This window comes from Schistocerca nitens, chromosome 4 (genome assembly GCF_023898315.1).
Source record: "Schistocerca nitens isolate TAMUIC-IGC-003100 chromosome 4, iqSchNite1.1, whole genome shotgun sequence".
NCBI lineage: Eukaryota > Metazoa > Arthropoda > Insecta > Orthoptera > Acrididae > Schistocerca > Schistocerca nitens.
In genome coordinates, this window is record NC_064617.1 from 141,412,045 (window position 1) to 141,556,223 (window position 144,179).

Here is a 144,179-nt window from a genome sequence, read left to right on the forward strand (position 1 = left end):
TTACTTTAAAAAAAGCACTAACGTCATCAGTTATACCCATCAAGTTTCTCATAGGATCTGCTGGAATTTTTACAATGATTTTCCTGTTGGTTTTGATGTTTTAACACACTCGCTTTTACACCATCGTGAAACCTTGTCTTTTCAATAAGGAACCCTCATACATCTGTTGTCACTTCGGGATCATCGCCTTTCTCATCTAAGTTCAGATTCACTGGCATGGTGTTATTCAGTGTTTTCATCTCCAAAATCTACTTTGCTTTTCTCCCATTCTGGAAGGTCTGGATAGATTTTATCATCACTTTCTTCGAGCAGTTTGCGAATTTCTTTGTATGATACACACTTTGAACTAGAACAAAACATAAAAGAAATGGAATGAATAAATACATTCAGATGTCTGTGTAACCAAAGTAACGTTTAATTTTCATCTATAAAAACTAAAACAAAAACGAACTAGTATATTTCAGTTTTTGGTACACTTTCCTGTGGAGAGTGACTCCTGAAATAAAGCTTGCAACTGTCACACCAGTGGGCGCGCCTTGTACTTTTTACAACACTCGACACGTCGTTGCTTACAGTTCAGGAGACAAACTGAGAAAGCTAACCAAATGAACTGAGGCCACTTTAACATTGTCGAGAAAACATCAACAATGGAATACATGGCAGTAATGGTGCAACAGCTTAAGGTTAACGCATTGATTAGGCATAAAAACTGCTGATGATGTACTTTTTACAGTGGCGCGCCCCCTCGAGGGTTAATGTATTTAAAATTCGGTTGAGTTGAATTGCTACAGCTACGTCTGCATATGAAACTGTATTGCTTCGAAGTCAATCGTGTGAATTAAATATCACAAAAACAGATCAATGATTTATCCAGTAACGCCATTTATACGCACAGCCTATTTTGCACCTTATAAGGAAGTGCGCAACAAAGCTTTGACTTCACAGGAACCTTTGTTGAAACAAGTAGCACAAACCGCCGAACACCACTTGCAGAAGCCCGAGTGTTGTAATCAGACAGAGCAAATGTTACTACTCTCCACATTGTAGTAAGTGATATAGCGTCTTTTCTTCATTACTTTGTGAACGAGAAGAAATTTCGAAAGCATTTGAAATTGTGCGTAAAGTTTTTTGAAAATGACTAAATGCTCTCATTCTCAGTTACTGGATGAATGTAGTGTGGGTAGTTCGCGCACCGTGAGAGACCCTCACTCAAAACATATACATATATTAGATATTTAATATTTTTCTTATTGTGCTAATCTTTAACGTAAGCAAACTTCTTACTGAGAGTGTTATAACAGCATTTTAAATGTTTAAGTTCATTCAATAATTACGTTTGATACTGAAAATCAGGGACAAAACGAATCGATTACCGTTTTAGTCCTCTGGTAACTTAGATGCCAGCAGTCTTCTTGCGTTGCTTGCACGTTATGGCGGCGTTTACTGTCTATTAAACTTATCAGAAAATCAAAACTAACTGTAAAATGATTTAGACAGTTTGCATGGTAAGCAGAGAGGCAGTAAACCCTAAACAACAAAAAGCGTTAGTTCTTAGAGATTTAGGCAATCATTCTTCCCTCGCTCCATGCATAAATGAAATGGGAAGTAGCTCCAGTAAGTGGTACAATGGGAAGCACCCCCCTCCATGCATTTCACAGTGGTTTTCTGAGTCTGGATGCAGAAGCAGACGTACACTGATCAGGCACAACATCACGACCACTTACCTAATAGCCGGTATGTCCACCTTTGGCACAGATAAAACCAGCGAAGCGTCTTGACATGGCAGCAATGAGGCCTTAGTAGGTCGCTGGAGGTAGTTGGCACCACATCTACAAACACAGGTCACCTAATTCCCTCTAAAACCCGGGGAAGGGGGGGGGGGCGGTGAGTTCTGACGCCAATTTCAACATCCCAGCCGTGATTGATCGGGCTCAGATCTGGCGAGTTTGGCAGCCAATACATCAACTGGAATTTTCCACCGTGTTCCTCGAACCACTCCATTACCCTCCGGGCCTCGTGACATGGCGCATTATCTTGTGGAAAAACGCCACTGCCGTCGCTAAACATGATCGCCATGAAGAGGTGTACATGGTCAGCAACCAAGACGCGTAGGGCAGCCGCGCGGTCTCAGGCGCCTTGCGACGGTTCGTGCGGCTTTCCCCAGTCTGAGTTTCGAGTCCTCTCTTGAGAATGGGTGTGTGTTGTCCTTAGTGTAAGTTAGTTGGATTAAGTAGTGTGCAAGCCTAGGGACCGATGACCTCAGCAGTTTGGTCACACTGGCAATTACTACAAATTTCCATCCGCGCCCGTTAGCTGAGTGGTCAGCGCGGCGGAATGCCACTCCAAGGGGCCCGGGTTCGATTCCCGGCTGGGGCAGGAGATTTCCTCCGCTCAGAGACTGGGTGTTGCGTTGTCCTCATCATCATTTCATCCCCATCTCAGACGCGCAAGTAGCCCAATGTGGCGTCGAATGCAATAAGTACTTGCCCTCGGTGACCGAACTTCTCAGAATGGGGAACTCCCGGCCCACAATGCCGTACGCTCATTTCCATTTACCACAAGTTTCCAAATTTTTCTGGAGCCAGTGTACAATATTCCTTGGCCGTCGTGGTGTCTTCCACGAGCTCCACTGTGAGGTGTTTCTCTTGTTGTGAGTTGCCGTTCAGTAGTCGATATATTGCGAGATGCCAAGTCTTTACTTGTTACCATGTAACAACACTTACCTTCCTTTTCTCCAGTTTCCCAGTCGCCATCTTGATTTCTCTTGGTGTTGCGCTCTTGCTATGCAGTGGAACGTATTTAACTGCTGACTTCGTTTCCGACTGCAGAGGGGCGAGGGCTATAAGAGGGCTTCTACATTTAAATTACTCACAGTGAAACCACAAAACATTGTTTCCATAATTCTTCTATATTCAAATTAGTTTTCAACTCACAACTGTTGATATTTAACGAAGCTTTTCACATAACACGTTCATACATGATGCTTCAGTTCTTCACCAAGGCCACAACATCGTACTTAAATCGAGATACTATGGCATAGACTCTACATAACGACATTCGTTTTTCTTTAGTGTTTATCCATTGTCGTTAGACCCCTTTCTTGTCCACAGCACCTCCAAACCACGACTGCAAAGTGCAGGCAACCCCTCACTGGCCAGTCCAAATGATACATTCGACTTCGCTTTGTGCGCTGTGCCCGCATTTTTCTTTCTCGTTTCTGCACATAAATTCCAACAAACCCGGGAGCAGTAGATGCTCTTTACGCTACTATTAATTAAATTCACGTTTTTCGCACACGCTGTTTCATCGGTCTTCTTAAAGGAAAGTAAGATGTGTTGCTATGTACCACTACAACTGTACCCATGGATGCCCACGTGTATGTCCCCCAAAGCATAATGGAGCCGCCGCCAGCTCGTCTCGTCCAGCAGTAGACGAGTCAAGGGGATGTTTCCCTGGAAGACGACGAATTCGCTGTATCACATTGGCATGATGAAGAAGGTATCGGGATTCATCAGTAATACAGCCACAATTCGCTGCCTGTCCTGTTTTACCAGTCTGCCCAGCCTACGACGTCCGACATCTACACTCCTGGAAATGGAAAAAAGAACACATTGACACCGGTGTGTCAGACCCACCATACTTGCTCCGGACACTGCGAGAGGGCTGTACAAGCAATGATCACACGCACGGCACAGCGGACACACCAGGAACCGCGGTGTTGGCCGTCGAATGGCGCTAGCTGCGCAGCATTTGTGTACCGCCGCCGTCAGTGTCAGCCAGTTTGCCGTGGCATACGGAGCTCCATCGCAGTCTTTAACACTGGTAGCATGCCGCGACAGCGTGGACGTGAACCGTATGTGCAGTTGACGGACTTTGAGCGAGGGCGTATAGTGGGCATGCGGGAGGCCGGGTGGACGTACCGCCGAATTGCTCAACACGTGGGGCGTGAGGTCTCCACAGTACATCGATGTTGTCGCCAGTGGTCGGCGGAAGGTGCACGTGCCCGTCGACCTGGGACCGGACCGCAGCGACGCACGGATGCACGCCAAGACCGTAGGATCCTACGCAGTGCCGTAGGGGACCGCACCGCCACTTCCCAGCAAATTAGGGACACTGTTGCTCCTGAGGTATCGGCGAGGACCATTCGCAACCGTCTCCATGAAGCTGGGCTACGGTCCCGCACACCGTTAGGCCGTCTTCCGCTCACGCCCCAACATCGTGCAGCCCGCCTCCAGTGGTGTCGCGACAGGCGTGAATGGAGGGACGAATGGAGACGTGTCGTCTTCAGCGATGAGAGTCGCTTCTGCCTTGGTGCCAATGATGGTCGTATGCGTGTTTGGCGCCGTGCAGGTGAGCGCCACAATCAGGACTGCATACGACCGAGGCACACAGGGCCAACACCCGGCATCATGGTGTGGGGAGCGATCTCCTACACTGGCCGTACACCACTGGTGATCGTCGAGGGGACACTGAATAGTGCACGGTACATCCAAACCGTCATCGAACCCATCGTTCTACCATTCCTAGACCGGCAAGGGAACTTGCTGTTCCAACAGGACAATGCACGTCCGCATGTATCCCGTGCGACCCAACGTGCTCTAGAAGGTGTAAGTCAACTACCCTGGCCAGCAAGATCTCCGGATCTGTCCCCCATTGAGCATGTTTGGGACTGGATGAAGCGTCGTCTCACGCGGTCTGCACGTCCAGCACGAACGCTGGTCCAACTGAGGCGCCAGGTGGAAATGGCATGGCAAGCCGTTCCACAGGACTACATCCAGCATCTCTACGATCGTCTCCATGGGAGAATAGCAGCCTGTATTGCTGCGAAAGGTGGATATACACTGTACTAGTGCCGACATTGTGCATGCTCTGTTGCCTGTGTCTATGTGCCTGTGGTTCTGTCAGTGTGATCATGTGATGTATCTGACCCCAGGAATGTGTCAATAAAGTTTCCCCTTCCTGGGACAATGAATTCACGGTGTTATTATTTCAATTTCCAGGAGTGTGTAATGAGCGGTGGCCACCCAACTCCACGACGACACTCACCACAGCACTCCCCGAACACACGGTAAGTTGCGCAGTTTCCGAAATGCTCGTGCCGAGCCTCCTGGCGTTTACAATCTGCCCTCGGTGAGACTCAGGTAGACCACGAGTCTTGCCCATTCTACACACGGACAGCACGTTCATGTACCGTGCGTGTGTCTGACTAGCAACCGTTCCTCGCCAGGTGACGCTGCTGTCGCCTGGGTGGGCTTATATCGATAGTAGTTCGGTGGTCACAATGTTCTGACTGATCAGTGATTAAAGGGATATTTGTGTTTCTTCTTATTTAAGGTCGATACTTTACTATTCTAACACTACCACCGACAGTCTTAAACGACAAAGCGATGCTAACGTTATACCTCTGCTAACAAGGGAACCTCCCCATCGCACCTCCCTCAGATTTAGCTATAAGCTGGAACAGTGGATAGGCCTTGAAAAACTGAACACAGATCCATCGAGAAAACATGAAGAAGTTGTGTGGAACTATGAAAAAAATTAGCAAAATATACGAACTGAGTAGTCCACGTGCAACATATGCAACTTCAACGATGACATGCAGCCACGAGTGCCATGGTCTTGTGGTTAGAGTGACTAGCTGCGGAATAAGAGGTCCACGGTTCAAGTCCTCCCCCGAGTGAAAAATTTACTTTCTTCATTTTCGCAAAGTTATGATCTGTCCGTTCGTTCATTGACGTCTCTGTTCACTGTAATAAGTTTAGTTTCTGTGTTTTGCGACCGCACCGCAAAACCGTGCGATTAGTAGACGAAAGGACGTGCCTCTCCAATGGGAACTGAAAACATTTCATCGCAAGGTCATAGATCAACCGATTCCTCCACAGGAAAACACGTCTGATATATTCTATACCATACTGTTGACGGCATGTGCGTCACATGACAGTAATATGTTGTCGACCCACCTAACTTGCACACTTGGCGAATGGGTAAAAAGATTCTTCTACCTTGCCCGATTTAGGTTTTCTTGTGGATGTGATTATCACTCCCAAAAAAGTGATCGCATCGGACGGACAGATAATAATTGTCTGAAAACAAAAAATTAAAATTTTCAGCCGCGGGAAGACTTGAACCGTGGACATCTTACTTCGCAGGTAGTCACGCTAACCACAAGACCACGGCGCTCCTGGCTGCATGTCACCCTTGAAGTTGCATATGTTGCACGTGGACTACTCAGTTCGTATATTTTGCTAATTTTTTTCATAGTTCCACACAACTTCTTCATGTTTTCTCGATTGATCTGTGTTCAGTGTTTCAAGGCCTATCCACTGTGCCAACTTATAACTAAATCTGAGGGGGGTGCGATGGGGAGGTTCCCTTGTAAGAACTCTTAAGTAGTTGTGACCGTGAGATAACCTAATTGAAATAGAACATTCAAATTGGCATTCGTTTCCGAAACACTCCAGCATAGTATAAACAGTAGTAAACGGTGGGTCTGGAACAGACATTCTCCCAGCACTAAAACCAGTTGTAACATTACATATTAAAACAAGTCGCCAGCCTAGTTAGGCAGTCTTGTGTCAAACGAAATGATAAAGCAGAAGGCGGTGCTAAGGCTAACGTAACCTTCCTTGGCAGACACACTAAACTCTTTCCTTATATCTGTTGATACCACAACACAGTAAACTGACCTTGCAGATGAATGTGCTACTAACCAGTAAGTCTGATAAGAAAATGGTCAATGATACAGTAAACAGCAACATATGCCTCTCAACAACACGTACCTTCAATGAAGTAGGTGCAAGAATTTATAAAACCAAATACCGACACCCATGCAACTAGTAGCAACACTGAATAGGGAAAAGCTTGAAATAATTCTGAGTTTAAATCAGGGGGGTCTGCTAATGATCATAATATATATTTCGTTTCCCAATACAGGGTCTCTACGTCGGTGAATTAACCATCTTGCATTGAACTCGATTTGAAGCAACTAAACATAACCCAAATCTAATTACACTGGCGCTGAAGGACCCTTTGCATTGCTTCATCAAATAACTAGACTTTTACATGAGGACACTTAAACTTTCATGGTTTTAAGAACCGCGCTCATTAAATAAACTACACCAGTATGTATGAGAAAAGGTAAGTATTCTTATAATTAATTATTAGTTAAGTAAAGTAAAACGAACTATAACTCTTTAAATAACAAATGTGCCTTCATAAGCAGTCTTTTGACCCATTCCAAATTATAATTGGCTGTGCAAATGACAACATAACGTTAAATTCAAGTTCAGCCACTGTCTCGCAATAAATGAGGACACTCGGAATTAAATTCACTAGAATAGGAATCTTGGCCAGGTTTGTGATCTGGGATAATCACGGGTGTAAGATAGAGGTTTTAGTAACACCACGATTATTATTAAAATCAAGCAGTTTGCACAAATACCTGGTCCATTTACAGAGTGCCAAATACAAAACAATTTAGTGGAAGGCTGGTGGCACTGGTGGCGCAATTTTCAGTGGCTATTGACCTGGCGGCGATGCAATAATGGTAGTATTGTTGGACACACTGCTTTGCACACACATACAAAAACTCAAAAAGTTTTTTTAGGCATTCACAAATGTTCGATATGTGCCCCTTTACTGATTCGGCAGACATCAAGCCAATAATCAAGATCCTCCCACACTCGGCGCAGCATGTCCCCATCAATGAGTTCGAAAGCATTGTTGATGCGAGCTCGCAGTTCTGGCACGTTTCTTGGTAGAGGAGGTTTAAACACTGAATCTTTCACATAACCCCACAGAATGAAATCGCATGGGGTTAAGTCGGGAGAGTGTGGAGGCCATGACATGAATTGCTGACCATGATCTCCACCACGACCGATCCATCGGTTTTCCAACCTCCTGTTTAAGAAATGCCGAACATCATGATGGAAGTGCGGTGGAGCACCATCCTGTTGAAAGATGAAGTCGGCGCTGTCGGTCTCCAGTTGTGGCATGAGCCAATTTTCTAGCATGTCCAGATACACGTGTCCTGTAACGTTTTTTTCGCAGAAGAAAAAGGGGCCGTAAACTTTAAACCGTGAGATTGCACAAAACACGTTAACTTTTGGTGAATTGCGAATTTGCTGCACGAATGCGTGAGCATTCTCTACCGCCCACATTCGCACATTGTGTCTGTTCACTTCACCATTAAGAAAAAATGTTGCTTCATCACTGAAAACAAGTTTCGCACTGAACGCATCCTCTTCCATGAGCTGTTGCAACCGCGCCGAAAATTCAAAGCGTTTGACTTTGTCATCGGGTGTCAGGGCTTGTAGCAATTGTAAACGGTAAGGCTTTTGCTTTAGCCTTTTCCGTAAGATTTACGTTTAGCTCCCTGCTTGCTTTATTCGTCGACTTCCGCGGGCTACGCGTGAAACTTGCCCGCACGCGTTCAACCGTTTCTTCGCTCACTGCAGGCCGACCCGTTGATTTCCCCTTACAGAGGCATCCAGAAGCTTTGAACTGCGCATACCATCGCCGAATGGAGTTAGCAGTTGGTGGATCTTTGTTGAACTTTGTTCTGAAGTGTCGTTGCACTGTTATGACTGACTGATGTGAGTGCATTTCAAGCATGACATACGCTTTCCCGGCTCCTGTCGCCATTTTGTCTCACTGCGCTCTCGAGCGCTCTGGCGGCTGAAACCTGAAGTGCGGCTTCAGCCGAACAAAACTTTGTGAGTTTTTCTACGTATCTGTAGTGTGTCGTGACCATATGTCAATGAATGGAGCTACAGTGAATTTATGAAATCGCTTCAACCATTTGTAATAGCCCTGTATAAGGCCAAAAGCCATACAATGATAATCGTATCACCAAATTCAGGATCCGAGGCCCATAAATACTGCCTTTAAGCTCTTCTGGCCTCAAAACGTCAGGAATATGAGCCACTATGATCCGCTGGTGCTAGCGAGGTGTTAACCACAGCACTGCTCAGCCCACACTCCTAACCCGTCACCGTGGATGAGTTGCCACTTGCGCGCCAGCCACACCTCTGCCAGGCTACTTCCGTAGCAGCGGAGCTTCCCTACATCTTTTACATTCAACCCCACGTTCCATTATTATGAACCAAGTCATTTATGGTACATTACTTAACTATGATTTCAGTAGTTATTTAAATTCACAAGAATAATAAAAACAATATCGTTCAAAAATTCACATAACTGAAACATGTATACACAGTCAAAGAATTTCCATTACAGATACAACGTTATACATAAGCAATATTACAAAATTACATAGAAATATCGATACAGATCGAAAATAAGTAAAAAATGGGTGTTACAAAACTACCGCGCTCAGCATTGTGTCCGTCCTGGCTCTGCTGGCGAGCCGCAACTGCAGTAACAAGCGTGTTCCATTTGCTGGTTTTGTCTAACCAGAGGACGCTTCGAACTGTAAATCACGGATTTTGATGATCTTCAAATATGTTGTAGAGGTACTTACCTGCGGTACCTGGCTATCCGGTTTTTTAGCGACGGGCCTTGGTTTCTGAGAAAATCGATTTTGAATTCCATTGCGGGCGTTGTATACCCTTAACATTACATATATTTCGAGCAAGTCAGCCTAGCGCAGCAGTAAAGGTTAAGGGCTACCACTCTGAAGATACCGTGTTCGAATCTTCCTCGTGTAAATTTCTTTTTTTTTTTCACAATCGACCGAATATTTCAATTTTATTTCAAAGTATGTCGACAAACAGTGTAAGGTGTGCGAAATTATAAAGATATATTCGGTTATTAACTTTTTCTGTCATAAAATATTAAAATCTTATTTTTTATCGGCCACATTGCTTGATGTGCCAGAACAATATTGTGGGAGATACTCACCATTGAAACAACCGAAGCACAAATTTTCAGCACCATGCGCATTTTGTGAAAGCAACCGTATTGCAGGCGCACGGTTTCTTCATGAGCGATACCGGGAAACACAGTTCTTTTGCATTCAAAAAGACTTCTCTTTCATCGGCTAATTTATGTGCGAACCTTGCGTACCTAATCATGCTTTCAGAATTAGGGGCGCTGAGTTGATGTAGTATTAGCGAATGCAATTTTATTGAATCTTCCCTAGAAGCGATCTCTGTATTGTCTTTCATCAAGTGGGGAGCATTCTGAATAATTTTCGTGAATATTTTCACCTGTCGGTAAAAATAAGCGTCGCAGGGTTGGCAATAAGGAGTGCACTTGCTGGGACCACTTTTAGGCTGCAGGTGCTCGCTTTCCGTACATCGGCGAACAGATGATCGTATATAATTGAATCGGTTTGCCCTCCTCATCAATGGATAATGTACAAACAATTTTTCTGTCCCACGTACGGAAGAATTTCAGCACGCAAAAATTATTCGTACACCAGTTTCGTGAACTTCCCGGATTTCGTACAGGACACGACTACGTTTCTGTATTTCCCAGTCAGTTCGTCTACTCGTTTTTGAACGTTAGGACCAAATTTTCCGGATGGTTCTTGCATACATAAAAGAAAAAAAATATGGGAGCAGAATTCGAACACGCTACCTCCAGCGCGATAGGTGTGATCCTTTACCGCTGCGCTTCGCTGACTTGCTCGGAATGTATCTAATGTCACGGGTATACAAAGCACGCAAAGAACTACGAAATCGATTTTCCCCAAAAAGTAAGACCCGCCCCTAAAAAACAGGATAGCCAGGTACTAGGGGTAAGTGCCCCTACAACATACTTGAAGCGCATCAAAATCCGTGATTTACGGTATGTAAGTATGTTTCCACAACCCTGACGCTATTAATCAGAGCTCAGCAATTGTTGGGATCACACGGTCTGTAACACTATGTACGGATTTATATTTCTATTTTATCAGAAATAATGGGAGCACTTTTGCCGGAGATTCGCGTTGGCTAACAGCTAGCGTTAGCCCAAGCAATATCTCCGCGAAGGGAGGATAATGTGGAGGCGTTTTCGCAGAAGCGGCGCGCGTCTGTCTTATCCGAGCCGTCCACTCACCGGCACGCCCGTGCTAATTACATAAGGGCTGGAGAGGCGGCAGTCCGCTATCTCGTAGCCTCCCACTGCTCTCGCAAACACTGCGGTAGGCCGGCAGCTAAACCTTATTACTCCACCTCCGCAGTGTGCACTCGTCACGTGAACTAGCTGAGTCCGTCCACTGTTTATACGGAACAGTTAACATTTTACAAGGGCGAGTCAATGGAAAACAGTAAATCTACGTATGTACCCACATTCGGTTTGGGTTACACGATAAATCAGTCTAATCTAAAAGCCGTAAATTCAACTAAATACCTAGGTATTACAATTACGAACAACTTAAATTTGAAGGAACACATAGAAAATGTTGTGGGGAAGGCTAACCAAAGACTGCGTTTTATTGGCAGGACACTTAGAAAATGTAACAGACCTACTAAGGAGACTGCCTACACGACACTTGTCTGTCCTCTTTTAGAATACTGCTGCGCGGTGTGGGGTCCTTGCCATACAGCACAAACGGAGTACGTCGAGAAAGTTCAAAGAAAGGCAGCATGTTTTGTATTATCGAGATATATGGGAGAGTGTGTCACAGAAATGATACAGTATTTGGGCTGGAAATCATTAAAAGTAAAAGAAAGGCGTTATTCGTTGCGACGGAATCTTATGAAATTCCAATTATCAACTCCTCCGAATGCGAAAATAGTTTTTTGACACCGACGTACATAGGGAGGAATGATCACCACGATAAAATAAGGGAAATCAGAGCTCGTACAGAAAGATATAGGTGTTCATTCTTTCCGGGCACTATACGAGATTGGAATAATAGAGAATTGTGAAGGTGGTTCGATGAACCCTCTGCCAGGCACTAGAATGTGATTTTCAGAGTATCCAAGTAGATGTACATGTGGAAATGAAATGAAATGATCGTATCTGTCCTCAACGGCAGCATGTTGCGTTTACTGACGGAATGTGACGACGATCCTGAAAAGCATTTCAGTCGTGGATTTTGCGTAGGTGACCTGAAGCCTCTATGCCCAGTGTGTGGAAACGGAACGCTTTTATGTTGAAGAATTATTCAAACGGCTTCCACGCACTCAGAATAATTTACGTGAAAGGAGTGGACCGGATTTTGTGTAAATACCATTTACCGCCGGTCGGGGTGGCCGAGCGGTTCTAGGCACTTCATTCTGGAATCGGTCGCAGGTTTGAATCCTGCCTCGGGCATGTATGTGTGTGATGTCCTTAGGTTAGTTAGGTTTAAGTAGTTCTAAGTTCTAGGGGACTGATGCCATCAGACGTTAAGTCCCACAGTGCTCAGAACCATTTGAGCCATTTGAACCACTTACCATTTGTTCAAATGGCTCTAAGCACTATGGGACTTAGAACTACATAAACCTAATTAACCTAAGGAGATCACATACATCCATGCCCAAGACAGGATTCGAACCTGCGACCGTAGCAGCAGCGTGGTTCCGGACTGAAGCGCCTAGAACCGTTAGGCCACAGCGGCCGGCTACCATTTGTAAAACATTTATTACATAAGATTATGGAGTGCAAAGATTAAGAAAACTGATAATGTGCAAATTTCTAGCATCATAAACTGCCTGAATGTATCCGACGGCTATTGCCGCTTGATAAATTTAAAATACACTAAATTGAATAGAATTCTTTGACTACATACTACGGGCTCGCAGGTTCCTTAAATAAAACTTGGACAAGAAATAACAGAGTTTAGTCTCATTTTGTAATTTACACATTTCGGAAAACGAAAAAAAACTATTAATGCCAACATGCAGAGTAGTTGTTCTGATAAAGACGACCAGCTGGCGTTCTAGAATCTTATACCTAAATTAACATCTACAAACGGGAACCCGACTAATCCGAAAACAGGAACATGATGGATAACAAAGTCAGTAACTTACAAATGCATCCCCGTTAACATATTGCCTCTGCATCTAAACACCGCTTTAATTAAAAACTTGGCCTGTACCAGATAACAAAACTTTAAGGAAAAAATTTAACAAATTAAAACATGGCTAACCTCAGCTCTTCAAAAATTTAAAGCTGACCAGCACCAGATGATAAAATTTAATAAAAGTTAATGACATGGTCAAAGGTCGTTTATTAACCTACAAAACGTTATCCCAACGAAGTAAAACTCTTAAACTCATATTAATTAAAACAAGAGACAGGATGTCTGTTTTGAAATAAAGAGAATAAAATAAAATATTACAATTATAGTGGCACAAGCCCGTAGCAAAGTTACATAATGTAACTCCTTGCAGGCCGAAGTGATGCAGGAGGCGGCAGACTCGGCGAAGGTGGTGTCGGCAGCCATTGCACGCAGGCAGCAGGTCATGAGGCGGCAGACTCAGCGAAGGTGGTGTCGGCAGCCGATGCACGCAGGCAGCAGGCCAGGAGGGGGCAGACTCGACGAAGGTGGTGTCGGCAGCCGATGTACGCAGGCAGTAGGTCAGGAGGCAGCAGACTGGGTGAAGGTGGTGTCGGCAGCCGACGCACCCAGGCAGCAGGTCAGGAGGCGGCAGACTCGGCGAAGGTGGTGTCGGCAGCCGATGCACGCAGGCAGCAGGTCATGAGGTGACAGACTCGGCGAAGGTGGTGTCGGCAGCCGATGCATGCAGGCAGTAGGTCAGCAAGCTGCAGACTCGGCGAAGGTGGTGTCGGCAGCCGATGCACGCAAGCAGCAGGTTAGGAGGCGGCAGACTCGGCGAAGGTGGTGTCGGCAGCCGATGCATGCAGGCAGTAGGTCAGCAAGCGGCAGACTCGGCGAAGGTGGTGTCGGCAGCCGATGCATGCAGGCAGCAGGTCATGAGGTGACAGACTCGGCGAAGGTGGTATCGGCAGCCGACGCATGCAGGCAGCAGGTCAGGAGGCGGCAGACTCGGCGAAGGTGGTGTCGGCAGCCGATGCACGCAGGCAGCAGGTCAGGAAGCGGCAGACTCGGCGAAGGTGGTATCGGCAGCCGATGCACGCAGGCAGCAGGTCAGGAGGCGGCAGACTCGGCGAAGGTGGTGTCGGCAGCCGATGCACGCAGGCAGTAGGTCAGCAGGCGGCAGACTCGGCAAAGGTGGTGTCGGCAGCTGATGCACGCAGGCAGCAGGTCAGGAGGCGGCAGACTCGGCGAAGGTGGTGTCGGCAGCCGATGCACACAGGCAGTAGGTCAGGAGGCGGCAGACTCGCCGAAGGTGGTGTCGGCAGCCGATGCACGCAGGCAGCAGGTCAGGAGGCGGCAGACTCGGCGAAGGTGGTGTCGGCAGCCGATGCACACGGGCAGTAGGTCAGGAGGCGGCAGACTCGGCGAAGGTGGTGTCGGCAGCCGATGCACGCAGGCAGTAGGTCAGCAGGCGGCAGACTCGGCGAAGGTGGTGTCGGCAGCTGATGCACGCAGGCAGCAGCTCAGGAGGCGGCAGACTGGGCGAAGGTGTTGTCGGCAGCCGATGCACGCAGGCAGCAGGTCAAGAGGCGGCAGACTTGGCGAAGGTGGTGTCGTCAGCTGATGCACGCAGGCAACAGGTCAGGAGGCGGCAGCCTCGGCGAAGGTGGTGTCGGCAGCCGATGCACGCGGGCAGTTGGTCAGGAGGCGGCAGATTCGGCGAAGGTGGTGTCGGCAGCCGATGCACGCAGGCAGCAGGTCAGGAGGCGGCAGACTCGGCGAAGGTGGTGTCGGCAGAAGATGCACGCAGGCCGTAGGTCAGGAGGCGGCAGACTCGGCGAAGGTGGTGTCGGCAGCCGATGCACGCAGGCAGTAGGTCAGCAGGCGGCAGACTCGGCGAAGGTGGTGTCGGCAGCTGATGCACGCAGGCAGCAGGTCAGGAGGCGGCAGACTCAGCGAAGGTGGTGTCGGCAGCCGATGCACGCAGGCAGTAGGTCAGCAGGCGGCAGACTCGGCGAAGGTGGTGTCGGCAGCTGATGCACGCAGGCAGCAGCTCAGGAGGCGGCAGACTGGGCGAAGGTGTTGTCGGCAGCCGATGCACGCAGGCAGCAGGTCATGAGGCGGCAGACTCGGCGAAGGTGGTGTCGTCAGCCGATGCACGCAGGCAACAGGTCAGGCGGTGGCAGCATCGGCGAAGGTGGTGTCGGCAGCCGATGCACGCGGGCAGTTGGTCAGGAGGCGGCAGATTCGGCGAAGGTGTTGTCGGCAGCCGATGCACGCAGGCAGCAGGTCAGGAGACGGCAGACTCGGCGAAGGTGGTATCAGCAGCCGATGCACGCAGGCAGCAGGTCAAGAGGCGGCAGACTGGGCGAAGGTGGTGTCGGCAGCCGATGCACGCAGGCATTAGGTCAGGAGGCGGCAGACTCGGCGAAGGTGGTGTCGGCAGCCGATGCACGCTGGCAGTAGGTAAGCAGGCGGCAGACTCGGCAAAGGTGGTATCGGCAGCCGATGCACGCAGGCAGCAGGTCAGGAGGCGGTAGACTCGGCGAAGGTGGTGTCGGCAGCCGATGCACGCAGGCAGCAGGTCAGGAGGCGGCAGACTCGGCGAAGGTGGTGTCGACAGCCGATGCACACGGGCAGTAGGTCAGCAGGCGGCAGACTCGGCGAAGGTGGTGTCGGCAGCTGATGCACGCAGGCAGCAGGTCAGGAGGCAGCAGACTCGGCGAAGGTGGTGTCGGCAGCCGATGCACGCAGGCAGCAGGTCCACAAGAGAACTATGGGGCCAACAGGATCGATGTCCTCTGGTTTGAGTCACAACAGCCTGAAAACTGGAAAAACCTGAGCGACCTTCTGAGTTGCGGCACCATCGCCCACAGTCTGGAGTTCAGTCAGGAAATCGTTCCCTTAGCAGGCGCGGCCTTCACCTAAGTCTACGGTTCTCCGCACACAGAATCACCGATCATTTACACAATTTTAAAACACTTTTACCCTGCCAAATTTACTGCTGAGCATACGCTTACTTGAACCACACCGCATGTATTGCAGCCTCTTGATTCTGATCAGCACCGGCGGCAAGATACAAGTACAGGAAGCAAACCGAGTCACCACTAATATCTTCCTCTCCTGCATTGTGCCGTCTAACGTGCTTTACCAACACCGACTCAAAGGAAGGCCTCGGCGCTTGTTGGTGACGTCACGTCAGCTAGGCACGGCGAATGCCAGGTCTGTTGCATGCAGAAACGCCTGGGCGTGGTTATCACTATAAATCTCTTACTTTTGGACAAACTGTTGTGTTGGATTCTGCACTTTAGATGAAAGATTTTCTTACTATCGTAAAGCTACAAACGAAGATCATAGTTCTGTATTACTGAATCCTGTCGAAACAAACGTAGATCTATATAAGATGCTTTGCCCCATTGCAAGCTTCGGAAATTTTACATTCAAGTAACTATATTTACTTGATCCATTTTGCTATCGAAATTTTCCCCAACCCCTTACAATGAACTCATTTTTTCTATTTATTTATTTATTTTCGTTTGACATCGTCACTGGAAATATGAACTAATTTACATGTGTAAATGTCCAGCTGTTGCCAGTCATTAGATTACAGTCGTTTTCAACGAAAGGAATTCTAAAGGGGAAACAAAACAGCTTCATACATCGAAAATACTGCTGAGCTTAAACTTTTTTAAACATGCACATTAGAAAAGATAAATATTCCCCTCCTGCAACTGAAAGGAGAAACTTTATAAGTTAAAAAAATTTTATTTGATAAAACATGTATCTCTCTTTTGCCTCTTCTTCTGTCCCCCACCACCTCCACCAACGTGTACAATTGCAAGATATTTCATTAACATTCAGTGCTCCTCACCCCATAGTCAACCAAGATACCTAAAGAAGAGCACCAATATGTTCACAGTTTCTTGTAAAAGCAACCCAGTACAAATGTAACTTCCTCAGATTTACAAATAAGGTAAAGAAGCGCGAATTCTGTTGCTGCTGGACCATGAAGTTGTTTTTGTATGTCAGTCCTTAAAACAGGTGGAGATTTAAATTCAGGAGTACACTATTTGTTAAGAAGTGTAATGAATTGCACAATTAAATGATTGTAGAAATCTCTCAGAACAATATGTGTTTGTCAACTACCGCCAATAGTTTCATATTTTCCAGTGTCAGAGAAGGAGAGACCACCATTATGAGTATGCCTGCAACAGACCTGGCGTTCGCTGTGCCTAGCTGACGTGACGTCACGAACAAGCGCCGAGGCCTTCATTTGAGTCGGTGTTGGCTTTACGAACTCAAAGCTCACTGGGCCGACGGACAGTGTAGCACCGAAAATGTAGATAAAATATCTTCTGCACCTTCAAAAAATTTTCGCCGTTTAATATCTGGTGATAAATTGTAAAATACTGCTATTTATTACAGAAACAGCTATCATGTGTTACGTAAGTAAATACCAATGCACTCTTACAATGTTTAAGTTGCAGGTCTGTGCATGCATGTGAATATGGACAGTGTTGAGTTATCCACTGTGACAGAAATATAAGGACTCCTTGAGATTATTCAGGATTGGGTTTTCACACAATGTGAAGCAGGTGGACGTTTTGGAATACCGCAGCACAAACAAACAGAGACATCAAGCGTCTTGGTAAGGCATATGCAACAAACAGTGCCCCGTCTGGACTGAGCCGCTGCAGACTCAGAACGCAGCGCCGTCCTTTGAAAATACGCCTGTGGGATGCGACGTTATTCTTTTCAGCGCAACCAGTGTAAAGCTTCGATGTATTTTTTTATATTCCTCCTTACCCTTTTACTTATTGTGTTGTGTACCTTTAATTACGTTACTTACGTTTCCCTGTACAGTAGTGACATGTACTTTTCGTAACATTTCAAACATAATGGTTTTTTGGAAGAAGTAAATTTGTTGTTTACAAAAAGGTTATGATACACTATAATGTTTTGAGTTGCGATGATACAGTGTTGTCATGCTAATTATATATCCACTCACACACGATCTTGATAGTAAATGAGAAGCTTAATAAGTGGTTAACAAAATTTATGAAGACAAAACAGAATGAATTAACACATCTGCATTTCCGTTTATAATTGTTCGGACATTCCCTGACTCTGTTTACCGCCAGGAAAAACCTCATGGAATTTGGGGCTCATGTAACACCGAAAATGCAGATAAAATATCTTCCGCATTGTCCAAAATTTTCCACCGTTTAATATGTGGTGATAAATTGTAATATATTGCTAATTCTGAATCTGTAACCTTTATTACAGAAACTGTATTCAATTCGTAATGGATGTAATAGTGTATTTATTTGTGAATGTATATAATAGATTATAATTATAAAGTAAATGTTTTTAATTACTGACTAATAGCCAAGGCAAATTTATTTCAATGTATCGGTAGCAACGACGAAACGGTAGTAACTGTGCCGTTGTTTGTCTTTGCATATGGAGAGTCTCTGTCGCTCTGCGAGAAGCAGCGTTGCCAACTTGACGGATTCCCCGTCAAATTTGACGGGCTTTCATGTAGTGTAACGGGTAAAATTTAGTTTTGACGGTTGACGGATTTTTGACGGATCTTATTAAAACTGGGACTCTTTTTGATGGACTTTTTTGGTTTCATTTAATTTCGAAAAAAAAAAAATTTCTTTGATAAAACTATAAGGAATGCAAATCTTTGTCCACCTGCAACACAGTGCCATGGATGTATTGCATTAAAACAAAGTTTCACTAAGGATGTTGCAAAAAACGGGCTGTATTTTTGATTTCTTCATTCAGATTAAATACATGTAGGATGTAGCTCAACTGAAACTAACTACTTAGATTTTCTTCCTATTGAGCAATGTACATGGCTATTTTGTAGCTAACATTATCAAAAATGCTCAAATGTGTGTGAAACCTTATGGGACTGCTAAGGTCATCAGGTCATCAGTCCCTAAGCTTACACACTACTTAACCTAAATTATCCTGAGGACAAACACACACACCCATGCCCGAGGGAGGACTCGAACCTCCGCCAGAACCAGCCACACAGTCCATGACTGCAGCGCCTTAGACCGCACGGCTAATCCCACGCGGCGCTAATACTATCAAACATCTCTGATGTGTGGAAAACTCGGCGAAATTCGACGGCAAATAGCTCTAATTTCTGTTGTAAGCAAACATACAAGAGTAAGTAAGAGTCCCATACTCACGAAATGAGCGTAGGGAGCTGAAGCAGGAACCCTGGAACGCCATCCTGGGAAGGGTCCGAGTGGAGATGGTTCCCATCGCCCTCCTCCGACCTATTACGATGTGTCGGGCGTGCTTTTGGTACATGGGGAATGACGGTCACTTAACATCTCCATCCGACGGATGAATCACTGTCAACAGTGTCGCATGTCCTTCATCATGAGAGATTGTGGAGAGGTTTGGAATTTACTCCAGGACATTGGGGAAGAAACTGACGATCAGGAAGTTTAAAGTACAATCTTTCCTCCCCTGGCCGACCAAATATGGCAGCGAAAGTACCATCCACCACCTGGATTCGAATTGGCTTTAAGCATACTATACGCGTCTCTAGCACCAGCAGCACACTAACAAAAATATGCTTTGCCCTATTATTTAATGCCGCGAATTTTGGATAGTGAGCGCAACACATTAGTGTACGGCACTTATCGCGAATTGTAATTTGGAGTGATCTGTTGCGAGGGGACAAGGAGGGGGCGAGAAGAAACTTTATATTGTAAGCACCCATTGCAGGCAACAGGAACCTGTATCTTGAGCTCCCATGAGATCCTGCGGCTTTCTTTTCCGAAATAAAGTAGAAGATATCCCCCGCGATGGGCCAGCAAGAGCGTCGTGACTCACTTTCTTAAAAATCACGGTGAATATAGCGGAACAAACGACAGACAGCGACAGACAGCTCAGCTCGGTAACAAAGAAGACGACAGTACAGTCAACACTGGCTAATGCTACGCTGCGCTGTTGACAACGAACATCTGCAAATCACTGGGGCACGAATTCTGCCGGCTGCTGCCGACTGCTGCCGATCATAACTGGAGACCTGCGTGCCAGGCTACGGACTACAGTGCTGTAGTGATATACTACGTGTTTAACAACTTGTGTCTAGTGGTCTTTATGTTTGTTTTTACGACCAACTGAACATATCTGAAAAGAATCTCAAGTGGTTCAAATGGTTCAAATGGTTCTGAGCACTATGGGACTCAACTGCTGAGGTCATTAGTCCCCTAGAACTTAGAACTAGTTAAACCTAACTAACCTAAGGACATCACAAACATCCATGCCCGAGGCAGGATTCGAACCTGCGACCGTAGCGGTCTTGCGGTTCCAGACTGCAGCGCCTTTAACCACACGGCCACTTCGGCCGGCCAATCTCAAGTGGTATGTACGACATTTTAGAAAAGAGTGATTTAGTGACAAACAATTAAAGGATTCGTTGTTAGAGGTCGCCGGGGAAATATTGACAATGCAACCTGAATGTGCGTTTCTCAGATGGAAAAAGTACGAAATATTTATAAGCAGCTGAACCTTTTTCATCTTGACGACTGTCATCATTGCCATTTCAGTCTATCAAACATACGTACGAAGGTGCAACTGCAGAAGCCACTCTTACATTGTTTGAAGCCGGCCAGTGTGGCCGAGTGGTTCTAGGCGCTTCAATTAGGAACCCTGCGACCGCTACGGTCGCAGGTTCGAATCCCGCATCGAACATGGATGTGTGTGATGTCCTTAGGTTAGTTAGGTTTAAGTAGTTCTGGAGGACTGATGACCTCAGATGTTTAGTCCCATAGTGCTCAGAGCCATATGAACCATTTGAACCATTGTTTGAAGAAATTTTTTCAGAGTGCTGACCGAGCACCTCTTTTATGGCTACACCGTACATATAAGTGGTTTGATCAGCAACATTCTCTTCCAGCACTTTGAATCAGAACTACAGGACGATGTTGGTAATGACATTTCTGTCTTCTTGTAGATGAATCTACAGACATATCTGTCACCAAATTGTTGGGTGTGTGCATTGTATATTTTTCGAAACAACAGAGCAGAGATATTTCCAACTGTTCAGGAATTGTTGAAGAAGAACAGGGGAATGATGATTGTATTGTTACTGCAGTAAAGCCATTACTTTCAGGTTATGGTTCAGACATTAAACAAATGAGAGGAATTGGTGCAGATAATGCCTCAGTGATGGTGGGTATCAACAACGGGCTTTACCAGAAACTGAAATGTGATGTCCCTAATCTTGTATTGATCCCCTGTGTTTGCCATTCAGTTCAGTTAGCAGTGTCCCCTGCTGCCTAAATGCTACCAGCGAATCTTGAGTTCTTAAGTTGTGAAACTTACTCTTGGTTTTCTAAATCTACTTCTCGACAAGCCACGTGTAGGGAGTTGTTCAAAGCAATAAATGATGGAGAAGAACCCCTTAAAATTATATAGCATTCAGATACAAGGTGGCTATCGATCGAAGTTGCTGTTAATCGCATTACGTCAGTGGTTGTAACTACAGAAACATTTTGAAATATCCAGACATCAGACTAAATGCTACACAGCTGAACTATTATATAACATGTACTCTGATGCCATCAACAAGCTTTATGTTCTGTTTCTTACACCAAGTCTCGGAGAATGTCAAAAGGTCAATACATTATTCCAATCAAGTACAGCAGACCGTTCAAACCTCATGTAAGAATTAGTTGTTCTTATTGTAGGTCTTACGAGGCGATTTTTTGTCCCCAGTTATAAGGGGGAGACGTTAGAAAATACAAATCGCCTAACATTTATCTTAGCCACGAAGAAGAGGTTTCGTTGGTAAGTATAATGAAAGAACATAAAAAAGTTTTTCGCAGCAGATGCGAAAATTTTCTGCTTGGCTTAGCAGAGGATCCTCAGAGGCGACTGCCGAATGAAGTTAAGGTTTTGCAAAAAGTGTGGCTAATTGCTCCGGAAGTGGTTGACGGTGGTGAAAGAAAGTTTAATCCCGCTAGCTCAGGAATTTCAATTACGTTTATAGAAATAACGAAAATTGACAGTCAATGATGAAACTTAATTACTGTTCAGTGGAAAAATGTCAATAACACAGTACGACTTTGGCAAGAGACTGCGTCATATAAATACGCTAGTTCCCAAAATCCATTTCAGGAGATTTCAGATTCTGCAATAATGCTTTTGGTGATACCTTGGTCAAATACTGAGGTCGAAAGAGCATTTAGTATGCTCAACAATGTGAAAACCTCCCTCAGGAATAGACCTAAAACCAATATGGAAAACGCAGTTCTCACTGTGCAGGTCGGACTTAGGCATGTGAATACGTGCTTTCATAATTTCATTTTACCAGAACATGCTTTGAAGCAAACTTGGACAATGGCTGCGTGCCGAGGAGACCAATAACCAGCACGTCAACTGAAGAAGAGACAGAGGATGATGTGAACGAACTTTTATTATTTTAATCAACATAGGTGAGTAAACATCATCAAATTTGTACATATTCACGTTTTCGTGGCGCAATGATTGCTCGATTAAATTATGGGCGTGCTGCGTATAATTTCGGCTTCTTATTCTAGTATTTCGGCTTTTTACTGTCCAGACCTGTCTGTCGGCTCATTTAAATTTGCTTGTTAATATTACATTAAAAAGTGATGTAGTTACACAATAATGTATATTTTATATTTTGACCGAGATCAGCGGATTTTTAACTGTTTGTCTGTTTCGTAAACTTGATATGAATATAATGTTTAAAATAAATTTTAATTTCGTCTTTTTACTTGCAAGGAAATATGGAGATATCTGATTTTGACGGTTTCTGGCGGATTTTTAAATCTTAGCTCGATGCGTAAACAAAGCAATGAATGTAATGTTTTAAAATAAGTTTTACTTTTTCTTTATTTTTGCAAGAAAATATGGAGATATTTGATTTTGACGAATTTTGATGGATTTTTGGGTGTTGGTTTGACGGAAAAAATAATCAAATCTTTGCAACACTGGCGAGAAGAGAGAACAGAGCAGTTTGAGTCTTGGAAGAGTGTGATAGTGTTTGCTGGGCGCTACCGCAAACGCGGTGGGCAGCTACAATTGCGACAATGTAGGCAAACCTACTTTGTTAGCCTACGAGTACTGAGAGGACGGTCGGAGTTGACTGGCGGAGGAAGCTCAGATCTAACCATTTCTGCTCTGTAATTATCCGTGCCTTTGGAAGCAACTCGTGGTTTGCAACCAGCAGCAACAGCAGTAATTCAGTATTCTCGACGGCTACATTCTTCGTCGTCCACTCAGCTACAACATCGCAAGACTGTTAACTGGCAAAGTATAAGTAATATCGTACTGGTATTACTCAGTGGCATTCTTTTCATAAACTTTAATAACTAACTTACTTGAACAATAACCCGCAACAGTTAAGACTTGTAATGCACCTATGTTGTCATTGTCCTCAGACATTATTACCAAGTAGAGCCCCTTTTCCTTTCCATGCAATCACCCAGTGTAGTAGAAATATGACGATTGATTAACTATTGACTGCCATTTTTGTTTGTTAACTAATGACCGGTTTCAGTCTAAGTTTTGCTGCCTCAGTAACTGTTCATTCTTATACTGAATAACAGAGGCTTAACTAATTTTCAATTTTGAGTATTAATTTCTCTCACTTAAAGTAACGTAAAATCTCACTGCCGACACTAATAACCAATGATGCAGCACAAATTAACGGTGCGCAAATTCACTTATTCTGTATTTAGCTTATCGAGTGACTTCTGCTGCTTTGGTACATACACTCCTGGAAATGGAAAAAAGAACACATTGACACCGGTGTGTCAGACCCACCATACTTGCTCCGGACACTGCGAGAGGGCTGTACAAGCAATGATCACACGCACGGCACAGCGGACACACCAGGAACCGCGGTGTTGGCCGTCGAATGGCGCTAGCTGCTCAGCATTTGTGCACCGCCGCCGTCAGTGTCAGCCAGTTTGCCGTGGCATACGGAGCTCCATCGCAGTCTTTAACACTGGTAGCATGCCGCGACAGTGTGGACGTGAACCGTATGTGCAGTTGACGGACTTTGAGCGAGGGCGTATAGTGGGCATGCGGGAGGCCGGGTGGACGTACCGCCGAATTGCTCAACACGTGGGGCGTGAGGTCTCCACAGTACATCGATGTTGTCGCCAGTGGTCGGCGGAAGGTGCACGTGCCCGTCCACCTGGGACCGGACCGCAGCGACGCACGGATGCACACCAAGACCGTAGGATCCTACGCAGTGCCGTAGGGGACCGCACCGCCACTTCCCAGCAAATTAGGGACACTGTTGCTCCTGGGGTATCGGCGAGGACCATTCGCAACCGTCTCCATGAAGCTGGGCTACGGTCCCGCACACCGTTAGGCCGTCTTCCGCTCACGCCCCAACATCGTGCAGCCCGCCTCCAGTGGTGTCGCGACAGGCGTGAATGGAGGGACGAATGGAGACGTGTCGTCTTCAGCGATGAGAGTCGCTTCTGCCTTGGTGCCAATGATGGTCGTGTGCGTGTTTGGCGCCGTGCACGTGAGCGCCACAATCAGGACTGCATACGACCGAGGCACACAGGGCCAACACCCGGCATCATGGTGTGGGGAGCGATCTCCTACACTGGCCGTACACCACTGGTGATCGTCGAGGGGACACTGAATAGTGCACGGTACATCCAAACCGTCATCGAACCCGTCGTTCTACCATTCCTAGACCGGCAAGGGAACTTGCTGTTCCAACAGGACAATGCACGTCCGCATGTATCCCGTGCGACCCAACGTGCTCTAGAAGGTGTAAGTCAACTACCCTGGCCAGCAAGATCTCCGGATCTGTCCCCCATTGAGCATGTTTGGGACTGGATGAAGCGTCGTCTCACGCGGTCTGCACGTCCAGCACGAACGCTGGTCCAACTGAGGCGCCAGGTGGAAATGGCATGGCAAGCCGTTCCACAGGACTACATCCAGCATCTCTACGATCGTCTCCATGGGAGAACAGCAGCCTGCATTGCTGCGAAAGGTGGATATACACTGTACTAGTGCCGACATTGTGCATGCTCTGTTGCCTGTGTCTATGTGCCTGTGGTTCTGTCAGTGTGATCATGTGATGTATCTGACCCCAGGAATGTGTCAATAAAGTTTCCCCTTCCTGGGACAATGATTTCACGGTGTTCTTATTTCAATTTCCAGGAGTGTATCTCATTGTTCTTACGTAACAAGTACATGAGTTGCTCATTCGCTTAACGTAAATTCAGTTCAATCTTACAATAATTAAAAGTAAGTTGCTCGCTTTTTTCCACATTTTGCATTATGTTACGATGAGGTTACTGAACTTCATTTTTTTTACGTAACAAACTTTCAGTTACAGTCATTTATTTAACCAGCAACTTCATTTAACTTTGCTTTCAAAATCTACTATTTCAGAATAAGTCATTGCAAACTCAGTGCATTCTGTCTCATGTATTTTGTCATGAACTGTTGTTTTGAGGAAAAGCGTGACAACCTTGTGTTGCCAACCCAGTGGTTATTTGCTTAATTTTCTTTGCCATTACCTTTCTTAAGATTTTGGATATTCATTGCTCTCGTGGGCTGGCGACAGTTTAATTATCCTTTTTTCGCTAGTCAATATTTTTTGTATGATGAGTATTTTTGGCGTTAAAAGTACTACGTTTTACCCTTTCCCCTCCTGTGTGGCTTGTGAGCACTATATTCCGCCCTTTTCAAAATTATTATCATTGTTTGGATTAGGTTTCCTTCAGAAGAGTCTGTTGTACACTTTTCTCCTACTGTATTATTTTCCTTCGGTAACAATGGGCATACTCAATGTGAAACTTCATGAGGCATACGCGAGCACAGTGATTTATATCATAATCCACTAGGTGTTACAAAGGGGGATGTTAGAACAGCACAGTAATCTCACAGTCGTAAGGCCAAAGCACCTAACAATCAGACTCTCCAAAACACCACACTCTTCGTACCTTAGTTCATATAAACTGAATCCCGAAAAGAGAGGAAATGACTTAAACTTACCAAGATCGCTGTAATATCGCGCATTCGGAAATAACGTCGGAGAGCGCCAGTGTCAACAGTCCTCCTACCAAATCCTAATGGCCAGCGTGACCAAACCCGGGACCTGCACACCGCATCATTCCGAGTGCAAGTCAGAGTTGATGCTGCAAACCACTCTGGCGCTGACAGCAACCGCTGGGCATCTTGCGGCGGTACAGCCAGGCTCTTTAGTTGGTATGCGCTCTCCGTGGTGAGTAATCGCTAGTTCTCTAGTGTACACGGCAGGAGTTTTGAAAGAAGGAAGCCACCACGGCTCAGTAAGTAACAGTATAATAATACACTCCTGGAAATTGAAATAAGAACACCGTGAATTCATTGTCCCAGGAAGGGGAAACTTTATTGACACATTCCTGGCGTCAGGTACATCACATGATCACGCTGACAGAACCACAGGCACATAGACACAGGCAACAGAGCATGCACAATGTCGGCACTAGTACAGTGTATATCCACCTTTCGCAGCAATGCAGGCTGCTATTCTCCCATGGAGACGATCGTAGAGATGCTGGATGTAGTCCTGTGGAACGGCTTGCCATGCCATTTCCACCTGGCGCCTCAGTTGGACCAGCGTTCGTGCTGGACGTGCAGACCGCGTGAGACGACGCTTCATCCAGTCCCAAACATGCTCAATGGGGGACAGATCCGGAGATCTTGCTGGCCAGGGTAGTTGACTTACACCTTCTAGAGCACGTTGGGTCGCACGGGATACATGCGGACGTGCATTGTCCTGTTGGAACAGCAAGTTCCCTTGCCGGTCTAGGAATGGTAGAACGATGGGTTCGATGACGGTTTGGATGTACCGTGCACTATTCAGTGTCCCCTCGACGATCACCAGTGGTGTACGGCCAGTGTAGGAGATCGCTCCCCACACCATGATGCCGGGTGTTGGCCCTGTGTGCCTCGGTCGTATGCAGTCCTGATTGTGGCGCTCACCTGCACGGCGCCAAACACGCATACGACCATCATTGGCACCAAGGCAGAAGCGACTCTCATCGCTGAAGACGACACGTCTCCATTCGTCCCTCCATTCACGCCTGTCGCGACACCACTGGAGGCGGGCTGCACGATGTTGGGGCGTGAGCGGAAGACGGCCTAACGGTGTGCGGGACCGTAGCCCAGCTTCATGGAGACGGTTGCGAATGGTCCTCGCCGATACCCCAGGAGCAACAGTGTCCCTAATTTGCTGGGAAGTGGCGGTGCGGTCCCCTACGGCACTGCGTAGGATCCTACGGTCTTGGCGTGCATCCGTGCGTCGCTGCGGTCCGGTCCCAGGTCGACGGGCACGTGCACCTTCCGCCGACCACTGGCGACAACATCGATGTACTGTGGAGACCTCACGCCCCATGTGTTGAGCAATTCGGCGGTACGTCCACCCGGCCTCCCGCATGCCCACTATACGCCCTCGCTCAAAGTCCGTCAACTGCACATACGGTTCACGTCCACGCTGTCGCGGCATGCTACCAGTGTTAAAGACTGCGATGGAGCTCCGTATGCCACGGCAAACTGGCTGACACTGACGGCGGCGGTGCACAAATGCTGCGCAGCTAGCGCCATTCGACGGCCAACACCGCGGTTCCTGGTGTGTCCGCTGTGCCGTGCGTGTGATCATTGCTTGTACAGCCCTCTCGCAGTGTCCGGAGCAAGTATGGTGGGTCTGACACACCGGTGTCAATGTCTTCTTTTTTCCATTTCCAGGAGTGTAGTATAACACCATTTTTATTTTGTTTCGGGGTAATAGGTGTGTGTGTGTGTGTGTGTGTGTGTGTGTGTGTGTGTGTGTGTCTGTACGTGCGCCTGTGGTTATGTGCGTATGTACTCTCTGGCACAGCTCTATAACGTGTGGAGCAAATTAAACCTAAATCTGAGTATATATATGACAAAATAATGCGAGACAGTTACGGTGTGTGTGTGTGTGTGTGTGTGTGTGTGTGTGTGTGTGTGTGTGCGTTTATGTTGGGGCTTACGGGTGCTCAACGTCGAGGTGATCAGCGCCCTGACACACATTAAAAGAAACGAATGTGGACAAACGTAGTAAAATGGAAGCATACACGCAAAGAAAGCGGGAAAAGATGAAAAATGCTGTGTAGGAGAATAAAACGTAAGGAAAAAGAGAAAAGGAGCTTTAAGGATGCCACGGGAAATTGCCACTAGCTGGCCACTTACGTAAAATATGGGTGACCCAGTCACCCTGTGAACAAATGAAGACCCTCACCCTAAAATCTCGGTAAAAGCATTGGACAAGTCACCGAACTTCACAACTTTAGCCACATTCGTTTGAGTATTTCCTGAAAGAGATGACACATCCGCAGGCAAGTCAGCCACGGCCCGCTGGTTAGAAAATGAAATGCAATCCAATAAAATGTGGCGCACAGTGGCCTGGACACCACAAGATCCTCTCTCCGAAGCAGGAGACCATGCGTCATTGCGCTGTGGCCTATCCGAAGCCGAGTGAGGAGAACCTCGTCCCGTCTACGGGACGGAGCTTATTGTCAGTCATTTCCAGCCATTCATCCTCCCACCGACGCATGGCTTGTCAACTCAACAGCGATGTGAGTTCGTGCAGAGGGATGGCACACTGAAATACTTGCGGATCGAGACACGCCTCCTTGGCTCCGAGATCTGTCCTTTCGTTCCCAGCAAGGCCGACGTGCCCTGGAACCCAGCACAAAGCCACCTCCTTCCCCAGTCGTCTGGACTACTTTATCTTCTGGATACAAACGTTGCAATGAGTGAAGGGCACTCCGTGAATCGGAACAGACAAGATATTTAGGACGGGAAGAGCGTCTCATCTGTTCCATTGCCCGCGAGATAGCTGACAATTCTCCATCAAAGACAATAAACGCTGGGGGGAGTCGGACTATGAATGAAATATAGCGTTGGTATCCTTATTTCAAGCAGCAAGGTTGGGGAGACAGGAAATGTGTGAGAATGACTGTGGAATGCCTGAAGTAATTAAAACCAAACTTGATAAATATTTAACTTACCGCATGTAAAAATACGTAGTTGGGTGCAGACATCCCTCAAATCCATAGAGGTTTAGTGAGTATAGGAAGTGTGTGATGTGTGAAAATAAACGAAAACAACCAATCCTGCTATCGAATCTGTAGTCTGATTAGCTGGTTGGCGTTACTCTCGATGACATTTCATCTTTGGGAAGGCGAACAGAGACACAGTGGAAGAACATAGAATAGTTTGAAAGAATTGCATACATCAACATCTACATACATACTCCACAAGCCACTGCACAGCGCACGAGGAAGGATCGCAGCAGTATTATAGCGTGTGGACAAAAAGGTATGGCCAAACTTCCAAGAAACATTCCCCAGACAAGAATAAAAAGCGTTCCATGGACATGGGTTTGGAAGCGTTTTATTTAATTGTTGGAGATCATTTTATGCTTTTTCCTTCGTGATCACTTTTATCGTGGGAAATGTACGAAAATAGACCGTACGAACACAACATGAAAAGCTTTCTTGAGTTGTATGTACAGATTACTCTCTTGTTTACGTTCGGTTGGAATGTACAGTAAGCTATTTTTCTTTGCTTCATCGCCGGTGTCTTTTGTTCTAGTTGAACGAAGATAATGACGACATGTGACTTACTTCATGGCTTGTGTTAACATACGACTAACTTCATTGCTCTACTAGCATCAAGCACTTGGCATAAACTGTTCACCATTCCTAATGGACTGCTCAGGCGTGTAGCATCAGATGTAATGTGTTCCTCATGGCTTGTGGAAGCACGTAACATTGGCTGTTTCGTGTTCTTCACAGACTGTGCAAGCCCGTAGTATGAAAGGTTTAGCGTTCAACGTGGACTTGATTTCCAGCGCAGTGTAATGGAAGTGTACTCAAGTGTGGAGTTGGCATATGCCCACTTGCCGCACAGATTAGCGAATCGTGTTGGCTGTGGATCTCCACGTTTGTATCGAATGAAATTTCTGGAACGATGGTACTCCTACAGGAGAACGTTAAAGCAACTGACTATCGCCGTAAGGCGACTACACAAGTGACTGCATGCACAGCCTCAAGCATGCTTCAAGAGGGGCGTTCAATAAGTAATGCAACACATTTTCTTTCTCGGCCAGTTTCTGTTAAAAATTGCGAAATTTGTTGTGGGACATCGTGGAATATTCCCAATTCTGCTCCTATAGAATGCTGGGGAGGACCACGGACCACTATTTTGAATTTCCCAGTTCATAGGCTAAATATAGAGCTGAAAATAGTTCCCGAGAAATCACCTCCTAATGCGTATCTCACGTCACTAGGTACTTGTTTATAGACGGCACTGAACCACGTAGTGCTGCCAACATGTCTTAACAATATGACTCTGCAGGCAGTAAAGGAATGCTGATGTTGTTGGTGTTGTAGTCTTCCGACTGAATACTGGTTTCACGCAGGTCTCCATACTACTGCAGGAGACCCGGATTTAATTCATAATAACAAGAATAGCTTTTCTGAGGAAAAGAAATTTGTTAGCATCGAATATAGGGTTAAGCGTTGGGAAGTCTTTTCTGAAAGTATTAGTGTGTAGTGTAACACTGAAGTTAAATATCGGCCATAAACAGTTTACACAAGGAAAGAACAGAAACTTTTCAAATGTGGTGCTACAGAAGACTGCTGAAGATTAGATGGGTAGATCACATAACGGATGAGGCAGTAATGACTAGAACTGGGGTGAAAAGAAATTTGTGGCACAACTAGACTAAAAGAAGGGGTCGGTTGATAGGACACATTCTGGTAGCCAAACAGCAAAACTCATCTACTGCTTTCGTTTTCTAATAGAATTACCTCAGCATCACCGTATTTAATTCGACTACATTCCTTTATCCTTGTTTGCATTCCATTATCTTTGTTTTGCTTTTGTTGATGTTATATCTTCTATTCAAGACCTAGTCCATTCTGTTCAAATGATATTCAAACTCCTTTGCTGTCTCTGCCAGAATAACAACGTCATTGAACTTTAATTCATACTCCAAATTTTCCTTTTATTTCCTTCACTACTTGTTCAGTGTACAGATTTAATAACGTCGTCGATAAGCTACAAAGCTCTCTGAATTCTTTCTCGATCACTGATTCCCTATCATGCGTTTCTACTCTTACAACTGCCGTATGGTGTCTGTACAAGTTGTACGAGTAACTTGCCTTTCGCTCCCTTCTGCCTTCAGAATTTTAGTGATAGTATTCCAGTCAACACTATCAAGAACTTTCTGTAAGTGCATAAATGCTATAAATGCAGATATGATTTTCTTTAATCTACCTTCTAAGATAAGTCGTAGGGAAAGTACAGCCTCTCGTGTTTCTACATTTCTCCAGAATTCAAACTGAATTTCCCCGAACTTGGCTCCTATAAGTTTTTCATTCTTTTACGATGTGTTAGTATTTTGGAACCATGACTTATTCAGCTGATAGATACTTTTCACTGCTGTCAGCAACTAAGTTCTTTGGTATTAGAATTACTACATCCTTTTTTTGAAGTCTGGGGGTTTTTCGCCTGTCCAGACTGTGTGTGAATTCCTAAGGGACCAAACTGCTTAGCTCATCGGTCCCTAGACTTACGCACTAATTAAACTACCTTATGTTAAGAACAACACACACACACCCATGCCCGAGGGAGGACTCGAACCTCCGGCGGGACGGGCCGCACAGCCCGTGGCATAACGCCTCAAACCGCACGGCCACTCCGTGCGGCATTTTTCACCTGTCTCTCACAATTTGCACACCAGATGGAGGAGTTCTGTCATGGCTGACTCTCCCAAGGCTGTCAGTAGTTATGACGTCATGTTATCTACACCCGCGGTCTTGTTTCGAATAAGATCTTTCGAGGCTCCGTCAGATTCTTCTCGCCAAATGATATCTCCCATCTCATCTTCATCTACGTCATCTTCCATTTCTATGCTGTTGCTTCATGTGTCTTATGTACAGCCGCTGTATACCAAATTCGTGCACAGAGGCCTGGCCCGCAGGCTGCGGCCCCACGTGGCGTCAACCCACCGGCTAGCCACTCCAGTACGAAAAGCAGTGGAGTGGTGGTGCCTACTGACCGCTGTTCCGAGCTACGGTCTGCGAAAGGCGAGTTTATCAGTGCCTGGAGTGGTGGGACTGCTCATTTTTTTTTTTTAACACCGAAAATGAGCGCGGAAACTAAACATGGTTTGGAGAGGAGGGAGAGCAGGTCAAGAAAAATAAGTAAAAGAAAAATTAATTGGTGGCGTTTACAGAACCACACAGTCTGAAACGGATCTTAAAAGTTCAGTTTGGACGGTATTTAATCCTGTAGTGGATGGCGATGGGAAAAACATTAATTTTGTTTGCTGTTCGGTGAACAGTGAAATTTACGCACATGTTAAAGGGTCAAGCGACACTTCGCTCATTTCTCGCTGTCCAAGCATGTGGTTCTTCTGTGGACGAGATTGAAAAGTAGGTTTTGTGCATTATTTGAAAAAACCAGAGCAGAGCAGCAGCGCGTGATGCGTTTCAGTTGCAAGCTTGCGGAAGTAGCAATTGATTTGTATGATTACGAGAAGCAAAGCTCGTGTTTGTAGTGAGAGAGGCTGCTCACCATTGTACGAGGGCAGTTCAATAAGTAATGCAACACATTTTTTTTCTCGGCCAATTTTGGTTGAAAAAACCGGAAATTTCTTGTGGAATATTTTCAAACATTCCCGCTTCGTCTCGTATAGTTTCATTGACTTCCGACAGGTGGCAGCGCTGTACGGAGCTATTAAAATGGCGTCTGTAACGGATGTGCGTTGCAAACAACGGGCAGTGATCGAGTTTCTTTTGGCGGAAAACCAGGGCAACTCAGATATTCATAGGCGCTTGCAGAATGTCTACGGTGATCTGGCAGTGGACAAAAGCACGGTGAGTCGTTGGGCAAAGCGTGTGTCATCATCGCCGCAAGGTCAAGCAAGACTGTCTGATCTCCCGTGTGCGGGCCGGCCGTGCACAGCTGTGACTCCTGCAATGGCGGAGCGTGCGAATACACTCGTTCGAGATGATCGACGGATCACCATCAAACAACTCAATGCTCAACTTGACATCTCTGTTGGTAGTGCTGTCACAATTGTTCACCAGTTGGGATATTCAAAGGTTTGTTCCCGCTGGGTCCCTCGTTGTCTAACCGAACACTATAAAGAGCAAAGGAGAACCATCTGTGCGGAATTGCTTGCTCGTCATGTGGCTGAGGGTGACATTTTCTTGTCAAAGATTGTTACAGGCGATGAAACATGGGTTCATCACTTCGAACCTGAAACAGAACGACAATCAATGGAGTGGCGCCACACCCACTCCCCTACCAAGAAAAAGTTTAAAGCCATACCCTCAGCCGGTAAAGTCATGGTTACAGTCTTCTGGGACGCTGAAGGGGTTATTCTGTTCGATGTCCTTCCCCATGGTCAAACGATCAACTCTGAAGTGTATTGTGCTACTCTTCAGAAATTGAAGAAACGAGTTCAGCGTGTTCGTAGGCACAAAAATCAGGACGAACTTCTCCTTCTTCATGACAACGCAAGCCCTCACACAAGTCTTCACACCCGAGAGGAGCTCACAAAACTTCAGTGGACTGTTCTTCCTCATGCACCCTACAGCCCCGATCTCGCACCGTCGGATTTCCATATGTTTGGCCCAATGAAGGACGCAATCCGTGGGACGCACTACGCGGATGATGAAGAAGTTACTGATGCAGTACGACGTTGGCTCCGACATCGACCAGTGGAATGGTACCGTGCAGGCATACAGGCCCTCATTTCAAGGTGGCGTAAGGCCGTAGCATTGAATGGAGATTACGTTGAAAAATAGTGTTGTGTAGCTAAAAGATTGGGGAATAACCTGGTGTATTTCAATGCTGAATAAAACAACCCCTGTTTCAGAAAAAAAATGTGTTGCAGTACTTATTGAACTGCCCTCGTAGTCCAAAATGGAGCAAGAGCCACTCATTGATGCAGAACAAGATAGGACGGGTTTTGCTACATGGGGCCGATCACTGACCTGCTGTAAAATTACCTTTACGTGTCTATCACTGTATTGCACCCTTTTGGGTTTCAATGCTGGGATCGAACGCATCAATTGGTTTCGATACCGATGTCCTATGACTGTCTTCGTCTGTTTCACTAGCTACCGAAACGCTCTGTCTGCCACCGCCATGCCGGTCTTTGACATCAAAATCACCGTTCTTATGTTATTGAAAACATTCTCTGGACGTGCTTCCACTAATAGTTCGCTCACCATTGGTCTTACCCAGCATTCTAAGAGCCAGAGCCGCAGATTTCTTCATGTTAAAGCAGAAAATTAAAACTTCCCACAAATGGCGAGAAATTGGTGCGTAAGTTGGCGTACTTAATCGAGAATAACCTTATGATGCAATCACAAATCGACTAGTATTTTTATGGCATTATATATGCAGATGGCTAAGCTTATTGCATTACACCTATGACCAACCACATGAACCCCATTTGCCGCTACTGCCGTTTATTGCAAAACGGCGGAAGCAAAGTTGTAGACCTAATAGTAGAATGCCGAGCAGGAGAGGAGCTCCTGGTGTACTCAACCGCCCCACAACTGACAGCATAAAGTCCTTTTCCTATGAATCCTTGAGCCAATGCATTGTTCCATAATCTTGATCCAAAAACTTTTCTACGTAATTGCAGTGCTTGTGTTATTCAGAAATACGACGCAATGTTCCATCATACTTATGAATAACACTGGCGCTGCAGTATCGTATATATCCGCCGATACTGCAAAAGCTATGTTCAATCAAAATGTCTCCCCTGTACGGGAATATATATGAATGTACGAATGCAGGTTGTAGACAAATGGCTGACAAGATATGGAAGTTTGGATCTTGCTGTGTTTCGTGCTCGGATACCCTAATGGCAAGGCAGCCGCTCGGGATAAGCCGGGGAGGCAGGTTCGATTCCCGATCCGGCATAGATTTTCAGTATCATCTTTCCACTGTACAGCTGATGGTTGTCCATATTCACAACTGCGACTGAATTTTATGTAAAAATTTATCTAGCTCTCTGTAGGCTATCCTTTTCTTATGTGTGGTCCTATATCCAATAATATGGCCATTAACTTAAGAGAAATTACGACTCTTAAAAGACATTTAGAATAATCTGTAACTCAATGGGACATCCAGTGACTTCCATCTTAGGGAGAGACGTATCTTTGGTGGAACAGACTAACGCTAAAAATTGATGCATAATGTTGAAGTGCTAGGGTGCTGAGAGAAAGTGGTATGCATCAACACAGCAGGGCGACCCTTAACAGGAAGACCCAATGTACAGTTCGGATTTATGGCCTCTACTTTCTGAGACTTACGAGGGAATCGTCCAAGCGAACATGTCGAAACATACTCATTGTTTTATACATATACGTTACATATGTAGCATTTGAACTCTCCTTAGAGACGGTGCCGAGTGTCCGTCACTTCCGACAGATAGCGTAGCTGGAGGACAGTTTGAAAGTGGCGTCTGTAGGTGACGTACGTTACAAGCAGTGTGCCGACATTGAACTTCTCAGTGCAGAGAAAGAAACTGTGGGTAATATTCAAAGCCGGTGGAAAGTCAGTGGGGCATCTGCTATCGACAGAGGTATAGTTAGTCGCTGGGCACGGAGAAGTCACCAGAAGGCGGTTCGGCGGAGGTGCACAATTTGCAGCGGTAGGGGGAGACCATCCACAGCTGTCACGTCTGAAATGTTGCAGCGAGCTGATGATGTCATTTGTGAGGGCAAACGCACTACTACTCGGCAGTTGGCGCTGCATATGTCAGTCAGCAAAGGAAGTGTGGATGCAACTATCCACACTCTTGGATATTCAAAAGTGTGTGCAAGGTGGGTCCCGTAGTCTCTAACGGTGGATAACAAATCGACAGAAAAAAACACGAGACTTGATTTGTTGCAACGTTTTGAAGCTGAGGTGGAGCCCTTCTTGTCCCGGATAGTGACAGGTGATGAAACCTGGGTTCACCATTTTGGGCCAGAAACAAAACGACCATCGATGGAATGGCGCCATTCTGCTCCCCACAGAAGGTAAAATTTAAAGCAACTGTTTCCGCCGGTAAGGTCATGATCACCGTGTTCTGCGAATGTGGGGATGTGATTCTCATTGATCTGATCCCAAGAGGCGGAACCATTAATGCAGAAGCATATGTCAACACATTAAAAAGACTGAAGACGCGCTTCCGGCGATTTCGGTGCCACGGCAACCCAAGAGTTCTTTTGTGACAACACGATACCGCTCAGCACCACAAATGTCTGACTGCCGACTGCCGAACACAAAGCAGAACGGGGTTGGACAGTATTACCCCATGCACCCTACAGCCCTGATCTGGCCCCCGCTGAGTTCTACTTGTTTGGATTATTAAGTAATTCGTGGAAGACATTTTGAGAACGATGAGGAGGTGATTCACACAGGAAAGCACTGGGTTCGCCACCAGGTAAAGTTTGGTACCGGCAGGGTATACACGCCCTTGTTCCGCGCTGGAGGTGGGCCATAGAATGGGATGGAGATTACGTGTAAAAATAGGGTGTGTAGATAAAACACCATTCTCTTGTGTGTGTATTTCTCATTATGTTCAATAAAGAATTGTTGAAGAAAAAAATGCGGTGCAGTTCTTTCTGGGCAACCATCGTACACAGGAAGAAAACATCGAATGAAAGACCCTGTAAAACTCTAGGATACCATAGGCGGGATTGTAAGCTGGCATTCTGTTCCATCGAGGCATCTCTCTGACTCTCCGTTCTGTTATCAGAGCCAATAGAGCTTCAGCGAAGACTCTAACTCCTAATGCATGAGTGGCCTGCAGGGGAAGCAATGGATCAGTAGAATCCAAGAAGACATCCTCAGGTCCTAGTATTGTTAATTTTGACCTTCGCAAAACCAAGGAAAATGGAGTGTGGGTACATCGTGTCTACTTTCTGAAAATATTGTAATGCAGTCACTTACTTTACATTTTAAAATTTTGAAAAAAAATATTTTTTGGTTTCTTCCATCAGATACCATGAATGAGGTACATTTTTCAGTTAAATTTATCCATAAACGTAAGTCTCAGTAGTAGATGTCACTTCCTCCAATGGCTGTCGTATTCCATATTTCCAGGTTCAAGGCCTTACTTACACGTCACTAACTTCTTAAAAATTATGTTGCGAGTAAAAGTCAACAACACTGAACAAAATCGGCGTTTTAAAATATTTATTGGAATATTTCGTCGTTTCTTGGAGGAACATAGACATATTAAAAACTTGAATACACAGTATTAATGTTCACAATAATATTTATTTAATAGTTCGTGGTCTTAGCTTCTTTGTTACAGTTTTAATATTTGAATATACATAATATACGATTATTTGTTCAGTGTCTCTTTGGACATTGCATTGGGCTTTGTTTCGTGTCGATACAGCTATAAAGTCACATATCCTTTTACAACGATATTTGAACAGCTATGAAATTTCGCTAAAGCTGTATGGACTATCTGTCTAGTATCAAGTAATCTGACGTGGCGTAAGAAGCTGCAATCCAGTTCGTAACTATTAAATGAACATTATTGTGGAACATTAATACCATTTATTCAAGTTTTTAATGATAAACAGCAATTTAATTTTCTTTCGGTTGACCATAAAGTCGGAAGTACACGTTACTGGAAGTGCTTTGATATAGTAAGAGCGTGCTGAAAGGTATTTCCAGGTTCTGGGCCCTACTTTCACGTTATTCAACAACAATTAACCAATTTCTGCACTTTTTCAAATTTTTGGAGTGGGCTTAAAGCACTCCCACCCCATTGGTAACGCCAGTCATGGAAAATGCCTTGGAATTGCTAGAGTTAATGCTAAACCGTTTCGCCACTCTGAAGCTAACATCTTCGGGCCCTATGTTGTAGGAGCTGGTAACGCGCCGCAATAAAAGAAAACTTACATTCTTTCTCACCGACGTCAACTTACAAACTATTATGTCCACCTGTAGCATAGATGCCCAACAGAAAGGTAGCTCCAAGCGAATTCCGTGGCTATATGAAAGTGGTCTACTACACGCTAATCACAGTTAGTGTCACATGCTGAAACAGCACAGCTGTGGCAACTTGTGAACACCTATACACAGAAATATAGTCAGGTTTTGCTTACGGAGAAAGGGTGACATTAATGTAAAGTTCTGAACTTAATCGAACCTAACAGAATTCTGATTACTAACTAATATTTTTGAAGTTCATTATGGACTACAGTTTGAGATTTTAAAAATTCAATATGTCAGTAGATAAACACTTTGACTAGCATGTTGACAAATTTCAACATTCAGTGTGATCTGTCCGACACCGTAGATAACTTGAAGGCAGCTGTAAAACTGGAACAGGTGGTCCGGAACGGCAGGAATCTGTGTCGGCGTGCGTCCGTTTAAATACACCTCCCGGCGTTTGAATTTGCAACTCCGAACTAACTAGCGCACCAGAAATGTAGTTCAGGGTTTCAGCCCTCTCTGAGGTGACACACGTAATGATTGGCGGATGAATGGCCTATGTGTATGCCATCATCCGCACAAGGACGGTACTAACCGTACAACTTGTGAGGCGTTACGCTTTTAATGCCTGGTGTGAGGTGCCCTATGGAGTTAAAACTTCTGCACCACGTCTGGCGGTGACACAGCATCTATTGCGTGTGGAGCAGGTGGGGCAGGGGATGGAAGCCGATGGAGCTCACTATTAACTTCTTGGTTCCATGCTTGCCGGCGAGCGAATATGACGGGATCATACACGTTCCCTCTGGCATTTGTCTGCGACACATAGGAAACTGCACCCTAAACCACGTTCAAAACCATCCTGAGAGGTTGGCCGGCTGAGGCCTAATGTCCTCCGGGTGCGTAAACTTGTGACAGAGCGTCGTACGACTCTGCTCGACCATGCTAAGATGAAATAAATACGCGCAGCGTACTGTAGGCTCTACTATTGCGAGCGAACCGGTCGTGGGTTCTCGTGCATAGCCACGCGACCAGCTTCAGATCAGTTTCAATTTTCTAAGCTAGTCGTGCGACAAAGTGATCGATATCGACAACCTGATCAGCGTTGCGCAAGTACGAAGTTGCTTGTGGGACGAAAAGACGCCTCAGTATCACATGAAGAATGTTTCTTCCAAGTTTCGTGAGGAGGTTCGAATGGAATTAAAAGGGAGATACAATTTTCTTTGCTCTTTGGTGTTGGTGGCTAATGAAGGCGATATTAGAAAAGTAATTTCCCCTCTAGCTCTTAAGAGCATTTCATATAATATTTTTAAGAATCATTACGACAACAACTCTCGCTGATGTTAAGGGGCAGTGTAGATTGACGAGTTCTCTTCTCCTTCCCTGTTAACCATACTTAAGCCAAAATTAACTAAGGCATTAGATGAGGAGCTATAGTGTCACAAGCCAAACCAGAAGACGAATATACAGTATGAGTGGAGCTTCATTGCCATGTAGTTTCTTTAACTACTTCTGAAGCAATTTGACAAGTTTATGTTAAATGCCATTGGTTTCTAGAACCTAAAATGTCAGAGTATTCTTGTAATGACAGAAATAAAGATAAGTTTTGATTTTCAATTTAGTTAGAAGATATGTTTACATAATCCGTCCAGTTATATAGTTCTAGCTAATCCGAGAATTAACAGTCTTTTCAAACCATTTAAACCATTTATTTACCTTTGCTCCGATACCACTTTAGATCACTTGTATTGCGTGCGAAAATCGTATATAGAAAAAAATTGTGATGGGATGTGATCGCATGAGATTCTTCCTCAAGGAGAAATATCCGTCATCTAGCAAGAAATTTGGTAATCTTTATTCACTCCCAAGAAGCCGCTTCTCACAGCTACATTGCGGAGAAACACGCTTGAACAGTTTCCGTAACTTTGAGTTCCCGGACACTCCATTGTCACTCTATTTCCGGTAGGCCTCAGCATTGACGCAGATGAACCTGTAGTTAGGGTCACACGACTGCTTCTAATGCAACTGTGATAAATTTCTTGTAATGCCCTCAATGCAACCGACACAATTAGGAATATTCCCTTTGCCCCAAAACTGTGTCGCGACGCATTCCACTTCTTATGCTGATGATGGAAACGGAATGTGCTCATTCTCTAAAACTTTACGTACCACACACCACAGTATTCCCAACTGTAACACTGGACAGCTGAAACCCAAAGTTTTGAATGATGAACCGCTAGCGAAGTATCTGTAAGAAGACCATAAGCCGTATCAGTAACGTAAGTAAATACATAACAGAGGTACTACCATTTTGTTATTGTTGCTGAAGTGAAGGAAGTATAGCGAATTGTGAAGAATTGTTTTGGGGAAAAAAGAAACATATAATGATAACGCATACGGCTGAGGTGCGAATAAATCTTAACAGTGGCCTTTCTTCAATTGGATAATCTTTCTGAAACGCACCGTCAACCCAAACCAGACTCAAAACAGAATAATGGCGAAACGCAAAGCATTGCTGCTGATGACGGAGTTATAAGGAATGAGGTTGACTAGAATGAACTTGTCGCACGTAAGAGCAGTTTACCACTAATGGAGATAATGTTCGTGGATGATATTCAGAGACAAGGACCACAATCTGAAATGCGGGCAACGCCTACAATTGGAGGCAAAAGTTTCAAGAGCGAGTGCAGAATGAAATTCAGAATAAAATTTGTGATAAAATACTTGAAACTGAAAATAGGAAGCATTCTTTTTTCTTAAAAAATGCCGCAGAGAGGGAAGAAAGGGATTATTAATTTTTGCTGAGTATGTAGCCACTTCTTCATGAGGTTCCTCCAGGTAAAGGGTGAGTATGCAAGCAGAAGTACTGAACGTCCGCATAAGGGAACAAGAGATGCTTATCTTCTCTCAACAATATTCAAGTTGTTTACCTGAAACTTTAGTGCCTTCTAGATAAATCACTACAAACTACAACGATAATACTGGTTTATGTTACACGGAATTTAATTGTCAGTATAAGTATCGTTTTTACAAATTCGATTTTATTTTACTCTTAAACATAATCTTTTGTAAACATTTTGTTTGGTATTTTGTATATGTAACGGCAATGAATAAATCACTTTCCTTAAAGTATAAGGTAAGAAACGAGTTCCACTACTGCACATCTGCGCCATTGATACAAACTGCTGGAAACGGTCTCCAGAGTGAAATATCTAGGAGTAACTATCCGGAGCTAATTACGCGCAATGACCACATCAAACAAATAGTAGGAAAAGCATATGCCAGACTCAGATTCATGGGAAGAATCGTAAGGAAATGTAACTCGTCCACGAAGGACGTGTTAATAAGGATTTTAAAGGATTATAATTAATGTTAGTCTGGTTGGGAATTTGGTAAGCTAGACTGGATACCTGGTGAAACAGTTGCTCAGTAATGCAAGGTTAACTTCCCCAGATAGCTCATAGCTTTTAACCCGCTTTTATTGTCTTGGATATCAGCACCGCTTTCAGAACAACTTAATGCTTGAACATTACAGTATAACGGGGATCTGTCAGTTACAGCTCCGAGGTATGTCGGCTGACCCATGTGCTTTAGGTTAGACCCATTGCAGATGACGTGCTGCTTCCTATCTTCTAGCTATGTGTGCAGGTGAAAGGGCAAACTTTCGTTTTAATGCGACTTGGTTTGAAAGAGTTGTCATCGTAATACGTTGACATTGTTTTTACGGTATTCCCCAACTTTACCTCCACCCCACAAAAATCCTTCCTTGATCCGCAGATCGTTAGCACATGCATCTACGTCTACATATACATGGATATACCTGTATCATTTTAGATAGGGTCTTTTGAGTACAATTTTACATATTGCCCTTAAATGTTTGCCCTTAAATGTTTTTGGTATGAAGTTCGACCCACAGCCTTTTGTGATGTGCTTTCTTGACATTTTACGGAATATTTGTACAAAACGTTTGTAGTTTTATGGGATTTATTTTATTAACTTCCTCGTCTAATTTTCTGGAGAAATACGTCCATGCGCCTTTTTTAAAAACTGAACAGTCTTCGAAAGGGTATATTAACAGATTTGACTACCAAGACGACCTGAATTGCAACGGGCCTATGTTGAGTTTTTGGAAGAGCTTCATATACATTTTTAATGCATCTGTCTTGGATGTTCCCGCTGACAAAGCCGTTCTCATGGTTGCAGCCTCTTTTCCAATTTTTGCTCAAGAAGTAATAGGGAAACTTTGAGTCATGTTGGAGAAAGAGGTTATTCACTTCCATCCATTCTTCTAGCATCTGGCCATTGCCGTCAGTTTCCTTGTATCCTCACTTTATACTAGGACGGTTGAAGTCACCTACGATAAGCTGCGTCATTTGGTTTTTAAAGGTGTATGGCATAAGAAGCTTAAAACTTCCATCTGGGGGCTTGTATACGGATGTTAGTGTAAAGTTCCGCATTCGTTGGATAAGATCTCAGTGCTATTTACTTCTGTTTTCCCTGTGGAAGTCAAAAGTGCACTGTGCGTTTACGATATGCATTTGACGTAACTGCGGAATTATGTCTTCTCTGTTCATTGTTTTCCTTTGACATTCAGCCTAGCAATACTCAGAGACGGCTCTGCGAAGTGGCTGTTTGATTTGATTTGGAAGAAGTGGCCTATCTCCTCGCGGATGTCTTTCCAGGTAGCGCACTTGGAGGCTACTTCCGTGCCCCCTTCCCATTGTACCAGTTATTGTGGCTTCTTCCCATTCCATCTGCGTATTGAGTACGGGGAGAATGATTGATAAAAATCCTCAGCGCGCACCGTAATTAGTCTACACTTGTCCTACGCGATCTTTACAGCAACGACATATAGGAGCTTGTAACGTTTTCCTAGATTCGTAATTTACAGATGGTTCTTAAACTCCCGAAGTAGATTTTCTCGTGACAGTTCGCTCGATCTTCAAGCGGCTGCCAGTTCACTTTGTTCAGCATCTCAAACCTGTGACCCTTACAAGGGAATGGTCGAATAAGATTTTACACAAAAATATGACAAAGAAAGAAATAAAATGTCAAAAATTTTGCTACTAAGAGGCACTTCAACTATTAAAAAAAAAAAAGAAAACTGAAAATTGCCAAATTCCTAGCGCGCCAGATGGCGGTAGCTGTTGAAACAACGCATGAGCAACTAAACACACACACACACACACACACACAAACACACACACACAGCCGAGGTCGGCGGTACAGTTATAAACAGGAAACAACACACAACCCGATCGTAACTTGTAAAGGACGTTTCAGGTTACCGTTTGTTGATAGTTTCTCTGACACTACAGTACACAGAAAGAAGAATCTGGGCTAAATATGATGTCCGTAGATCAGTCCCAGAAGATCGAGTAAGGAAGGCCAATTGTGTCCTGATCCAAGACCAGTTTGCCTTATGACCTACTCAAGTAAAGCGACATCGTATCGTATCGGGAGACCTACAACGACTGAGGCCGGCCGGGTGGCCGAGCGGTTCTAGGCGCTTCAGTCTGGAACTGCGATACCGCTACGGTCGCAGGTTCGAATCCTGCCTCGGGCATGGACGTGTGTGATGTCCTTCGGTTAGTTAGGTTTAAGTAGTTCTTAGTTCCAGGGGACTGATGACCTCAGAAGTTAAGTCCCATAGTTCTCAGAGCCATTTGAACCATTTGAACCTACAACGACTGCATAAATCCGTATCACTGAGCCCAGTACGGAAAAGTCACTCGTTCGTTGAAATCAAGTTGTTTACTTCCTTATACCTTATACCATCGGCAAAATCGGAAGACTGATATTGAACCAAACTATCGTCCAGGTTGTTTGCGGCAAGTCTCTTTCAACGAGGTTCGGGGAAAGTACTGCTTCCCCACGAGTCTGTAGGAATATCATGGTGAGGACAGGCGTCCATAAGATGTCATCCTCGAGTTAGTTCACCGCAAGATAGAAGTCACGAATGTGTTTTAACTTATAAGTTATGCGAACAGCATCAATAGCGGGTTCAAGGCTAGCAGGACGGACACAGAGAAATAAATGAGACGTGAATGTGTGAGTTCCTTGAGTCATCGTCAAAATAGTACGACGCGCATATAGCATCGGCGACTTCCTTCGTGTATCAGTCAGGTCCAACCCCCCAAAGGAACGAGGCTTCGTGATCACTTCATACCGTAAGCGAAATATATGTCTTTTCCATAAGAAGCAACCAGACAATTCTTGCAGTTTCTTCGCTATCATCAAGGGAAACAGAGATACTTGGGCCACATTATAAGACATACGTATCCAGTATTCGGATCTTCTGGAGCAGAGTAAGAGAATGCCTTTCATGCTCTAATAACGCTCCCTGAATTTTTTCCGTAACAGACTTCCAGTTGAGCGCCGCCATTTTGAGTGGACAACAGGCAATGATGATACCGAGAGACGTATGCCGATCCACCGCAGAAGCCCATGGAACAACCGCGTCATCAGAAACTCGCAAGGGAAGAAGCTTGTATTTACCTTCATTAAGTTTTGCACCTGAGCTCCGACAAAAATCATCGATGACAGCCTTCAGTCAAGGTACCTCAGCAGGAGTGCGAAGTGGAACCATCACGTCATCCTCGTATGCACGAACAGCTATAGTCCCGCCGAATAGCGTCCAACCTGTCAGCTGGGATGCTAGCATACGAAGTAGGGGCTCGAGAGACAACACAAAGTCATTGACAGCGGGCTTCCTTGAGGCATTCCCCTACGGATATTTATTGGTGGCCTCAGTTGGCCATTGACAACCTTCGAAGATTTGAGAGCACTCGCTGTGTGTCAACTGCCTCCAGAATCCGAAGCAGAAAGTCGTGATTAACACGATCAAATGCCTTATCGAAGTCTAGAAAAGCAAGGGCACAATGGACGGACGTTACAGCAGCAACCGAAACCACGTCACGACAGTCGACTATAGGGGTAAGAATGATACGACCAGGTACGTAGCTTTGATGTTTTGTAACAATTGTATCCATCAGAGCCGACATCCTACTATTAACTGCCCTCGCCACTGTCTTATAATCAAATTTAACAAAGTAAGTGGGCGAAAGTGATCAGGGGCAGCCGGTCCAGTGAGTCTCGGGATTAAAACAATTTTTCCCACTTTGAACGAGGGTGGCACTACTCTATCCTGTAACACTTTATTCAAAAGGGAGGTAAAGGTAGGACCAAACAACGGCCAAAAGCGCACGTAAAATTCCTTTGGGAGTCCATCTAGACCAGGGGACTTTTGAGAAGGCGATCCCACAATAATTTTGTAAACTTCCTCAGGCGGAAAGACGTTTCATTAGGTTCAGTGTAATTGTTGTATCCAAGATGCTGACAGGTGGCTCGTAAAAGGTTTCACTGGACTCATCGATATCGTAGATGTCTACATAGTACTGGTGTACGCTACGCACCATTACGATACGTCCATCATTTGTCATGAGAGGATGAATACAAGCGCGCCGGTGACGGGTCTGATGCCGAAGCAGATGATGTAAGGAAGTCAGTTCTTCCGTCACGATGAACGCGGCTTCGATCGGATTTTCAAACTTTCCATTTAACAATTTTGCCTTTACACGTCTAACATTCGCGTGATCCATAGCAGCATTAAGTTCACGCAGGATGGAATAGTAATATTCACAAGTTCTCCCAAAGTCTCGCGCTTTGGCTGCACAGAAACATATCAAAGTTTGCTTGAGCCTTGGTTTGGCTAGCTGTGTCCACCAATCAAGGGTTAAAGAGTATTTCTCAGTGGACCGTAGAGTACGCTCCCACACGGCTGGCATCACGTCATCGAGAGAGGGGTTCAGCTAGATGAGCGACGTTTAGCATCCACGGAGGGCGAAACAATTTGACTGGTTGCCGTTCAAGGTTGAGAGTTGTAGCCACAGCACAGTGATCCGTAAAGGAAGCTGGGATAACTTCAACATTAAAAATACTATCGCTAAGGCAGTCCGATAAGTAAAATCTATCTAACCTGCTACGAGAAGTCGCAGTAACGTGGGTAAATTTATCCAGATGTCTTTTAAGTGTAAGGAGGGGACCAATTATGAAATTCGCGACATAAATTAAAATTTGGAGATTGGTCCGCAGGACGCAATACACAATTAAAATCACCATCCAACAGAATACCCGAGGACTCCTACGCAACAGATAAACAATATCCTCATTATAAAAACGCGAACGATCCACTGCGCGACCAGTGCCAGAAGGGGCATATAAAAGAACCAAGGTAAGATTAAAAAGATGACAAACTAAGCCCCTGCCAGAATCCAACATTTCCACCTCAGCACAAGGAATGTCTTCGCGAAAGAATAAGGCGGTCCCTGTAGAATATTCGGGTTCTACATTAAAGATCATACGAAAACCAGGTAAGGAGAAATTGCTAAATAACAACTCCTGTAAGAAAACTATGTCCGCGCATGAATCATAAATGAAATGTCGCAGCGAAGCCAATCGCAATTCTGATTCCAAACGATTAACCCTGACATACAAAGGGCGTGTGTCCGAAAGAATTGCTAAATGCTTTCCAAAAAAACATCGCAGTGGCATTTCAGAACCAAGGGCAAATGGCACACAGATTAAGACATAAACCAGCAACGACGAAACAAATGAAATACAATAAATCCGGAGTGTATAAGATTAAATGTGCTGAATGTGACAGTTATTATATAGGACAAACAGGGCGGAATTTTGAAATTCGATACAGGGAACATTGCAGTCATAGCAATCGAACAGCATTTGGAACAGATGTAAAAGAGAGTAGACATGAAGTGAGTAACATAAATGATCAAATGGAGGTGCTACATAAAGCTCCAAAAAGTCTCTATCTCAACGTGCTCGAAGAGATTGAAATATACGCACATCACAATAAAACCCCAGACCTACTACTTAATGACCAAAGTGATTTTATGCACAGGAATTATTATGAGATTTTTAAAGACCTGTTTTAGGCTTCCTCTTGAATGCAACAGCACGCCCCAGTAAGAAACAGCTACAGCGGAACGGCCCTCAGCGTACTGGCGGCGAGGTGAATTGGGCGCGGCGCAAGACGACTCGGCGTGGCGTTGTATACGTTCTGACGTAGGGAAATCCACTCCACCACCAATCAAAAACAAAGAAGAGCAAACGCACATTTTCGGAAGAATATCTACATTTTAATTATATTTTATTTTTCTCTATAAAAAAATTTTTAAATTAATGTAAAAATTTTTCGTTTCATGGTCCACTCACAATGATTATTCATATGTTATTACCTTAAAAATTGTTTTATTAAAAAGAATATTCGCCATTAATATATACGGCGAAATAATGACAGATGCACAATTGTTATAGGTAGAGGGCACTTTTTACTGTTACCAATCAGGTTACTCTTAAATACTGCGATATAATGTTTTAACAGATTGAAATTTACTTTAGTTATGACAGTGAACTGTGTGTTCTGTACGGACAAGTTACTCTGTAACTACAACATATGGTATGTTGGCATTTAATACGTTCCATAATTTCTTCTTGTAAACTAAGATATTTTTATCGCTAACTGTATCTCTCTTATTAATTACATTTTTAACATTGTCTAACAGATCTGAAGATGGGCAGCTAGCCCGAAACCGGTTATTGAGAATAAAGAATAGCGATCGAAGACTGAAACGCCGTATTTTACTTAATGAACGATCGCGGACCTCCCAGTGAGACAACCATGTCTTGTTTTGATAAACTTGTGCCTAGTCAGGCTGTGGGAGATGTGAAAACATATTTTAAAGCTAAGCTTAATATAGTGAAAGCTAATTTAAAAATACATTTCAATAAGAACTGTTTGCAATTAGGTGTTGTACCGAAGTACGCAAGGGTAAAAATAAATAACAGCAGTATCTCAGCCACAAAAGTTAAGAAGAGAGCAGAACAGTCATGGATAAGACAGGAGATCAAATCAGGGTACATCGAGAAAGACAAACTCAATAAGCTTACGTACGATTTACATATGAAGTTAGGTAACCTATTGTCGCCACTGCAGTTTAGACAAGTTGAATATGAGATTGAAGCAAGAATCCAAGTACATAGGGACGAAATCATAAAAAGACACAATAAGAAAATTACTAATCTGTGTAGAGCAATAGCAAAGGCAGAGAGGGAAACAGATAAAATACAGTATGTACATAAGTTTTATGACAGAACCGTTAACCTAACAGATATTGTCTTTTCTGAAGAAGAGCAGAAGCTTTTGGATAAGGGGCTTAAGCATAATCCGCGAACGAACTTGCAAGAACGAGACATCAAGAGAATGATCGCAGAAGTTAAGGTAGCATGTAGGGATGCTAAGTTAACTAAATTCCAGGAGACATGTATCGCTATCAAAGCCAAAGAGGCAATTGAATGCCAGAAAACTTTACATAACGGTAAATATAGTGAGATAAGGTTAGTGAAAGAAATTAACTTAAAACTGGATTCTAACAACGCAATCGTGATTAAGTCAGATAAGGGCAGTACCTCAGTTGTCATTTACGAAAAGGAATATATAGATAAGACAATGCGGTTTTTTCAGGAAAATGGAATTAAAGAAGTCAAAAAAGATTTAACAAAGAAGTTTCAGACAGATTTAAAGGCAAGGATAGAAGCAATACAATTTTTATTCACTCCAAATGAAAAAGCTAGATTAGTAAAGATGAATCCAAGAACACCAGAAGCAAGAGCGCAAATAAAATTGCACAAGGAGAATAAACCAATGCGTGTTATTTGCAATGGGAAGGAAGCCGTTAATGAGCTCTTGAATAAGGCTTTGTACCGTAAGTTAAAATCGGCGTATAAATACGAGCAAGTTTACAACGTAAAAAATAGTGTGTGTTTCGCGAACGAAGTGAAGGACATTGCAATCCCAGAGGATGCAGTCCTAGCCTCATTGGACGTCGTGAACCTCTACACTAATATACCAATACCGGAAACTTTGCAGATTATAAGGAAAAACCTGATAAAAAATAAGTCAATGAGCATGGGTGAAATCGTCGAACTCGTAGATATGCTAGAGTTCACACTGAGTTTTAATAGTTTTATTTTTAACGATAAAGTTTTTATTCAAGACGAAGGTTTAGCTATGGGTAACAGTCTATCAGGTATTTTAGCTGAAATTTTTATGAATGACTTTGAGAACAAAGTTTTTAGCTCTTTTCCAGAAATTAAGGAGAAGTTAATTTATTACAGACGGTATGTTGACGACACTATTTTGTTATTCAAAGGGGAAAAAGAAGACGTAGAGGAAATGACTAAAGTTTTAAACGAGCAGCATCCAAAAATCCAATTCACACTAGAAATGGAAAACAATGGGGCGATTAACTATTTAGATTTGACTGTCAGAAAGGAGGGAGGCAGGCACGTTTTCGGCGTCTATAGAAAAGACACTTGCTCCGACAACATCATAGTAGCGACGTCGCACCACCCGGCACAGCATAAATGAGCGTACTTTTATGCAATGTGCAACAGAGCCCTCAGATTGCCACTACAGGAAGATGAGTTGCAGAAAGAACAGGATATTATTAAGCAAGTAGCAGCAGCTAACGGATACAGGACACAAGATGTTACACGTATGTTTAACAAAATCAAAAACAGATCCGCGGGCATCAGTAGCGATTCTAGGAAAATTAAAGTTAAGAAGAAGTTTGTCACCCTGACATACAAAGGGCGTGTGTCGGAAAGAATTGCTAAATGCTTTCCAAAAAACATCGCAGTGGCATTTCAGAACCAAGGGCAAATGGCACACAGATTAAGACATAAACCAGCAACGACGAAACAAATGAAATACAATAAATCCGGAGTGTATAAGATTAAATGTGCTGAATGTGACAGTTATTATATAGGACAAACAGGGCGGAATTTTGAAATTCGATACAGGGAACATTGCAGTCATAGCAATCGAACAGCATTTGGTACACATGTAAAAGAGAGTAGACATGAAGTGAGTAACATAAATGATCAAATGGAGGTGCTACATAAAGCTCCAAAAAGTCTCTATCTCAACGTGCTCGAAGAGATTGAAATATACGCACATCACAATAAAACCCCAGACCTACTACTTAATGACCAAAGTGATTTTATGCACAGGAATTATTATGAGATTTTTAAAGATCTATTTTAGGCTTCCTCTTGAATGCAACAGCACGCCCCAGTAAGAAACAGCTACAGCGGAACGGCCCTCAGCGTACTGGCGGCGAGGTGAATTGGGCGCGGCGCAAGACGACTCGGCGTGGCGTTGTATACGTTCTGACGTAGGGAAATCCACTCCACCACCAATCAAAAACAAAGAAGAGCAAACGCACATTTTCGGAAGAATATCTACATTTTAATTATATTTTATTTTTCTCTATAAAAAAATTTTTAAATTAATGTAAAAATTTTTCGTTTCATGGTCCACTCACAATGATTATTCATATGTTATTACCTTAAAAATTGTTTTATTAAAAAGAATATTCGCCATTAATATATACGGCGAAATAATGACAGATGCACAATTGTTATAGGTAGAGGGCACTTTTTACTGTTACCAATCAGGTTACTCTTAAATACTGCGATATAATGTTTTAACAGATTGAAATTTACTTTAGTTATGACAGTGAACTGTGTGTTCTGTACGGACAAGTTACTCTGTAACTACAACATATGGTATGTTGGCATTTAATACGTTCCATAATTTCTTTTTGTAAACTAAGATATTTTTATCGCTAACTGTATCTCTCTTATTAATTACATTTTTAACATTGTCTAACAGATCTGAAGATGGGCAGCTAGCCCGAAACCGGTTATTGAAAATAAAGAATAGCGATCGAAGACTGAAACGCCATATTTTATTTTATTTAAGGAAAGGAACGTGGACTTGGATAATTGATCACAGCTGGATAGGGACGTACGGAACCTCTGAGTAGAATTGGGTAGACAGGTGAGAGTCATGGCCCATTTCGGAATCCACAGAGGAATCAGACATCGGGGGACCAGAACACCCGTCATCGCAACCTTTTTTCTTAGATTTCTTACGTGCCACCGCACGGTCAGGTTGTATTCGCTGTTACTGTCGGCTACGTGGGATGGCGGCCTCTGCAGACGCAGGCATGAGAGAGGTCATAGGCACAGCTTCCTCCCCCCCCCCCCCCCCCCCAGAACCCAGAACTAGGGTCATGTAATGCAGTTCCAGTCACTAAGGCGGAGGCATTCTGAGGAACTACCAACACAACAGATCATACTTGGTCGCTAATTTTATTCTCCTCGGGAGTTGCTGTAGTCGACAAATGCAGGAAACCGTCGGCGGCTGAAGACGAAGGAACAGGAGGACATTGAATCGTCTCAGACTGTAACGGAGGACGGAAAAACAAAGGGGGACCCCGCTCCCTCTTCACGCACAGGCAGCTCAGAAGGAGCCACTTCGCGAGCGGGAGGGATGCTGGAGATAACTTCTTCGCCACTCACCGTACCACGGACGGAAGGTATCGTAGCATCGAGAGGAGTGGGGGACACAATCGATGCGGAGGAGGTTGGCGAAGAAGGCACAGCCAAATCCTCATTATCACCATCCTGATTGCGACGTCGCTTGTTTGTCGCTGTTATAAGTTCTATCCTGGGGCTAATAGGATTCTGAATCTGTCGCGGAGGTAAAGGCTGAAGTTCAGTGACACGATTATCAGAACTGACTGTTAGTCCATTATCATCCGAAGCCGACGGCCGGAGTAGAAGGAACAAGATCAGCAATCGTCTATTTGCGACGCTGCACTAATGACGCCTTTAATACAAAAACCCTCCGCGGACAATTAGACCGAATGTGTCCAACTTCATTACATAAGAAGCAGGTTCCCTCTTGGCCACTATACATGACACGGACGCGGTAACCACACACTTGTAAATGTGATGGTATATTGCATTTGACATGCATTTCCACGGAGCGAATTCCACTATAACACTGTAATCTGTGTTGAGTAGACCAGCGTTCACGACGGACGTTTTTCACGTTACCGTAAAGACTCAATATGTCCTTTAGAAAATTGTCATAAACTTCCGGCGGGAGGCTGAACACTTGATCATTGGCATATTCGATTTCAGCATCCACGAGTGACACCATCGGAATGATCACGATGCTTGAACGGGACTTGAGAACCATGTCGCGGCAGTAATCTTTTAACGTGAAGGGGATCCATAAATTTCACGTAAAACACTTACTCGTCTGCATCAAAATAAGCGGTGTGGACTTGATCAAAGTTCACATAAACTGTATCGACAAGCCAGTCGTGGATTTCTAGGAACCCGGGCTGCAAGTGTCGCGCTGTTTTATCGAAAGTAAGGCTCACAGTATCTTTTCGTGGAATACCCGTGGAAACGATGGTAGCCATAGCGGAGCCGCCAACGCCGCTGCGAGTAGACGAACACAGACAGTAAAGGCGGAGCGGAAGCGCTACGACTCACTCGGCAGACAGAACAACATTAACGGTGAAAACTTCACACAAGCGAGACTGCGACAAGCCGTTTAAAGAAATCCCGCTCGGCGCTCGAAGCGGAACTGATTTTAGAGAAAAAATGGTTCAAATGGCACTGAGCACTATGGGACTTAACATCTGAGGTTATCAGTGCCCTAGAACTTAGAACTACTTAAACTTAACTAACCTTAAGACACCACACACATCCATGCCCGAGGCAGTATTCGAACCTGCGACCGTAGCGGTCGCGCGGTTCCAGACTGTAGCGCCTAGAACCTCTCGGCCACCCCGGCCGGCTTTTAGAGAAAGAAACAAGAAAGAATATGACAATTAGACCTTACGTGCGTAGTGGGAGCGCTAGCTGTGACACCCCTTGAAACGGTGGTCGACATCGGTAATTAGTGTTCCGTTTAGAAATTTCCACTCAATGTTAATGAGAAGCCAGGGAAAAATGGCAACCGACATACAAGGAAAAATTTGAAACAGTGGTTCAAATGGCTCTGAGCACTATGCGACTTAACTTCTGAGGTCATCAGTCCCCTAGAACTTAGAAGTAATTAAACCTAACTAACCTAAGGACATCACACACATCCATGCGCGAGGCAGGATTCGAACCTGCGGCCGTAGCGGTCGCGCGGTTCCAGACTGTAGCGCCTAGAACCGCACGACCACTTCGGCCAGCTTGAAACAGTGCTGAGGAGAGATGGAGATGTAATTCCCTGTTAAGTGCACGATCTCCACCCATCTCACGCTTCTACACCAACTGAGACACTTAAGTTCTTCCTTCCCTGCGCTATTTTGCATACTCCGTCAAGAATAGTGCGCTCACCGTGCAAAATAATCCTCACTGAATAGCAAAGTGTCGCATTGTGGCTCTAACAAGATAGAATTGTATCCTGTATAGCGAATATTAGCTCCATAACTGAAAACTAATAGCACAGCGTTCATAGGCATTGTTCGCTACCTCGTGTTCTCTTTCGTTCCCAGTAGTATAAATGATTCTACCCATATAAAAGCGAATGGTAACGAATTTTCTGCAAACGCTCATTCGCACGTGTTCTCTACACCTACATCCACATCCATACTCCGCAAGCCACCTGACGGTGTGTGGCGTAGCGTACTTTGAGTACCTCTATTGGTTCTCCCTTCTATTCCAGTCTCGTAATGTTCGTTGAAAGAAAGATTGTCGGTATGCCTCTATCTGGGCTCTAATCTCTCTGATTTTATCCTCATGGTCTCTTCGCGAGGTATACGTAGGAGGGAGCAATATGCTGCTTGACTCCTCGGTGAAGGTATGTTCTCGAAACTTCAACAAAAGCTCGTTCCGAGATACTGAGCGTCTCTCTTGCAGAGTCTTCCACTGGAGTTTATCTATCATCTCCGTAACGCTTTTGTGATTACTAAATGATCCTGTGACGAAGCGCGCTGTTCTTGTTGGCTCTTCTCTATCTCTTCTATCAACTCTATCTGGTACGGATCCCACACCGGTGAGCAGTATTCAAGCAGTGGGCGAACAAGTGTACTGTGACCTACTTCCTTTGTTATCGGATTGCATTTCTGTAGGATTCTTCCAATGAATCTCAGTCTGGCATCTGCTTTACCGACGATTAATTTTATATGGTCATTCCATTGTAAATCACTCCTAATGCCTACTCCCAGAGAATTTATTGAATTAACTGCTTCCAGTTGCTGACCTACTATATTGTAGCTAAATAATAAAGGATCTTTCTTTCTATGTTTTCGCAGCACATTGCACTTGTCTACATTGAGATTCAGTTGCCATTCCCTGCACTATGCGTCAATTCGTTGCAGCTCCTCCTGCATTTCAGTACAATTTTCCATTGTTACAATCTCTCGATGTACTACAGCGTCATCCGCAAAAAGCCTCAGTGAACTTCCGACGTTGTACACAAGGTCATTTATATATATTGTGAATAGCAACGGTCCTACGACACACCCCTGCGGCACACCTGAAATCACTATTACTTCGGAAGACTTCTCTCCACTGAGAATGGCATGCTGCGTTCTGTTATCTAGGAACGCTTCACTCCAATCACATAATTTGTCTGATAGTCCATATGCTCTTACTTTGTTCATTAAACGACTGTGGGGTACTGTATCAAACGCCTTGCGGAAGTCAAGGAACACGGCATCTACCTGGGAACCTGTGTCTACGGCCCTCTGAGTCTCGTGGACGAATAGCGCGAGCTGGGTTTCACACGACCGTCTTTTTCGAAACCCATGCTGATTCCTGCAGAGTAGATTTCCAGTCTCCATCAAAGTCATTGAACATAATACCTGTTCCAAAATTTTACAACTGATCGAAGTTTCGAGTACGTTCTGCACATCTGTCCGAGGTCCCTTCCTGAAAACGGGGATGACCTAAGCCCTTTTCCAATCTTTTGGATCGCTGCGCTCTTCTAGAGACCTACGGTACACCGCTGCAAGAAGGGGGGCAAGTTCCTTCGCGTCCTCTGTGTAAAATCGAATTGGTATCCCATCAGGTCCAGCGGGCTTTCCTCTTTTGAGCGATTTTAATTGTTTTTCTAACCCTCTGTCATGAATTTCGATATCGCTTCCATTCGCTTCATTATAAATCAAGCTTTAGGTGCTTAAAATTGGTGTCTGTGAACTCCGGATAATTCCGCTACGCGGCGCTGCGTGATTGATTCGCAGAGTCGTTGTACAAACCGCTCTTATAAGGTGTTCTTCACGCAGCAAAAATGTGTAATTTGAACATTTTTTACAAAATATTTGCAGTGCCTCTTAGCAGCAAAAATTTTGGCAGCGCATTTCTTTCGTTGGCTTCTTCCTATACAAAAAATTTCAAGATAGATTTCGACATGTGTTATTGGACCATTCCGCTGTTCGTGTTACCCTTCTCTATATTTGTTCAATATCCCTAGACTCATATGGTACGGATCCTACACATTTGAGCAATAGTCTTGGATGGGTCACAGCAGTATTTAGTAAGCATTCTTCTTTGTAGATTGACTGCATATCCTTGGTATCCTACCAATAGACTGAGGTTCGTCATCCGCTTTACCTGCGACTGAGTCTGTGAGATCGTGCCGTTACATATCCCTCCAAATTCTTAACCGCGGGTATTTGTATTACTTCACCAACACCACTTTTGACTCGTTGGTACTGTGGTCATAGGGTCTACGTTGTTTCCGTTTTTTGAAATGGTCAGGTTTACATTTTTTAATATTTTAACTAAGTTGTCAATCTTTCAACCACTTTGAAATCTTATCCATATTCATCTGAATATTTGTGGAAATTTTTCAGCTAGTACCTCATTATAGATAACTATATCATGTACAAAATGTCTGAACTTGCTGACATATTGTTTGCAAGTTCATTAAGATATAACATTAAGAAAAAGGTTTCCAGTATAACTCCGTGGAACACACTTGAAGGTATTTCTACATTTGTTGATGACTCTCCATCCATCTAACTGCTGCAGGTTTCCTACCAAGAAATCCTCTACCCAGTCACGAATTTCGCTTGTTATTCCATACCATTGTACAATTGATAAGAAGCGTAGAGGAATACTGAAGAAAAGAGTTTTGAAAATCAATAAATACTGCATTTACCTGACTGCTTCGATCCGTGGCTTTCAGGATGTCATGTGAGAAACCTGCATGTTGGGTATCACATGTTCGATATTTTCGGAGTCCATGTTTTTTGACATTTTGTTCGAGATATCTCATTACGTTTGACATCAAAATACCTTCTAAGGTTCTACAACAAATGGATCTAAAGGATATTGGACGTTACTTTGAGATACGGTTTTGATACCTTTGTTGTAGTTGAGTGCGACGTATGTCTTCTTCCAACCATTGAGCACATGTTTTTGCTAGAGGGATCTACAACAGATTATGACAAAAAGAGTGACTAACTCAGCTACAAGTCTGGTATCAGGGATTCCGTCAGATAGTGAAACTCTGTTCAGTTTTAGCGATTTCAACTGTAAGTATTCGCCACTGACACTATCATCTGTACCGCTCGTCTTTGAAGTGGCGCGAGAATTCTGGATAATTCTGCATATCACTGTCATTATTGCTAAGTGAAGAAACATGAGCTTTCTGAGATTGTTGTTAAATAAGATATACACTCTTGTTTAGAAGAAACAGACCGCCTTGAACGACTAGAAGTAGGTTGCTCACAATCACAGGTCATACGCATAGATTAGCATTTAAACCATGTCGGCTCGCGGTTTTGGGGTCAACAGTGATATCGCGGTGTAGCACCGTCTACCTGTAAAATGTGCTGCAGCCGTCGTTGTCGCTATAAACCGAAGGATCAGTGTGACTTGAGCAGACGTGCGGGATGCCTCGCAGACGTATGTGGGAACCGTACCGTCAAATCAGCGAGTTTGAAAGAGGACGCAATATTGCCATGAAAACATCTGAACATCCATTCGGAGAATTACTGCTAGTGTGGAACGAAGTGTTTCGGCAGTACAATGGGTGTGTGCAGAATGGTTCACGGAAGGCCGCAGAACCCGACGATAAGGGTCAGGAGATTGCAAATTTGGGGTAACGTCTTGTGGGACCAAACTGCTGAGGTCATCGGTCCCTAAGCTTACGCAGTACTTAATCTAACTTAAACTAACGTACACTAAGTACAACACACACACCCATGCCCGGGGGAAGACTCGAACCTCGGACGGGGGCAGCCGATATGGGTCAGGTCGCACCACGCAGACCCCCCCCCCTTCCTCCCCCCCCCCCCGTCCCCAAAGTTCGATGCATCCAAATGGCATTGCAGGACCGATCTACATTCTCCTCGGCTCTGGCGCAACAGTGTAGCACATCGCACACCATCAGGAGTGATAGTCCGTCGCCGTTTATTAGGGTATGGGTTACATGTGCGTCGTCCACTTCTCCGCCTACCGTTGACGGAAGTGCTGGAACACGCTAGAAGGTAATGGTGTATGGAACGATGTCACTGGTGCACGGACGGCATCAGATAATGTTTTCGGGCGAATCCAATCCTGCGACCCGTAGCCTTACCCTTTCTGATCAATACACCAGATGCCATTTTTCAGCAAGACAATGCACGAACACGTCTCGCTGCACTAACACGTGCCTTCTTCGTGTCGCACGACGTCAGCCTCTTGCCCTGGTCCGCCGCAACACCAATCTTGTCTCCAATCGAAAATGTGTGGGATATGATGAAACGACGGGTGCAGTGAGGTGATCCAATACCAGCCACCACATATTAACTTGGGAACTAGGTGAACGCGGCATGGACGGCTGTATCACAGGAAGCCATTCGCGACTTATACGTGCCGATGCAACCATGCATGGAATTAGTTATGAGGACCCACGGCCAACCCTGTGCTGCTAGGCAACAGAACACGTGCTGAACCGAAGTGACAAACTCAAATCGTTTCTGGAGAACAGACTAATGTACATGTCCTGTGAATTTGAACTTCCTTTCTCTAGTGGTTAAAGGTGTTCTGTTTCTTCTGAATACGACTTTACTTTAATAGGAGAGAGTATTTAGCACAAAATAACGTACGAAATAAGAGTGACAAGGCATAATGGTTTCTCATTTTAGGACAAAGCACGCATTGTAAAAGCGGGAAAAGTAAGATTTAAACGTTCAAACAGCTAGAACGAGTACTATGTGCATCTGCATGAAGACACTTCGTAGAACGTTATGCTGAAAATTGGTAGCGCTCTGGCTCTTCTTCTGGCAACCTCATGTTTTGTTTACGTTTCTAGTTATTTGCGTGGCGGCGTCGACGCGGCTCGGAAAGGGCGACATGCAGGCGCAGGGAGCGGACGACTGAGGGCTCGGGGTGCAATTACGCTGTGAAGTTGTGAGAGGGTATTTTCCAGAAACACTGGACGCAATTTTCACAGTTTCCTGGCTGGGCTGCAAATTTCACTGCTAGCAGTTTTCATACATCCGGTTGGCTGCAGCTGGGGCCCCCTGCCGGAGGCGAGTCCGGGGGCGCCTGTCAGTTACATCGGTAGGTCAAGCAGACAGCTGATTGTGTCGAAGTTTTGTGAATTAAAAAAAAAAAAAAAAAAGGAATAGCTTTGGCATTCTGAATATACGTGCAATAGCGCGTTGCGGCTACATCTGACCATCTGACTGCCATGGTTTGTAATGACACCGTGAGAAATCTCTATTTTATACATTACGTTGGTGAGATGCTGTATAATTTTCCTCGGTATTATATTTTTTCTCCATATGATACATGTTAATGAGTGCAAGAACATTTATTTTTTTTTTTTAAAAAAGAGCACTTCTCTAAAATGGGGTTGATGCTCATACTTGAAGCTGCACAAGGGAATTTAATATTGGCGTTCAAGTATCATGTTGTCTCCCACACAATCTTTCAGCTTGCGATTTTGCTTCACGTGACCTGGCTCTGTACTAAGCGAAGCATTGTCCTTACTGTAACGCTGGATGGGCATTGTGATACGGGATTTGAACGTACGTACAAACCTTTCTGTAAGTTCGCTGACTTCTGGATGAAATAGTTCAGTTTTGAAATGTGAAATGCCATACTTGCACAGAAAAGCTAGATGTCACCAGAGGAAACTTGGGCGCCATTGTCTGTTACTCCTGCTTTCAACAAGCATTCATTGTAAAAAATCCTTGGGAAAGCCTGACGGTATTTGGTTCATGGAAGGAAATTTTGAAAATGGATAGATGGCGAAGAACCAGTAGCTTCTTAGAAATGATGCATAAGAGGACATGCAAGCGTGATCAGGACTGGGTTGCCTGCGGACACAAAAATACTGGCGACAATTAGCTGACTTTTTTTACGTAAGTAACATTTAACCAGAACAATTTCTATGCCTTTATGTATATTCTTTTTTTTACTAGCAATGCTTCATTGCAATGACGTTTGGCACGTACTTTGCTCCAATGGCACTGACGTAACATTTCGATTTAACCACTTGTGAATTACATGATTCTGAATGCATCAGAATGACACCTTTACAAACTATGAGAGCTTGACCGATCAGCCGGTATGATCAATTTCAGATTGATGAAGCAACTTTTTAGGAACAGGCCACTCTGTCTGAATGCACTGTTTAATTTAAGATGAAACCTGATTCTTTGCCACAAGCTTTGCAATTAAAATGCAGTTCATGGAAAACTTTCCACAGTATCTCTGGCATTGTTTAACTTCGCTATTTCGCTGTCTCAGTGAATGTTTAAGGCAGCCCCACCCCCCTTTTTTTGTTGTTTCTCAGTGAAACCTTTAAACTTTAACCTGACTGTGTACATTACGTGACTTTATTTTCACTATTTGGGGTATGTAGGCATTACTTGTATTAGATGTGAAACTTATGTGTTTGAAGTACATATGTGCATTATTACATACATTATAAGAAAACTTGTGCACACAAAGGACCTGAGCTATCACATGTGAATAATCTCCATAAATTGAATCAAATACTATCACCATGTATGTAGAAACCAGTTATTGTTTCACTGGATGTAATCGGAAAACAGAATCGATGTTCCGAAATGCACAACACAATGTTTAATTCTGACGTCAATAATCACTTTGGCTTACCTGGGGGACGAACGGTTAGCTGAGATATGCCTTGCAATTGCATTCCACTGCTGAAAGCTGAAGTAAACTACGCTGCTTTGCCAATACAAAAATAAATCTTGCCATGTGCAATGCAAGTATGTTAAGCGCAAACTTGATGCAGTGTTAACAGCCAAATATTGCGAAGTGAAATGCTAGTCCGAATTATTTTGTTTCAAAATTTATACACAGTAACAGGGACGTGGGGGCCAGCGGCGAAAGTAATTTGAAGAATAATTGCACTTCAATTTGTATTCATTAGCAGAAGTTAGACGATCGTGCTAGTACTGCGTCGGATGAAAGCACACGCAACTTCGCAACAGAACTTTTATGTTTCGGACACGGTTTGAACTAAATATGGACATGAAAGTTATGAAAGAAAGTTTTAGGCCGTTTAAATATAGTAACCTCTGTGGAATGTAATGAACGACAGTGAAAATGCACATGCGGGTGAGCAGAGATTCTATTTATTAGAAGCGAACTGACTGCATCAAACTGAACTGCGCAAACATACTTCAAAGATTGTAATTTCATTTGTAACTTAATGAATAGCCACTTGTATTAAAACATTAAGGGCCGCTATGGAAATACTTAAATTGTTTATTACGCGTGGGCCTGTTTTCTCCGGAGCTGCGAATTCGCGATCCTAATACTCATGCTATTAGTGGGTGGACTGTATCTTCGCAAGCTGCGGCTTATAGTGAAGTTTATTCCATTTCAAAATGGTGTACAGTACGTTAATAACTGAAAAATGTGTATAAAAAAAACGTCTTAGTTATTCTCATACGATCTTGGATCAAAACGGCAGTAATTACGTTCGAAAAGTCTGCGACAAAAGGGATGCGACAGAGGGTAAAATTACTGCCAATAGAAACATATATCAAGCAAGGCGAAATATCTGCCGCAATCACACGACTGATGGAGCCACTTTAGTTATGTCACCAGCGCCAAAGAACCACCGCTGACGTCACATCCTACCTACCCCTAAGTGACAACCTGCAAGTGTGAGAAAAAGTGGCTTTAATGTTTGAACTATGGTTACATTAATATACAGGGCAAGTCACGTAAGGCGTAACACCCCTTTTATTTCGTGAACTGTTCCAGTTATCGAAACAAGGTTTTCGGCAGATGGTAGTACGCTACGGGGCAAGTACTTTCGTATGCGACAAAATGTATTAACTCCTGTGTCGATACTGGTGCAAGTACGATTCTTTAAAATAAAGTGGTACTTTTCTTAACAGCATCCGAAAGTGCCTGAGAAGACGAGTACAGTGATAAAACCCTTGCTAATGTTGAGATTTAAACTCTTCGCAAAATAATCCGAGAAATGTACTAGAATTGGAAAGCAACGTGGCCAGAGTCAATTACTGCGGTGCAATTACCGCCAAGCACAGCTCCCACACGAGCGCCGTCGTTTAGCAAGGTAGGCCTACGTTGCTATGATAAAACTCATTTCCTATACGGCAGATACCTCTAGGGTCAGTTACGTCAGCTGCGGCATATCTACTTTGTGGTGCATCAGATGCGGCTTAGAAAAACTATTTCAGATGTGGGTACGTGCCCAGGACTTTCTGAAAATTGTAGTTTCGTCAGGCAGTTTTCAGTTTAAATCTTCGCCGTTGCTGCTTACTTGTCAAATCCGAAACTGAAACTCCGGTCATTCATACTTCATAATGATAAACAGCAATGATATTCTTCATGGGTTTTCAAAAAAATGGTTCAAATGGCTCTGAGCACTATGGGACTTAACATCTATGGTCATCAGTCCCCTAGAACTTAGAACTACTTAAACCTAACTAACCTAAGGACAGCACACAACACCCAGCCATCACGAGGCAGAGAAAATCCCTGACCCCGCCGGGAATCGAACCCGGGAACCCGGGCGTGGGAAGCGAGAACGCTACCGCACGACCACGAGATGCGGGCATGGGTTTGCACTCGGATCATGTCGTCGCCCAGACACCAGCTGGCCGACATCTTCAGGTGAGTTAATGCTCGTGCACTGCCTCGCCGGAACTGAATTCCAGCCACAACGACGGAAACCTTTATACACCACGGACAGAGCACCGCATGTGCTCGAGATGATGGGCAGCGCCTCCTGGCGGCAAGTAGACATGCAGCGAGCCGCTGGGAGAAGACGGCAGAAACGATAAATCGCAACAGTACTAGTTGGAAGAATCTAATGATCGAAAAGAAGACCGTTGTTGTTTAATGCCGGACAAAATCGGATTCCATATCTTACTTAGAGGAAAATCTTTATCCCTATTAATAATATTACTTGATAATCTAATTTCAATGGATTCCCAATAGCGAGAAGCAGGAGAGATCAATTGTGTCTTGTCATACATCATCCTGTGTCCTTCGTTAAGGCAGTGTCCGGCCACTGCCGACTTTTCAGGCTGTAACAACCGAGTGTGCTGATGATGTTCCACACACCGGTCCTGAATATTTCGAATAGTTTGACCAATATACTTCTTTCCATAAACAGCCATATTCAGGGGAAAAATGAGACTACTGTACGAACTTTCTTAAACACGAATAATAATAATAATAATAATGTCTGACCTGTCTTTGCCTGCAGACACCTGAATGCTGCGGGGCAATTATATGTACAAACACTACTAAAAATTTTAACAGTTCGGTCGACAACGCCTATATAAGATAACAAGTGCTGGCGAAGTTGTATGTTCGGTTACTGCTGTTACAATATCAGGTTATAAAATTTTAAGTAAGTTAGAACGTGGTGTTATAGTCTGCGCATGAGCTATGGGACATGGCATCTCCGAGGTACCGATGAAGTGGGGATTTTCCCGTACAGTTTCACGAGTGTACCGTGAATATCAGGAATCCGGTACAATATAAAATCTCCGACATTGATGCGGCCGGAAAATGATCCTGCAAGAACGGGACCAACGACGACTGAAAACAATCGTTCAACGTGACAGAAGTGCAGTCCTTCCGAAAATTACTGCAGATTTCATAGCGGTGCCATCAACAAGTGTCGGCGTGCGGACCATTCAACGAAACACCATCGATAAGGACTTTCGGAGGCAAAGGCCCACTCGTGTACCTTTTATGACTGCGCGACACAAAGCTTTACTCCTCGCCTCCGCCTTTCAACACCGACATTGGACTGTTGATGAATGCAAACATGTTGGCTGGTCTGACGAGCCTCGTTTCAAATTGTATCTAGCATATGGACGTGTACGGGTACGGAGACAACATCATGAATCCATGAACCTGCATATCAGCAGGGGACTGTTCAAGGTAGTGGAGGCTCTTTAATGGTGTGGGACGCGTGCAGTTGGAATGATATGGGACCCCTGATAAGTTCAGATACGAATCTGACATGTGACATTACGTAAGCATCCTGTCTGGTCACCTGCATCCATTCATGTCCATTGTGCATTACGACGGACTTGTGCAATTCCAGCAGGAGAATCCGCCACCCCACACGTCCAGAATTGTTATAGAGTGGCTCCAGGAACACTCTTCTGAGTTTAAACACTTCCGCCGGCCACCAAACGCCGCAGACATGAACATTATTGAGCATATCTGAGATGCCTTGCAATGTTCTGTTCAGAAGAGGTCTCCATCCCGTCGTACTCTTATGGATTTATGGACAGCCCTGCAGTGTTCATGGTGTCAGTTCCCTATAGCATTACTTCAGACATTAATCGACTCCATGCCACGTCGTGTTGCGGCACTTCTGCGTGTTCGCGGTGGCCCTACACGAAATTAGGCAGATGCAGCAGTTTCTTTGAATCTTCAGTGTAGATGGATTACACTTTAAACAGTTTATTCAGAATGACTGACGACATCTCTTCTACAAAATAAATAATCTTCTTAACGAAACTTTGTTTTACACTTAAGCGTGCGCTCAAAGTTCTTAACATCTACTGCAAAGCACATTTTCTATCGTCGTTCGAGAGATAGATGAAGAGAAGAAAGTATGTTGGGGGACATGCCGTTACATGCTGTGACGAATCGACAGCGCGTTTCGTCTGGGGTAGCTGGGTCTTCATGATAAACTGCGTCTTTCACAGCGCCCCATAGAAAAAAAAATTAAAAAATCCGAGAGCAGTCAAATCAAGATACCTGCCCAGCCATTGAACTGGAGCATTCCATCCTATCCAACGGCCAGTAAACGTTTCATTCAGTATTTGCGTTACAATAAGTGGAGAGCGAGCTGTGCTGCCATCTTGTTGGAATCGCATAGACTGTCGCTTATCCAGTGGTACCTTTTCTAGAAAACCAAATAGAACGTTCGTAATAAAATGTGCACAAGTATTTCTACACTCCTGGAAATGGAAAAAAGAACACATTGACACCGGTGTGTCAGACCCACCATACTTGCTCTGGACACTGCGAGAGGGCTGTACAAGCAATGATCACACGCACGGCACAGCGGACACACCAGGAACCGCGGTGTTGGCCGTCGAATGGCGCTAGCTGCGCAGCATTTGTGCACCGCCGCCGTCAGTGTCAGCCAGTTTGCCGTGGCATACGGAGCTCCATCGCAGTCTTTAACACTGGTAGCATGCCGCGACAGCGTGGACGTGAACCGTATGTGCAGTTGACGGACTTTGAGCGAGGGCGTATAGTGGGCATGCGGGAGGCCGGGTGGACGTACCGCCGAATTGCTCAACACGTGGGGCGTGAGGTCTCCACAGTACATCGATGTTGTCGCCAGTGGTCGGCGGAAGGTGCACGTGCCCGTCGACCTGGGACCGGACCGCAGCGACGCACGGATGCACGCCAAGACCGTAGGATCCTACGCAGTGCCGTAGGGGACCGCACCGCCACTTCCCACCAAATTAGGGACACTGTTGCTCCTGGGGTATCGGCGAGGACCATTCGCAACCGTCTCCATGAAGCTGGGCTACGGTCCCGCACACCGTTAGGCCGTCTTCCGCTCACGCCCCAATATCGTGCAGCCCGCCTCCAGTGGTGTCGCGACAGGCGTGAATGGAGGGACGAATGGAGACGTGTAGTCTTCAGCGATGAGAGTCGCTTCTGCCTTGGTGCCAATGATGGTCGTATGCGTGTTTGGTGCCGTGCAGGTGAGCGCCACAATCAGGACTGCATACGACCGAGGCACACAGGGCCAACACCCGGCATCATGGTGTGGGGAGCGATCTCCTACACTGGCCGTACACCACTGGTGATCGTCGAGGGGACACTGAATAGTGCACGGTACATCCAAACCGTCATCGAACCCATCGTTCTACCATTCCTAGACCGGCAAGGGAACTTGCTGTTCCAACAGGACAATGCACGTCCGCATGTATCCCGTGCCACCCAACGTGCTCTAGAAGGTGTAAGTCAACTACCCTGGCCAGCAAGATCTCCGGATCTGTCCCCCATTGAGCATGTTTGGGACTGGATGAAGCGTCGTCTCACGCGGTCTGCACGTCCAGCACGAACGCTGGTCCAACTGAGGCGCCAGGTGGAAATGGCATGGCAAGCCGTTCCACAGGACTACATCCAGCATCTCTACGATCGTCTCCATGGGAGAATAGCAGTCTGCATTGCTGCGAAAGGTGGATATACACTGTACTAGTGCCGACATTGTGCATGCTCTGTTGCCTGTGTCTATGTGCCTGTGGTTCTGTCAGTGTGATCATGTGATGTATCTGACCCCAGGAATGTGTCAATAAAGTTTCCCCTTCCTGGGACAATGAATTCACGGTGTTCTTATTTCAATTTCCAGGAGTGTATTTAACATCCCTGGGGTGAAGTAAGGTCCCACAATGCCATTTGCTATGATACCTCACCACAGGTTTACGTTTCACTGTCGTTATTGCAGTGCCTGATGAAGTCAGCGCAGATTTTCAGCTGCCCAGGAGTGCATGTTACATTAATTTAAGCCACGATGGTTCGAAGACTTTGCTTCGCCGGTTAAATGTACATGTAGAGGAAACGCAGTACCGTCTCCCTAATGGTACAGAGAGAACCAAGAGAGTTCTATACTACCTTAGAAATCAAATCCTCAGAGTGGGTGATGTAGTGACAGACGACAGGGGCGGAATTTATACTAATGCGAGATGCGAATCCTCTGACTGATTCCACATCCATTGACAATACCTCTCACGCCACCATTCGCCGTATAAAAGCAGCATGTGTAACTACTCGTCACTGATGTACACTTCCGCATGCAACAGATGTTGAAAATGACGTGCTAGTTCTGCTGTAGAGACTAGTAAACAGCCGAAAGGCTTGAAACGACAACATAACCTGGCATGAGCGAGTTTATAACGCAATATCTCATTCTGGCCGACTTACCTTTCACTTTCAGAATATTTCACTGACTGTTTGCGAAGAGCTTCAACCTCAATATTAACGAGCATTGTATCACTTCAGTCGTCTTTTCAAGCGCTTTCGGATGTCCGTAACCCTTCCGTGGACATATTTTTCGGAGCTTAATTCAAGTGGCAGCTGGAGTTTCAGTGACTTGCTATGAACGTCCTATGCCACACCATGCAAAAGTAGAAAAATTTTAGGCACTTATTTCTTTGAAAATTTATAGTGAAGATGGATTCCCCGTATCATTAGATAATACTATCAAATATTACTGGAATATTTTTTATTTTAAGTATTGACACTAGAAAACAAAGTAAAAAGAATACATGATTGCTAGATTATCTTTTCATCACGAAATATTATCGAATATTTTACTACTGGATGTTATAGAACAGTCTGAAACATGGATCACACGCAAAGCGACATTGCATTTGAGCATATTACTCGTCTTCTTTTTTCCTGGTAAGGGACGTACAACGTTGTATTTCAAACATTTCTTTGGCAGATTTCATCCACATTTAAAAGTGAGATCTTCATGAACACCAACGCTGCGCCTTTTTCTTTCTTTTTTTTTAAAAAAAAGAACTACGTGGACGCATATGCGTTTCTTTGACGAGAATCCTGCCAGTAATTCTCTTGTTAACTGTAAATTAAATGTTACCTGTTCTCTTTTTCCTGTGACTGCTGCGTTCATTATAAACGCATTCACAATGAAAGCATCAACTACAAAATAGATCCTGTGCCATCATTTTAGAGATCACCGTCCAACTTCATACCATTCTCGCTTCTGATCGAAGAAATGCACACCGCCGATTACACTGTTATACAAACTTATGAACTTGGACAGACTATGTTAGACAGAGAACTGTTAGGGCGCAAAGTCAGGCGCCTGCACGCCGGTCGGGAACGATAGAGAAGAGATGGCTGCGAGAAGACGTCAGCCAACAGGACACTGCCTGACCCCTCTCCAGTACGACAACGCGACAGCAGCGTCCCCTATTCGAAGAGCATATAAGCGCCGCGACCGACTGGTGACGGCGAGTTCAATAGCAGCTTCAAGAACAGGCACTTGTACAGTCTCGTCAACTGTATTCACTTCGCTTGTGCTCTCTACGTAGCACTAACTTGGAATTGTTTATACTGAAGAAGACTGAGCATTTTGTAAGTCGCCCTTAGTTTGCGACACATCTGTGTGATAGTAGAAGTTAGGTATTGTATCTTTTTATTTTGTAATAAAACTCATTAATACGATTTGTCCGAATCTTTGTCTAGCGATCCGACTACACAGGCTTCCTAGACACAAAGAAACCATCTCTTCCTTTTCTGGAAACGAATGTTACATCCTTCGAAACGTTGTAGTGAGAACTGTCACTGTTGCCACTTTATCACAACGACTGAGTTTTTGATGTGATCCTTGAACTAGACTAATGAAAGTTTATCAATTTTTCTTGATCATTTCTGAAAGATTTTTTCTGTTGACAGACAGTACCTACAGAATATGTTCCATTATCCAAAAGTATTTTCAGTGATGCGTACGAAGCGAAATAGTTGTCAAATGCGACAATATATTTACTATTTTTCAAAGGCGAACAAAATTCAAGTTGAACCGTTTTGTCAAGAGAAATATTGGCATTATTGTCTTCTTCGCCAGCCGCTGGTGGCCGAGCGGTTCTAGGCGCTTCAGTCTGGAACCGCGCGACCGCTACGGTCGCAGGTTCGAATTCTACCTCGGGCATGGATGTGTGTGATGTCCTTATGTTAGTTAGGTTTACGTAGTTCTAAGTTCTAGGGGACTGATGACCTGAGATGTTAAGTCCCATAGTGCTCAGAGCCATTTGAACCATTTTTTTGTCTTCTTCTTTTCCACAACAGATCTCTAGATCTGGAACTGCAGTAGACAGTCGGTCTTAGCATCAGCCAGGCACCAGTCCTTTTACCCTCTTTGTACAGTTTTTTTGGGCATATATTGTTTTATACTCGACCTTCACTTGGTATCATTGCTTCATCAACGGATCATCTGCCTGAATGCTTATATGCCTCTAAGAAATTAGTATTTCTGTGCGTCAATTAGTGGCCCCACTTTATGTAACTTATATAAGGAACATCTTTCCCCAATTCCTTCGAAATATCGTTGAGATAAAGGTTTTCTCATTTTGTTGTTTTCGAACCTTTGCAGACTCATCACTTTCTACACTTGTTCAATATGCAAAACAATATGTCAGCTCCACATTCTACGCTGGTTCAACATGCAAAAGAGTATCTCAGCTCCAATAACTTGATAAATGTGACAATTTATGGATGTCCCTAATAGTGTGCAACCCAATAAATGCTTTGATTTCAGAGTCTGTCATGTCAACCCCGTTCTTTGTTATTACAAGTGTTTCAAAGTTCAGCTTAAAAGTATGTTACTCTCGGGATTCATAAAAGTTGGTTTGTTCAAAAATATTCTGAGTGATAATTTCATTGAAGATATCAAGAAAATACTCGAATGCACGATTCATTTTACGGAAAGCTTTATTTGGCAGTGCTAAGGTTTGACAGAATATATATCTAAACACTAACGCAGTGTTTCATCCCAATCAATTTCAGGGCTCTTATCACTATCATCCATAGCTGGAAGTTTTGTCGAGTCTGAGGGAAAATATGCAGAGACACGAACACACTTCATTGGCTGAAACATTGTGTACTACTCAGTGCACTTGTTGTTGAAAAGTAGCTGGAGACTGTGGGTGGATGTTCAGTATACTATTTTCCTCATCTGCTGAAACATTCTCTGATTCAATGTCGGAAACTGACTCATCCTCAGAAATCGAGAAGCGACACTCTACATGTCTTCCTCTATAGTGAATTAATTTTGTAATGAGAAACGACTAAAATAAGTGAATATGCGTAATAACACCTCAGAAAACAGGTATATTGTCTATACTAAAAATGTCAAACACTGCTAGGCATATGGCCAACCCGGACCGTTGGACAAAATATTCCCGCACTCAAACATATTTGTGATGCGCTACAATCGACTGGAAATTTTCTTCCTTGCATTAAAATCAAGAAAACTGCATAAAATATTAAATAAATAGCATGGCGTTATTTACAAACGCCATTACCTGCATATGTACAAACAAAACTACGTCTTGCTGCAACTGCATCGAGCACAACACACGTCAGATGTTGCCAGTGAGCTGGCCGAAGTGGCCGTGCGGTTAAAGGCGCTGCAGTCTGGAACCGCAAGACCGCTACGGTCGCAGGTTCGAATCCTGCCTCGGGCATGGATGTTTGTGATGTCCTTAGGTTAGTTAGGTTTAACTAGTTCTAAGTTCTAGGGGACTAATGACCTCAGCAGTTGAGTCCCATAGTGCTCAGAGCCATTTGAACCATTTTTGTTGCCAGTGCTACTGGCAGCGTCGCGAACTTTCACGTCTTCCTCATTCTAGTCTACAGATGATAGCATCAGCTTGATGGAGGTGATGAGCCACTTGGTACCTGTAGAAGATTAAATTACGGGGGAAGGTATCTTCCCATTGCCCATGAAAGGGCTTAAAGTACACCATTGTACACTGAAGCGCCAAAGAAACTGGTATACAAATGCATATTGAAATACAGATCTTGCAAGAACGGGACCAAAGACGACTGAAGAGAATCGTTCAACGTGACAGAAGTGCTACCCTTCCGCTAATCGCTGCAGATTTCAGTGCTGGGAAATCAACAAGTGTCAGCTTGCGATCCATTCAACGAAACATCATCTATATGGGCTTTCGGAACCGAAGGCCCACTCGAGTACCCTTGGTGTCTGCAAGACACAAAGCTTTACGCATCGCCTGGGCCCATCAACACCGTCATTGAGCTGTTGATGACTGGAAACATGTTGCCTGGTCGGACGAGTCTAGTTTCAGATTGTACAGGTATGGAGACAACCTCGTGAATCCATGCACCCCGCATATCAGCATGAGACTATTCATGGTGGAGTCTATTCGTGTGAGGCGTGTGCGGTTGGAGTAATATGGGATGCCTGATACGTCTAGGTACGACTCTGAGAGGTGACACATACGTAATAATCATGTCTGATCATCTGCATCCATTCGTGTCGATTGTGACTTCCGACGGACTTGAGCAATTCCAGCGGGACAATGCGACACCCCACACGTCCAGAATTGATGTTGAAAGGCTCCAGGGACACTCTTCTGAGTTTAATCACTTCCGCTGGCCATCATTGTCCATATTGAACACATCTAGGATGTCTTGCAACGTGCTATTCGGAAGAGCTCTCCACCCGCTCATTCTCGTACGGATTTATGGACAGCCCTGCAGGATTCGTGGTCCATTCCCTCCAGCACTACTTCAGTCATTAGTCGAGTCGATGACACTTCAGCGTGTTCGCGGGGGCCTTACACGATATTAAGCAGCCGTACCAGTTTCTTTGGCTGTTCAGTATATTTAAAAATAACACTTGCTTCAGTATTTTAAACATAGCTGCGCTACAGCAACGGTTCCACGTGATAAGATTAAAAGCAGCCGACCAGTTGCAAAGGATAAAGTACTCTTTACCTAGGTTTCGATAGATTTAAATCTATCTTCTTCAGAAGATGGCAGTATTACATTACCATGGAGTGATATGTCCTTGTCATTTTTACAAACATCTGCATAACTCCATTAGTCAAATAAAATATAGCCCTGAGAACAGGGTTTGTCAGACAAATAAAAATAAGAACATGGAAGTTGGAGAGCGCATAGGCGACAACCTAGGTAAAGAGTACTTTATCCTTTGCAACTGGTCGGCTGCTTTTAATCTTAACACTTGCTTCAATATCTCGTCGGTAGAAGAGTTAAGAGTCATTATCACATACCACAGTACATGCCACTGCGGTCACGGTCACGATAGGGAACAACGTCAACATCCTGAAACCTCATGTACCACACAACGTGGGAGCAAACGTAATGCGGAACACCAGATGGCAGCTACCGTCACAAGAGACTACTGCAGATTGAGCGAACATGATATACAACTCCGACAGCATCCTGATGCCTCAGAAAGCGCCCTTGCAGGGAAGTACCGAATTCAGAACGCTAGGAGGACGACACAGTCACGAGAGAATGCCGCAGCGGCAGCGAACAGCGTAAGGAATGCCTACAGCGACACGATAATGCTAGGAACGTGCCTGGCGGCGCAGACCTGGTACGGAACGCCCTGGGACGGTCGCCACCGTGGAAGACGTCCATAACAGACGCGAACAGAAGATGGACGCTTGGACATGGATATCACTGCAAGAAACAGACACAACGGACGCGTACGGCATAGTGAACACGACGCACCGCCCAGGCCTAAATACGGGATTCGGTCACCAAACCGACAGACCGCAGCAAACACTTGATAAAGACGCGAATCACGACGTGCTGGGAAGTCGCTGACCACCGGCAGTACACCCGATTCTACGAGATGACAACGAATCGCCGGGAAAGTCTAAGAAATAGTAAGAAAAACCTTGCTTTATATTCATCAAAGGTTCTGTCTCATCATAGAGTTTGCACCAAACCACGCATAACTCTGCTCGAACGTCAAGATGAAACTAATGGAATACGAAGTCCTGTAAGCTTTAACCCCAATCCCTTATTGCAAGTATATTTGCAGAGCCCTCTTGGACGCTGTGTACAATCCCTTCTTGTAAATTCATTTTCCTTCGTAAATATTCCATTACCATTCCTTTTCGTGTCTTTTATGAAAATGTTAAGAAGTACAACATACTGAGCATTTCAGCTTATCTGCTGTGTAAATATGCAAAAACTGATAACTGAGATAATATACAGAAAGATAAAGGTAATTTGTTCATAAAAAAACCTGTGATGAAAGATATTATTCGTCGAAGAACAAAAAAACCTATTTCTAACTGCGTAAATACTTCCAGAAGCTGTAAATTTTGAATGTGACGTTGCTGAAAAAGAAAAACATCTGTTCATTTGCCATCTTCCTGCCATGTTATCTTCCTTTATTGCAAATTCATGCCGAGCAGATGTAAATTACGTGATTTTGTAACATTTCTGGCTAAATAATTATCTATTTCGCTATACATTGTCGAATTCATTATTTGATAACAGTAATCATCCTAGCTCCCCATTACACTCGTAATCGTGATTATCTTTTTCTGTTTTACAGCAGCCAAAAATAAGAGGTTGGAGGTGTATTGTTAGGAGGTCAACTTCCGAGCACTATCAGTATTCATTCGTTAACTGCTTCCGTTTACGAAGCTAGAGCCCCCCTGAGATATTTTATCCGCTCAATTCCCCTGTCGTACGCAAAGTTTTATTGCGAGACTTGTATGGATCGAATCGGTCTCCGCTTTCGAAGAATGACGTCTACCAGTTTACTAAAGCGCTGTTACAGTCCCTTTTCTGAAAAGAAGTGACTGATCATGGACTCCTGCAGGTAATGCGTATATGGCCGCTGTAGAAATTTATTGAATTGTGCCATATGGTATACTCAAAGAGATATAAGTTGGGAACTCCCACTTATTTTTCTTGTTTTTTATTTCTCGTGCGTTTGCAGTGCGGTCGCTCGGAGTTCAGCAGAGGGCAGTGCAGTATGCTTGCCACACTTCCGCACTCAAAGCAAAACTCAATTTTCCAGTAAATTCACGCCTAATGAGCCAAATAATGGAACGGGTGAGATGTTCGGGGTTCAGCAATAGTTAGAGCAATCTGCTTCCTACACTCAGCAACTCTGAGCACAATTAATTCCACCAGGAAATTAGTACCTTGTTAAATTGTAGCACCTCAGAAAGATACTGAGGAAGCATACAAATCTTTCTGATGCTCGCAGAAGCAGGAAAATTTTAATTTATCAACAAGAAAAATTAAAAAAAAATGAATTATCTTTCCCTGGTTAATCAATAACGTTCTAGGTAGTGGCAGTGGTATAACTCTGGAATGGCGACAAAGTGAGCACACAGTTAAGAGACATAATACCACCTGTTGATAAAATTAAGGGAGTATCGCATCATAAGTAAAATTAACGTTCATTTATTGATTAATTTGACTCTCACTTCGCTGGAAAATAGAACATCTGTTCTCAAAGAATTAGAACAACTGATCATGAAGTACAATTGTGAATTTCATTTATTTGGGGAAATTAATAATTGACTTCAGAATTAATATTTGTAAGCAGAAGGCACCTGAAAGATATTTTCAAGTAACTCTTGGCCAAACTACTTATTAAAGGCGGGGCGGCTCACAAGTGGAGCAATACTGGCGAAGCTCGGAACACGATTTTCGCAATAAAAACTCTCGAACCAAATAGCAACAACACAAGTTGCAGGGAGCACTTGTTAGCTGAGAGCTGGGCAGACTACAAGTATCGCAGACTCTATTCGCGACACTTTTTACTCGTAACGGCAACAGATAGCGCCAGGCTGGACTGGACACCACTCGTAACCTCTGTGAAAAAGACGCCGCTCTTTGGTGGCAGATAGGATCGCCCAGCAACCAGCATGATTGATTGTTTGAGGGGGACGGGGGTATGGGACTAAACAGCGAGGTCACCAGTCCTGCGATTCAGAAGTTACTTGCATAAGACAAATGGTCCTCTAAAAGTAGACGGATCCAATCATAGGAGTCAAACTACAAAGGGAGGAAGCTAAAACACACACAGTAGATGGTACAAAGGGTAGGCCAAATCTAAAAACTGGAAAAACAGAGGTAGACGGATCCAATCATAGGGGTCAAACTACAAAGGGAGGAAGCTAAAACACACACAGTAGAAGGTACAAAGGGTAGGCCAAATCTAAAAACTGGAAAAACAGAGGGGATAAATAAGAGGTCTTTGCGCTGGGGAGTGGACATGGGTCCCAGACCTAAAAATCACGAAGAGAGGCCCCAATCACAACCACCCTGCCCCTGATCCAGGAGTAAGGCAAATTTATATTTGAAAATACAAACCACTTACAACAAGGAAACTGAGGACTAGTTCAACCATCCGTGAATCCTTTTGCTAATATTAAAGACAAGGAATCTGGAAGGCTATTCTTAGTACAAAGGGTTGAAAGAAGGGGAGATTCTACCAATACATGGGACATCGCCAGTCTGGCCTCACAGCCACGTTTTGGCGGTGACTCTTTATGCAAGACAAAACAAAGCGTAGACGACATAAGACAGTGGACTCCTTCTGAGAGGAGCAGAATGAAGAGTGTCAAACTGCAGTAGTCTCATTAACTGCGCAGAGTTTATTATTGTGAGCAGTAGCGAACCAGATATCATTCCACATTCGGGCGCAGAGGGATTTGATGTGGATCACAAATCTGCACGTGGAATCATGAAAGGGAATGGTGGGTACATATCCGCCAAACGATCAGCCAGTTCACTCCCTGAGATGCCCACATGACTTGGGACCTGGAGAAAGACAACTGAGCAGGCAGTATTATCAAGCGCAGAGACGTCATGGATAGCAGTGACCAAAGGGCGACGAGAGTAGCATCGGTCTATAGACTCCAAGCTGTTCATTGAATCGGAACATATTAAAACACTGTGGAGGGAGCTCTGAGTAAAAAAAATGGAGATCCCTGTTGATGGCTAGCAGCTCTGCTGTGAACACACTACATTATCCTGGCAGTGAATGGTGTTTCATGCTAGTCGGAGACAAAAATGTATCCCACCTTGCTTATCGTCTTAGAACCATCAGTGTAGAAGATGGCAGCATCCTGGAACTCTAGGATGGAATGGAGACTTCGAAATATCACAGGCGCAACAGAGATCTTAGGGCACTGGAATAGGTCGGTCCTAATCCGTGCTCGTGGCACTGTCCAAGGGGGAAGTAGCGGGGGCGGTTGAGGGAGGAAATACACTGGGCACATTCCAGGGAATAGAGATGGTGATCCCAACAGAGGGAAGTGAGATGCATTCCAACAGGCAATCCCATGTGTGGGTGTGTATCAGGAGGGAGATATCCCTCATTTGCAATGAGGATGGAGTAACAGGATGGTCAGGTAATCGTCGAAAGGCGATGGCGAAAGAAACCAGGAGTTGGTTCCATCGTATTTGTAGAGGGGGAATCCCCACTTCTGCGAGGATACTTTCAATGGAACAAGTTCAAAAGGCACCGACAGCCAGATGCCCCCCATAGGGATGAACACGGTCAGCTACTTTAGGAATGGAAGGAGCAGCCGAGCCATACACCTGATAACCATAATCTAGTCTTGACAAAACCAAAGCACAGTAAAGATGCAGAAGAGTCCGCACCCCAAGGTGTGTGGGCCAGGAGGCGGAGAGCATTAAGCTTCCACATGCAGGTAATCATGTGGTGGATATGGGGCAGTCACATCAGCCTTTTATCCCCAAGAAAAGGGGCTGTGCTACAACAGCTAGGCATCGATCGCCAAAATAAAGTTCTGGATTGAGGTGTGCTGTGGGAAGACGGCAAAAATGCATACCTGCTTGTTTGAGGGAGAAAACGATGCCATGGGGGAGGGCCTACACAGAGGCCAATCCGATGTCATCTTGGACCTGGCGTTTGGGAGGGGCTGCCAAGTGGTAGCTGCACCAAATGCTAAAATCGTAGGCATACAACACCCAAATGGCTCTGAACACTATGGGACTTAACATCTGGGTCATCAGTCCCCTAGACGTAGAACTACTTAAACCAGACGACATCACACAAATCCTTGCCTGAGGCAGGATACTAACCTGCGACCGTAGTAGCAGCGCGGTTCTGGACTGAAGCGCCTAGAACCGCTTGGCCACAACCGCCGGCTACAACGTCCAACAGAAGTTACAAGCCCACTTAAGGCTATGAGGAAGAGTGTGACGCTTTACACAGAATCCTGAGGGATACCGTTCTCCTGAATCCCAGGGGTGCTGAGTGAAGTGCCAACTCAAACCCAGAAGAGCTGTTGTGATAAAAAATCGTGGATAAAAATCGGAGGGCATCTAAAGTGTGATGGCACCAAGCCATGTTGTATGCTCGATGCAGGTCAAAGAAGACAGTTAGTAAAAGTCTGTCAGATTACTGTTTCGAATAGGATTAAATGGTCAGTTTGAGATCGTCCTTCCCAGAAGCCATATTGATACGGGGACAAAAAGCCCCCAAGATCTGTGTGCCCAACATAGTGGAGAGCTAACCATTCTCTCGAAAAGTTTACGAAGTACATTGGACAGGCTAATCAGGCAGTAGCTCTCGAGAGACGTGGGGTTCTTCCCAGCCTTAAGGAATGGTCATCACAGTAGCGTATTTCTTGAAGTGCAAGACAGAATGCCGAATAAAAAGCAACGAGTTGTAAGAATGAGGTTGCTTCCATAAATAAGATGTCAGGTTTGAAGGGGAGATCCCACCTCCAGGAGCACCCAGATGGTCCTGTCCTTCTTCTGAGGTTGAGGAGGGCAATGCACAGAAGGATAACAGGCTTTCACAAGATCTGGAACCAAAAGAGAGCAGGTGGCCTTGATGCGCAGTCACCGTGCCTCCCGTGGATGAGTTGGGGATGCAGGCCTCCAGCCATGGGACACCAAAGAAGGGGGGTGGTAGGGGGACACTTCTTTGGCTGGAGAGAGTGAGCAACGCATGGACAGGATGGCACGGGAACTACAGGGTAGGGGGGATGAGAGGGGGATGTGGAAGAGGTCAGCGGGGAAAGAATGTAACAAAGACAAAAGCTGAAGGAATCGACACTGGATGGAGGCGATCACATTTTTGGTGAGCCTCAGCGTAAGATAAACGATCCAGGAACTTGTACTCTTGGATGTTCTTTTTTTTTCTTGTAAACCGCGCAATATGGCGGGCATGGAGAGCGGCAATCACGACAGTTGACACACATAGGTGGTAGAATCCAGGGCCTCCCCTCGTGGAGTGGGTGGCCAGTTACCGCAGAGAGAGTCAACCGTACAGTGAGAGGACATATGCCCAAAATGCAGGCAGTCATTAATGGTGGGACATACTGCTTCATGTGGCATCGGTATCATGTTACCTTGACCTTCTCTGGGACGGTACCCCCTCAAAAGCCAGAATAAAGGCGCCAATATTGGTGCAGTGTTCTTTACAAACCTTCTGCACATTTTGAACAAAATGAATGCCGTGTCACTCCAGATTAGCCCAGAGTTCCAGGATGAGGTCCTTATGAAAAATCACCGTCTGGATAGTATTCAGAGACTGGCGAGTGATCATAGACACTTGGACATCGCCAAGGCGATCACAAGCATCGTCAAACTTGTCCACAATATCCTCCATGAAAAACAATGGCTTTGTGGCGGTGAATGTGTCCCTGTCCGTCCTAGTACACAGCAGATAGCGGGGAAAATGTTCCATCCAAGACGGCCAGCTTGGCCCTACTCCCATCGCGTAACAGCGATGGGAAGGCTGTAGGGTCATATGAAGCAGCATTCATTGGTCCACTACCGCTCAAAGATACGGCCATTTGACAAGAGCCAGATTTTTGCAGCTCGATACACTTCATGCACCAAGCATCCACCCTGATACCACCCACTCCAATCAGGAGCTCTCCCCATGGACGCCACCCTGCCACAGCAGTGGCCCGCTGTCACAGTGGCTGTTGACGGTAGTTTCAATGCTCCAGGACGACAAGCAACCACTCCTTGGCATAAATGTGATGGGAAAAGCTCTGGTGTCATTAGAGTGATCCCTTTGTTGTCATGGGGCTCAGACAAATGGGTACACAACAGCCCCACCACAAGAGCTGGTTATATGTGCTGGTGACCTAGCACCGGGGGAAGAGTGCTATGGTCGGAAAGAAAGAGAGGAAGGAAGGGGGAAAAGAATTCACGCCATAGACGCTAAGGAGAGAGTTCTTCCCCAAACTGGTCACCCGAAAGGCAGAAAATTTGGAAGTTGAGGTCAAACCCAATTAGGTGGACAACCAGTCTAAATGTCAGAACGCCGAGAGAGCGGAAGGAGGTGGCAGTAGGGAAGGAGCGAGGATAGGGAGGGAGGGGCTCGGTGAAGGAAATGCAGCTCAGAAAGGAAGAATGGAGCTCGGAGCTCCGTGTGCACCACGCAAAAACTCATGAAAGAATTATGAGGCCTCTGGGGGCCAGCAACGAGCTTGATCCCCGACTCCTCTCCAACTCGTTTTACTCTGCTCTCACAAACGAGGAGAGACAATCTCCGTTTTCCACCATAACAAGCTGCGCCGCCCTTTAGATTGCACTAACTCGTAGGAGATATATTGTATGAACAAGCTCTATCAGCACTGCAATACGTAAATGAGAAGCAACGTCAGCCAATGTAGCTCACTCTCTTGTAATACTACAAAAATTTGTTCTAACAAGACCTTGCCGACATTCAACGACGTAATCTGTGTGATCTGAATTAATCGTCTACACTAACACAACGACATCACGTAAGATTTGATATTCAGCTTGTCATGCGATAAATCACACTACATCTAGCTACGACATTGCTATGTATGAAAGGATTGATACAAAAACTATCTTCGTGGTATAATGGGGTCTGTGATAGCCATCTGTATATTAATTACAACAACGCATCCCGCATCCGACTATCAGGATTCACTAGGTTCGAAAGGTAAACTACCACCAAAGCTAGTATCAATCACCAGAAAAATACTAAATGCAAGAGTCTACGGGTAGTAGGAACCATGTATTTATTTTACCAGTAACAGCAACGTACATTGAAGCTTACACTGTGTGCTCTGACAACTCTGCTCGGCAAAGTAGGTACAGGAAGTGGCGATAAATTCTAGTGTCCGATTCCATCCGTCGGCTTTGACCAATGACGTCATACGTAAGGCAAAGATGCTGCTTATCGGCAATCTACGGAGGGAACGGATCATACTCGTAAACAAACGAATATAGCATGCGATAAAATGATACATTTAACGTGACTATTATTTACGCACTAATTACATGCAAACGAGTTGAAGATATCCAAAATAAATAAGAACAGGAACGTAAAAAAATTGTGCCTAATTTCAATTATTACCACAATTTATGCGAGTGGAGGGGCACCATAAATAATATTACAGTATAGAGCATGGAGAACTCGTCTTATTCCAAAATTACGTTAGTTCTATTCTTGATTATTGATTCAAACGGGAGAAGCGTAGGGTAGTTAGGGTTTTGGGAGGAGAGAAATTAAATTAGAACACAACCACCGAAAAATAAAGCGAATCACTAGAAATAAGAGTTACTACCACAAAATATGGAAAAACGAACACTGTAAATCCTAAACAAAGCAGGAACTCCAGTAACAGAAAACCATTAAAAATTAACAAATACTGGAATCGGTAACTAGAATTGACCTATATAAGACGTCAACTCTAGTTAGCGATTGCAATGTTTGTAGCTGTTTCACGGTAATTCGGAGAGCAATTACGAGAGGAAAAATGTTATTACATTTGAGGTAACTGCTGGAGACTTAAGATCCAATTAATTACGTTTCGAATAGATGGAATCGGTAACTAGAATTGACATCATATATAGGTCAATTCCAGTTACTAACTTTTTCGCAAAACTTCAGAGAGCAGTTACGAGTGCACATATTGTCTTATGTTTTCCACACGTTCTGCGAAAACGATCTAAGAAATGAACCATCGAATAGTTGGAATCAGTAACTAGAAGTAACCTATATAGAAGGTCATTTCTAGTTACCGATTCGAATACTGCTGTTTCGCTGTAGTACAAAGAGAAAATATAAGCGCAAAAATCTTATAAAATATGAGAAACGTGCTTAAAAACGATCTTGTTAGTGAACTACAGAATACGATGATACTTTCAGAAAATGAAAACCCTTACACCCATTACTGCACACTCAAAGAAATAAAAAGCAAAAACGACCAATCCTTGGAACCGATAACAACAGTACACGAAAGTGACACCAGCTACAGTATCTCCAAAATGACACTCAGTAAAATTGATACGTCAGGAATGAAAGTAAAATTTAGCGAATTATAGCAAAAACATCGAAGAGGAAAACATAACAGTGGCTACATAAAAAGAAACTTACCACATATGAACTCCCAAAGGAGTGAAAGGTCGAGGCTGACAAGAAGAACGAAACAAGAAATAATAATGTTAGGAGGTCAAACTATAACGAGATACGCAAAATCCAGAATAACTAATCCGAAAATTAACAAGAATCACAAACTGCCAGGCACGAAAGAGGTAACACCCAAATCACTTCTTCCCTATCACCCGTCCTCAACCAGACGCAAAATTTTAAAATAATAAAAAAAAAATGATATCACACGTCGATCACATAAGCCCCCCAGCAAAGACACGGCAACCCCCATCGGCCCACCCTTGTAACCAAATAATATTAAAACGATGGAAAACCTCAACCCAGAGATACCAAAAAGTAGTATACCCACAGTACACTAACAGAAAGAACGCAACGTAAAACAAGAAAATAATATCAGACCCACCAACACCTAACAAAATGAGGCTTGTAAATTTTGCTATTTTCATAAATGCAAGAAATACACAGTAACCTTTAGGAATACTCTTCCTCCAATAGTATTCATCCAAATGGCCTTGTAACACTGAAATCCTTCTCTTTTTCCGCCCGACAACTGATTTTACAGCCCCCCAATACCCCTCGATAGTATTGGTATATGCCCCCGTCTTTTAATATTTCAACTGAATATTGTGATTCACGACCAAATAATGATAACCCTACGGTCGCAGTTTCGAATCCTGCCTCGGGCATGGATGTGTGTGATGTCCTTAGGTTAGTTAGGTTTAAGTAGTTCTAAGTTCTAGGGGACTTATGACCACAGATGTTGAGTCCCATAGTGCTCAGAGCCATTTGAACCATTTTTTTAATGATAACCCCTTTCACCCAACCCCTTGTACGAAGCAAACCCATCCGACATGATTATGGAATCTTCTTCCACATATTCTTCTATTAAAGATGTTAACACTTCCTTTGTGGGATTTGGTACGACCCTAAATACGTCATCACAATCCCCTCCAGAAACTACCACTCCAAAAACCCAATGCCCAACAACCTCATGTCCCCTTTAGTACTTACTCTTTCCAAAATGCGAATCGTCTACTTCAACTGTAACCCCTGCCCCCTCCCCATCTCTGTCTCCCAATGATCACCTATGTTTTATAAATTCCCCGCAGACTTCTCTACAAAATGAAAACCAGTCAACTACAGTGCCACTCGAAGCCCATGATTCGTGCATGACAGATTTACATGAAGACTGATAGCAAAAATAGTAGATTAACATGAGTATTACTTCTAAATTCATCTTGGTCTCTCGAAACACGTCCCCCTGCTTATAGATCTCCATATATAATTTTTTTCGCACCTCCACATGTAATCGTCGGAAGTTCGTGATAATGGAATTTTTGACAAAACCATATAATTTCCACAAACCCTGCGCTTGCAAAATTCTGCAATTCAGTCATTTTCTCAAGGAGAATTTTCGCTGTAAACACAACTGACTCATCCATAACGAAAACCAATTGCGCGAGAAATCAAAATCTTATAAATCACGACCTCTTTCATTAACAAAAGATGCCGAAAACAAATTACGATATGAAAACAAAACAATATACATCGTATTTTTATTATACGCGCGTAACGACGAAATCCAGAGAAATCACTTAATGTTCATTGATCCCAATCTGCGGCACAAACGAAATAACATCACACATTACATCCTTGGTCAAAGCCGACGAGTGGAATCTGACACAAGAATTGACCCGGAAATGGTACCTTTTTTATGTAACTGATGAATACGTCATATAGATCCGTTGCCTCTTGTAGCTGCTGCTCTTTTAAAGCTTCAACTAATAATTGTATGAACACCCATTGAGTGTGAAAGTTATAAATTTTTACGTAAATCGGGGAATATGTTCAGAAGGCAAAGATATATTTTATATTGTTTATGTCTCGTTGTTAAACAACTATAACCTCTTTGAGCAGCGCCTTATTCGAACAATATCCTTGACACTATTGACATTTTATCATAATAGACTATTTCGTTAATCTCAACATTTCAGAATTAAGTGGAATAACTTTTCATTTATAATTAATCACCTTTCCATAATACGCAAAGTTGCTTTTCCTGTTTGAAGATTATGTTTCTTTTCGTTGTAAGTTGTTCACTGAAGAATACTAATCCTCTTTAATTTCTTTGAACTTTGATTTTACAAATATTCTAGTCTTTTACTTTATTGGCCTTTGGACATATTTATTCCGGAAAGATGTGTTGAAAATATTAATCTGCTTTCAAATAAGCCTTCGATTATTCTTTCTTGTCATATTTTGGGGGTAAAGGACAAGTCGGATACTGACTTTTAGTTTAAAACTGTTCTTTATTTCCTGCAATTAAATCTTCCACAGGTATGGCATACAAGTCAGCGTTTCAAGCGCTGGTACTCTATTCAAAACCCCACTAAGCGGAAATGTAATAAAAAAAAAACCTTTGTGTCACCGTCACTTTTCAGCTATATGAACTTCAAATAATCAAAGCTCAACCACTTCAGTCATTGACTTCCACGACCCATTAATATTTAAATCTCAAAACACAGCACTCGATGGTCTCTTTCAGTGAGAATTAGGGTGTTCTCTTTTAAATGGTTCTTGATTTGTCATTTATGGCCAAAAGGAAAAGCTATCAGATTCTCAATAAACTTCCGATTGTTTACCAATAAATAACTATTACGTATGTCGACTGTTCTCTTTGATACACACCACACATTCAGTACATCCAACGACATCTCCGGAATTTACTATATTGCGACGCTCACGCCGAAGTCACACAATAAGTCCTAGCCCAAATATCGGTAAGGCACTATTCCTTAGTGCTTGCGCACACCTATACAAGCACAATAATACAGTGCAACTGTACTATCCCTTAGTGTCACATCGCGTGAACACTTTTCACATACAACAGCCAAAGGAAAATCTCACAAAACTATTGAAACACGTTACGCCTGCCAACGCATGACTATTAAGCAGCACAAGGCACCATTAATCACAACTAGGAAAAACTAATCTCATACTTCAATAAGTCGGAGTTTGTCCTATACCTGGCGAGTCTGCACTCTACCAAAATCAGCGCAATAATCATTGTCTATACAAGCCGATAACCTCCTCAAATTACCTTTCTAAACGACTTAGAACTGCTTTGAACGCACATGAGCTGTATCCCCATTGCAGACTACTTCACGTATTGTGAGTGAGAGCCGATCCCATCACACTCTTTAGATAACCCCTCTCGAAGGTCACTACTCAAGCAATACTCGGATACTACTAGTGAAATCCCATAAGTACAAGCCAAGAACCATTCTCTGCGAACAAACATATCGTGCTAATTCTGTCTTCTGTTTCTTCTTAGCCGTCGTAGGGGTACGTTCGTAGTGGCCAGGTGCATAGTACACGTAGTTGTTATCTTTGCCGCACGCCGCGATTCAGCAATCCGCTGGGTGCTACAAACCCGCTGACTTGACAGGACACAGCTTTTCTCGATCATCAAGTGTCTCATATCTACAACATTTTAACACAAAAATGTAAGAAAAGTATACAACCAACTTAATCTCTTCATCCTTATAGCACATAAAAACAGATAATAAGTTGAGGTGATGCAAACAAAAGCGATTTTTACGGGCTGAAGACCATTTGGCGCATTACAAATTTCTTTTCCCACGCCACTTTACAGGGAAGGCTTACCTAAATTTTCTAGTTTTCGTGCCTGTTGTATTTGTGGAGACTAATCAGAAGTTTCCAGCAGGCGGTGCTCTCTTTCCTTATCGGCTGCAAAGCTAACGTGCGAAAAGTCGCTTTTTTCCCACACTCTGTGAAAAAATGGAGCGGTGGCTTTGCCTCTGCCATGCTCACAGAAACGCCAATCCGATTTCTCAAGGTCTTCTGGAGCCAACCAAAGAACAGCTTGATACACAGCAGAAAGATGGCCAGCAGTACCGCCCAACAAAGAATAGCCCTCTCGACTGACTGTCTATACGGCTTAGTCCGCACATGCGAATAATTCTAGGAACATGTCGAGACACCGCTATTCAATCTCAGGAAGCCTCAAGCGAGTGGGTCGCCACGCGCCTCTCGTCCTATCAGTGGGGGATTTTAACGATTGCAGAATTTCACCTACACCTGCCATGTTCTTCTCCCATAAAGACCCAGTCACTACAATTCGTTATTAATGGTCGTATAGCGATATGTGACAAACTAGTATTGTCACGACGTCCATCATCAGTGTGGGTTACGTCACGTTGCAGGAATATTATATTACTTGCTGATCTACGTCGCCCTCTTGAGATAAATTCAGTTGAGCTGATTGATTGACAGGGAAGAAACGCCGGACACGCTACAACTCGACCCCACGATCCTCGGATTGCCATTGCCTCTTCCGCTGAGCCACCCTTTGCCTGAAAACAACAACGAGCACCAGAAATTTTCCAAACGCTTGACAATCTAGTGCTCCCATTTCTGTCACCTTCATTTCCGGACAAGCCCTGCACATACCATAAATTTGAATGAAATCGACGATGACGAGTAGGTGCGGTCCTTTTGTAAGCCAGAAATCTGCAGCGAATGCAGAACGAGCTCCACAGGAAAGGCACTCGTTGCGCATGCTGGAAACTTATCCTTGCATATTATCAAGCAGAAAATGTTGCTGTTGTGGTCTTCAGTCCAGGGACGGGTTTGATGCAGCTGTCCATGCTACTCTTTCCTGTGCAAGCCTCGTAATCTCTGAATAACTACTGCCTCTAGCGTGCAGTTAATGATATTCAGTGTGGATGGATGCCAACACCGTTTTGACATTATGATTAACTTTTGCTCTTCGATAATATGATAAATAATTATTAAAAATTTTTTAAAAAGTTTTTTTAAAATATCTTCTATGGTGTGCTTCTAACCTATGTTTGTTCCTTGTTTACTTATTTGTACAATCGCTTTTGAGTGTATATAACTGTACTATGTGATTGACAAACTTTTTGTCAATGTATCCATTTTTGTAAATTTTCCAGTATTTTATCATTATATTTTACCGCACGTTGTATGTTATTTATTCTTCTCATTTTTATTTTAGCTATATTTTTTGCATAGAGGGCGGGTTTGCTTTGCAGCACCCCCTTATTGTTTCTCGTTGTCATAGTCAATTCTCTATGTATCACTTTGTTTGACTTCTGCTTAAGACAGTGTTACTACTCAGGGAACATATATGTTGAAAGGTAAATTTGTATGTGCATTTTAAATGGTTTAATGCGTCTATATACATTTAATTGGTTTTACGTTGCTCTATGTACATTTATTCATTTGGTCACTGTTATTAATTATTTTCATTTTTACTCTTGTATTTGTAGCATCGATGATTGCTGTTAATCAGTTGAAATCGGTTTGCGAAAGTAAATATAGAAAACATGATTTTGCGACTGGTTGCTGCTTATTTGGTAATTTTATTTATTTTTTAATAGCTACTGCAACCTACCACCTTCTGAATCTGCTTAGTATATTCATTTCTTATTCCCCCTCTACTAATTTTACCCTCCACGCTTTCCTCCAGTACTAAATTGGTGATCTCTTGATGCCTCAGAACGTTTCCTACCAACCGATACCGTCTTCTAGTCAAGTTATACCACAAATTCCTCTTCTCCCCAGTTCCAATCAATACTTTCTAATTAGTTACATGATCTACACATCTAATCTTCAGCAACCTTCTGTGGCACCACATGTCGAAAGCTTCTATTATCTTCTTGTCTACACTGTTTATCGTCCATGTTTCACTTCCATACATGGCTACACTCCATACAAATACTTTCAGAAAAGCCGGCCGAAGTGGCCGTGCGGTTAAAGGCGCTGCAGTCTGGAACCGCAAGACCGCTACGGTCGCAGGTTCGAATCCTGCCTCGGGCATGGATGTTTGTGATGTCCTTAGGTTAGTTAGGTTTAACTAGTTCTAAGTTCTAGGGGACTAATGACCTCAGCAGTTGAGTCCCATAGTGCTCAGAGCCATTTGAACCATTTTTTACTTTCAGAAAACACTTAAATCTACACTCGATATTAATAAATTTCTCTTCTTCAGAAACGCTTTCCTTGCCATAGCCAGTCTACGTTTTATACTCTCTCTACTTCGAACATCGTCAGTTATTTTGCTCCCCAAATAGCAAAACTCATTTACTACCCTAAGTGTCTCATTTCCTAATCTAATTCTCTCAGCATCACCTCATTTAGTTCGACTACATTCCACTAACCTCAATTTGCTTTTTTTATCATTTTATATCTTCCTTTCAAGATACTGTCCATTCCGTTAAGCTGCCCTTCCAGGTCCTTTGCTGTCTCTGACAGAATTACAATGTCGTCTACAATCCTCAGAGCTTTAATTTCTTATCGACGGATTTTAATTCCAACTTCAAATATTTCTTCTGTTTCCTTTCCTGCATGCTCAATATACAGATTGAATAACACCGCCGATAGGCTACAACCCTGTCTCACTCCTTTTTGAACGACTGCTTCCGCTTCATGTCCCTCGACTCTTATGACTGCCATCAGGCTTCTGTACAAATTGTCAATAGTATTTCACTCCCTGTATTATACACCTGCCACCTTCAGCATTTGAAAGAGAGTATTCCAATCAACACTGTCAAATGCTTCTTCTATGTCTAAAAATGCTACAAACGTATGTTTGCCTTTCCTTAACCTATCTCCTAAGATGAGTCGTAGGGTCAGTATTGTATCGCGTGTTCCAACATTAAAACGAAACATTTCTACAGAATCCAAACTAATCTTACCCGAGGTCGGTTTCTACCAGTTTTTCCATTCGCTTGTAAAGAATTCGTGTTAGTATTTTGCAACCATGGGTTATTAAACTAATAGTTCGTTAATTTTCACACCTGTCAGCTGTCGGCATAATTGGGCAAAACAAGAAGTTCTCTGACTTAGTGAATGTTGAAAAAAATGAAGATGAGTGAATATGTGATTGCATATAAAAGTAAGAAGACGCTCATGAAATGGAAGGATTATAGAGGCGTCGTGCAGGTCAAAACGTTCCATAACGGCACATTACATCGAAAGTAAAGTTCTATGTACTGACTTGACAGAAAATCCCAAGAAATTTTGGTCGCGCTGACCTATATCTCTAACGTCGATCAGTTGTAGAATTTTGGAACACGTATTATGTTCGAGTATAACGACTTTTCTAGAGACCAGAAATCTACTCTGTAGGAATCAGCATGGGTTTCGAAAAGGACGGTCGTGTGAAACCCAGCTCGCGCTATTCCTCCACGGGACTCAGAGGGCCATAGACACGGGTTCCCTGGTAGATGCCGTGTTTCTTGATTTCTGCAAGGCGTTTGATACAGTTCCCCACAGTCGTTTAATGAACAAAGTAAGAGCATATGGACTATCAGACAAATCGTGTGATTGGATTGAAGAGTTCCTACATAACAGAACGCAGCATGTCATTCTCAGTGGAGAGAAGTCTTCCGAAGTAAGAGTGATTTCAGGTGTGCCGCAGGGGAGTGTGGTAGGACCGTTGCTATTCACAATATACATAAATGACCTTGTGGATCATATCGGAAGTTCACTGAGGCTTGTTGCGGATGATTCTGTGGTAATCGAGAGGTTGTAACAATGGAAAATTGTACTGAAATGCAGGAGGATCTGCTACGAATTGACGCATGGTGCAGGGAATGGCAATTGAATCTCAATGTAGACAAGTGTAATGTGCTGCGAATACATCGAAAGAAAGATCCTTTATCATTTAGCTACAATATAGCAGGTCAGCAACTGGAAGCTGTTAATTCCATAAATTATCTGGGAGTACGCATTAGGAGTGATTTAAAATGGAATGATCATATAAAGTTCATCGTCGGTAAAGCAGATGCCAGACTGAGATTCATTCGAAAAATCCTAAGGAAATGCAATCCGAAAACAAAGGATGTAGGTTACAGTACACTTGTTCGCCCACTGCTTGAATACTGCTCACTGGTGTGGGATCAGTACCAGATAGAGTTGATGGAAGAGATAGAGAAGATCCAACGGAGAGCAGCGCGCTTCGTCACAGGATCATTTAGTAATCGCAAAAGCGTTACGGAGATGATAGATAAACTCCAGTGGAAGACTCTGCAGGAGAGACGCTCAGTAGCTCGGTACGGGCTTTTGTTGAAGTTTCGAGAACATACCTTCACCGAGGAGTCAAGCAGCATATTGCTCCCTCCTACGTATATCTCGCGAAGAGACCATGAGGAAAAAATCACAGAGATTAGAGCCCACACAGAGGCATACCGACAATCCTTTCTACGAACAATACGAGACTGGAATAGAAGGGATAACCGATAGAGGTACTCAAGTTACCCTCCGCCACACACCGTCAGGTGGCTTGCGGAGTATGGATGTAGATTTCGAAAAGCAAATTCAAAATCCGGGATTGAGCAAATGACTATCGCTGTCATAGATTGCAACAAGAATATGGAAGTCGTGGATAAAAGCGAGCCGGCCGAAGTGGCCGCGCGGTTCTGGCGCTGCAGTCTGGAACCGCGAGGCCGCTGCGGTCGCAGGTTCGAATCCTGCCTCGGGCATGGATGTGTGTGATGTCCTTAGGTTAGTTAGGTTTAACTAGTTCTAAGTTCTAGGGGACTAATGACCTCAGCAGTTGAGTCCCATAGTGCTCAGAGCCATTTTTGATAAAAGCGATACTCTGTTGCAGTGGCGCCAAATGGCCAGCACAAGACGGCAATAATATTATCAGAGGAATGTTAGATATTTACTGGACGTTGCATGCTTTAATGTATACGTTCTGTAAAAAAACGTGGCTGTGAAAAAAATCTGATTGCAATTCACGATTAGTCTCGGAAAATAATTGGCCGCATCACCTCCACGACAAGGATCATCAATTGAACTCCCACCTCGATCACCGAAAGCGATCCGTTATATAGCCAGGCAATTCGCCAAGCACGGCGGAGAAAAACCCAACAAGGATCTGTGGGGTAAGCACGAGAAGAGATTCTAGTTTCGTGCTGAATATGAAGCTTGTGTTGTGCAGGACCACCTTCGAAAATACGCTTCCTGACAACAAAGGTGACACGCGCAGAATGGGAAGAGGAAACAAAATTAAACTTCACAAGTTCTGAGGATATGTAATGTTATTTCAGTGATTACATATTCGATTCAAATTTAGAACTTGTAATGTGACCGGACGTATCGTATCAGTATTACGTTGCACCCGCTTTGGCATTGATGAATGTACTGACTCGGTTAGGAAGGGTGCCATAAAACCGTTATATTCTCTCCTGACGCTAGCTGGTCCACAATTCTGGTAACCGGTTCTTGATATTCTGAACACTGTAATGGACGAATTTGACGTCCAAGATGGTCCTCAAATGATCCACCACGGACAGAACTGGGGATCATGCTGACTTTGGCAGTATCTAAGCACCATGCAGAGAAATCGTAGACACCCGTAACATATGTGGACGATCATTATCCTCTTCAAAATTGGCACCATGACACTGTCAAAAGCCGGCCGCTGTGGCCAAGCGGTTTTAGGCGCATCAGTCTGGAAACGCGCGACCGCTACAGTCGCAGGTTCGAATCCTGCCTCGGGCGTGGATGTGTGTGATGTCCTTAGGTTAGTTAGGTTCTAAGTTCTAGGGGACTGATGACCTCAGATGTTTTAAGTCCCATAGCGCTCAGAGTCATGTGAACCATTTTTTTGAACTGTCAAAGTAACGATGCATGGTCCCGTGATCTACCGCACTGCCATCAGGGTTCTCTTAATAAGTACCAGACGTGACCCGAAGTATACTCAGTGGCCTCCCTGAGCATTACGCCAGGACTAACACCGCCGTGACTCTCTGAAACAATGGAAAAGCGACACCTACCTCCGGAACGCTGCCATAATCGCCGACGGTGGCCATCCGAGCAGTGCTGAAGCGTGATTATTAGCTGAACAAAATACTACGTCATTCATATACAGTCAATCGTTCCCAGTCATGGCAGGACCCCGAACTTAGCTGTTTTGATTATTGTTTTAAGGGCAGCTTGCACATGGGACGGTAATTCCCTAATCCTGAGGCTACACGTCTCTCTCCAATCGTGTGGTATGATGTAGAGGTTGCTGGGAATTCCATTCCTGCTGCCCAATTGGCAGGTGCAGTTCTGAAGAGGTTACAGCCTGCTTGGTGCACAGTAAGACACTCTTCCTTTGTGGTCAGACTTGTTCGACACGAAGATTGACGACCAGTTTTCCTTCCGTCATGCTCCCATGTTGTCCACCGTTGGCACACTATCACGTCTTAATGCTGCACAGAGTTGTATTTGGTAAGATTCGACCAATCGGTCAAATTGAGAACCACAATGAAGCCTCATTAAAACTCAGTCAGTTGCTGATAATGCTGTCTTTTACACGCCAGCTCCATGTCTTTTAGTGGTCACTCACCACCTGACACTGTTCACAAGTGATACATACCCTACTACGCCCGGTAAGAACGCTAAAGATGTGCAAAACTAAAGCACCCGGGTAGACATTCTACCTGCCTTGCAGAATTGCGAGTTTAATTATTTACACATCCGCCTATCATGTGTACATGTTAGAGGTTACACTGACATCCGGCCATGTCTTCTGGGCACTTCAAATGTTTTATCAGGCAGAGTATTTCAAATAGAAAATAACCTGTAATCTTGCGAAAATAAATAGTTTTTCTCTTATTTCATGTATTCGATTATATCCTGATCAACATTAGGTTTGTTTTGTACATCTACTTCTACATATACATCTACATCGCTACTCTGCAAGCCACACTTACGTACATGGCAGTTCGTTCACCTACGCCTCATTGCACTAATTCTCTATTATTCCACTTTCGAATAAGCGTGTGGAGAAAAATAAACACGTCTATCTTTCCGTGCGAGTTCTGACTTCCCTTATTTTATTATGGTGATCGTTTCGGTTATTGAAATCTCTTAAGAAGATACTGCCACAACAAGAAAATGCCTTTGTATTAATAATTTCCAGCTCAAATCCATTCTCATGTCCTTGACACCCTCTCCCCTATTTTTCGACAGTGAAAAACGTGCTGCCTTTCTTTGAACTTTCGCGATGTATCTGTTAATCCTATCTGAAAAAGATACCACGATGCACAGCAGTACTCCAAAAGAGGATGGACAACAGCAGATGGCGTTTCCCCCCTAACCAGGCCCCCTTTTCCCTCCCCAAGGCCCCCCTTTCCCAAAAATGGTTCAAATGGCTCTAAGCACTATGAGACTTAACATCTGAGGTCATCAGTCCTCTAGACATAGAACTACTTAAACCTAACTAACCTAAGGACATCACACACATCCATGCCTGAGGCAGGATTCGAACCTGCGACTGTAGCAGCAGTGTGGTTCCAGACTGAAGTGCCTAGAACAGATCGGCCACAGCGGCTGGCCCCCCTTTCCCCTCCCCTCCTTCCCCCCAAATCGGTTTTCCTCCTGCCCCCCCCCCTCCCGGGGTCTCTGCACTCCCTCCTCGACTGTTTTCCTCTCCTGTCCTTCCCTCCCCAGCCCCTTTTGGCGCGCCCCCCTGCACCGTCTCCCCTTCTCTGCCCTCCTTCTAGCACCGCCCCTTCCCCCCTTTCTTCCTGTCTCCCTTGTATCCTTAAATCCCTACCCCAGGCAGATCCTCCCAGTTCGTTCTTTGTCATCAGTGTTGTGTTCTGTTTTGTTCTACAGTGACATCAAGTGCTGTGGTCTTAATTGTGTGCTTGACTTGTACATAATGTTGCTGCCTGTGATTATTCTGTGCTATGCCACCCATCGCAATTTTTGTGCTCTGGCCATACTTTTCCTTGTGTTCTTTCAATAATTACAAAGTGTGCGTTTTATGTAAAATACTTTTTTACATTTTTATCTCCATTTTTACAGTAACCCCTTTTGTATACTCTCTTCCATGATGTTCCCCTTTTTTATATCTATGTTGCACCATAACTTCTCCTTTATGTTGTTTTAAATGTCTTCTGTTATATACTTAATGTCTTTCGGCTAAAGAGTAGCGCCTATGCTGCTGCCAGTTCACCCCAGATGGGGACCTGAAGTACAACAATGAAAAAAAAAAGAAGACAGAGGGCCTATAACAGCAAATTGCAGAATGCCAGAAATCACTTCTGTTTTACTCGATGACTCTGTCAACTGAGACGATATTCCATAAGAACGCAAATTTTTACAGGTGCTTGTGAGGCACGGTGCGAGAAGCCTTCTGGAAATGTGAGAATACGGAATCAATTTGAAATACTTTGTCGATAGCACTCAACAATATGTGTGATTAAAGAGATAGTTGTGTTTCGCAAGAATGATGTTCTCTAAATACGTGTTGAGAATGTATCAATAGACCGTTCCCACTGAGATAATATATGTTTCACAATCCTCCTGCATATCGACGCTAATGACATGGGCCTGTAATTTTATGGATTACTCCTATTGCCTTTCTTGAATATATTGATGTGACTTGTTCAGTTTTTCAGTCTCTGGGTACGGATCTTTCTACGAACGAGCGGTTGTTAAGTATGGACGTATTGCATCAGCATACTCTGAAAGTAACTTGACTGGTATACAGTCTGGACGGGAATATTTACTTTTATTATGTGATTTAAGTTGCTTCACTACTCCGAGTTGGCTGCTGTTCTGGATTCGAATTCTTGAATGTTTATTTCGTCTTCTTTGGAAGGCTGTGTTTAGTAACACTCTTTAGTAACACTATTATCGATAGTATTCTAACTGCTATCGTGCAGAGAAAGCATTGATTGTGTATTGCCGCTAGCATACTTTACATACGATCAGAGTCTCTTTCGATTTTCTGCCAGATTCGAGACAGAAACTATTATACTATTATAAGCATTGAAGTCCGCACTAAATTTTGAGATTCTGAAAACGCCACTCTTGGGGATTTTGCGTTCATTTGGCACGCGTTTTTTGTTGTTTCTGGAGCAGTATTCTGATCTGTTTTGTGTACTATGGGGCATCAGCTCCGTCTTTTGTTAATTTATTTTGTATAAGTCTCACAATTGCTGCTGATACTATTTCTTTGAATTCAAGCCAAGTCTGGTTTACACTTACATTATCAATTTGGAAAGAGTGAAGACTGTGTCTCAGGAAGGTGTCGGGGGAATTTTTATCTTATTTCTTGAATATATATATATATATATATATATATATATATATATATATATATATATATATATATATATATATTTCGCTTATTTTTGGTGGATTTAGGAGTTAGGATATCCAGTTTCTATATCTTAAACCCTGTTTTCACTAATCACTGTATCCCTTCTGATATTGGCTTTTAGTTCAGGATTATTTGTTGCTGTGAGGTCAAGTGTGTTTTCACAGTTGCTTACTATTGGAGAGGGCTCATGAACTAGTTTGCTCGAAATAATTTTCAGGGAATGTGTTTAGCACAATTTTGGATGATGTTTAATGCGTGCCTCCAGATTTGAATGTGTATTGTCTCTTGATATGTCGAGGGTAAACTGAAGTCACCACCAAGTATACTTGCATGAGTTGGGTATGTATTTGAAATTAGACTTAAGTTTTCTTTTAACCATTCAACAATTGTGTCTTCTGAGCTGGGAGGTCCGTAAAAGGTTACAGTTATTTTATTCTGGAATGACCTCTACCCATGCCTGACAGGTATAATCTACTTCAGTTTCGCGACAGTGTAAACTACTTCTAACAGCAACAAACAAGCCACCGTGAACAGTATTTAGGCTCCCCTTTATGAACACCGTTTTGGACTTCGTAAAAAATTCTGATGAACTTACTTTGACTTTAGCCAGCTTTTAGTGCCTATAAACATTTTAACATCAGAGCTTTCCATAGAGCTTTGAGTTCTCCTACCTCCTCCCACAGCTAGTACAATGCACAACTGTTATACCCATGGTTCATAATCTATGTTCTTCCCGTGTTCGACCTGCTCACTTTGAGACTGAATCCATTTTTGTGTTTACTCTAGACCCTCAAACCTAACAAACCGACCAGTCCACGTCCACAGCCCCCAACTACCCACCTACCCATATAGCCGCCTCCTGTGGGTAATTGACTGCTACTCAGTTTAGCGGAACCCGAAGCGTCACCGCCCTTTGGCACAAGTCGAGGGTTCTGCAGCCTATACGGTCGCAGAACTGTCTGATCCTTAGATTCAGACCCTCCAGTTGGCTCTGTAGCAGAGGTTCGCAATCAGTCCTGTCGACTATATTGCAAGCACGACTGGCAGCCTAAACCATTGCAGATAGCTGCTCAAAACCAAAGACCCTCACTTCCGATCCAAAGCCACACACCTCATTGGTACCAGCTTGAGCCACCACCTGAAGTTGGCTGGACCTTATCTATTTGCGGCATCTACTGACTAAACATGGTATGCACACTGGCTCTCTTCCCTCCCTGGCATCCATGTGCCTGAGGGTCCTCATAGGTTGCCTAACATGGAGATCCAAGCTACCAATAATTGAACCTTCTGTCATTGCCTGGATTTTGAAAGATTTGCTCTTAAACAGGACAAGCAACTGCATCTGGCTGAGGGTCATTGTGAGCCACTGGTAGCACATGGGATCTGCTTGTCGAACTAACTGGGGAGGCTTTACATTCGGCGCCATTGGAGGTCTTTCACAGCAATAGTAGGGTAGTGGGGTTTGTAGCGCAATTTTGATATCGAATTGATACGCAAATTAATTAAACTGATCAATTAACCACCCCACCCCCGCCCACCTCTTCCCCCCAGATGATGTCAGATGATGTCAGATGTTTTCTCAGCTGCACATGTGCCCCAGCCTCCTCCTCCCCCTCCCCTGTCACCACAACCTACCCTAATGGCGGAAATTTCGAGTTTTGATGGGAAATTAAAATTGGCGGTATCCTTTCTGGGACTCGAACCCTGGTCCTCCTGGGCGGAAAGCTCAAGTTTACCCCGCCTTACACAATTAAACCACCAGAGGCGCTTGGAATTGATGGGAAATAAAAAGGCTGTGCCCTTTCCGGGACTCAAACCCTGATTCTACTGGATGGAGACCCCAAGTGAACCCCCTAACACATGGAAACTGTCCAGAAGCATGATAGGAAGGTTAAGTTAGTGTATTTATTTTTTGTCGGGAAACTGACACAAAGATCGATCCTAATTACGTAATTAATCACAAAGATTGGTCCTAATTACATGAGTATATGCATAGCGCAACACAAGGAAGGCATAAAAGCGGAATACAGGTCAAAAACTGACACCATACGATAGTTGTTGACGAACGTAAGATGATTGTCTTTTTGTTCTTTAATAGTTGCTTTATTATGGGAGTCGAGCTGATGTTGAAGAGTCCAGTACAGTACGGTGGGCGAGATCCCTACGAGGCTGTGGCTCTCTCTTGGTCGAGGTAGCAGTCATTTATCATGGTTCTGAGGACGTCGGCATACAGCTGTGTTCTCTTTACATGTGAGGGGATTCTATTTCGCAAACAGCCGACTTCTGAAGTAGCCATCTGGGGCATCCTCTGGATGGGTGGGGTTATGCTACTTAATTTCCCTGTTTTGTTGTCTAGGACTGCCACCTGAAGGCATGGAGCAAAGGGGGGTACGTATACTACGAGTGGTCGCCGAACACAGCTGCTCGCTGTCTAGGGGAGGTGGTGCGTGGGGGCGCTGTAGCTATATTTTGGACGAAGAAGTTGCACTTGAGGCAGCCATCCTTTTATCTCCTGTTGTTTAGTTGACTACACACGCTATTGTGCAGGCAAGAGGGTGCATCGAGTAGGCATGTCCCGAGTGGCCGCCAGGCCCCTCGTATCAACTAGCAGCTTGCCAGCCTGATGTCACTCTGGCCTTGCCCACTGTGGGCCTTTTGGCATGAAAGGCTCTGCACCACGCGAGCTAACACGTCAATGGGCGGTCTAATGATGCAACCATGACACATGCGCCGCTCGGTCACGTGTCCGATGGTCTACTGTTGACCACGTGTCTGCCTCTGTCAGGGGGGCGGCAGACAGCAGCTGTAATCTGCATACAATTCTGCTCTCAAGGCGTGCTTTGTTGGTCATTACTGGTTTCGAAGGTTAGTGTCTTCTACCACAGCTCTGTCCTAAGGAAATTATTTTTGATGGATGCAGCTGGCACTGGACATGTCAGACATTTCATCTGTCTCACACTGAACAAAGAATGTTTTTCTAAAGCTAGCATCCAATATTCCATCCATTTGCCGGCAAACACAAGATGTGTGTCTCAAAGCTTTCTTTCCTCCCCCACAGACGTGCTTCTTTCCTCAAACAGCTGCACCAAGCCTGCCTGAAGAAAAAATGGATACAAGCTATAACTTGCTGGTATGGCCCTCTGCGTTCCTATTGGTCCTCTACATAATAGAGGGTGGAATCTGAAGCTATATAAAGCCCAACCCCCACCACAATCATCACTAGTCTTTGACGGTGCATGGTGTGATTCCTACACCATGAAAAGCTCCGGCAGCAGTGATACCAGTGGCAGTGGTGGTGGGAAACGGCCACTCTTGGATCAATTGCCGTGTAAGTGTTTATAAAAAATAATTATGAGTTCAAATTGTGACAGTTATGAAATTTAGTAGCAAAGTATTCAAAATATTTCGAGATTGTGATACATTTTCGTAACAAGTGGTTATAAAAGTTCTTTTTTCTTACTATTACAACATTCATTCCTGGAATGCTGTTGCAATTAGATCGCCAGCTGGAGGCTGTGTCTCCAGCAGGCAGAAGAGGTTGTAAATACATCTCAAAATGCTGTGTGTCATAGTTATATGTTCAGAAAGCGTCTCTTAAAGTGTTCAAATCGTAACAAGTGCTTATAACATTTCTACTGTTGTTCTAGCATTAGAGCAGCAGCAACTGGAAACTGAAATTCCCCATCAAGTGGAAGATTTTGTGCTAGCATCATGTAAGCACATCTCCAAATTCTGTGTGCTAGTTTACATGTTCAGAAAGCAGCTTGTTGTATTCAGATCACAACAAATGTTTATAAAACTTTTGATCTCGCTGTTGCAGCGTTAGGGCAGTAGCTGATTGACATTGAGCTGCTGCTGGAGTGTGAAATGCAGCAAAAAAGTAAGTACAGTTGTAATAAATTGCCATTAGACTTTTTTATCATATACAGTTGTATGAGGCACATAAAAAATTCATTTTTGTAAATGTTTCTACTACTCAAGAGGAAAATGGGATTCCTGTAGGAGTATGCGTCGAGAATGATGACCTGAAGTTATCAGTTCCATCTCGTATGAACTTTTCACTTGTTTATTTAATTTTTTCATAGTTATAATCAATATCTCGCTGTAGTCAAATTCAGTACAATTTTTTTGTTACTGTTTCTAATAACCATTATCTTGTTGTAGGCGAGTTCCATGAGATTGATCGATTGCTCCACAACAACAACAACTCCGGCGAGGGTGAGATGCTTGATTGGGAACGTGAGATGGTGGCTGCTGAAAGACAGTGTGATCCCTCCCTTCTGGAGCAGGTGATGGAGATGTTTGGCTGGGTGGGAGAACTGCCAGGAAGATCGATTGAACTGCTCAGTCCTGGGACCCAGAATGTAAAAGGTGATGATAATGTGACCATCATCGTTTAAGCATATAATTATTATTCAGGAATGGTGACTTACTTAATTGTCATTGTTTGTTGGCAGCATAAATTTTAAAAAATCTTGATTATTGAGCTTAATTTTTCCCGTTATTTGTATGTTACAGTTGTGACACCAACACCACCATGACAGGAGATGGCTGTGGCATGTGCAACTAGAGCGGTGGTTGTGGGGCGAGTGTCAAACACATACACGAGCGGCGTGCACCGCCGTGCAAAGCGAAGCCTGTTGCTGCGCGGGAGACAGCCGTGGCTGCTGCAGTGCCCGCCCCCGAACCACCGCATACCATCTGGCGTCTTTGGGTGGTTCAGTTAGAGCAACGATCTCCCATGCCCCAGGATGGGGATGGTGAATGCTCCACTATATAGGGCATCAAGGAGCGCCCTCGCCACACCTGGGTGCTCCCTCACGAGGTCGCAGCCACCACCTCCTACTACTCAGTCTCTGACTTCTCGCCCTCGCTGGCAACGTACGTGTACCTCGGCGAATACCCCTCCCCCCTGAAGGCGCCTCATCCCCTGTGCCCTCATTCACCAGCTGGACGCTGTCGTCACCTAGCTCTAGTATTATTAATGATAATGAACCTGTTTCTAGCGGTAGTGCTATATCCCATTCAGTTAGTGAAGGACATCAGATTAGCCGTGTCATGACCCGTCTAGAATATTCGACGGTTGCTAGGGCCTTTGAGGGGCGTATCTCATTTAACAGAATAGATAATGTGGCTGGGGGGGTATCGTGACCCAGCCAGGTTCCTAGAAGCATGCCTCCCGGTGTTAGAGGCGGAGCTCCTGGAAGCCTTAGACGATCCGAGATATATTGCCATTAAATGTAATGCAGTGCTCTGTTGCGAGTTGACCCACCTGCCCAAACAGCAAGGTGCTGCTGAGGAGAAAACCTTACATTACATCTGGGGTGATAATGGCGTTATATCTCGGAGTACATCAATCACCTAGTGGTATCATGAATCTACCTTCGGTGCTATACTGGCCCAGTATTCCGAGATGGAAGTAAGAGGGTCAGCTAAAGCACTCAGCCATATACCACACCTTGACATCCATATTCATCTCTGTGATCTGTTAAACGGTGGGTCCAGTTATATCAAACTCCCTGAGGATATTAAGAAAAAGCACAATTTCATTAACATTCGAAACGAAAAAAATAAAACTTGTTTTGCATGGTTAGTCATGGCTTGTGAGACATATGGAACAGGTCTTAACATTCGTGGATGTTATAACTTTGACAGTATTAAGTTCCCTGTGAAGATTCAGGACATGCCAAAATTTGAGGCACAAAATCCCGGAATATCGGTTAATGTTTATGGCCTGTAGAAGAAGCAGAAAAGCAAGCCAAATGAGCAGGACAAGCATACTGTAGTTGGACCACTTCATTTTTCGAAATATGCAGGTGAGCGTGATGTTCATGTAAACATGATGCTCTTCTCTGAAGGTGGTAATCAGCACTACATATGGATCAAAGATATGTCCCGCCTCATTTGCAGCCAACTGCGGAACATAAAGATAGGAAACAGATTTGCTTTAGGTGTCTAAGTAGCTTTTCAGAAGAAAAATATTTGAAAAGGCATCTGGAGGACTGCGAATCCAAGGAAGAAAACAATTTCATTAAATTCAAGAATGCTCACCACCAGGAGCGACGTCCGTTTGTTGTACACGCAGACTTGCCCCTGTTACCCACTGTGAAGGGAACCCCTTAGCCTCACATACCACCTTCACACAAAATTTCACGATGCATTTCCAGAGCTTTAGGCGAATAATTTACAGTTTTTGTGGGTCTTAGAAAAATAAGGTTGAGTAGATCGGGTGTTCTTTGATACTGTTTATTGCCAGTCTGTATCGTTATTTCATTTAAAGTTTTAGGCTGTGTAAGGTTCAAATGGTGCAAATGGCGCTAAGCACTATGGGACTTAACATCTGAGGTCATCAGTCCCCTAGACTTACAACTACATAAACCTAACTAACCTAAGGAAAACACACACATCCATGCCAGAGGCGGGATTCAAACCTGCTACCGTAGCAACCGCGTGGTTCCGGACTGAAGCGCCTAGAACATGTGAGGTTTCTCACCACTAACGCCGAATGTTTTGTCTATCCTAGCGTCGCTGTAATGGTTAGTGAAATCGGAAATAGCGTCATTGTCGTCGTTGAGGAATTTCCCTGAAAGTTCATCGAGAGATTCAGTAACTGGTTTAAAGGTTTCTCGCAGGATCTGCTCCCACTTCAAATGCCCTAACCTCAGCATCCGTAACTTCTCGCGAACTTCCTTCCATGCTTCGATCACTTTATGCTTGGTCGACTTATCGGTGTGTACAATTCGTACTTCCGTGCAGCGTTAGGTTTTATACATCCACTCTTCTTATGCTGTTCCACCTTCTCGGTAACAGCTATGTTCCCTTCTGATAAGTTGCCTACTTTCTTTTCAATTCCATTAACCTGTTCGTACTATGTCCCATTCTCAATGACAGATATTCCCCCTTCATTTAAACCGTTTACTTTCTTCTCGATTGCATTAACCCTATCATCCAGTGTACTGTTCAGTCTCAGAATGGTTTGACAGTACATCTCTAGATGCTTGCATGCACCTCCAACTTTATGTTCGAGAGTTTGAACTATCGCGTCCATGTACAAGCGAATGTTTCGTCTATGTACACCTATCCCATCAAATTGAGCTGCCTATATATATAAAACCATACTGTGGTTGATTCCAGAAATCTGCACGTATCTTTACAATATCATTGAACAACATGTCGGTTCCTACATGAGCATGATAAATGTGTTTTTATTCAGATTGTCCTGTTTGAATGTTATAATTAGGTTTGCATTATCCCTCACTAGCTCTTTCGGGATTCTGGAATATGTCTGACTCAGATAAAAAACCTCAACAGCTATATGGCGACCGAAATAGAAATATCGCCTAATTTGATCTTGGTTTGCCACAACAACATCGTCAAATACGAACACTGTGTTTGGCTTTACTTTTTACGGTGGAGGGATTTCGCTTTTCTCACTGAGTGTCGTGTATGTCACACCATCAGCGCCCTGCAGAATCTCCTGTAATAGTTGGTATTTGGGCTGAAACAGTGTTTTTGAAAATACACATACATGCTCAAAGCGGACTCCATCTGGAAGTGCTAGCAGGGACATGAGAACACTGGTCTTGCTGCAGTTGGATGAACCTACAATTACTGCACTATGTTGTTGGGAAGGAGTGCGCCATTCTTCTTCCTGGGGTCTTCTTGCGCACCGTCACTGCTCCAGTCGCTTACAACAAAGTCTTGATGCTTCACCCACCCTGCCATGATACCTACTACGACAGGTACTGGCGTGCAATGGGCTTTTATAGAAAATAATAAACACTATGCCCTTTCCATGATACCGACCATTTCATGTACTGGTGTGTAATGGGCTTTTATGAAGAATTTAGTTAATAGACATAATTTTTTGCTGTTGCATGTTTCCTGTGAAAATGCAGGGGCAATAGAATTAGTACTGCAACATAATAAGAGGTAGGAAATGAAAACGCATGCATGGTTACATACATTTTTTTTAAATTCCGTAATCATACACAGGATGAACTGCTTCAATTAGTTCTTTCTTTATCTTAACGCCAGTACACGATATACAATATATAGTCTACTTGTAAGCACAGAATTCAGCATTTATTTGGCTCAAACGTATTGGCAGTAAATTAGTTTCCGCTGGCACCATACTGACCCACTGTTTGATGTCGTCTACATGCACACTGTTCATACTTAGATAGTCTGCAATGTCTCTATACACAGCTTTAACACAAGGCGGCCATCTGTTCAATGTTTCCAACAAAATGGATAGTACTATCTGTAGATCGAAAAAGTTTTGAACTGTGGAGTGCTGTAGATAAACAGATGTGATACCTGATTCCACACGGAGTGTAGGGTCGTTGTACACTGTTGGAACAACGGATAGAGTTAGAGCAGCACAGCAAATGTCCGGAAGAGGACGACTCAGGTGATACTCAGCGGTCAACTGCTGTGTGATATATGCTTTTGCACGACAGAGTTCATCCCATTCCAACTCTGTATACCGTACTTTAATACTTTTAGCTGCATTCTCGATCTCTATCACAATAGGCCACTCTCTGTCTGTGGTTTCTTCTATACCAATATGTGAACGTTTCAAACCAATGGCAGTTATATACTGAAGAGAAGAGTAGTGGTACACAGGGCTTAATTGGCATCTTCTCATCCATTACATCGTTTCTCTGTCCATGCAGTATCACTGGAATATTCTGCGATGGCGCGTATGATGGAGGCCAGTAACGACGTGCGTCATGCTGATTAGGGCCCCCGGTGCACTTCAGCGACAATAACAGCTGATTGTCTTGCTCCATCTAGCTGACCAGGTGCACGACAGGGTCCCAGGATGCTGTTGCTGCTGCTGCTGCTGCTTCTGGTCCCGACGGGCTGGGACACGTCGCTGTTGCAGATCCCGACAGGCTGGAGGCTTTCACATCCGCTCATGAGCAAAGAAGAAAAACCATTACAAGTGATGATAGAGACACAAAGACCCTCACATGGCAGTAAACACAGACGTTATGCAGGGGGTACTTACTCTTCTGCGACTTCTTCGTATTCCGTTGCTGCTGTGGCTGGATAGCACTGACCGCAAGTGGGGCTGCAGAGCTCCTGGTCCTGCCATATATCCCCTTTGGATCCTGCGTTCCTATTGGATACTACCAATTCCAAGAGCTTCTGGCGGTTTAATTGTGTTAAGGGGGTACACTTGGGCTTTCCGCCGACGAGTTTGAGTCCCGACGAGTTTGAGTCCCAGAAAGGGCACTGCCATTTTTAATTTCCTGTCAGTTCCCGGATTGGGGGGGGGGGGGGGAGTTGGAATGTCTGCACGGCCGTGGGAAAAATAAATTCCCACCGAAATTCGAAATTCCCGCCAATATGGTAGGTTGGGGCAGGGGGGAGGAGGAGGAGGTGGATGAGGGCATTGCAGCACACGTGCAGCTGAGAAAACACGTGATGCCATTGGGGTGGGAATGGGTGTGGTCGGGGCAGGGGAGAGCGGGGGTGGGCGGGGGCGAGGGTGATTAATTGATCAATTTAATTAATTTGCATATCAATTCGATATCAAAATTACGCTACAAACCCAGCTACCTTAATAATCACAGCCTGCCACGTCCCGAGGAGACCTCGCACTCATCCACAGGTGAGACTAAATAATTCTCTCCTGGTTAGAAACTCGTAAAACGTCACAAAATCGTTTGCTTCCCTGTTTCTGGGTGGCGTTTCTTGGCCAGCGGCTGCTTTTTGACTGAGTGGACTGCTGCCTTTAATACATTAAAGAATAATCAGTTACCTTTTTTAAATTTGTTTTTAGTTAATTTGCCTTTCTTTCCTTCTGTACGTACGAACTTTGTTGTAGAACCTCTTATTTACGTGTGGTAATAAAAATTCATTCACACAGAATTAAGTACATTTAAAATTACGTGAATTCATATTAACTGATTAAGAATATTTAGTTGAGAATTAAATCCTTTACATAATTCGGCCTTGGCACACATTTTCTAAATCCAGTGGTTTTTTTAAAATATTTACTGAATTCTTTCCCGGCTTTAGCTATGGAACACAAGACTGTCTCTATTGGCAGAAAATGGTTAAATATTGCCAAGCCGACGTTTAATTATCATTGATAAAACACACTTCACTATACATTTAAGTTATTTGAAAGAACCAAAATTGTTAAATTTCAACGTTAACTATCCGCCTATGAATGCACAAATGTGAAACTAGTAATAAATTCCGTCAGTCTCAGGATCGCTGTAAAAGAAAAACATTTTCTTAATTCACTGCTAATTTTTATCTGCTCCCGATTTACGGGTTTGGTTAATTTTTCTTAGCGGAACAATTTTTTAAATGTGCCGCCGCTGCAAATCGTTCGGTCGCGGCGCAGCCCAGCAACACCGCTAAAAATGCTGAAAATTCTTTAAAGAAATATTATAGATGACATGGGCAAGCTAATTTACATTAGTAATACACACTTTTGTTAAATTATAATTTATTTCGACCACAACAATAATTCAACTTACATTAGTTTGTAATTTCTCCTCTAATGGCGGCTAAATCTAGATACAGACAAAAGAAGTCTACCCATTCATAAAATGCTACGTCACAGGTTCCTCTCACTTTCAGCTCTCCAGGAAGACGACAAAGAATACACACTACGTGGTGCTTTTTATACTACTGCTGACCATTAACATCTCTTTGTAATCTTACAACATTATTTTCCTCTGTGGGTGAATTTTACATTTTTTTTATCGCAGATATTGACACATTTTGCAATTACATTATGAGTATAGAAATATTACAATCATAAATAAATCGAAAATATTACTACAGAAAATATTACAATAATAACGAATGTCCTTTGCACAAAATTAAATAATATTTTTTGTTAAATAATTACAGTATATACAAATAGCTTCATAGCGGCGTATATAGTACAATCAAATTTTAGTTTATTAATAGTGTGAGTGTTGCCAGGGAACGTTACATGCCTATGAGCGACCACTAACTTTCAGAACAAACGAGCAAAAGACTATTTACATGCGCTACGAAACTGAACTGAAAACATTGACGAAAACGCAAGAACTGTGTCTAATATACTAGATAAATGTGAGAAAGACACATGGCGCGAATGTGCCAGTTAGCGCTCAGGAAATGTGGTGTTCGAGGCAGAAGATTGTACACAAAAATACCCTATTAAGATGCTGATTAATGGCAGTGTTAAAATACCACGACGTTTCAAAACGTTCATGCTTACCAACTTCTGTGGAAGGGTCTAACAATTGCGGAAGTCATAACATTACTACTAGTGGGTGTGCGAGCTTCCGCCTCGCTGTCGGCGGCTGAGTGTTGTCTAAACAATCGGTAAGAAAGGGGGGGGGGGGGAGCAATGGGTTCACAGAGGTGGCGGTGGCGGGTGGACCGTTCGCATCTCTGCCTGGGCATTGCGAACGCTATAAGTGACTAGTTTTGAGTAATACGTAACTTCTCTTGTTGCAGTGTTAACATCTACTTCATTTTCCAAAACATAACATACTTTTATATATAATTTACGTGTATTCATCTCACCTGCATTCAAATGCAGCTGAAATTGCAACTGAATCACGAGACAACTAGCAACTGGGTGCAAGACAAAATGAAAATGCCCATTTTCGGGATGGAAATGAAGTGTAATTTTCATCATATATATTATTCTAGGGTAACAGCTATTCTAGCTTCACCAGTTACCTATGGCCCTTAAAATAACATTGTTGTATTGAAACAATCTGTAGTTGTGTGGGTATGGCGTTAAATATGGAAGTTCGTATATTAATTACATGGCAAAACACTATCCTATTTGCGTACTATGATTTCGATATTGTAGTACGTGTGTTGTTATAAAGAACGACGCATTGTTCCTTCGGAAACGCATGCATCTCCAAAGGAACATTGAGCAGTACTTTCCAAAAACCCAGGCACTGCAATATCGTATTTGTCTGCCGATAGCAGGCAGCAAATCTCAGTTAAAATTATTCCACTGTGCAGAATTACATAATGTGAGTAGAAGTACAGGTTGTGAAGTACGAACGGCTACATATGGAATTTTGGGTCTGGCTTTGTGTCGTCTACAGACAGCCAATGCAGTTACACCGGGAAATCCAGTTCCGATTTCTCGTATAGCAAAAATTTTCATTATCGTCATCACGGTTGGCCGTGCTCACAACTGTGACTACATTTCATGGAGTACTATATTTTACGAAAATATTGTTTATATATCTCAAACTGTTTATGAGATATAGGAAATTTATGAATATTTCATAAATATTCATAATATTCGGGACTAAGCGCTTTACATAAATCCATTATCTCTAGACAGATAATTGATAGCGATATCATTCCAAGTTTAGAGAGTAATTCAACACGTTAACTACATTTCTTACAATAGAGCACATGACGTAACGTATACCAAATGCAAATTCGTAGTGACCCCTATTTCGCACTGCAAACGCTATGAATTTGGCAATACTTTAGATAATGTATAAATATCACAATTACTACGAGCAGTTAATCATGCAGCTGACGAATGTAGCTACAAGATGGGCAAGAGTAAAATTTGTTTACCACACAGGTTCTTTATAATCATTTGAGAAAGGTTACAGAACGGTTGGAGGACTTGTAACATTCTGTTTCGTCTCCCCGGTTAACTGGCGTTACGATGTCGCAGTGTCTATGTCGTTAAGAAATACTACGCAGTGTTTCTCAGAACATGCATGCATGTCTGCATGGCTCCACATCTTCGTTGATACCTTCCAGAGCATTAATGACTATTTTCTTTCCAGTAGTCTGCGCTGAAACGGTGGTTACTCAGCATTTCGACAAGTGGCCGATCACACTAATGTGACTAGATTGTGTATTTGCAACATTAATTACTCTAAGAGACCACATGTAACTCACTGACTTTAAAAGTTTACTTTAAAACGTGTAGTAATGCATGAGTATATTTAAGACAAATGTAAAAGAATGCTGTGGAAAAAATGTGGTAGGAATTTGCATCTGAACTAGTGAATTTAATCGATATTGTGACTGGGTTATAGCGCTATGGATGAAATGCTCAAAAATTACGGTTCCATCTGGCGGGGGAAGGAGAGCTGTGTTTCCTTCATTTCATATTCGCTGATCTTACCCAGGCGATCCCTCCTCCCCCAAGATGACTTAATTCCACCAAGACTGCAACAACATAAGAGGCAGCAGTCTACACCACCAGTGATTTATCTACTGATAATGGCGGTGAAAATCTTCGCGTTTCTACTAAACAAGAAGTAGCTCCTACTTGGATAGCATTTGAAATTTCTCAAACGCAACTAGATTGCCACGTCCAACTGTCGTCTACTGCGCCCATTATACAGGACCACTAATTAACTCGCATATTTATACAAAGCCACGATATACTTTCATGGGGACCAAGGTTTGATAATCACTGACACAGTTTAAAACAACACCTTACAGAAGTTACAACTTCACACCTGTAACGTTCTTCTTAGTTAAATTGAGGATAGTTTAACATTAAATACAAGGTTTAAAATCTCATTTACCAGTCACATTTTGTAAATGTCTTGCTCACTTCTGTGTGAATAAACCATACGGTAATTAAAAATTAGTTCCGTTATTTGTTATATCTACAGACCATTCAGAAGATGGTCATTGCAACTTAGCAGACGCAAACTGTCATGGCCATTAAGGATTACAAAACGAAAACTCCACCTTTGAACCTCATCCATACCGCAAACACAGCAAGAAGAAATTTCCGCCATCACGGTGTCCCCTTACCACAAGTTCTTCATCTTGACCACGTTCCAGGTAGACGACAACAAAAACGACAACGGCGGCTGCCACGCCTCCCAAAAGACCAATCACTTGCCGAGCAACTCCACACACAACAGCCAGCCGTCGACTCAGCCCAACGTCGCTCTGTGCTTGCCTTAGCGGGACTCTCTCGTTGGAAGCGCCATCCGTGCAGTGGTCGCGGTAAGCGGGAAGAAATCAACTTTTTGCAGTTGTTCATCGACCTGGTCGAACCACTTCGGCCACATTGCTGTCAAATCACCACAACTGGATAAACGTCTTACACAACGACAAAGTTGAATTACAATTGTATCTAGACTTCCTGTACAAAACATTGCATATAAAGATATGATAATGACTTTGGTATCTGCTGTGGCCTTCTACACCAGACATCACGGCGCCTAGAGTATCAGCAACCAAACTGACACCCTGCCGCCGCGGGCTGCCCGCCTCGCGGGCGCACCGAAGCACTACACAACCGGCAGGCAATATTGATGAACGGCCACAGCAACAACCACAACAACAACAACACCGCAAAGACACCAGCGGCCACCAGGGGCCACTACCGGCCCGCATAAACATAAGGAAGAGGTCCCTGCAGATCTCGGAACTATTTTCACACGTCAAACCACGTGATGGAAAATAGTTGCGAGGTACTCATCCGCCAAAGCGCCATAAAGGCCGGCGCTCGGCCGCACATCGGCAATTCATCGATCGCCACCAGACTCGGATAGCAGCCCGGCTTGGATCTTCTCACTGATCTCTGGATTAGGATTGGTATATCGGAGATGTCTCTGGCGGAGACTAGTAGGAATTTATTTCAGTTGTTTTCTATCTTATTGTAGTTGTGATTCGAAGACGGATCACTGTTTTGTGTTGGTGTTATACTTGGAGAATTTGTTTTGGTTAATTGAACAGTCCAATAAATTGTTTTCGGACATCGATCGTTAGTTTCTTCTGCTTACGCAAACATAATTGTATGCCCATTTTGTAGCACATCGATCAATTAAAAGGACTAGCTGCATGCTAGACAAACTAAATTTAGGATTCGTATTGTGCATGACTGTTTCTAAAACCAACGGAACAGCAACAGTGCGAAAGAGAAGCCCCTATTGTTTTTAAAACCAAAGGGGCTTCTGTTTAGCATTGTTGCTGATTCCGTCACTGTTTGCAAGTCTTCAGGTGTGTATGGGGGGGGAACACGAAGTCATATATTCGAACTACGGTAATGCTCCTACTTGTGTGTCTGTGGAACCTCAAGAGGTGGACAGCGTTGGTCTGGCATATACTCAGTTTCTTGATGTATCATGTTCTCGTTGTCTTGATGGTAATATTGGAGATCGGAGCGATTAGCGTATTGGAGATCGGTTAATCTTAGTTTTTGATGAAAAGCTCTCGGTTTCCCAGTCGTGTGGAAGCGATAAAGTACTGTGGCATTTCGAAGACTGTCATACTCTTCATGTTATGGCGAGGAGTCGAGCTATTTATACTAGGGTCGTAATATTTATACTAGGGTCGTAAATCTGTACTAGCGGTGTGCCCCATCCTCCTCGCTACGGGAGATTGGTCACTGACCTCCCAGCCGGGAGGGAGGGACCTGCGGTTGCAGTGGTGGGGGTACCAGCTGGTCCGTTCGCAGCCGTGCCTCGGCATTACGGATGTGTCTTGCTCTCGTCGTACTGACGCTAAACCCCATCTCACAAGGAGGGAGATTCGCCGTAAGCCTAATTGCCGGTTCCAACGATGGCTGGCTCCCTTGCAGGCTCTGTCGTCTGCAGTGTTCCATCTCTTCAAAACGAAATAAGCAAAATGTGTCTCCAAAGAAAGCCATAAAATAGCTGAAATAGAAAACAATGTGTATTATTGTGTAGTTATACTTTTTCAATAATTACATTGTTTAATGGACTAGCTTGAATGCATATCTATTTTCTTAATATGGGAGCTGTTGGACATTATAGTAATACAGACGATTAACTGTGAATGTATAACATTTTTTGAATTACAGTACGTTTGATTGATAATATGGAAACTACATAAATATTAATTTAAACATTAACTCGTATCCGTGAAGCGTACATATGGTACTCCTTCATCCAAATTATCAGTACATTACAGTGAGACTGGATCACCTAATACATAAGACTGAAATGGTTCACGTTTGTTTACGGTGTAAGGCAGAAGAATGTAATCTTTACAACAGTCGAAGCGTGGACGAAGCGGGAGAGGGTGGGAAGGAGTGGGGGAGGGCGCAAGACCTGTTGATATTGACTATATGTAATATTTTGAAAGACGAATGCAACTTGTAAGTAACCATAAAGGATTTCTAGTTCCGACCCTTGTCTAAACTCTGCTTAATACTAACTTTTAAATCATTTTCTTGAAAGAAAAACGCCTAACTACACTATTTTATTATTGCTTTTTCCCGAGAGCTAGGGGGCGGGTATGAGCACCCTCTCGTCAAACCATTTGCTCATACTTCGAGAATAGCATTCAGCATCTCAGTTTATATCCACAATTCTCACTGCAGAACTGAATAACTGTCCCCCAAATATTTGCTTGTGATAATATTTGCTTGTGATAATATTCGTTGAGATATTAATACACAAACTGAACGGCCTATCATCTTAACCTAGGTGGCATGCGAAAAGTTTGCCAACTTTACCGTTGAGGAAATGTTTTCACCCCTGGCCTGAAAGCCAATGATCGTACCCTTTCGCACGTCAGAAAAATCGCTCCCTTTCCGTAATACGACTACTGCTCTGGTTTTCCACGTTCCCCCTCCACTACTAGCGCAGTCATCTGCCATCTGTGAGTGCTTTTTGCACGCAGAAGTCACACATAGACGGTGCTCACATTAATATAACTGGAGGGTGTATGTGTTAACATCTGGTACGTTACTTTCTGAATATAAAGTTACGATGAATCAGTTCTTAAAAGTTGACTTACACATGAGTCCCAAAGGCACACACACACACACACACACACACACACACAGGGAGAGGGAGAGAGAGAGAGAGGTTTGTGTGTGTGTGTGTGTGTGTGTGTGTGTGTGTGTGTGTGTGTGTGTGTGACATCCCCATATTTTTGGGGTGGCACATGCCAATGCACCCAGAATTTGTAAATATATCAGTCTCCCTTTCTTTACACTACTGTACACTAGTAACTTAAGTATGTGATCAATCGTTTGGCCTCCTGTGTTACAAGCACACAGTACGTCTTTAGTTATATTACAGCGGTCTGGTAGCTTCTAGATCCACGCGATCTCTCAATATGTACGTAAAGTGGAAGTTTAATCGTTGGTAGATCTTAAGTAAATACGTATTTGAGATTCTTCCCAGACTCGCTTTCGTTAGAACGACGGTTCAGATCCCCTTCCAACTATCCAGATTTAGGTTGTCGATGATATCCCTAAATCGCTCAAGTCAATTGCCGGGATTGTTTCTCTGAAAGGAAACGGCCGCTTTATTTTCCCCGTCCCCGAATAACGATCCGAGTTTGAACCCCACTTCTAATAACCTCGCTGTCGATAGAACGTTAAACCGTGATCTTCCTTCCTTCAGTGGTTTTTATATCGTCAGATCAATACAACCTGCCATGTGGGATAAGTAGGGCAGAGAGTCCTGGTGATGTCCAGGCTGGGGTCTGAATACAAGCCATGTGTGAAATTATAGAACTACTAAACATCAGCGATAACGGCCTCACGAAAATCAGCTTCGACGACAACAAGGTCCTGTTATACGCGTCCTTTTTGTACACTGTAGACAAACAAGCGGTAGGAAGCTCACTGTGAAACAGTACATTGAATGGAGTCAGAGGCTGCGACACAAGTGGAGTCTTGAGACGGGCACTAGAGACATATTTCTTACGAAGAGCATAAATTAAAATTGTCAGAAGGCAGAAGTTCGTTGGCAATTCTACGATTGTATATTTGAATCTACCCTTTGGAGACGTTGGCAGGCAGATTCAGCTTGCAAATATAAAGGATATTTCAGAATTCCTATTACAGGCTTCTGGGATTTGTAGGGGTGGGCGGGGGGGGGGGGGGGGAAGGTGAGTAGATAGAGCTGTAATGAGAAAGCCATATCTCTAAACTTACCATTTACATATGAAATGAGTCTGAGTGTTGAACGACTTTCAAATGTCCCTCTGCAAGGTACACACACGAACAAGGTGGTGTCGCCATCAGTCTCCCTTCAAAACGTGCCCTCTGTTTACAACCAGGGCTTCAGCCTTCTGGTAACTTGTTAGTCCGCCACTGAAAAGCAACGATGACCGAAACAGTAAACGTTTGAAGATACACAGAAATGTTAATAATTTACGGTGAAGTTGGAACGGGTGAGCTGCATACCGCAAGTGTCGAGAACTTTTTCCGGTTTTCTCAGTCCATCACGTACCATCTTCGTCCGAGAACCACACCAAGTGTGACAGAGTGCTACGTCTGCTTATAGGTGCGTTGACTACGGTGTTCGGTGTATGCGACACAATCTCGGCTTTGAAAAGGGCACCACTTCGACACAAGAAAGATGCGACTACGAGTACGCGAAACACTGCCCATGCCATGGTCGTGCTGCACACAAGCCGCATTGACACTGTTACATAATTCGCTACGTATCAATTTATATACATGTCATGGCCGAATTCCCATGGTTTTTTTTTTTTTTTTTTTATTAAAATCCCACATCTCCAGGGCGACTGATTTGAACTGTCGGAACAACTACATTTGGGATGACGAAAATCCTCATGCCATACACTGACGTGGATTTCAACAACGGTTCGGTGTGGGCTGGTTTAAAAACGGTGATCTTGCTGAGCCGTACGTGCTTCTGCAACTCCTGACGGATCCCAAATACCTGCCTGGTGCAGTTACTGGAAATGTCTTTCTAACACTGTGTGCACCCGGTGCATTCTGTACGTGGTTTCCGCGGACATCCTAGCCAAACTTACGGTGAAAGGTGCATGGATCGTGGTGGAACATGGACATCGCGACTGCCAGATTCAACTCGAGTTCATTATGCAGAACCATATGAAGAGCCTTGTGTGTGAGACTCGTAGATAGATGAGATCACACTGCACGAGTTTTGGCGGCTAAAGAAATTATACAGAACACACCTGCCTTTGTACATCGTTTGCACGAAAGAATGGGTCGCAGACACATCTTGTGTAACGAACAACAGGATCGCCACGTGGACCAGCCTCTACAACGGACGCGGGCCAGAGCCGTGTTGTTTACGGTGTGTGCGTGCCGTGCAGCGCAGGATTTTATAGTGAATAAATCTTCAAAGTGTACATTTCCAGACATCGGTTTGTGATCAGAGCTTTGTCTACTAATCCACTCTACAACCTGTAAGCTTACTGTTGTGTCGCTGACTTATCGATAGCTGCCTCTCCGGCGATGGTGGAGCACATCACTCGAACCTTAGATTAGGAGCAGGAGGAGATTAGTGTTGAACATCCCACCGACAACGAGGTCATCAGAGACGGCGTAGAAGCTCGGATTAGGTAAGGATAAACTACGTCCGAACAGGCCTTGGAAGGCCCAAGGGTACCGACTGGCCGCCGTGTCATCCTCAGCGCATAGGCGTCACTGGATGTGGATATGGAGGGGCATGTGGTCAGCACACCGCACTCCCAGCCGTATGTCAGTTCACGAGACCGGAGCCGCTACTTCTCAATCAAGTAGCTCCTCAGTTTGCTTCACAAGGGCTGAGTGCACTCCGCTTGTTAACAGCGCTCGGCAGACCTCATGGTCAACCATCCAACTGCTAGCCCGACAGCTCTTAACTTCTGTGTTCTGACGGGAACCGGTGTTACCACCGAGGCAAGGCCGTTGACATGGGGAAGAAAAATCGACCGCTCCCATTCAAAGAAACTATCCCAGAATATGCCCAAAGCGATTTAGGGAAATCAGGGAAACCTTAAATCAGAATGTCCGGACGCGGGTGAATTGTCATCCTCCCGAATCCGAGTCCAGTATGCTAACAACTGCGCCATCTCGTTCTGCCGTAGCTTAATTACCGTGGAGTACGGACGTGGTGCAGTTTCCTGCCGCACGCGTTTCTCAAGTTGTTGTGATGTAATTAAAATGTCTGCCATGTGTTTAAGTATCAGTTCAAATGGTTCAAATGGCTCTGAGCACTATGGATCTTAACTTCTGATGTCATCAGTCCCCTATAACTTAGAACTACTTAAACCTAACTAACATAAAGACATCACACACATCCATGCCCGAGGCAGAATTCGAAATTGCTACCGTAGCGTTCGCGCGGTTCCAGACTGAAGCGCCTAGAACTTCTCGGCCACTCTGGCCGGCTGCGTATCAGTATTAATGTTTATCTAAAGGGTGACGATTTCCGTTCTCGTGTACCGCGACGGGAGATCAATGTCAACCGCGCCGGGCGGTTACGGGAACATGTCGTGTTTGTGATTGTCTCTAATTATGAGTGCCAAGTGCCAGAAACATGTATGGTTGGACTGATTATCACGAGCGTAGCTACGTCCTCTTTTGGATATCACACAATGACTTTTTGAAGCAGCCGCGCCGATTCAGTGACTCGCACGATCGTATAATGAACAAAGCAATTGCTTAGTGCTGCACCACTAACCGGATGAACTGTGATTTTCGTCGGCTTATATAGTACCTTTTGAACAGAGAATTTCCTGTGTGTTCCGTGTTGCACGTATCTGAATTCGATAAAATTACTTCAACAAGAACTTGAGTACGTCACAAAGCATTACGTGGTTGGAATGCAACTGCCGATTATGTGAATTGTGGAACAATGTTAATTGTGTACGATTTAGCCCAACGCTGTGTATATGTGGTGTGTGTGTGTGTGTGTGTGTGTGTGTGTGTGTGTGTGTGTGTGTGTGTGTGTGTGTGTGTGTGTGTGTTTAACAGAATATATTGAATTATATCAGACTAGGGTGGCATTGTTTGTGTGAATGGCTCCGCACCCCGTTCGATAATACACTCCTGGAAATTGAAATAAGAACACCGTGAATTCATTGTCCCAGGAAGGGGAAACTTTATTGACACATTCCTGGGGTCAGATACATCACATGATCACACTGACAGAACCACAGGCACATAGACACAGGCAACAGAGCATGCACAATGTCGGCACTAGTACAGTGTATATCCACCTTTCGCAGCAATGCAGGCTGCTATTCTCCCATGGAGACGATCGTAGAGATGCTGGATGTAGTCCTGTGGAACGGCTTGCCATGCCATTTCCACCTGGCGCCTCAGTTGGACCAGCGTTCGTGCTGGACGTGCAGACCGCGTGAGACGACGCTTCATCCAGTCCCAAACATGCTCAATGGGGGACAGATCCGGAGATCTTGCTGGCCAGGGTAGTTGACTTACACCTTCTAGAGCACGTTGGGTGGCACGGGATACATGCGGACGTGCATTGTCCTGTTGCAACAGCAAGTTCCCTTGCCGGTCTAGGAATGGTAGAACGATGGGTTCGATGACGGTTTGGATGTACCGTGCACTATTCAGTGTCCCCTCGACGATCACCAGTGGTGTACGGCCAGTGTAGGAGATCGCTCCCCACACCATGATGCCAGGTGTTGGCCCTGTGTGCCTCGGTCGTATGCAATCCTGATTGTGGCGCTCACCTGCACGGTGCCAAACACGCATACGACCATCATTGGCACCAAGGCAGAAGCGACTCTCATCGCTGAAGACGACACGTCTCCATTCGTCCCTCCATTCACGCCTGTCGCGACACCACTGGAGGCGGGCTGCACGATGTTGGGGCGTGAGCGGAAGACGGCCTAACGGTGTGCGGGACCGTAGCCCAGCTTCATGGAGACGGTTGCGAATGGTCCTCGCCGATACCCCAGGAGCAACAGTGTCCCTAATTTGCTGGGAAGTGGCGGTGCGGTCCCCTACGGCACTGCGTAGGATCCTACGGTCTTGGCGTGCATCCGTGCGTCGCTGCGGTCCGGTCCCAGGTCGACGGGCACGTGCACCTTCCGCCGACCACTGGCGACAACATCGATGTACTGTGGAGACCTCACGCCCCACGTGTTGAGCAATTCGGCGGTACGTCCACCCGGCCTCCCGCATGCCCACTATACGCCCTCGCTCAAAGTCCGTCAACTGCACATACGGTTCACGTCCACGCTGTCGCGGCATGCTACCAGTGTTAAAGACTGCGATGGAGCTCCGTATGCCACGGCAAACTGGCTGACACTGACGGCGGCGGTGCACAAATGCTGCGCAGCTAGCGCCATTCGACGGCCAACACCGCGGTTCCTGGTGTGTCCGCTGTGCCGTGCGTGTGATCATTGCTTGTACAGCCCTCTCGCAGTGTCCGGAGCAAGTATGGTGGGTCTGACACACCGGTGTCAATGTGTTCTTTTTTCCATTTCCAGGAGTGTAATTATTACATGACACATCGAAGCAGAGAGAAAGGGAGGAGAGCAACCGCCTCGGAAAATCAGGTACGTTTGGCTTAGGCACGCTGTAGTTCCATATCCAGCCCCCGTTTCTTTGCTTAGGGACTATTTCTGCACACATAACTACCCACCGGGTGAGCTACAAAACGGAATCAGTCTGTGATAGGAGTTGTAAAACAACCTGTACATGAGACATATACTGAGTGCAACGTGCGAGTTGGTGCTCACAGCAAGATAAAAGGATTTGCCCCCGCCCTCTCCCCTGCCCCACTCCCTCGCTGAATCCAGCACTGGGTGCGAGCCATACTGAGAGATGGTCGGAATGATGGGAAAGATGGAAACACCTGAAATGCTTGTGTGTTGAGGTGACCCTGTCAGTGGCAGGAAACTGTACAAGGCGATCGTAATGATGAGGGTGATGGTGGTGGTGGTGCTGGTGGTTGTGGAGGCGGTAGTCGACCCCATCATCAGAATCGAAAGTTGTTCCAACACAGGGCCGGCCGCGGTGGTCTAGCGGTTCTGGCGCTGCAGTCCGGAACTGCGGGACTGCTACGGTCGCAGGTTCGAATCCTGCCTCGGGCATGGGTGTGTGTGATGTCCTTAGGTTAGTTAGGTTTTAGTAGTTCTAAGTTCTAGGGGACTTATGACCTAAGATGTTGAGTCCCATAGTGCTCAGAGCCATTTGAACCATTTTTTTGTTCCAACACAGGAAATGTTTAAAAAATCAAATCATACTCAAAATTTACGTAAAATTACGCAAAATGATGAGGAAATCATGACATTTGGCTAAACGGAAATAAAAGTATTAGGTTGGTGCATAAGCTCGTAGCGTTTTCCTTTTGCATGTTGGTATTCCGGTTGATATGGTTTTATACATCGGCTATCATTTTTATTTCTAGTTCACTGTTGCTATTTGAGTTTACATATCGTCAGTCAGTAATTTGGAGGTAGAGAGTGGACCTGTGAACGCTGGAAAATGGAGTGCCAAATAAAGAAATCGGAACTTTTTTGACATATTCTTCTGTTTGAATTTAATAGAGGGGTGACAGCAGCGAGAGCAGCAAAAAACATGCGTCGTGTTTGGGGATAATGGCACTAGACAGAGCACAGCAAGTAAATGGTTTTTTCGTTTTAAGGAGTATTGTTTTGACATTACCGACTCCACGTTCAGGAATAACTTAGGTGTTTGACGAAGATCATTTAACTATATTAATTCACTATGATCCACTTCAGCGTACTCGAGAACTCTCAAATGCAATGAAGCACCATCATTCCACCACCATCAGACGACATTTGCACGCAACGGAGAAGGCTCAAAAATCGTGTCCGTGATTACGGCATGCTCTTAGACAAAGTAATAAAAATCAGACAGTGGCCATATGAGCATCCCTGATTGCTCGTCATGTGAGTTAACGAGCATTTCGCTCCCAATTATGTATATGGCCGAAAGAGTCAGTCTTCAGGAATTGTGAAACGAACCCTGACGTCCAGGACCGTGTGCCACAAAGGGCGCAGATTCATCAAGATATGGGGAAACTCACAGGCGGCTATTGTCTATTGAGGTCTAAGCGCTGTAGTGTGCGAGTGAGACAGACGAGAACCTACGTCATACGGAAACGCAGTAGAAGTCTTTTTTTGGCCAGGGGTACTAGCAGTGTTACATATGGAGGACCTAAGATTTGCCATAAAGGGAAACATTTATGGAAACTGTTTAATTCTGTAGTAATTGAGGGAATGAAGCCACAGTAATTTTAATCCGCCATCCTCCATAAATTTTCATGGTGATCCCAACAAAACCTGAATATTGATCGTATCTATAATAGTTTAGGATTTACTGTTAAAGTGGAATTAACGAGTTTTGTAACAAAGACCTTAATGCTAAAATCTGAAAGCTTTTGTCGATTGTAACGATCGGCATGTCATATAGATGCGCATCATTAAAGTGACAAATGTTGTAAATATCAACTCAGTAAGTTCATTTGTTTAAAAGATGTAGTAAATTTAAAGTATCAGTATTTTCAGTTAAGCATCAGATCATCATTTCCTACACACAAAACACATTGAACGATCACTGCATTACATCTTATTGAATCATTAGGTCATAGAATAATTGTTGTAAAGTTTATTGCATAATAGATACTTTTTTCTTTACTTATTTATGAGGAAGCACATTGGTGCAAGGCTACTGGCTATGACATTCAAAGTTAAGCGGGAAATGGTATTGGTCTTATGTAACACAATTTAACGTTTATTATGAAATGGATATTATTGTTGCGTGGCCGAGGAGTTCTAGGCGTTTCAGTCTGGAACCGCTCGACCGCTACGGTCGCAGGTTCGAATCCTGTCTCGGGCATGGATGTATGTGATGTCCTTAGGTTAGTTAGGTTTAAGTAGTTCTAAGTTGTAGGGGACTGATGATCTCAGAAGTTAAGTCCCATAGTGCTCAGAGCCATTTGAACCACTTTTTGATATTATTGTTACTTTATGTAGAACGTGAAAGAGGTCATGCTTTGATTGTTTAAATATCTTGAAATGTAAAATAATGTAGAATAAGCTGTAGCCAATCAGATGGACGACTTCAGGAAAGGGAACTGCCCTAGTCAGTTGAGCGATGAGGTTTGGCGCGCAGGAAACGAGGCCGGGGATGGGAAGAGACAGTGCTGGTGCAGACGCGGAAGCGGACAGTTCGGCTGGCGACACCGAAGGGTACAGTTCGGATTGAGACGCGAAAGCGGACAGTCGGTCTCTAGACAGCTATGAAGTCAAACGACGGAGTATCGCGGGACTTAGTCTCTGAGCGGTGAGCAGTCGCGCGCCTGGAGTGAACTCTTATCTTTTCGTGTAAATATCGAGGTGGAGTATTGTGTTTCGTGATCAGAATGTGAATGATCGAACTGTGTCAGATGGATATGCGGTCGAGTGTAGCAGTAGCTCTAAAAACGACCACATTCGCGATTAGTTTCCTTTCTGAATAAACGTTATCCTAACTAAATCACAACTGTGTGGCCTACATCATTTATGGGTCGTTAATTTAGTTCCCGATATTATTATTACTGTTATTATATGCTGCATTAACTTTGTATTTCGCAGACTTGCCATCAGGCAGACAATTTAACCGAGGGGTCGCACGTGTCTAATTTAGGGCGTGTAATGCGACACGTGCGGTTCAACCCCTAGACGAGGTTGAGCCAAGACATTTCGACGAAGAGGAACCGCATGTGAGCCCGAACATCTTAGGGATGTTAGTTCGCATTCATGTATTGGATCGTGAACGGCACCGACCACTCCTACACTCTATCGTTATTCGTGAAGAGAAATGGTGTCTTCACACTGAGATAAAGAAAAGAAAGGAATAGTTGAAATCAGACAAGGAGCAACTCCCCGTACAAATACCGTTGTGCATCCACAGAAGACAATGTTACGCATCTAGTGGAACAGCGACGGTGTCGCATACTACGAATCGCTTCCCCGGTGTCCAACCATTGTTGCTGACATTTATTGTCAACAACTGAGACGTCTTTCAGACTCAATCCAAGAACAACGACCGGGAAGACTGCGTGAAGTGGTGATACTCCACCATAATGCCCGCCCGCATTCTGCTCGACTGACAAAAAACACTACACAGGAATTGCTGTGGGATTTTATTCCGCACCTACCTTCTGCACCTGATCCTGCGCCCTCAGATTTTCATCTTTTCCACTCTCTATGGAATAACTTTCAAGGAATTTCCTTTTCGGACGAAAATCACCTCCGGAGATGGTTCGACGTGTTCTTCGCCTCAAAACCACGACATTTCAACAGTCTCGCATTCGAAGTTTACCCCCAGCGTTGGCAGTCTGTTGCAGATAGTGAAGGATAATATATTATACATGAATAAAGTCTCTGTTGTATTATCTCTTGGGTAACTTACGGAGAAACGGTACGAACCACCAACCGAGTAGCTACGCGATCTCACGCCCAAACCATGATGCGATGTGACCGGCCACAGTGCAATTCTCGGCTCCACGGTGTCATTTGGACGTAGTATGCAGGTGCATGGGACCAGCACATTGCTCTTCCAGCCGTTTTCAGCTTTTAGACCTGCGAGCTACTTCTCAGTGAAGTACCTCCACAACTGCCCTCACTAAGCTGAGTGCTTTTCGTCCTCCAACCAAAGAAAAATACGTGGCAGTCCGGGGAACTGAACCCAGGTCCTCCGCGTGGCAGTGAGAAGCTTTGAGCACTCAGCGACCAATGTCGACGGATAAGAAGAAACACCATTACAAAATGACAAGACGAAGAACAGAGAAATCGTAACGCTGTTTTTTGAAACTATAGAATTGCTAGTGTCGTAAACTATTGTCATAAGGGAAATGTCAGAGTATGACAACGTAGTTACTAGTACATTCGAATCAGAACTCTCATGCTTCATTTATAAACTGATTATTTTTATATAGTCATAGTACTGAACTTGATTACGTTAATGACAGGAAATTTGCTGTATTATGCAGAGTGAATTTTATGAATTTGGTAGTTTGAAACAAACAACGATGAGAGGAATTTTCCCTGCTATTCTGTATTCAAATGTACTAATTTAATTAACATAATTTGATTGTGATATCTATGTCAGTTGAAATGTTAATTTCCTGACTAACAATTATTGGAATTTCACTATCTCGGGACAGCGGAACGGCATTATGGTCAGGTCAGTTAAAAACTTCCATATCGCAACTAAACAGGAATCGTAGTTTTATTTCCATCAGAGGGTCAGATTAAAAAGTTCATTAGTGGCCTTAGCAATTACTAGAAACGCTGACAAGGATGTATCGTCACTGGCCTTGTTGCCGATGTGTACTGTCTTTTTATGATCAGTTAACCTTATCATTATTTGTAGGCTCCCTGAGAAATTGATAGGCCCACATTGGGACGCTCGTATATACTGATGGGGTTTATTACACTGAGAAACATTGATTTTGTTAAAAGAAAAATTTTCAGAAATTGTTGGGTATTTTAGTCTGCTGATTCTTAATATGATGTTAGAATTTCTCTATTTTTTGTAACCCGTTTAATTTGCTAATTCTGAATATTAAGTCAGAATCTCCCAATTGGGCTCCAGTTACTGTCATAATGTGAATATATTTGAAGCTAATTTACTTATTATTGCATACTAACATTTCTATCTGTTATTTGAAGCTAAATTATTTATTACTTTAGGCTATTTGTCTTTGTTATTTGAAGTTAAATTATTTATTACTGTATGCTATTTGTCTCTGTTATTTGAAGCTAAATTATTTATAATTGCATACTAACATTTGTTTCTGTTATTTTCAGGTACCACTTTACTGCATTAATGTCTTCCCTTTACAAGAATATTTAACCAGACTCTTATGTCAGTGAAAACAAAAACCTTCTATGTTTGACATTCTACAAACTTTGTTAAGAAGTGTGATTAAGAACTTCCCAGATGTTTGTTGTTTTGTGATCCTATATAGTTTGTTAGCATACCCCATGCGTGTGTTAACCACCCAAACAGTTTTTGTTACGACTGTGGAGAGGTAACTTTTAAACCTCAGAAGAGAGTTATAACTCAGCTGATAAGAAAATCATATGAACTTTGTTTGTGGCTGTAGAACAGGCGAGCAGGATAAATTCTGGGCCCCATACATACGTTGTACTTCATGTGTGTCGCTGTTAAGTGGACGCCTGAAAACCGGATCTCGTCACATGCAATTTGGTGTTCCCATGATTTGGAGAGGGCTACAAAGCCACACACTAGACTGCTACTTATGCATTACATAGATCTCTGGAGTAACAGTGAAGGCTGCGCACAATGTCTCGTATCCTGATCATTCTTCAGCTAGAAAACCTGTGCCTCACAGGTCTAGCCTGCCCATTCCTCACAGACCAGAAACGTGGAGTACAGATATTGATGAGACCAAGGATGATGAATTTTCCGAGGCTGAGCCGCATTGTGGTAGTTAAAGACAGGATTCACAATTTTTCGAACAAACATTTCAACTGAACCTCATATGATTACAAAGTCTGAATTAAACGGTCTGGTTCATGATGCTCTCTTACCATAAAAGGAAGCTGAGATTGTGGTTTCAAGGATGACAGGATGGAATGATGTGGATAAAAATGCAAGGTTATATTTTTTTTCGTAAAAGACGACAACAGTTTAAATATCTTATCTTCCAGGAGGATAACTTGGTGTATTGTAATGATGTGGAGAGTTTATTTGAAGTAATGGGGAAACCTCACAAACCCAATGAAAGGCTACTTCTCATTGATTGTTTTAAGGTTAATTTCAAAGCAGTGTTTCTGCACGATAGCAGTCAATATGCTTCGATACCTCTTGCACATATTGCATAGATGAAGAAATTATATGACAACATTAAGTTTGTGCTGAACAGTAAAAAATATGATACCTATGAAAGGCATATATGTAACGATCTGAAGATGATAGCCCTGTTTCTAAAAGTACAAAGTTCTGTTTTTTCGTATGTAAGTGGGACCACAGGGACAGAAAACATCACTACATTCGTAAACAATGGCCACAACGAGAAACTCTCACTGTTGGGACGAAAAATACAGTTAATTAACCTCTTGTGAAATTGAAGAATATTTATCTTCAATCGCCACCGCAGAAAATCACAGAAATGCACATTCCAGGCGCCATACAGAAAAATTTAAGTTTTTTGGCACTAAATAAATATATAATTTCATTGAATTGAAATGCCTAATAGAAAACAGATTTGACGTCTGCAGACAAAACTCCATATAAATAGGCTTTCAGTTTCCATTTAACACAAAAAGTTTAATTTGGTTGCCAGTGTTATCACATTCAGCTTAAGGAACTGGCCTGTATTACTTACGTTTATTACTTGTGTAGAAAAATACACTTGACATCAACATTAGTGGTAAAGAGAATCGCGTACAGCAGGTGCACAAATATAATTAAGGAATCTACATCTACATTTGTACTCTGCAAGTCACCGTGACCAGCATGTGGGCGGACTTTACTTCTACCACATTTTTGTTTTTTTTCGTGTTCAGTTTGCTTGCGCATGGAGCATAATAAGAAAGCTAAAGTGGCTCCGAGTGCACTGTTATTAGCACTCTATTATCTCCACGATCCCTGCGGAAGCGATCCTTAAGGTGTTGTAGTATACGTGTATTCCTGGATTCCTCAATTCTTGTTCTTGAAATTCCTCAGAAACCTTTCACGGGATAACTGGCGTCTATTTTGAATCTTCTGCCAGTTCATGTTTTTCAGTAATCCATGGCTGTTTCAAAAACCTCATGTGTTATTCACCTTCGTTCACTTTCATTTCATCTCATAGTTCTATTTCAAATCCGTCAAAATGTTTGCGTAACATTGTATGGTGGGTGGCATGTGTGTTTTATAACAGTCTCCTTTGTTAACTAATTGCATTGTACCGCTATACTAATGGCTCGATATGTGCCATCCGCTTTACCTACGACTGAGACTAAGTGATTGTTATCCCCCAACCCCTTTTATGAACCGCCTTATTACAAATGAAAATCTCTGACATTGATGACGCTCAAAACTTTTCATTTCTGAATATTAAAGAGCATTACAAAATTTGCACAACATTGAAATCATGTGAAAATGTGACGTATTGTGCAGCTTTTTTCAGACAGTTTTTTGTAGCAGATAACGTCAATTTTATTAAGTAAAAGGATATTATTAATAAAGTCTACACTGTGATTTATATGCATCAATCGAATAGTCGTAAATTTCTGTGCAGTGCTAGGAGGGAGAGTCATGATCAACGTACAAAAAATTTTGACCGGTGGGGTGTGAGTGTTGGAGTGGGAGTTCAAAGTTGCATTTTCCTCGAATAACTCGAACACTGCTGCTTTCAGCGAAAATATTTACCAGTAAAAAATTAAACTAGATTAAGGTGCGATTCCGAACACGACCGCAGACCGCAGACCGCACCGACCGGCTGCAGGCGGCACCACTGGTTGCCATTGCTTGCAATGTGAAGCGTGCGGAACGCGGCGGCAGCGTCGCCTGCCGCCGTACATCTGCTTCGGAGGCACACCCACCGCACATCCAGTCAGGGACCAGTAGTGCCGCTGCTGCCGAACCGCGTAGCGACCGGAGACTGCTTTTACTGGCCGAACATACCCAATTAAGTGAAAATGAGTTTCTCGGACTCCGATGAAGAAAAGTTAATTAACAGTGTGGCGAAATATTCTGTAATTTATGACGTAGGGCACGAAGAATACAGAAATCTTTTAGTGAAAGATAACGTCTGGAAAGCTATAGCGCAAGAGTTAAATAAAACAAGTACGAGGTGTGGCTAGAAAAAAACCGGACTAGTACTGGTGAAACAATAAAACGAATGCAACAAGGCTGAAAGTCGCGTGGCCTGTCACGTGACTCTCGCTCCGCCTACTGCTCGAGTTTCATCTGCCTCCTGCACTCAGTCTGCCCGTGGCGTCTGTTTTAAGTAGTTGACGTTTTGTCTGTGCCTCGGAAAATGTTGAGTGTACAGAAAGAACAGCGTGTTAACATCAAATTTTGTTTCAAACTAGGAAAATCTGCAAGTGAAACGTTTGTAATGTTACAACAAGTGTACGGCGATGATTGTTTATCGCAAACACAAGTGTTTGAGTGGTTTAAACGATTTAAAGATGGCCGCGAAGACACCAGTGATGACACTCGCACTGGCAGACCATTGTCAGCAAAAACTGATGCAAACATTGAAAAAATCGGTAAACTTGTTCGACAAGATCGCAGTTTAACAATCAGAGCAGTGTCTGAGTTAACAGGAGTTTCCAGGATGTCAGAACAAATAATTCTTCGGCGTTCCTTCTGTTCAATTGTGAGACACTTTGGAACCATTTTTGAACACACTTTGTTCATGTTGAAACTTTCATGAAGAATCTGCCTAACACTTTCCTTGTCAACTCCTGTTAACTCAGACACTGCTCTGATTGTTAAACGGCGATCTTGTCGAACAAGTTTACCGATTTTTTCAATGTCTGCATCAGTTTTTGCTGAGAATGGTCTGCCAGTGCGAGTGTCATCACTGGTGTCTTCGCGGCCATCTTTAAATCGTTTAAACCACTCAAACACTTGTGTTCGCGATAAACAATCATCGCCGTACACTTGTTGTAACATTACAAACGTTTCACTTGCAGATTTTCCTAGTTTGAAACAAAATTTGATCTTAACACGCTGTTCTTTCTGTACACTCAACATTTTCCGAGGCACAGACAAAACGTCAACTACTTAAAACTGACGCCACGGGCAGACTGAGTGCAGGAGTCAGATGAAACTTGAGCAGTAGGCGGAGCGAGAGTCACGTGACAGGCCACGCGACTTTCAGCCTTATTGCATTCGTTTTATTGTTTCACCAGTACTAGTCCGGTTTTTTTCTAGCCACATCTCGTACGTATATTCAACCAATTATTTACTAACAAATAGATCCGTATGTGCACTAACAATTATTATATGGCCGGCCGGAGTGGCCGAGCGGTTCTAGGCGCTTCAGTTTGGAACCGCGCGACCGCTACGGTCGCAGGTTCGAATCCTGCCTCGGGCATGGATGTGTGTGATATCCTTAGGTTAGTTAGGTTTAATTAGTTATAAGTTCTAGGGGACTGATGACCTCAGATGTTAAGCCCCATAGTGCTCAGAGCCATTTGAACCAATTATTATATGTCGATGTTAAAAAGGCAACAGTATATATGTTTCGTCTTACATATATCATTATTTACAATCCATTGTTATTGACAACCCATTGTTAACTGCTGCCTCTTGCCACGCCACAGAACCGTATTCACTGGAGGCAAAATCTTTAAGTTTGTCTCTAATTTCAAAACTACTGCTGTTAAGAAATCCTCCAAATCGAGAAAAGCTATGCATGTTTTGGCTGGTTGCTTCGTTAAAACTATAGCTATAAATTGGAATACCATTTTCTTCAAGATAAACGTCTCGTTGCAAATTGTGTAAACAACATGCCGTCAAAACGAGGTCGTCAGCCACTTCAGGCGCCACAGCAATAGGACTATAAAATACCCTAAATACTTGGCTTAATAGCCCAATGGCGTTTTCTGACACTCGACGAGCACGGCATAATCTATAATTACAGATTTCTCTCGATGTGATGCAGCAACTCTTCTGCAATAAGGTTTCATCGTACAATCACTGAGAGCAAACGCTTCGTCTCCTATCAGGAAATGTGGTAATATCACATATGTGTCTGGCAAACATTTTGGTGGAGGTATATTAAACTCCTTTGCGGGTATTTTCTTGCCCATAGCCGATTTCTAAAATATACCCTTATCAGACTCTTTTCCGTAAGCGCCGACATCAACGCTAATGAATTTACGATTTGCGTCCACAATAGCCAGCAGAACAATTGGAAAAAAATCTATGTAATTAAAAGAAAAAAAGAGATCCAATTTTCTCTGGTGCCCTTATGCGAACATGTTTTCCATCTATAGCGCCTACACAATTAGGTATATCGCATTTAAGCCAAAATCTTATTCAGTAGAAGGTGGCATCAACATGGGCAGCAGCCTTATTCTTAATATCTTCAAAACATTTTTAACAACTCTTGATATGTAAGATGGTGATATACGATAGGCAAATGATAAAGACCGGTAACTTTCGCCTGTGGCCAAGAATCTGAAACAAACGAAAACGTACAGCTAATATAATTTCCATTTACAGGTGATGACTGTAAGAAGAAGTGGAGATTTTTAAGGGACGGTTACCAGAGGTTCAAGAAGAAAAGAAAATTAGGAACGGGCTCTGCTGCCTCAAAAAATTCTACAACGAAGAGACACAAACAGCTATCGTTCCTTGACAGTGTTGCACAACACAGATCTGGAGGAACAAATATTACATTGACATCATCACAGACAACAATACAAGAAAGCCAAGAAGACAGTGGAGATCGAACTCGTCAACTGTACCTTTCGGCATCACAGGAAGAAGATACGGCAGAAACACATACAATAGGAAATAGTGGTGAAACATCTGTGGTAACAAACTATGAACGTTATGGGCCAGCACGGAAAAGAAAACGCAGTAAAGTTCGTAGTAATGATGATACAATATTAAAAATGTGGAAATAAAGGGACGAAATTAGGCAAAATTTACTAAAAACGTTTATGGAACACAAAGATGATGATATTGACTTATTTTTCTGTCACATCAGCACAGTTGTAAGGAGTTTACCTCAAGTTTATAAGGCACAAGCCAAAAGAAAAATTAGTATGATCTTTTCTGATTGTGAAATAATGGCTGCACAGTGCAACACACATCAGCCAAGTGATAACAGCAGCCCCTCAACCTCCACAACTCTCTCACAAAGTCTTGGAACTGCAGCACAATCTAATAATGTATAACATTTTGTGGACTTACCTCAGCGTCAAATATAATTTTTCTTCTGCACTTATTGCGTTTCTTATGCACTTTGGCATTATGTCATCTTTAATAAAAGCGAGCACGAAATTAAACTGTCTTTTATTCAAACTACAGTAGCTCCTGAAGATAATTTCATCACCTATCAAATGTCTTTTTATCAGTGCTGTGTATCTATCTTCTGCAGTTCTACTTTCATATAAAGGCATTACCAGCTTTCGTCTTTTCCTGGAATGCAACAATAAAATGTCATGGTCTTCCTCTTCCAACAACAGCGCAATACCAGCGGTGGTGTTAACAGACATCTCGCCTCGCGCAGTTGTTCCCGGCAACTGCATAGCTTGTCTGCCGCTGCGTTCTGCAACGCACCTACTGCAGGCGGCAGCGTTGCTATCTGTCTTCTGCAGCCGCGGTCGATCGCTGTCGCCGTGGCGGAATCGCACCTTTAAATTCCGTACACAAAAGATCTATTCATTTTTTCTTTAGTGCTAATAGTTTCCGCGTTGCAGAAGGTGGAAAAAGCACAAATTATAAAAATTGTGGTTAGCTGTATAAAATCACTGTTTGCTGTTAAATGAAGTTGGTTAAAAACAAATATTAAAAGTGTGTATCACGTCCAAGTGCGTTATTAAGGGATGACTTGTGTTCTGTTGGTGAAACATGATGGCTGTGATGGGATGAAGTGGGGGGGGGGGGGGGGGGGGACTTGTAGGGTAGAAGCGCAAAGGAAGACACATCGCCTTTGTGTTCATACTCTTCCCTCCTTCACAAGTCTTCAAACTGAAGAGCGAGCCGGTGCTGTACCACTCTATCTGTCCACTACGTCACAAGTAACAACTACACGGATAAGCACAAAATTATACCGACCCTCCATAGTGCATATTACACTGTCGAAGGGTAAATACAGTGATGTAAAAAAATCGCAGCACCAAGAAGGAGCCCTGCGTCATAAACGTCAGTTGGCAAGGGTGATTCCACATGTGAAACATGATGTCTATTCAAATTTCGCACTAGTGGCATAAAAGTGGCACTAGTAGCGCCACTAAGAGGATGCAAACCAGTTTTGCTTCAAATACTCGCTGTAACGGTCGTGACAGTTAGTTACCTGTGAGATTGGACACGGTGATTCGATGTTAGTCAAGAATGCCTTTAAGACCAGGTACTCATTCAAATGAGTAAATAATAGTCAAAGTTTGAAATTTTTCTTTTGACACGATGAAAAGACATGAAAAGGATCTGTTTGGGGATTATGATTGATCGTATACTCAACTTTATTTTAGATTTTCAATAAAAATTAGAATGGCGCCCGTAATTATGATTTGATAAAGGGCCTGCGAGTTTGAAGTACGCAAGCTGCGTGTGGTTATCTGCAATAAAAAATGGGTAACATCAGTCGATACTACATTAAATTTATGGGAGCTTGTACCTAACCACAATGAAATAACCTGAAATTTGAAACTTCCTGGCAGATTAAAACTGTGTGCTGGACCGCGACTCGAACTCGGGACCTTTGCCTTTCGCGGACAAGTGCTCTACCAACTGAGCTACCCAAGAACGACTCACGCCCCGTCCTCACAGCTTTACTTCTGCCAGTACCTCGTCTCCTACCTTCCAAACTTTACAGAAGCTCTCCTTTCTTTCGGGAGTGCTAGTTCTGCTAGGTTCGCAGGAGAGCCTCTGTAAAGTTTGGAAGGTAGGAGACGAGGTTCTGGCAGAAGTAAAGCTGTGAGGACGGGGCGTGGGTCGTGCTTGGGTAGCTCAGTTGGCAGCCGGCACGATAGCTCAGCGTGTTCGGTCAGAGGGTTAGCTGCCCTCTGTAATAAAAAAACTGACTTAATGGATCCACGACGAACTGAAACGGGTGTCTTGCGACGTCCGCCCCGAGCAGATACAACGAACAAAATGAGAATAAAAAAAAAGGTTGGTAGAGCACTTTCCCGCGAAAGGCAAAGGTCCCGGGTTCGAGTCTCGGTCCGGCACACAGTTTTAATCTGCCAGGAAGTTTCATATCAGCGCACATTCCGCTGCAGAGTGAAAATCTCACTCTGGAACCTTTAATTTAACGATGCGGGGCTAACTTGAACTTTGAGTTCGATGTTTGTTTTCTTTCACTCTTAACAACTTTACAAAAATACTTACTATTAACAAATACGCCCAAGAAAAGAGTCTACTTTTCGGGGGTCAAAGCTAGTAGTTAACAGATTGAACCGTTTTTATTTTATGCTGAACGCAGTTTCGAAAAATCGTTTCTCCATAAAAACATGTTTAAATTTTAGTGTAATTCACATAAAAACTACATGTTTTTATATATTTTTTATGCTGCTGCACACAAATCTTAAGTTAGATTTTCAAAACTGAAAATGTTTAATCCAATAAGGCGGACCGAAAATTGTGGTTTGAACAATTTTGATCAAAATTTGACGAAGAAAAGTGAATTCGTTACTTACGTTTAGTCTGCAATTCAAGGATCGTATATCAACCTTCCTCTACCTCGAATTCCTACTGGATGATGTGGGGCGCTCAACTGGTTGGTCATCAGAGCCCATACATAGCCCCAATTTCATACACAGTTCAATTTTTTACACAGTCAAATCTAGCCACTGTCAAGAATGATGATGATGATGAAATGATGAGGACAAAAGAAACATCCAGTCCCAGGGCGGAGAAAATCCACAACCCGGACGGGAATCAAACCCCGTAATCCAGAGGCAGGAAATTCCTCCTGGAGCAATTCGCTCGTTCTTCTTGGCGAGTAATGCCGACCTGGCTGAGTTGCATAAGCTGCGCTCGGGCGCCTGCTCAAGTTGTTCTTCAGCTTTCTCGGCCAATATGTTTGCATAAATACTGCAATATAGAACATTTTGTGAACGTGCGTCAATTCACAAGTTTTGTACCTTAGCTGGGCGCCTCCGATTGAGAGCATCCCAAAACAGCCATCATACTGCTTCAAAGAATGGGTTGCAGAAACTTTTGTTGCGCACTAACATATATACATTTTAAAAAAGCAATAAAATCAAATTTTCGACCATTTTAAATCACAACCTAGCCTTGAAGCGACAATGACGGTATTACCATCACCTCATTGAGTTTGAACGAGCTCGTTCAATAGAGCTATGAGAACCTGGATGTTCCTTTTGCTATACTGCAGAAAGCGGGAATGTAGCCACTGTACATGATTGCTGACAGCCGTGGTCACAAGAATGTACAGTGGTAAGAAGACCGGGCTGCGGACGGCCACGTGGCACTGCCAAGAGGGAAGACCATCGTATTCGGCGCCCATCGTCGCATCGTACTACATCTGCAGCAGCACTTTGAGCAGCAGGTGGTACTTCAGAGACACAACAAACAGTCACAAATCCATTACTTCAAGGATATCTCCGAGCCAGAAGGGACGTGCGTTCCACTGACCCCAAATCACCGCCGCCATTTTCGACTTGAGTGGTGTCAAGCGAGAGCTATTTGGAGGGCACAGAGTGGAGGTCGTTATGTTTCCTGATGAATGCTGGTTCTTTCTCGGTGCCAGTGATGGCCGTGTTGGTTAGAACGAATGCAGTTGAGTACCTACACCCAACCTGTCTGCGTGCTAACATATTGTACCTGCACCTGGGTGTAGGGTGGGATTTCGTATGACAGTAGGAGCACCCTCGTGATTGTCCTACGCGCCGTGTCTGCAATTTTGTTCGCCAGTGTTGTGATTCGACCTGTTGTGCTGCCATTGGTTCAAATGGCACTGAGCACTATGGGACTTAACATCTATGGTCATCAGTCCCCTAGAACTTAGAACTACTTAAACCTAACTAACCTAAGGACATCACACAACACCCAGTCATCACGAGGCAGAGAAAATCCCTGACCCCGCCGGGAATCGAACACGGGAACCCGGGCGTGGGAAGCGAGAACGCTACCGCACGACCACGAGCTGCAGACAGTGCTGCCGTTCATGGCCAGAAATTCAGGAGGTATTTTCCAGTAGGATAACGCTCACGTACATGCCGCTATTGGAACCCAACTTTCTCTACGGATTGTCGACAAGTTGCCGTGACCTGCTCGATAGCCAGATATGTCTGCAGTCGAGGACATATGGGACATCATAGGATGACAATCTAGCATCACCTACAAACAGCATAACTGGCTCTTGTATTGGCCGAGCAATTGCAACAGACTAGGAACTCCATCCCACAAACTGACATACGGCATCTGTACAAGACCATGCGTGCACGTTTTAATGCTTGCATTCAACATTTTAGTGGTTACACCGGATATTAATGAACCATCATTTTGCATTTCCAGTGGCTTATCTCGTGGTTATATTAAACTGAGATTATGCAGTGTGTTGGGGGACAGTAATTCTCTAAACATTTGAGCCCAACATGGTACCAACAACCGTTGCAGAGACCTATAAAGCTCCAATGGGGTCCCTTCAGTTTACAGATAGCATCTTGAACCTCATCGTCCTTCACGTCCTGCAATATGTCCGTTGCCACGTCCAGTGAAGCTGTACCATGTAGGATCTGCGCTCTTCGCCGCATAGAGGCGCTCTCGTGCGAGTTTTACGCTTCAAGTTGACATGGTGCACCTAAGGTTGTTCCTGAGGTACCCTGTCATGATCTCGCTCTCTTATAGTGGAACCGAGTAGCTGAAGGTTTAGCAAGGCGACGATCTTAGCCTTGTCACGATTGATCAGGATCTGGCGATCAGGTGAGGTTACCTTACTGGAACATTCTCGGAGGATGGTATAATAAAAGTCGCCCGAGTGCTGTTTCCATGTTGCTGTGTCCCTACCACACGTCATCAGTGTTCACCGGAGAGTACGCGTGGCAAAATTGACTCATGAATTTAATGCCGGTCTGAAGTAAGATAGCCAATGACGTGGTGCCATCTGGTCTCCTCTGCAACACTGCACATCTGTGAAGAGAGATAGTCAGTGTTCAGCTTCCAGGGAAGTCGACTCCTCCAGACACAGAGGGGACAGAGGGCAACAACACAGATATATATATATATATATATATATATATATATATATATATATATATATATATATATATATATATATATATATATATATATATATATGTGTGTGTGTGGGGGGGGGTCAGTGAAGGCCATATTTCCGCACCTCTTTAGCAGCCATTAGGGTATGCGTGACGTAAAAACGATTTAGCCTACTCGATGAGCTACTGTTGAGGTGAGTGAATGTGGGGGCGTCACCATCTGTATGTCGCCATGTGTCAACAAGATGAGCTCTCGGAAAAGTGAATGGTGCGGCAGATGGTCGGTAGGTGCCAGAGTACAACTGAAGTCGCCACCTATTACCATGTTATCCAGCTGACCCTTACAAAATTGTGATATATCCTCCGTGTAGAAACATGAGTACTCTCTCCATTGTCCCAAGTCAGAAGGAGTGTAGATATCAACGAGCTGCTCAGCGTTGACCGTAACAAATGGCTCTGAGCACTATGGGATTTAACTGCTGTGGTCATCAGTCCCCTAGAACTTAGAACTACTTAAACCTAACTAACCTAAGGACATCACACACATCCATGCCCGAGGCAGGATTCGAACCTGCGACCGTAGCAGTCGCGCAGTTCCGGACTGAAGTTGACCGTAACAGCCGTGTCCCTCACATTCGGGACGTGTCAGTGACTGTCAAGCCCTCACAGAGAACAACGGCTGTGGGAGATGTATGTGAGACACAAGCCGTGTCTCCAAAGAAATTGGAGAAGCTTGACACATGGACTTCTTGTAAGAAGACAACATCGATAGCTGCTGCCGTGAGCATTTATCGGATCAAGGTCAGCTTGTGTCATCTCTGGAATATACTGATGTTAATAGCGGCTAGACCGAAAGTCTGCTGTCAATGCCCGCCGCCTGGAAGTTCTATCATAGCAGACAAGTGGATAGAAAACTCATGAACTTCACGGTCTGCAACTCCAGTTAATGGCGATAGTGGTCTGAGGTGGCAGACGAAAGTCACGGCACTCCTCTACTCCCATCACCACATCATCGGCATTCTCAGCTTCATCAGCCCACGGGACAAGATATGACGTTGGTTGGAGTGGGACTCGTCTTTAGCTTCATTGTGGGCTGCTGTGTCATGGGTCTGTACTGTGTTATTGCCGTGTTGACTTCTCGACGCGGGCGTCTGGCTGGGGGGGGGATGATGTGTTATAAGTAGCATGACCGAGGTGGAGAACTGGTCGTCTAGTATAGTCATTCGGTGTGTCTTCACAATAACCATCATCATCGTCGTCCCCTTCCAGGAAAGGAGCCTGCCGCCTTTTCTTGTGTGGCCCATGCGATCGTTGCTTACGGACACGGACGTCCATTTTGGTATGTATTGGACGTTTGTGCGGTGGACGTTCCGTTTGTACCTCACCATCCGTAAAGAAGGCTGATGTTGACACGACCCTAGCGTCCACGTCCATCCTCTCCTGAGATACATCCACAGGCTGCTGGTGGTCTGTGGACGCAGTAGACTTTGTCGGAATTGTCGCAATCTCCTTTCACCGCTCACCAAGGGTTGTGTGGGAGGCTTGACGTAATGTAGGGGCAGAATAGTGGGATGGGTACGACAACAGTCTGTGGTGGAGACCGCATAAGACGACGCTGAAGGCATGCCGGCCTAGCATGGCCTTCTTGTGCAGACAGAGCACGTTCGATGTTGACCATCCTACATGATGAACCTATGTTCGGGTACGACAGGACATGTCTTGAAAGGTCGATTTCCGCGTGACATACTCCCGTTACAGACTTCGCACGTCTCTAAAATTTGCCCTGTAGTTAATCACATTTCCATGGGGTCGAAAAGATGCTTTGACGACATCTTTCGACACCTCAGAAGGAAGCTTAAACACTCTCAGCGTCCGCGGGTTTGGCCCCGCGTGGTCCACCGTGTCAGATCCGACATGACCGTCAGAATGTTTGAACTGAGAGGCGTCGGCGTATTTATTGACTACATCAGTGCACGCGGCGCATATGTCATTTTCACATAAGCGATACTGGTCATGATGGAAAAACGTATGCCCACAATGCGTCCAGTCTGAGCTTATCTAAAAGGTACTGTTGAACTTCGTGAGCACGTGGTCATGCGTGGTCCGTTTGAAAAGTGATATTTATCGTGTCCTGCATATAGGAATGTACCACAGCTCACTAAACGAGAAAACAAAAGTGGTCCCTAAGCGACAATGAAGTAAACACAAACTACTAGCGCGCGGCCCCGGTGGCGGGACGCAGCAGATGTCCTCGCCTCGCCGCTGCTAAAAGCGGATTAACCCTTGACCACGGCGTACATTACCTATGTCCTAAATTATTCGCTGGATGTATTCCGATTATGTCTTATCCAGCAGTTTTACTCTCTACAGTTCCTCTCCTACCATCGGGTTTATTCCTTGATGTCTTAACACGTGTCATATCGTCCTGTCCCTTTTTCTCTGTCCTGTTCTCCATGCGTACATTTCTTCATCGACTCTGCAGAGAACTTCATCATTCCTTGCCTTATCAGTCCACCTGATTTTCAAGATTTTTCTCTAGCACCACGTTTCATGCGCATCGATTCTCCTCTGTTGCAGTTTTCCCATTGTCCATGCTGTGCTCCAAACGAACAATGACTAATTGTCTATTTTAGATACCAGTAGGAATCCCCCCCCGCTCCCACTCCCATGAACCATGGACATTGCCGTTGGTGGGGAGGCTTGCGTGCCTCAGCGATACAGATGGCCGTACCGTAGGTGAAACCACAACGGAGGGGCATCTGTTGAGAGGCTAAACAAACATGTGGTTCCTGAAGAGGGGCAGCAGAATTTTCAGTAGTTGCAGGGGCAACAGTCTGGATGATTGACTGATCTGGTCTTGTAACACTAATGAAAACGGCCTTGTTGTGCTGGTACTGCGAACGGCTGAAAGCAAGGGGAAACTACAGCCGTAATTTTTCCCGAGGGCATGCAGCCATACTGGCATGGTTAAACGATCATGGCGTCCTCTTGGGTAAAATATTCCAGAGGAAAATAGTCACCCATTCGGATCTCCGGGCGGGGACTACTCAAGAGCGTGGAATGTCAGGTCAGTTGATCGGGCAGGTAGGTTAGATAATTTAAAAAGGGAAATGGATAGGTTAAACTCAGACTTCAAGAAGAATATAATTATTCCAATCCCAAAGAAAGCAGGTGTTGACAGACGTGAAAATAACCGAACTATCAGTTTAATAAGCCACAGCTGCAAAATACTAACACGTATTCTTTACAGACGAATGGAAAAACTAGTAGAAGCCAACCTTGGGGAAGATCAGTTTGGATTCCGTACAAATGTTGGAACACGTGAGGCAATACTGACCTTACGACTTATCTTAGAAGAAAGATTAAGGAAAGGCAAACCTACGTTTCTAGCATTTGTAGACTTAGACAAAGGTTCTGACAATGTTGACTGGAATACTCTCTTTCAAATTCTAAAGGTGGCAGGGGTAAAATACAGGGAGCGAAAGGCTATTTACAATTTGTACAGAAAGCAGATGGCAGTTATAAGAGTTGAGGGGCATGAAAAGGGGGCAGTGGTTGGGAAGGGAGTGAGACAGGGTTCTAGCCTCTCCCCGATGTTATACAATCTGTATATTGAGCAAGCAGTAAAGGAAACAAAAGAAGAATTCGGAGTAGGTATTAAAATCCATGGAGAACAAATAAAAACTTTGAGGTTCGCCGATGACATTGTAATTCTGTCGGAGACAGTAAAGGACTTGGAAGAACAGTTGAATGGAATGGACAGTGTCTTGAAACGAGGGTATAAGATGAACATCAACAAAAGCAAAACGAGGATAATGGAATGTAGTCTAATTAAGTCGATTGATGCTGAGGGAATTAGATTAGAAAATGAGACACTTAAAGTAGTAAAGTAGTTTTGCTATTTGGGGAGCAAAATAACTGATGATGGTCGAAGTAGAGAGGATATAAAATGTAGACCGGCAATGGCAAGGAAAGCGTTTCTGAAGAAGAGAAATTTGTTAACATCGAGTACAGATTTAAGTGTCAGGAAGTCGTTTCTGAAAGTATTTGTATGGAGTGTAGCCATGTATGGAAGTGAAATATGGACGATAAATAGTTTGAACAAGAAGAGACTAGAAGCTCTCGAAATGTGGTGCTACAGAAGAATGCGGAAGGTTAGATGGGTAGATCACATAACTAATGAGGAGGTATTGAATATAATTGGGGAGAAGAGGAGTTTGTGGCACAACTTGACCAGAAGAAGGGACCGGTTGGTAGGACATGTTCTGAGATATCAAGGGATCACAAATTTAGCATTGGAGGGCAGCGTGGAGAGTAAAAATCGTAGATGGTGACCAAGAGATGAATACACTTAGCAGATTCAGAAGGTTGGAGGTTGCAGTAGGTACTGGGAGATGAAGAAGCTTGCACAGGATAGAGTAGCATGGAGAGCTGCATCAAACCAGTCTCAGGACTGAAGACCACAACAACAACAACAGGATTGTGTTGGTCTCCCTGCGACAGTTTGCGTGTTCTGTCCTCCATGTTCATCCACTGTTCATCTGTCAGGTTTTCTCCTTCTTTTTTCTGTTTTTATCTTGATAGCAGAAGTCCTTAACTTCACCTGCTTCGTATCCACCAGTTTTGTAGTTCAGTTTCTCGCTGTTCTCGCTTTTGCTACTTCTCTTTACTATTTTTCTTTCCGGTTTACTCTCAGTCCATATTCCGTAATCGTTAGACTGTTGATTCTATTCAGCAGATCCTGTAATTCGTCTTCATTTTCACAGAGGATAGCAATGTCATTAGCATAACTCATGACTGATAAAATTCAACCCTGGATTTTAGTCCCACTCTTGAAACTTTCTTTTATTTTAGTAATTTCTTCTTTGATCTATAGACTGAACCGGAGAGGCGGAAGAATTCATCGTTGTTTTACACCATTTTGAATTCGAGCACTTCGTTTTTGGTGTTTCTGGCTTATTGTTCCCACCTGCTTCTAGTAAAGATTATGTATCGTCCGTCTTTCCCTATAGCTTTCTCCCATTTATCTCAGAATTTAGAATATCTTCCACCATTGCACACTGTGGAACGCTTGTTCTAGATCGACAAATACGATGAGCATATCTTGATTTTAATTCCGTCTTGCCGCCATTAGCAAGCGCGAAGTGAGAACTGTCTCTCTCAAGCCTGTACCTTTCCTAAACCAAAACTGATCGTCATCTAGTAGATCCTCAATTTTCTTTTTCAGTCTTCTGTATATTATTGGAGTCAGCAGGTTCAATGTACGAGATGTTACACTGACTCTGCTACGGTTTTGATACCTGTCTGCTCTACTATCTTCGGAATTCTGTGGATGATATTTTTCTGAAAAATCTGATGATACGTCGGCAGTCTCATAGAGTCTACATGCCATCTTGAATAGTTATTTGGTTGTTCCACAACGGTTTCAGAAATTCTGATTGAATGTTATCGCCGGCCGAAGGCGCTACAGTCGCAGGTTCGAATCCTGCCTCGGGCATGGATGTGTGTGATGTCGTTAGGTTAGTTAGGTTTAAGTAGTTCTAAGTTCTAGGGGACTGATGACCTTAGAAGTTAAGTCACATAGTTCAAAATGGTTCAAATGGCTCTGAGCACTATGGGACTCAACTGCTTTGGTTATCAGTCCCCTAGAACTTAGAACTACTTAAACCTAACTAACCTAAGGACATCACACACATCCATGCCCGAGGCAGGATTCGAACCTGCGACCGTAGCAGTCCCACGGTTCCGGACTGCGTGCCTAGAACCGCGAGACCACCGCGGCCGGCCAGTCCCATAGTGCTCAGAGCCATTTGAATGTTATCGTTGTATTCGGATTTATTTGATCTGAAGTGTTTCACAGCTCTTTTAAATTCTTAGTTTCATACTGGATCCCTTACATCTAGCCTATCAACTCCACTTCCTTCTTTAATTAAGTCATCAGGCAAGTCCTCCTCCTCACAAAGACATTCAATACACTCTTTCTACCTAACCGCTCCCTTCTCTGCGTTTAACAATGGAATTCGCTTTCCACTGTCCATGGTACCACTCTTGCTTTTTATTTCACTGAGTGTTGTTTTGACATTTCTATATACTGAGTCAGTTTTTCCGCCGATTATTTCGCTTTCTGTTTCTTCCCATTTTTCCTGCTGGCATTTCGCCTTAGCTTTCCTGCACTTTCTATTTATTTCATTTCTGAAGGTTTATACTGCTGCATTCCTATCTTCCCCGGAACGTTTTTGTACTTCCTCTTTTCGTCAACCAATTGAAATACTTTACTGTTACCAAGGTTTCTTCGGAGTTATCTTCCTTGTATATATGTCTTTTTGTCCGACTCTATGATTGTGCTTTTTAGAGATGTATACTCGTCTACAACTGAACTGCATACACTGTCATTCCATGTCCCAGTATCTACATCGCCAGTGAACTTCAAACGCCTCTTATGAATCCTCAATACGTCAGTAACCTACTACCTCCCTCACTGTTTCTCCCGTACGATGCTCTTAAACTTCAGTCTAATCTTCGTTACTTCTTATTTCCATTAAATTATACGCCCACCACATTGTAGCGTGGTGAGAATCACAAGTTAGCGACTTTCACATATATCTGGGTCATGACTGTGAAAGAACTGACAGTTATGGTTAACAGCTGTACATGTACTGTGTGATTACTGCAGAATTAGTCCCAGATATGTGACATAACACAACTGGGGATCGACTAATAGTGCTACTGTGACGAAGAACATCGATGAAGACATCCAATTTCCACGCAAGCACTTGCTGAGAAACAAATTTCTGAAAACTTACATCTGATGTCCAGTACTGTTGGATACAGTAAAAAAGGAATCAAAAAATTAAAAATAATTAACGGCATTTAAAATGTAATGCCATAGAGAAAAGTTGAAATGTGAATGAATGGGTGAAACATAGCGTAAAGAAAAATGGAACAGAGAAGATTTAATGTGCGCCTTTACCAGAATAAACATATTCTGAAGCATTTACTAAATCAGCTTACAGTATGTATACATTGATGATTATATCCGACGATGTTCAAAATGTTTCACAAGCTGAGACATCGTCGCTCCTTTAGCGATTTGGTTTCTGCTTGTTTAATATTACCAGGTGCACTGTCAACGGTGTTTAATATTTATGTCATTATCTAGAACAATGTCACTTTAGCACATGTCAACAACTGTTTCTTAACTCTTCCTCTTTTTAACAATATTACTTCTGCCGTGTTCTTTTTATTGCTTTTTAATACTGTAATGCCTTTTATACGTTATAAGCTTATTACAGACGTCAACTATTGTATCCCCCATTATTTTTGCTGTTTTAATTAATTATTGAAAACTATAGTATGCCGACGTTAGCGACATCTGGTGAACTTACAACACAAACATCTTGTGGCTACTGTACGGCAGCTTGTATTAAACGGTAGTACTACTGACAATATGACTCGTGCATGTGATGCTATTTATATGTATTTGACGATGCTGGTGCTGATTCCGCATTTAACATTTGACGATGCCACTATGGCTGCAGCACACTAGGACTTTGGTTTTATGAAACTGGTATGCCTCTTCATATTTAAGGGCGCTAAAGACTACACTGTTGAGCGCCCATAACACCATATCCATCCATCTTCATATTTAAAGCGCACAAATATAAATTTTGTCAGTACCACTTTTCATTATGGTCTATTTATTGTTCTTAAGCTGTATGCAGTTTGCGAGTGTATTTATGTTTTTCCCATTTTTCCTGCAGATCTGATGATGATCATTAAAGACCGATACCGGTAATCTGTTAACAAAAAGTTTGAGACCATAGGCGTAAATTAAAGGAAAAATGATCAAAATGTAATGACATTAGCAAAAGATAAAATCATGCAAATAGTTTTAAGAATATGTAATGTTGAGCGTTACCTCAAATGTCGTGTAAATATCGGCCTTGCATATAATGTGGAAATTAAATAAAGAAAATTGAAATAGTTTAAATTTCCTTTACTTCATTACATATGGTCACAAACTTTTATGTCATCAGACTACAGGTTTCGATCTATAATGATCATCTTCAGATCCGTTTCATAAAAACATGTCCGTATACACTGGAGCCAAAGTGGCATCGTCAAATGCTAAACACAAAGTCAGCGCCAGCATTTGACTATGCCACTATAGGTCCAGTATTTAAGGACATGTTTTTATGCAACAGATCTGAAGATGGTCATCACAGACCGACACCCGTAGTCCAATGACAAAAATTTGTGACCATAGACGCGAAGTAAAGGAAATTAATTCTATTTTTGGGTCACTTCAATTCGCGACCATGTCGCAGCTTGTGAAACTGAAATAGTTGTTGGCCTCAAAATAAATCCAGTTTCGGGCCTCCATCTTACTGTGCAGGTAAACTGCGTCCTCTAGATCAGAATCCATCTTCATTCCACTTTCCGTCTGACACTCGTCAGAAGCCAGCTGGAAAATCGTGTATCGTTGGTGTTGACCATACTGCGGCAGTAATGTCAGTTTAGTTTAAGTATTGGCAGGGAGTTTTCTTACATAATTTCTCTGAGATACTTTTCCTATGTACATTCATAACCATGTTTTGAAACATTGATTGTACTTTGTACTGATGTATCAACATATTACCAAAAGTTTTGAAATTCACAGCCTCGCACCTTCTAGCGCTTACCTGGCACTTTATTAGCAACGTAAGCGAGCTACAGCACGTACAACCAACAACAGGGCAAAAGTTTACTGATTGAGACTGGATCATAAGTCTGTGTGATACACAAAGTCGATAATCGTGAATTCGCTCTGCATTTGTGCACCCCACGATAACCTGAAGCAACGAATGTGGAAGCGACATTGTCACAAAAATTTATCAGCTTATAACACTCCCGTCCGCTACTGCTGTACCATAACCTTCAAAGTTGGAAGTAGGTCGTGAAATAGAACTATCTTGTTAAAGCAACTATGGTATAAAGCAACAGAACAGTGTTACCCTGTGAGAGGAATTTTGCTAGGTTGACCGTGTTGTACCTAACGGGAGTGGCTTATCGGAAATGAAAGTCAGATTTACGTAAATATTTGAACAGTAACACACAAAATTTTGCCTATCTGCACTGTTCAACGGATAAAGAAAACGGTCGCCAGCCTAACTAGGCAAGAGAATGATTAACATTCTCGTTCAAGAAAATAGTTATTAGTAACTTTAATGGATAAACACAACCTATACTTTGTCACACGTGAGTGCAGTGAACTCTGACACATACATATGTTTACGGTAAGATTGAAACTAACAGAGCAGCAGAAACTATTTGCAAAATTATAAGAGATACCGAAACACACTATTACTCTCAGGGCTTAAAGAAATTATGGTTTTTATAATCAGTGGTCTTTCCGTTACTTGTTACCGAGCATTAACACAATAGACAAACTGTGGATCCTTTTATACTATTAATATGCACTTCTAATACACAAGAGAGACAAACAGTTAGCAAACATGAGTGTATAACGTTTCACAACTGCAGCTTTCCACTTTTACTACAGTGAGACACAAAATTAATATATATGTAAGATACTGACTCACCTTCTGCGATTTACAACAGGCAGTAATGTGATCGTTTACTAAGCAAAACTTTATAAGCCTCAGTCTTAAGAACTTTTAATTTGAAGTTGGCAACAACACATTAATAAGCAGTTTTACTAGGAAAATTATTTTCAGCAAGCATCATTAACTTTAACTCACTCTCTTGCCACATTAACTTTAACTTTCTCTTTACTATGTTCAAGAGCCATTAATTAGAAAACTGGGTTTTAATGTACTTTCAGTAAGGACACTCGGTAATCACTTTAGTTCAAACGGAGAGGAACCTGAGAGGTGTTATGATGAGGAGAAAAATCAAGGTAGGTACATAAATTCAGATATAAATTACCTTATATTTGAGCACATTAGCACATCCATTAAGCTGATACTTCACTGCACATCATTATAGTATTACGTTACAGTGATTGCGCAACGTGGTGGCAACTGCATGTTGGTAGGTGGATTCGCAGACAGAATTGCTGGACTCTGTCATTTCTCGGTGGCGATGATAGATACAAATTCCAGAATAGTTCCAGCTATTTATCCATCCATCCGAGGCATTGGAAAGTAGCAGAAAAGCCTCTCTCGGAACCATCACAATATGCAATTTTTACATGGGAGTACACAGTTTGGTAGTTCGTCCGGACTCGTAGCTCGTCCCCGACTGACTCTTGTTCCCTTACTCGTAGCTCGTCCCCGACTGACTATCAGTTCCACCTTTTCTACATAGGCCAACCACGCCGCGATACACAGTTCCGTTCCCGAGGGGAACCACAACAACTTTTAAATACAGAATAACTAAGAAACCTAAGTGAGGATCAGCAGTTTACATAACAGCAAACAAATACATTAAATAAAACAGAACATTTGCACATATTGACATCTCTACAAAAAATTATTCACACAAAATTACAATTATATACAGTAAGTTTCGTTCCCTCCAAATGGGACAAAGAGTTTAAATGACAGATACACTACTTTGCATAGAACCAAACCATGACATCAAAGTACTTACAGAGAAAGGAGTATCCAATTTTGTGTTATCTATTCAATCAAACACATTTACAGAAGCTCAGCGATATAACATTAAATAAAACAAAAGCAAAATAAATCAGTACGGCATTAGAGCTACGGTGTTACAAGCTCACTTCAGAACTGCGCCATATTCACGGACCAAGTGTACAGGATTTAAAAAGGGAGAATCTTTTTAGATGGCAGATGTAAGTGAGATTACGTAAATACAATGTGCAGAGGACATATAGACTTGATTCCTCATCTCAACTTTAAGTTTGCTCAGCGCTTAGCAGCGCTGCTGTAAAAACAGAGAGCCTGCGTAACTACGTGAAAAATTTACAGACGGTCTGTTTGTGAAGCGCATGGATGCCCACCAACAACCATTTAGATTCTGGACGCGGCAGGGACCAGCATTCGCTGCTAGAGACTGATGCTCGCTGACCCACAAACAGCCCTACTACACGAACTGTGCGCCTGTTATTTCTCCGTTTCCGTGCGCTTCCGGACACCAAATAGATTCGTTCTGTGAGGTCCGTCGGACCGGTGACGTCACCGACATGCAGGGACAGAGGCCAGCAGAAATGTTAAAAAGGTCAGCTACGAACTACGAAAAATATAGAAACTCTTCCCAGCGCCTAGTGACAAAAAACTGCAGTACATTTCAATGAGGAGGACAACAATCGTGATTGGCAACAGTTTCAGTGAAAATATTTCTAACTGTTCGGTTTTCGTAAACACATAACGTAATCAAGTACTACATCCATTCCCAGGCAACCTACCAAAATTAGAAAAACACTGCCGATAAGGATTAAAAACGATAATATCAGTTTACGTTGGTGTGTGCTATCTTCAGTCTGAAGACTGGGTTAACACATCTCTCTGCGCTACTGCACCCAGTAACAGTCTCTTCAGCTCTTTGGATCTCCTGCAACGTATATCCGCGCAGTTACCAAACTGATGATTCCTCAGTGCCTTAGGATGAGTAAGAAGGAGGAGATCATTAGTGTTTAACATCCAGTCGACGTCGAGGTCATTAGAGACGGACGAGTGCAATCAAACGATCCCTTTATTTAGTGAAGTTACGTATATTTCCTCTTTCCATAGTTCGGTTCGATACGTCTTTATTGGAAGATGGTTAATTACGAGCCGCTATTCGAAATTTTAAGACGACTAATTTCAAAATTACTCAGAATATTATTCTACACACACACACACACACACACACACACACACACACACACACACACACAGGCATACACACACATACACGCACACGCACGCACGCACGCATACATGCCTGTATAAAAACGCTAAATCAGTTCTCGTTTTGCAATCCAGTACAGAAACGTCAACTGAGCTTGAAAACAGAAAGCAACAATGTGTAACACATTGGCCTGACATATTTTCTCTTTTCTTTTCATTTTACTTTTTACCGTCCTGTTAGCTAAGAAAGGGAAGTGAGTACGTATGTATGTGTGGATACGAAGTAAAGTTCTAAAGTTTTTTTATATTGTTATAAAAAGACATTGTGTTTCAGGAGATCGGTTATTGACTTATAATGTTGATTTATCTATTTTTTATTTTGTCAAAAGAAAGAAAAAATTTTTGTGTTTTTGTGTGTAACGACGCGAACATCGATTGTGAGATCATTTACCA